At 40.1% G+C, this 144,179-nt stretch overlaps 1 protein-coding gene, 1 non-coding gene and 1 pseudogene across 2 annotated transcripts; 1 reads left to right on the forward strand and 2 right to left on the reverse strand.

Annotated features, from left to right (window-relative positions):
• The first annotated feature begins 22,698 nt into the window (after positions 1-22,698).
• Positions 22,699-22,806, forward strand: LOC136130068 (U6 spliceosomal RNA). Its single transcript, XR_010656273.1, has one exon. It is a non-coding gene; the product is annotated as a U6 spliceosomal RNA (small nuclear RNA).
• A 24,928-nt stretch (positions 22,807-47,734) lies between these two features.
• Positions 47,735-83,408, reverse strand: TMEM170B (transmembrane protein 170B). The gene is made up of 3 exons (XM_065886417.1): positions 83,312-83,408; positions 58,496-58,666; positions 47,735-47,865 (listed from the first exon to the last, which is right to left on the reverse strand). The coding sequence occupies exons 1-3, from the start codon at positions 83,406-83,408 to the stop codon at positions 47,735-47,737; spliced, it is 399 nt and encodes a 132-aa protein (XP_065742489.1).
• A 22,906-nt stretch (positions 83,409-106,314) lies between these two features.
• Positions 106,315-116,415, reverse strand: LOC136129705 (52 kDa repressor of the inhibitor of the protein kinase-like; annotated as a pseudogene).
• Between the last annotated feature and the right edge of the window lie 27,764 nt (positions 116,416-144,179).

Below are 144,179 nucleotides of genomic sequence, written 5' to 3' on the forward strand. Positions count from 1 at the left end.
GCCACAGATGCTTTTTCTTTTTGGCCAGAGCTAGCTCAGACATGCTGGCTTCCCCATGCCCATGAGGTGGCCTTCCCCAAAACTAGGAGGCAGAGTGGGGCTGTTGATTATACAGAATCTTACAGAATAATCCTTGGCAAGGCAGGCATTCAGGGAACAACCTGTTATAAGCTGAATTGTGTCCCCCTAAAATTCATACAGTGAAGTCCTAGCCCCCAGCATCTCAGAATGTGACTACATTTGGACATAGGGCCTTTAAAAAGGTGTGTAAGGTAAAATGAGGTCATACAGTGAGCCTTACTTGAGTATGACTGGTATCCTCATAAGAAGAGGAGATTAGGACACAGAAACATGCAAGATGATGTGAGGACACAGGGAGAAGACAGCCTTCTACAAAACAAGGAGGGAGGCCTCAGGAGAAACCAATACTGCCGACACCCTAATCTTGGACTTCTGGCCTCCAGAACCCTGAAGAAAATAAATTTCTGTTGTTTAAGCCACGCAGTCTGTGGTACTTTGTTACGGAGCACTAGCAGACTAATGCACCATCTCAAGACCAAAGTTTTAAGACACCCCTGTGTGTGCTCATGCTGGTGGGACCACATCTATCTGGCTTACCCTGTCTTCCCAGGGCCAAGCCCAGTGCTCGTCCTACAGGATACTCAGTCATTGTTTGTGGAATAAATGAATGACTCAGGATAAACTTCTCTGGAATTGAAACTTTCCAGGTGGTCTCACTTGGCAAGCGAGTTATATCTGAGTGGCTGCCAGGAATCTTGCTCTGTCCCAAGAGGCTATAAATGCATAGCAGTAGTAACCTGTCAAGGATAACAACCTTCTGGGGAGAGGAGAGGGCTCACCCTTTGTAGTTTGCTCTCTTCAGTCCTCCACACAACTGCCTTAGGCAGGTCAGTGCTTAATTAAGCTTAATTAAGCTTAATTAAGTGTTTCTTTTGATAGTATGGGCTGGTACCACAGCATCCGTGTTTAGTAATACTAATGCTATCTAAGAATTTTTCCCTTATGTACACATTGCTCCAGGACTGATCCCATTTGATTCCTCCCCCCATCTATCAATGGTATCCCCAGTCTCCCATGGCTCAGACTCAAACCCTTGGAGTCAGAGTTGATTCTTCCTAATGCTTGAAGCTCTAAATCCCATCAGGAACAAAATCTTTTCCATTTTGCCTTTCACTTGCCTCTCCTATCTCTCCCTCTCCAGTCTCATCACCATCATAGCCCGGCCCATGCCTTGTGGCAGGGGAATCCTTACTGATCCCCCTTGCACGCCATTGCATGATGTGTTCTGCGGCCAGACTCACCTTTGTCAAGCCTCAGAAACTCTTTCATGGGGCCCTGGATAGACAGTAAAGAAGGTTAATCCTAGTCATTTTATGCCTGGCAGCAGTAGCTAAGAAGTTTGAAGAAGTGGGGAGTGGGAGGCTAGTGAAATTGCTGGAAATACCTGCTACACTAATCTACAACCATTGCTGTGGGGTCTCCTGGAATCAGAAACCCCATTTCCAAATGCTACTATATAAAATGCACATAACCAGATTCACCTTAGGTTGTTGGATACAAGAACTCAGCTTTTACAACCTACCAGAGTTCATATGCAGACTGTTAATTATACACTCTTTCCTGTTTGTTTATTTTTGCAAGAATTGTTATATGATGGGGCGGAGTTAGGGGTTGGGAGGTGGCATGTGGAGGCCAGAGGGACACGGGGAGAGAAGACTGCTCCCAGGAACACAGAGGAATCGCCAAGAACTATAATTCTAACCTTCGCCCTACATGGTTCAGTGGCTTGTGAGCTGGAAGAAGGAAAGTGACATCTGTGATGGAGTCCATATGAGATGCTTGACCTCCCCAGCTTCATGCTTCAGCAGGCTCAGTGTGGGGCTGAGGCCAGCAAACAGAGCAGGAAGTACAGAGCAGGGGAATGTTGACAGAAGAAACATTCATATGTTCTCTGGATGCTAATTACCGAAAGCCTATCCTCCTACAGGCTGTTTCGTGGTAAATTTTCTGCTTATGTAAATTTTTATAACAAATCAATCCATTTGGTTTGGTTAGCCATGGAAGGATGACTTCCTGAACACTGACACAATTAAAACACCTGCCTCTGTCCTGAATTTTTCCTGAGACCACGTTCCTGCATGTGTCACTGAAGTTTCTGTAGCTGAGAATCCCATAATGGCCCATGGCTGACCCCAGCTCTGGGCCTAGGATCTCCATGCTTGACATGCAAAGATGGTTTGGAATTAATAAAGGACTTGTGAAAAACAGGAATTGTTTTTCTTGTTAATTGTTACAAGTTTAGGCGGAGGCCAATCATCCCTGACGTGTCCACCAAAATCCCTGAATCCTGGATTTACTGCCTCACTCTGCCTCCCCTGCCCTCCCCCAGCGAAGCTTTGACCACCCTGTCCCTGTGGATACCCTAAGAGCTGAAGCTTTGAGGGAAATGCACAGAAAGGCATCTCCAAGAGGATCTGGCTTGGATCATCCAAAAAGAAGGATTCAGAGCTCTTCTTATTGAGTCAATTCTGTTTCCTCGTCTGGCAAATGGAAAAATATTCTGGCTGATGTAGGACCTCTTCCAGCACACAGATCTATGATTTTTAAATATTGCTCTCTTAAGCATTATTAAACAAATGCTAACACATATTAACATTTATTCATATCGTTAATTGATTACCTATTTTAATTGACTCTCGTAAACACACAAAACGTATGTGTTGCTGAGTGATGTGCTGGCAAACTGGGTCTTCAGCTGGCGGCAGCTCCATTTCCATCAAACTCTTACTGAGCTATGTGCCAGGAACCCAGCTCAACCCATGGCCCATGAAAGATATTCAATAAAAGTAAATTAAATATGAATGTATTCTATAACAGGGTCTTGAATTACAACCATTAGGACACTTTACAGTTTCTGTTTTCATCAAAGTTAAGCAGATACAACAGGCTGTTGGCCAATTAAGTGGGCAAAGAAAGTAATGAGTGATACACCAGAAAGCAAGATAAACACTGTTGTCTCTAATGATGCCTGGACTCATTCTGCTGATGCCCTAGGTTAGACCAAGTTTACCAACAGCAGAGAGTTTCTGGAAAATCTATAAATATACTTTCTTCAGGGAATGTAACTCTAGTTATTAAAAACCACATGCAGAAACAGCATTTCTACTAACAAGTTCCTGAACACTGACCTAAAATGGAAGATGTGCAGATAGCCCATAATACTTGTACAGTCAGTTTTTTCATCTTTAAAACAGGCACCAATGCTTGCTTTTCTGACCAGTTGTGCAGATTAAATGAGATAATATGTGCAGAATGCCTAGAACATGCTACAAGTTCAGTAAGTATGTTTGATGATGATTACATTCTTTTAAGCCTCCACAACCCTTTTTTATGCTTTCTTAGTTTTTCATATTGACTTTGTCCCAGTAAAAACACATCCCTAAGGTCTATCAAAAGTATGGATCTGCCTCCCCCTCTCTGAGGCATTGTTACGTGGTATGATTCCAAGCAGCTCGAGGTATAGGCAATAAGTAAAATTCCACCTTAGCTGGTGGAACAGGCTGAAAGGTCACAATTTCAGTATTTTTGTCTTTTAGGCTGTGGTAGACAGACGAAAAGCCCCTAAAGATGTCCACATCTTAATCCTCAGAATTATGACTGTGTGATCTCACCCATGGCAAAAGGGACTTTGCAGATGTGATTAAGTTAAGGATGTAATCACCAAGGTTCTTATGAGAGAGAGACAAGAGGTCAGAATCAGAGGAGATGTAATGATGGAAGCAGAGGTTAGAATGATGCAGCTGTGAGCCAAGGAATGCTGGCAGCCCCTAGAAGCTGGAAGAAGCAAGGAATGGATTCTCCCCTAGGACGTCCAGGAGGGACCAGCCCTGCTGACACTTGGACTTCAGCCCAGTGAGACACATTTGGACTTCTGATCTCCAGAACTATAAGATAACAAATTGTTGCTCTAAGTCTCTACATTTGTGTTAATTCGTTACAGCAGCAAGAGGAAACAAATACATAGGCGAACTAAGAAACATGGGTCATGAGTCCCAGAAGGGGAACAATCCTTTCTCTCCAAACCCCACATGTAAGAAGAAAAGATACAGTCTCCTTGACATATGACTGTGTCACTTTCTCAGATGAGATTTCTTCAGAGCAGGAAAGTACTGGTCACCAACAGGCCCTGAACCCTCCAAGAACGTAAAAGAAATATAACTTAAGTCAGGGAATATAAAATGAAGAAGGCAAGCAGTTAGAGGTGTAGTGTGTAAAAAAGTTATAAGCCATCAGGATTGTTGAACTCAGGTGGTATGAGTATATATGTTTGTTTGTTTTTTAATTTTAGAATGGTTCAGAGCAATGACATTGTAAGTGGATCAAGGAAACTAAGTGAAGGATTTTCCAAGTAAATATTTGAGGAGAATTGGAAAATGATGACCTCAACTGAATTATGGCCTAGTCTTCCACGAAGGAATAAAAGCTCCATCTTAGAACAGATTAAGAGTGTTGTAAAGCAATTGGAAACTATTTGTTAAGAAACAATCCCCTCCTCGCAGGGGTCCTGGAGCTCTTTCATGACCTCATGGGGAGTGTAGCCTGAGTCTCCTAGTCTTTGCTGGCCCCATCCACTGACTGTGAGCCACAATTGTAAACTCCAGAAGGACACAGGTCATTGGCGAGTGTCCTACGTATTCTGTGGGGTTGGCAGAGAGACCTGAAGAAAACAGAAAGGAAGGCAGAGGTTGCTGGCCATCTGGCTGACACCCTGGACTACCATTTGGTTTGCATTGTCCTACTTTGCAGAAGGCCCCTGCTGCTTTCTCTTTCAGCAAAATGCTTTTCACACAGAGCTGCTACTTTAAATGGAAGGCTTTTCAGTGGGTTCCATCTAATACGTTTTCATTGTGCTAGCTCAGAAAGCATTTGGAAAAGGAATCATTAAGAAAGATTTTCATTACATATATATTGTCAAACATAGAAGCACAGGAGTATCTTGGGTAGGATACAAGTGAAATTGGTTAACAGTATGTACTTTTGCGGGTGGAATTAGAAAAGCAGTAGGGGGACTTCCATTTATTTGTTCATGTTGTTAAATGGTGATATTAAGGGTGTTTTTCCTTTTTTTGTTTCATTTCAGCATTTTTCCCCAAATACATTTCTTTTAATAGAAAATAAAATTTTTCTTTTGGCCGAAAAGTAGTAACACAACAGAGCAGAAAACAGGTAAAGTTCTGAAGGTACCCACTGAGTTTCCTGAATTCAGTCCTTTCCTCTTAAAACAAAACTATCCTGGACTAGTGCAGTGAATGGCTGACCTGTCTCGTGGACGTATAGGACGTATAGACAATAGCCTCTATTTCAGGAATTCTAGCACAGAGCTTCTCAACCTGAAATGTGCACGTGAATCACCCCAGGATCTCGTTAAAGTGCAGGTCTGATTCGGTAATTCCAAGGTGGGGCTGAGATTCTGCATTTCTAACCAGCTCCCAGGGGATGCGGATACCGCTGGTCCATGAACCAACTGTGTGTTGCAAGGGCCCAGACCATTGTCAGACCAAGTATCAAGTCATGTGTTCTGATTTAGGGATCAGAACGCAGAGCAAACCAGCAAGCGAGAAGCTTCCCAAAGCTCGGACCAAGGAATGCCCAAGATCAGACAGTGGATTCCAAAGCCAGGCAGATAACTGGTGGCTGGAGGCACTTGCTTGAGGCCCACTGATCTCAACACTGGATGCCTAGGAAGCGCTACCATAGCACAAACTGTCTAGGTTTAAACGTCAGCTCTCCATTTCTTTACTGACTTTTACCATAAATGGAAAGACTTTCCCTGGGAGCTCCCCAGGGATCTTATGCTGCAGTGTGGCCACTGTTGTTATCGCCAATATTACAGTAAGGACTGTGATGGTAATAGGCTGGAATGTTTGTTCCAAACGCCAGGATGTCGAGTTCTTTGTGATTACCCTTCAACGAGAACCTCTGGTATTTTGAAACTGACACACTTATGAAAAAAATTAAATACTAGATGATGAGCCGGGATCTGAGGGAATTTCCCAGCCTGAAATGCACATGCCAAAACTAACCAAAACACTTGGTGGTGTTTTCCTTTCTTACTGCTGGCACACAAGCAATACAAGCATTGAAGTTTATGTGGGAGATACGATATAACCGCTAACGAACAAAAGATCAAAACAGGCTTTATTCTAGGACTCTCTGTTCTGTGGCCGAGGAGTTCATGAAGGATTTCTACTGGCAGGTCCTTGGAGTGCAAATTGGACTCCTTTAAGCCCCCAGTAGGCTTTTTCCTATAACCAAGACATTAATAAGGACATGGCTGCCTGACATTGTCTGTGTCTCTGCAGTTCCAGCCGTAAAAAGGCATTGCCCATAGTGGGGGTTTCCCTTCTTGCTGCGATGACAGGGGGCCAATCTCTGCCTCCGCATGTCTCTGGCTTCTTTACCAGCCTCTTAGGGCCATTCGGATTCAGAATCGTAGAATCCGATTTTTAACAAATTTCGAAAATCATCAAGCATAATCTCTTCAATTTAAGGATGAGAAACCCAAGGCCAAAAGGAGTGAAGTGCCCAAGCTCATCTAGCCAGTTTGGGGCAGAGCCAGATCCAGAACTCTGTCTTCTGACCCCAAATCCATGAGTCCACTGCCCTCCCACTGCCCTCAGATCATGGCTGACACTGAGGGGTCTCCCACCCCGCACATCCCAAAACCTCCTTCAAAGTCAAATCCACCCACAGTGCATGGACACCATCTCCAGAGTCACGAACTAAGAATCTGAATATCTAAACAGTATCTAATTATCAGATTAATAGTCAAAAAAAAAAAAAAACCCTCACAGGGTCCAAAAACTGAGTTTACTTCTAACGTTGAGTACATTCATGGATGATTCAGTAGTTCCTAGGTCCTCTTCTGATTCCCAAGGTTACTAGAAAGGTCATTGGGAGGAGGCATTATTCTAACAATCATTGCATAGTTAGGTTTGATGTCCACATACCTGAGTTTGATTCTTGCTTACTGCCAGCAGGCTTTGAACAAATTCTTTAACTACTCTAGCCATCAATTTTCACATCTTTAAAAATGAGGTGAAGACTTTTATCTCATAACTTTGTGGAGGAATAAAATGAGATAGACATTACGTCGAGTGCATAACAGAGTGCCTGAAACATAGGAAGCATTCAGAGATGCAACCTGCTACTCCTCCCTCATCATCGTCGTTGTGTATCTGGTTTTCCTTAACGAGACTTCGAGTTCCCCACAGATTTGGTCTATTGAAGTGAAAGGCTGACACATAGGAGACACTCCATAAATGCTTTCAGTTCATTTCAAAAGCAGAAGAAAACATGATGCTCTCCCTTGAGGAGCTTTTACTGTCTGCAGAAAAAACAGGAAGATGAGCTAACATGTCGAGCATGTAACGTGCTAAGTACTTTGCATGAGTTCTTTCATTTAATCCTGTGGTATCTCTATAAGACACATGCTATCACGAAGCTCATTTTACACTTGCAGATACGTAGGCCCCAAGAGGTTATTTTACCCAAGATCACAAATCTACTGAGTGACGGAGCTGACCTTCAGAACTCTTCGCACCTGGAGCCAGGTGCATAGACTTGCCACCTTTCATGCCCTCAGACTCTGATGCCACATCATTTCTTCCAGGGTCCACTCCAGCAAGGAACTGTGTTTCACAGTTTTCTTACAGAATTTTTTCTAACCATGTGTAGTTGTTTGCCCAGGCCACCATAACAAAGTACCACACACTTGGTGGCTTGAACAGCAGAAATTTACTCCCTCTTAGTCCTGGAGGCTGAAGTCCAAGATCAAAGTGTTGGCAGGTTTGATTTCTCCTGAGGCCTCTCTCCTTGGCTTGTAGATGGCTGTCTTCTTGCTGTGTCCTCACATGGTCCTCCTTCAGTCTGAATTTTCTGTGTCCTAATCTCCTCTTTTTATAAGGACACTGGTCATATGGGATTAGGGCCCACCCTAGATACCTCATTTTAATTTATTTACCTCTTTAAAGACCCTCACTCCAAATACGTCCTGTGATGCTGGGGGTTAGGACTTCAACAAATGAATTTTGGGTGGACACAATTCAGCCTATAACACCATCATTAGCATTACACATGTGTGTCTCCTCTTAGCTCCTGAAATCCATGGTGTAGAAATGATGGACAAAGGTGAGGGGTGGGGGAAGCAGGGGGTCTAATCTCTGCTTAGAAAGAGCACAGATTTCTCTTGGAATACCTTTCTGTAACCCCTTCTGCCTCCTTGAATGATTTTACTACTTCATCATTCCCCGCACCGTGCATACGCACTTCATACTATTTGTCTCTGCTCAGCACCACCACGTACCCACTCCATAGGTTGTGCTCTGCCCAAAGATGCTTGGGTCGTGTGTGAATGATGGTTGAATCCAGCCCTGAGTCCACTTTCCAAGGCAGGGGACACAGGACTACATCTTCCTAAGAGTGGGATCTTTTTCTTGACACAAAAAAGCACATTTTTCATCTTTAACATTCATCATTTGTGGCTCAATCCTAGAATTTCTTCCCTGTCTGTGGGTATGGAGAGAGACAGATAAAGACAGAAAGGGAGCAAGTGGGGTAAGAGGGAGAAGGAGAGATGGGAGGGGGAGTATTTGATCTCTTTAAAAGGATCTTTGAGAGCAGATTCCTCTTCCTTTACATCTTTGGATGTTTAATAACTCCTAAAACAATTACTCAAAGAGAGAGAGAAATTTGCATAAATTTATTTTTAGGACAGTAAACCTGGGCCAGGAATGGCAGTGGAGGTTTCAACTTGAGAGTCTAGAATTCAGATTCCTATCTGTGCTTCCCCATACCTCTAAGATTCTGCCTTTTCTCCTGCTGACCCCTAATGTGTCAAGTCAAATTTTTAAGTAAACTCTAAACTCTGTATGTTGTTAAATTCTTCCCATTCATTGTCACTTTCTTCTGTTATTTAGAATCTCAATAAAGGAAAGAACTATAAGAGTCTCTCAGAAGCAAGCGTACAAAGGAGCTTTAGTCCTCTGCCCCTGGCCAAAAGGAAGGGCTGCCTTCCTCTAGAGTCTCACTTAGCATCCTTGTCTCCAAATCCCACCACCATCACTAGTATCTTTCTTCTTCCTTTGGTCCTACAGCACAAATAAGATGTATTTCTTGCTCACATCCTGATGCTGAAGATCAAGTGCTTTCCTGGGCATTTTTGTTCTATGTGGAGACTGGAATCTGGAGAGGAGCTATTGGGAGGAACTGATGTCATGGATGAGGGGACATTGCTGATGCTCTTCATTCCTTTGTGTAGACCCAGCTTTTTATCTGGTATCATTTTCCTTCTGCTTGCAAGATTTCCTTTCATATTTCTAATGGAGCAGGTCTTCCAGTGACAAGTTATTTCAACTCTCAGATGTCTGAAAGAGGCTCTATTTTACCTTTGTTTTTGAAAGTTAATTTTGCTGGGTATAGAATTTAGGTTGATAGTTGTTTGTTTGTTTTTTCTTTCAGGACTTTAAAATGTTGCTCCACTGTCTTTTAACTTGCATTGTTTCCAAAGAGAAGTCTTCTAAAATTCTTATCTTTGTTCCTTTGTATATAGTGTGTATTTTTTCCTCTGGTTATTTTTAAGATTTTTCTCCTTATAATGACTTTTTTTTAAATTTAAATCTAAATCTAAAATTTTTTTTTTCATGGACTTTATCCCCACCACCACTTTTACCCCAGGTTGAATCTGATTATGATATGCCTTGGAGTCATTTTCTTTATATTTTGTCTGCTTGATTTTTGTTGAGTTTCTTGGATCTGTGAGTTTATAGTTTTCTACAATTTTAGGAAAATTTCAGCTATTACTTCTTCAAATATTTTTTTCTGTCCCCACCTTTTACAACTCCATTTACATGCAAATAGGGCCACTGGGGGTTGTCCCACAGTTCACTGATACTCTGTTGAAGTCTGTTAGTCTTTTTTCCTCTGTGTGTTTCATTTTGAACAGTTTCTATTGCTAAAGTCCTCAAATTCACCAATATTTTCCTCCACAGTGTCTAATCTGCTGTCGGTGCCATCCAGTGTAATTTTATCTCAGACATTGTATTTTCATATCAAAGTAGTTGACGCAGGTCTTTTTATTTTAAACTAGATTCCATGTTTTCCCTCAATATGTTTATGATTTCTTCTATCTTCTTGAATTTATAGATTGTATTTGAAAGGACATGATAGGGTTCCTTAGTCATTTGTGTTTCTTAAAAAATCACTGCCTTCCTTCTGCATTCCAAGTGCATTCTGGTTCCAGTGGGAAGTGTGCCATCCTGGGAAGGAAGTGCCCTTCCTCCTTCCCCACCCCCACCTTACTCAGTAATAGACATGCTTACCTTGTGTTTGCTTGGAGTCTTCCCTACACTCTGTCACAATCATGGGTCCTGTGGAATTCTGTGCTCATGGGGCACCATGAACGCTACACGTGAACGGGCAGCGAGGACCAGCGGACACCCGTATATCTCCTTACTACTCAGATCACATGCATGCTCTGCTGACCCAATGGACTTAGTACAAAACATGAGTTCAAAGATAACATTATTAAGGATTTCCGAACGGCAACAGCAGACTGTTAAACCAAGCGTGGGTCCCTTCTGTCAGCTGCATGGGTCACCGGCTAGCCCTCATCCCCAGGCAGCAGAGAGAGGGGAATGCAGGCACACTGAGTACCGTGAGGTGGGAATCACAATTCTGCATCACAACCATGCTTTACCCAATGGGATGACCAGGGGCAAGGCTCTGAAGTCTTTGGCCATCAGAGTCCTTATGAAATGAGTGTCTTGTATATGATATTTACAAAGGTCTTATTTCTACAATAGTATCATCCTACCAGAGTGAGAGGGCTCCTTAAAGTTCTTTACTGTGTTTGAGCAGGTCTTAATGAAGACCTAGAAAGAATTTAAAGGACACGCCTGCCCCTTTTCTTTGGGGTTCCCCTGCTCCCATGGGTGCCACTTAGAAAAGTGAAAAAAAACCCACAGCTTTAGAACATACTTGGCAAGAGCAGAATTCTTTCTAGACGTTAAGATAAAATCCACGCTTATTTTTCCCTTAAATGCTAAAGGTTTTGCAGGCTTTCCATAGAGTGGGTTTTAAGCCTGAGTGTAGCCATGGACACACACGCCTTTGGCTTCATCTCAGTGCCCACGTCCGCATGGTGTGGTCACTAAGGCTGCTGTGCCCCTGGACCTGCGGCCTGTCATGTTCCCTGGTTTCCAGCTGTGTTCACTGGGCCTGCCTTCACCTCTGTTCTGCACGTTGCTGGTTTTTCCATATCAGGTCTGTGGAAGAACATAAACATTTCTCCTTTTCTGAACGAGACTTGCAGTGAGTGTGTGTATGTGCGTGTGTGTCCAACTTCCTAGAAACCAGGGCTGTTTTCTCTTGCCAGGCGCCACAACGGGCCTTCCTGTGCAGGAGGTCATTTCAGTAAGGACTCGGAGCTTAGTACACGGAGAAAAGAAGGTCATTCTCAGACAGGATGTTGGGAAGACGCCCTGAATGAGCCTTGCTGGGCGAGAGACGCCAACGGGACCAAGAATGTGGGCCAGTCCCCCAGGAAGTTATTCATGGGCCTGCACTGTATGATAAACAGGCAACCAGAGCCTTTTCTAAACAACAGAAACCACAATGCTCCAAATTCCAGAAAAGCCTCAAACAATGACTGGACATTCCTTGTCCCCCATTTGCTTATTTGTGTACCAAGTACTTTCAAATAGACTAGAAACTGGAGTCCTGACTTGGGTTTTGGAGCAGGAATGAAGTGTGCGAGAAATGTGCTGGCAATGGCCGTGCCTCCCCAGTGTCATTCCTCCTTTCAGGAGAGCGTGAGTCTCACTCACTGTGCCAGCCCTGTTGTCCGGAAGCCCTTCTGCTTCCAACAGCCACCTTGGGCTGAAGGCCAGCATGAAGCAGCTTTAAGCCTGATCAGCAGGACAGGGTCAAAAGGCAGGGAGATGCTTCTGTGGTTCATGTTACCACAAGATGTGAATTGGTCAGGTTTGAAAGTCCTTCCGGAATAAATTTTGGAGAACTAGAAATTTCCTGTGTATCTATCTACCTGACTTGAAAGTTATCAAAGCTCCTTGAAGGTACATATTTTTCAATTAAATTGTAATGTGCATATGATTATATATGTGTATATATAATTATAAAATAATATTCTGAATATTATTTCATAATTATTTTATATTCTGAATATTATTTTATAAATAAATGAAAATATTTGCAGAAAATAAAATGTTTCCACAGATAGTGATATGTTTTATTGGCAAGACCAATTCTTCACAAGAAGGAATAGAAGCACTCGTTTGTCATTTTTCTCACTCATTCAGTAAAGTTGCACTTGAAAATTTTATTACAATCTTCCCTTCCCCACTCCACCTGCACACCAGATGTCCCTTTACCTGCTCTATTTTTTCTACAGTATTTATAACTTCTAATATACCACGCAATTTATTGTTTATTGTTTACCATCTGCTTCCACACTCCCTTCCCACCCTTATAACGTAAGCTTTCAAGACAACCATTTTTGTTGTTGTTTCCTTATGTGTCCCAAGTACACAGAACAGTGATTGGCATACATGAGACACTCAAAATTAACTTTTGAATGAATGAATGAGTGAATGACTACATCTGCCTTACCTCCAAAAATCAAAAGCATCGGATATTTTCACAGCATCAACAAGCACTTCTGGTCAGTGTGAATCTAAATGGAAGGCTGGGTAGGTATTGGGGTGGCGGGTACACTCTGGAGGATGGATGACTCAAACTCACAGGCACGTAATTAAGATGTGACAAAAGAGGTGTCCGGGTGGGTATAGAACAAACAGGATCGATTTTAAAAGGACCAATGCAAGAACCTGAAACCACCTGGAACAAAACACAGAAATGAGCCCCCAGAAAGCCTGTGGGAGCCCCACTCTCAGATATCTTTGAAACCAGTTATCTGAAGGGGTCAGTTTCCAGAGTGCGTGCTTGCAGGACACAGGCTGCACAGAAAGAGTCTTTATAAGCTTCCCATGTTCTCTTTTTCTGAGATTCTGTGAATTTCTCAGTCCATCCCAGTGGCAGGAATTCACACCACATCAAACCCCCTGACAATGCTGGCAACACGACTGGTGTGAAAGGGACTCCAGACTTGGATCAAGGAGAGAGAGAAGAGGGTGAGGTTGAGGTCAGAAACCAAGCCGAACAGCCTGGGGAAAGAGCTGGGGGAGGGCTGGCTTTTGCTCTGCTCCCTTGCTCCGGATTCTACCAGATGCACATTCATTCTGCCGGGCTTTCAGCAGGTCTTTCCCTGGCAGCACTCAGAGTATCTCTGAAATCAACACAATGCATTTTACAGCTCCTTCCAAGGAGATCCCAAGGAGATCTCGGGGAGCCACAGGGCTCAAGAGCTGGAGCCAGGTCATGAGGTTGAGTCCCTGAGGAGTAAAACAGGGTGTCTTTTGGGTTGAGACCTTAATTCCATCCATTTTACTAAATCCCTATCCCACTCGTCCACCTGCCCAGCCCATAACTGATGCAAACTGTGTTATCTAGTCTCTCTTCTCTGCATTCCTTAGGTTGTCTATTTTAATAAGGCCAGTGAGATCCTTAAACCACCTTTGGGTTCTCTGAATAAGATGAACCTCTGTGGGGTTGTGGATGTGCATTCGTTTTCGTGTCACAAAGACGCATGTGAGGGCCTCTTTTGGCGTGGCTGAGCGGAGCAGAGCATGCTATATATTTCATGTCTTTGAGACAGTAATCTTGTTAAGAATGAGGACCATTCTCAATTAAATCATAAATCACCATCCCACCAATAGCAACAAAACTCAATACAAATCTCTATAGGCAGAGATAGCTTGGAATTAAACTTGGAATTGAATTTGGGGAGGAGGGTCATTTCTGGCTTTCAAGGCAAACTCAGAATGAGGCAGTCCCACTTCCTGTTGGGGGCACTTTCCACCTCGAAAGTGAACAGTAAGCAGGTAGATGACAGTTGTTTAAAATTTAAACCGTTTTGATCTTAAACCGTTTTGATCCTGTCATTCAGCCCTGGCAACTGATGATGAGACACTGAGTTTGGGTCAGTAGCTGAGGGGGACTTTTGTTTGAAAAAGTTAGCAGCAGCCCAAAGCCCCTCCTACAGACCTAATGGCTTAATTCTTACTTTAATCAGAAGGCCCAGGTTTCTTGAAAGGCCTCTTCCTTTCCTTCATTTTTTGACCCAACTGGCTGCACTCATAGCTGATGGTTCTAAGCGCAGTTCGGTGGCTGCCTCTGTCCTGACAGGGCAAGTGGCCAACTGGATCTTAAACCAGCCAGTAAACAAGAGGTACTGGAATTGACGGAGGGTTGGTGGAAGTGCCTGCCAGGGGCAGGAAGCCGACCACGGGTGCAGAGTCATTAACTCCGAGGTTAACTACCCATTGAAATGCAGTCTAAACCGAGCCCTGCCCTTTCTTCAGCAGGTTTTCATTAGCTGCTTGATCTGCAAAGGAATAGAGATACTGCATGAGATAAGGGCTGGGGACAGCCTGCCTTGGTTCACTGGGTTCTAGCAAGCTTGCCAAAAAGCTGAAGGGGGTGGGGGAGAGCATCTGCTTTTTAAAAAGAGTCTTAAATGTAAAATTAACGTACCATATCTTGTTTTAGAAACACACACGCCGCAGCAGCTCTGCTGCCATATTTCTATTTGAACTGTTAGCGTGGCTCATGTCAAAGGCCTACCCCACCCTCCCACTGGCCCGGCTACACTGCTTTCAACCGGGGCAGCTTACCAATAAGCCCATTGCCCAAGGCCAGGGTACCTTGCTCAGAGCAAAAACTCCAAAGCGGTGGCTTCACTCCACTGCATCCGATGGCATTACTCAACGTGGCTTTTCAAGTTTCACTTTCACACCGATTTTACCCACGGTTTGTTTTCCTGGGAGGCTCAGGATTTCTTTGCAGATGATTCCCCAGGAGGCCTCCACTGTTTCCCCAGTTCTGATTGCTTTATATTCTATTTTCAGCCTCTGCACACAGATAACTCTTTTGTTCTGTTCGGAGCTGTCATGCTGACACGGCATCCTTCCTCCTTTGTAATGTCTGTCTTTCTGTATATTTATCTCTGCAGGCATGTAGCTCGGAAGAAAGAAGAGTCAGCTACGCGTTGATTCCCTGCAGCCTACTTGGCTGTTTATGTCTCTACAAAGCACTCGCCCCAAAAAGAACGTGTACAGCGCTAAACATCCCAGAAAACAAACCATCGCAACATCAGGTAACCGAGTCAGGCACACAGGGAACTCACAACAAATCTATTTTTTCCTTTGTATGAGAATAAATGGTGCCCAGGAGTGCCCACACTCGAGTGGGAAAAGGCGGGTATTAGGAGAAACAAGACAAGTGGTGTTGTGATCAGGATTTCTTCCTTTCCCAGAGCTCCTGCACCCACCCTCAGGGCAGCCAGGCCAAGAAAAGGAGAGGATTCTCCAGTGGAAGCCTCCAAACGAGACTCCTGAAGGTTCTGCCCCAGAGTTCCTGGAGGTGGTGGTGTGTGTGGATCTGGAAGTCCTATCTGGCTTCCGATGAGTCCCTTGTAGTTATGCTACCCATTCCAAGTTCCTAAAATAAAGGTGATTAACAGATGATTCCAAAAGGAAACTTCTGGAAGCTGACGAAAATGGGCTGCTTTAGGCTCTGAGGAAGAATGGGGTTTTGTGCTGTTGTATTCTTCCACAGGGCCTTTTACATAGACATGATGAAATTTTAAAAGGCAAGGCACAGTCTAGGTAGTGTAGTTGTGAAAGATGCTGGGGCCCTCCTGCGTTGAACCACTAACCACAACAGAAATCAAATGAAGAACCAAAGCACTGATTGTCAGCCAGGTATCCTCTCCCCCCCCACACCTCCTTTCCCTCTCTTTCCCACTTTCCCAGCCAACTTAAATCATCCCGGGGTTACTGCTGTCTCCAGGGGTTAAGGTTTCTCTCTCAGGGCTACTGTTTTGGGCTGGCCTCAGCCTATCAGTAGAGATGCTATCAGCTAGGAATGCCTGGGAGTGCTCACCTGGGCCCCTGCTACTGCTAGGAGCCCCCCAGCAGACATTTCCCCACGGAAGCAGCAGTTGAGACTGGACCAGCCCTTGTGGTTCTTGTTATGATTGCAGGGCACACCTCACTGACGGCCACAGGGAACTTTGAAAAGCCAAGGTACATAACTCACAAGTCCTGGGGGCCAACAGCGAGGTCGTGGGGACAGAGAGAGAGAACACACAGACCTGGGGTTCTGCCTTTATCGGGGTCGAGGGTGAGGCGCCTAGGGTTTCATGGGTTCACTCTTTATTGGTGAATTTAAAACATGAGTGGGGATTAAAGCACAGGAAGAGGGGAAGCACGTGACTCAGATGGCCAGCAGTGTAGGTCACCCAGGGCTTTCTACCAGGGGAGCTTCATGGGTGGGGCGGCCTGGCTCTGATCTAGCTGTGTAGCTGGAGAAGTGTTTATTCCAGATGGATGTCTTTGAAGTGGATGCCTCCGTAATCAAAAGGTTAATGTCATGCACTTATGAAACAATAAAAATGCTGATTGTCTGGAGCTCACACCACAGCTACCCTGTGAGAAAGCATCACTTCAACCCCGAAGGCCAGTCCCTACCACCTGAGCACCGTCCTGAAGCTGAGCCTTGGGTAGGCAGTCTGCTCACCTCCAGACAGTGTCCTACACATTCAGTTCTACCCACATACGTGACTGGTCGTTCGTCTAGCCACTGTCTTCATCCAGGAGGGCGAATTCTTGATTCTTCTGTTGCTTTTCTCTGTCACTTCGTGCTCTGCAATCTTAATTAGCTGATAATGTGCTCTGGCCCAGCTCTCCAAAGTAGGATCCAGGGGTGACCCTTATCTATATATCTCTTAGACAACTCCCAGCTTGGATGGGGGCAGCCCAAGAGTTTGGGAAATTCACAGCCTGGCCCCTAACAACTCGAGTGTTACTGTGGGTGAGCGGTCCTGGGCTGGAACCTCCTCAGGACTTTGAATTTCAGCCAGGATCCTTGAGCCTCAGCCTGAGTGAGGCCTTCAGGATGGAGCTTGACGAGAATGGTCTCAGAAGGGAACCAATATCATTTTCTCTCCTGGCATGAGAGCTTCTCCCCAACCCTGACTCCGCAGGCTCCCTCGCAGAAAGGCTCAGTCCCAGGTGGCAGAGACACCCCAAGAATCAGCCCTTGGTGTCATTTCTAAACTGTAGTCCAGACTCAGGATCCCATCAGCCTCTCTGGCACTGGCAAAGACATTAGCTGCCTGGCCGTTGCTAGTGGAACTCACACAGGAATCCCCAGAGCAGCTAAACACTGCACGTGTGTTCAGATAAGTGCAGCAATGACATGGCCAAGGTCTCCCACAGCTATAGTCCTGATGCAGTTGAATGTGGCAGCATTTATCTAATGCCTGTTACAGGCAAGATGGTTTGGCCATCACTAAAGGGAGTAAAAAACCAACTGTTCCAGTAATGAAGATTGATACCATACACAAATAACTATAATGAAGAGCAGAGTGTTTATGAATAAGAATGTGTGATTACAGACCCAAATAAAGTGCTGTGGGAGCACAAAGAAGGAAGCAGTGACTTCCACTGGGAGGGGGAAGTAAGAAGAGGGAGAGGATCGAGGCTTCCTTCATCTGGGCCTTGCAGGCAGCATCTTGAAAGGATTCTTACTGAGTGAGACCAATAAAAAGTCCTTCAGGGTAGCTGTTTCCCCTGGTTGAGGCAAATGGTAGAAGCTCATGACACCAGCGTTGCATATGTTATTTTATGGTGATTTGACAGTTTTTGAGGAAAGAGTGATATTCACAATACTTCAGGAAAATATCTAAAAGTGGAAGTCTGTGGATTGATTGAATGAGGGTGAGACTGGAGGTCTCGGCAAGAAAAAGAAGGGCTATAAGAACAAGGGAGTTTTTTTAAAGATTTTTTAATTTTTATTTTATTTATCTTGGGCTGCATCAGGTCTTAGTTGCAGGTCTTAGTTGCGACATGCGGGATCTTCGTTGTGGTGCGCAGACTTCTCTGTAGTTGTGGTGCGGGTTCCAGGCGCTCACGGGCTCTGTAGTTTGAGGCACGTGGGGTCTCTCGTTGAGGCGTGCAAGCTCAGTAGTTGTGGCGCACGGGCTTAGTTGCCCCACGGCATGTGGGATCCTAGTTCCCTGACCAGGGATCAGATCTGCATTCCCTGCATTGTAAGGCAGATTCTTTACCACTGGACCACCAGGGAAGTACACAAGAGCAAGGGATTTTTGAATGGGAATGACAGAAGGAGAAGAGGACACAGATGGTGGAGCCAATGTGAGGGGGGAGCAAACTAGGGGAGTCAGGTGTGACATTATGGAAACTTAGGGAAACAATACTGGCGTGACTTTTGCTGACACAGCAGCACCAGAAGAACAGGAAGAGATAATCCGTTCAGTTTGAAACCTGTCCAGTATGAAGTGTCTGTCACCAGGGGATGCCTAGAGAGGTGAGGATATGATTGCAAGAAGGAATGAGAGGGGCGAGGCGGCAGAAGTCACCAGACTTTCCCCCAAAACTCACCCTGCCCTTCAGGCTACCTCTCCTCACATCTCCTCCTAAACACAACTTCCTTAGGGAGAGCCTTTCCTCACCCTCCCTTCTCGCATTCTGATTTAGGTGTCTCTGCTGGGTGCTCCCATAACATCCTGTACCTCCCATCTCACAGCACTTAGCACGTTTTACTGTGATCGCTGTTTTAATTTTATGGTACAGAACTTGGCCCACAGAAGATGCTTAGTAAATATCTACTGAATAGATGAGAGGAAAGAAGGGAGGGAGAGAGGAGGAAAGAAGGGAGGGAGGGAGGGAGGAAAATCCGAAGTTCAGAAAAGAGGTAACTCCTAAAAGTGCCAACTTACATGTTATTCACAGATGAAGTCAGAATAAAGGGGAAGAAAGACAAGAGAGTGTTTGTGGAGGAAATGGACTCTAAGCCAGGACAGAACCTGCATGTTTGGAAAGGAGGAGGATGGGGAGAGGGGACGAAAGGAGGAGAGACACACACAGTAAAGGAAGCACAGTGAGTTCAAGGGTTAGAGAAGAATCACGATGGAGAAGGACCACTGCAAGGGGCAACCGGGAGGCTTCAGGCCTCGGCCGGGGGTGTTACAATGCAGCATGGAGGATGCGCGTCGTGACCACAGGGAAAGAGGGTTTCGGACTCGGCCTCCAGGAAGCCTGTGGTGGGAGTCGGGGAGAGAGTGAGGATGGGCCCACGCACACCTGGGCTGAGAGCGAAGGTTCAAAGAGGAAGCACCGGAGGGGTAGGAGGATGTGACGGCAGCTCAGAGGAGAATGGGCCACAGACTAGTCTCCACTCAAGGAGACCAGGGGCTATTCACAACCTATGTGGAGAGAGCCACAGGGCCAGAAAGAGAAGACGCATGGTAGAAGAAAGCCAGTGGGTTTGTAGGAGGACTCCAGGTCAAGGTCAGAGACAAAGGGCGTTGGCCTTGGAGAGGAAGAGGGGGCAGGAAGGAGGGAGGGACAGGCAGGGAGAGCAGGCAGGTGAGAGAAGCGGAGGGCCCCCCCCGGATGAGCCAAGGTTATTTGCTGAGTGAGGGAGTCTGGTAGGAGGGGCAGCAGAGGTGGGACTGGGTCTTGGCAGGAGTGAAAACGGTGAGGAAATCCCTCTCTGGCTAAATAGGAAAGAATGTTGATGCGCGGGAGGCCTGGAGCCCACAGAGCCCTTAAGATAGCAGCACGCAGGCTCTGGAGGTGCGCTCCTCTCCAGCAGCCCTCAGGGGTCCAGGGGAGAGGGAGCTCGACGAGATTTTCCGGGCAAAGGAAAAGGCTTTGCATCCATTCCAAGAATGGTGCCAAGCAGTGAAGTCAGACTAGTAGAGTAGCTGGGACGACCCAGTCGCTGCCTGCAGGGATGGCCGGCCCGCTCTGCCACCTCAGCCTGGTGAACTGTCTAGTTTTCACCCCTGCAGCCTGCTCCCTCTATCCAGCAGTGAGTATCCTGGGAGTCATGACCCCGGTCGTATCTGGGGCCAGCCTAACCGCAAGAAGGAGCAGGGAACTCCCTGCAGGAAGGTACAACTGGGTGTGCACTGGAAATACCTACTACTTTGCAATTGCTGCCTATTTCACTGTTGGAGATGAGCCTCTGAAATCACAGTGAGGAGACAAACACAGCAAAGAGAGGGGCCATTCATTGTGGTCACCTGTGGACTGGCTTAGACTCATGCTGACTCCTAAAAATTAGCCGATATCAGCTGTCCCAGGAAATGAGAGTGGCGCAAGGTCACTGGGACAGGCTATTTCGGAAGATAAGAAAGAGGGCAGAAGTGGACAGGTGCTGCAGTGAACTAGACAGCAAGACCCCTCGGGATTTAGGGTGAAGGGAGGGAAATGGAGATGCGGAGCCTACAGAAAGAGGAGGTAGACTGGAACCAAAGCAAAACAAAACCCTGTATGCTCCGTAATTTTACTTGGAGTTGACTCTTTGGGGGGCAGTGGAGTATTTTGAGAAAAAAAAAACCTATTATCAGAGAATTTTGCAGAACACAGAGTGGGATTAGCTCAGTTTCTTCCGTCAAAATAATCCACGCAGGTACAACGGAATAAAGTCAGGGAGTACTGGAGTGAAAACAGAAAATACAAAAATCAAAGGAGGTCTGGATTGGGCATCCAGACCCGCTGGCTTATCCTGCACTCATGTCCCCTTGGGCAGACAGTCAGCAGGTTTCTGCAAGCTCCTCCCTTTCTCCTGAGAACTCAGTTTTATTGAGCACATTACATGTGCTCTCTCATTTAATTATCCCAACTACCCTGCGAAGCAGGTACTATTGTTCCTCCCATTACACAGATGGGGAAACTGAGGCCCAGAGAAATTTAGTAACTTGTCCAAGGTCACGCACAGAGTAAGTAGCAGAGTCCAGACTCAGATTCAGGCCAATATGACTGAAGTCTGTGCTCTTAACTGGAAGCTTCATCACCTCTCTTTTCCTGGAGACAGTAAGGAAAATAAGAAGGAAGAAAGGGGCAAGGAAGGAGGAGGAGGGAGGGAGGCTGTATGGGAACATTTTGAGAACTGAGAAATGGTTCTGCAGACACATTCCGATAGGCAAGGGATGCAGTTATACCAGATGCAAGAGCAAAGCTCCAGTACCAGCCAGTCCAGAAAGATGAGCTTCTGGGCACACAGGCCCCCAAAGTGTATACCACAGACTTGGATATTTTTACCCCTGGCTTATCCCCCCACCTTCCTGCCTCTCTTCCAAGTATTAGTAGCATAACATTCTATGATAATTTTTCCTTTTAAAGGAGATACTACTCTTACTAAAAGGTCAACCACCTAAAAATACTTTGCTCTGATTTTCCATGAGCTTTTCTGCATGACTTCTTTGCTTCAAGTCTTACCTGGGAGAAACAACTGGAACATTTTTCACCCACAGAGAGCCGTTTTCCAGGCACTGGTGCCACGGTTTCTCTTCTCCTTGTTCCTTCCCTGCTTTATCCCCTTTGGTCTTATCAGTAACTTTCAGAAGAACCAAAAGAAAGATTTGATTTTCAAAGAGAGAAACATTGCTTTGACATTTAAAGGCAAAGGCCCTACATTCCTTTTTAGTAAATCCCTTTACAAAAGTAAAGGCAGGGTGCAGTTGTGCGTGAGTTATTGAAATGAGAGTTTTGCTTGGGGCAGGTCCTCCAGGTGCCACGGAGCACCTACCAGTGGACAGCTCAGCAGCTGTGCGCCAGATAGAGAGCTTTGAGAGGTGCAGGTTTCCCCTGCAATCCACAAGTAGAGCGTTCTTATGAAACCTTTCGTAAGCTGAAATGGCATAAAGCAAAGAAGAAATGACCTTAAGACACATCTTGCAAATAGATGCACAAGATAAATCGAGATAAAGCATCTGTTATTTTTGCTTTTTGCCTTTATTCTTAAAATTAAAAATCGCCTTCAAATTTCTTTCAGTTTGCGAAAACAGGTACAGGCATATCTCAGAGCTATTCTAGGTTCAGTTCCGAACATCACAATAAAGCAAGTCACATGGTATTTTTGGTTTCCCAGTGCATGTAAAAGTAATGTTTACACTATACATAGTCTAGTCTATTAAGTGTGCAATAGCATTATGTCTAAAAGACGATGTGCGTACCTTAATTTAATAATACTTTCTTGGGACTTCCTGGTGGCGCAGTGGTTGAGAGTCTGCCTGCCAATGCAGGGGGCACGGGTGCTGCAACTACTGAAGCCCACATGCCTAGAGCCCGTGCTCCACAACAAGAGAAGCCACCGCAATGAGAAACCCGTGCACCGCAACATCTTTGTTGTTGCACGGTCGCCTTTGTTGTTGCCCCCGCTCGCCTCAAGGAGAGAAAGCCCACGCGCAGCAACGGAGACGCAACGCAACCAAGAAAAAAAAAAAAAAGGACTTCCCTGGTGGCGCAGTGGTTGAGAGTCTGCCTGCCAATGCAGGGGACACGGGTTCGTGCCCCGATCCGGGAAGATCCCACATGCCGCGGAGCGGCTGGGCCCGTGAGCCATGGCCGCTGAGCCTGCGCGTCCGGAGCCTGTGCTCCGCACGGGAGAGGCCACAACAGTGAGACGCCCGCGTACTGCAAAAGAAAAAAAAAAAAGTGTATTGCAGTGCTTGCTTCAGCAGCACATATACTAAAATTGGGACGATAGAGAGAAAATTCGCACGGCTTCTGCACAAAGGATAACACACAAATTCATGAAGCAGTCCATTTTTATGAAAAAAAAAATTAACCCTTTGAGCAGCAAAACATTTTTTAAAATACTTTCTTGCTAAAAAATACTAAACATCATCTTATCTTCCAGTGAGTCGTAGCAGTAACATCAAAGATCACTGATCACAGTTCACCATGACAAATATAATAGTGAAAAAGTTTGAAATAGTGTGAGAATTAGCAAAATGTGCTACAAAGACATGAAGTAAGCAGATGCTGTTGGGAAAATGCTGCCACTAGACTTCCTCCTCCAGTGTAGTCATCCCTACACCATGGTGCTGGTTCCCGACTGAACAGAGTCAGCCCTACATTTTTTACCAGTGTCATGAGTAATTTTTTATTAACACATTCTTTAACCAAACCCAGGGCACTGACAGGGGGCTGGGGGTGGGGACCTGGCTGGGGTGCTCTGGCCAGGCAACCTGAGGCCTGAGGGGAGGTTGGGGTCCCTAAATACCATGTTCACCTCCATCCCTGGTGTGCCTGCAGCAAACCCTTGCCCACAAGGTGTCAAATTCTCCTCATGTCCTATTAAACTTTCAACCTGTTACTACTTCCCAGTCAAGGAGGGTTTTTGGTTTTGGTGGGGTTTGTTTTTTTTTTCTGCCATTAAACATTTTTCAGTTTAAATATGAAAAGTAGTCTGCCTCTTTTTGGTTCAAGGTTTTTGATGTTTTGAGGGTATCTTTCAGGCCAAAAACAGTCCTCGTGGGAAATTCTTGTAAGACTCAGAAACTTAGGAAGCCAGGAGTGAACAGTAGAAAGTGGAGGTGCCCAGGGGAGGGTGAAAGTAAAAGACGAGTGCTATTAGTTTTTAGCCGTTTTCCCTCAGGGTCATCTCCTCCCATAAGGAGCTTCCTTTTAGCACAATACTCTCCTGAGTTTTTAGAACTGGGTAGAGATCATCCGATCTATCCCGGACACACCAATGCTGGTTACAAGCAAGAAGAAGAAAGGCCACAGAGGCTGAGATAGAGGTGAAAGTACTTGCTGAAAATCCCGACGCTTTCCAGGAACAGGATCAGGACGGGAATCTCCAGGTCTTAACTCTCAGCTCCCGGCAGAGCTCAGCGGAGCAGAGCACAGCGCCCTGACTTAAAAGAAGCTGCTAACTTGTCCAAGGACATTTTTAAAGAGTTCTTTAGCTTTTATTGGAGTATAGTTGATTTACAATGTTGGGTTAGTTTCAGGTGTACAGCAGAGTGAATCAGTTATACATATACATATATCCACTCTTTTTTAGATTCTTTTCCCATACAGGCCATTACAGATTATTGAGAAGAGTTCCCTGTGCTATATAGTAGGTCCTTATTAGTTATCTATTTTATATATAGTAGTGTGTATATGTCAATCCCAGTCTCCCAGTTTATCCCTCCAATCTCCTTTCCACCCGGTAACCATAGTTTGTTTTCTATATCTGTGACCCTATTTCTGTTTTGTAAGTTCATTTGTATCATTTTATTAGATTCCACATTAAGCGATATCATATGGTATTTGTCTTTCTCTGTCTGACACTTCACTTAGTATGATAATCTCTAGGTTCATCTATGTTGCTGCAAATGGCGTTATTTCATTCTTTTTTTTGGCTGAGCAGTATTCCATTGTATACATATACTGCATCTACTTTATCTGTTCCTCTGTCAATGGACATTTAGGTTGTTTCCATGTCTTGGCTATTGTAAATAGTGCTGCAGTGAACATTGGGGTGCATATATCTTTTGGAATTATGGTTTTCTCCAGATACATGCACAGGAGTGGGATTGCTGGATCATATGGTAGTTCTATTTTTAGTTTTTTAAGGAACCTCCATACTGTTCTCCATAATGATTATAGCAATTTACATTCCCACCAACAGTGTAGGAGGGTTCCCTTTTCTCCAGCATTTATTGTTTGTAGACTTTCTGATGATGGCCATTCTGACTGGTATGAGGTAATACCTCATTGTAGTTTTGACTTGCGTTTCTCTAATAATTAGCGATGTTGAGCATCTTTTCATGTGCTTTTTGGCTGTCTGGATGCCAAGGACTTTTTTTTTAAGTCGAAATATAGTTGATTTACAATATTGTGTTAGTTTCAGATGTACAGCATAGTGATTCAGTTATTTTTTTTCAGATAATATTTCATTATAGGTTATTACAAGATACTGAATACAGTTCCCTGTGCTATACAGTAAATCCTTATTGCTTATCTATTTTATGTACAGTAGTTTTCTCTGTTAATCCCAGGACTTTTTCATTAGTTCACCTCATTTGAATCCTGAGGTTCTGAAGATTTGCTTATACAGGAATTCTTGTGTAGAAATAACCTAGTGGTTGTATTTGGCAATTTGCAAATAAGCCATTTAACTGGCATTTTATAGCTGCTGGGAAGGGAGTTCCTGCTACTTCTCTCTCTGCGATAATCAGGGAACACAGTGAGCCGGGGAAACCAAACGTCAGCTCACAACGGGAAACGCAGGGAACTCACTCTCAGGGCTCCTGCACTTCACTGGCATGCCTGTTGTGGAGGCAACCACCCAATAGACAGTGCAGTTTGCAAATACACCCTAAACCAGAATCACCTGACTCAGCTTATTTCATGAAAATATCAGCTGGAGCCATCTCAGTCTAAAGGTTAAATTCAAAATGTGGATATATTATATATGTGTATTATAAATATACACATATATATACAATCGTCCCTCTGTGTCCTCAGGCTGTGCATCCTGGGATTCAAGCAACAGTGGATGGGAAATATTCAGGAAAAAAATTCCAGAAAGTTCCAAAGCGCAAAACTTGAATTTGCTGCACTTTGACAACTATATACATACCACTTACATGGTATTTACAACTATTTACACAGCATTTACATTTTATTAGGTATTGCAAGTAATCTGGAGAGGATTTAAAGTACATGGGAGGGAGCATCATCCACCAGAGGGCAGACAAAAGAAGCAAGAAAAACTACAATCCTGTAGCCTATGGAACGAAAACCACATTCACAGAAAGATAGACAAAATGAAAAGGCAGAGGGCTATGTACCAGATGAAGGAACAAGATAAAACCCCAGAAAAACAACTAAATGAAGTGGAGATAGGCAACCTTCCAAAAAACGAATTCAGAATAATGATAGTGAAGATGATCCAAAACCTCGGAAAAAGAATGGAGGCAAAGATTGAGAAGATGCAAGAAATGTTTAACAAAGACCTAGAAGAATTAAAGAACAAACAAACACAGCTGAACAATACAATAACTGAAATGAAAAATACACTAGAAGGAATCAATAGCAGAATAACTGAGGCAGAAAAACGGATAAGTGACCTGGAAGACAGAATGGTGGAATTCACTGCCGTGGAACAGAATAAAGAAAAAAGATGAAAAGAAATGAAGACAGCCTAAGAGATCTCTGGGACAACATTAAATGTGACAACATTCACATTATAGGAGTCCCAGAAGGACAAGAGAGAGAGAAAGGACCAGAGAAAATATTTGAAGAGATTATAGTCGAAAACTTCCCTAACATGGGAAAGAAAATAGCCACCCAAATCCAGGAAGCACAGAGAGTCCCATACAGGATAAACCCAAGGAGGAATACACCGAGACACATAGTAATCAAATTGGCAAAAATTAAAGACAAAGAAAAATTATTGAAAACAGCAAGGGAAAAATGACAAATAATATACAAGGGAACTCCCATAAGGTTAACAGCTGATTTCTCAGCAGAAATTCTACAAGCCAGAAGGGAGTGGCATGATATACTTAAAGTGATGAAAGGGAGGAAACTACAACCAAGATTACTCTACCTGGCAAGGATCTCATTCAGATTCGATGGAGAAATCAAAATCTTTACAGACAACCAAAAGCTAAGAGAATTCAGCACCACCAAACCAGCTCTACAACAAATGCTAAAGGAACTTCTCTAAGTGGGAAACACAAGAGAAGAAAAGGACCTACAAAAACAAACCCAAAACAATGAAGAAAATGGTCATAGGAACATACATATCAATAATTACCTTAAACGTGAATGGATTAAATGCTCGAACCAAAAGACACAGACTGGCTGAATGGATACAAAAACAAGACCCATATATACACTGTCTACAAGAGACCTACTTCAGACCTAGGGACACATACAGACTGAAAGTGAGGGATTGGAAAAAGACATTCTATGCAAATGGACATCAGAAGAAAGCTGGAATAGCAATACTCATATCAGATAAAATAGACTTTAAAATAAAGTATGTTACAAGAGACAAGGAAGGACACTACATAATGATCAAGGGATCAATCCAAGAAGAAGATATAACAATTATAAATATATATGCACCCAACATAGGAGCACCTCAATATATAAGGCAAATGCTAACAGCTGTAAAAGAGGAAATTGACAGTAACACAATAATAGTGGGGGACTTTAACACCTCACTTACACAAATGCACAGAAAATTAATAACGAAACACAAGCTTTAAATGACACAATAGACCAGATAGATTTAATTGATATTTATAGGACATTCCATCCAAAAAAGACAGATTACACTTTCTTCTCAAGTGCACACGGAACATTCTCCAGGATAGATCATATCTTGGGTCACAAATCAAGCCTTAGTAAATTTAAGAAAATTGAAATCATATCAAGCATCTTTTCCGACTACAACGCTATTAGATTAGAAATAAACTACATGAAAAAAACGTGAAAAGCACAGACACGTGGAGGCTAAACAATACGTTACTAAATAACCAAGAAATCACTGAAGAAATCAAAGAGGAAATCAAAAAATACCTAGAGACAAATGACAACGAAAACATGATGATCCAAAATCTATGGGATGCAGCAAAAGCAGTTTTAAGAGGGAAGTTTATATCAATACAATCCTACCTCAAGAAACAAGAAAAATCTCAAACAATCTAACCTTACACCTAAATAGAGAAAGAAGAACAAACAAAACCCAAAGTAAGTAGAAGGAAAGAAATCATAAAGATCAGAGCAGAAATAAATGAAATAGAAACAAAGAAAACAATAGCAAAGATCAGTAAAACTAAAAGCTGGTTCTTTGAGAAGATAAACAAAATTGATAAACCTTTAGCCAGACTCATCAAGAAAAAGAGGGAGGGACTCCCCTGGTGGCGCAGTGGTTAAAAATCCACCTACCAATGCAGGGAACATCGGTTCGAGCCCTGGTCCGCATGCTGCAGAGCAGCTAAGCCCATATACCACAACTACTGAGCCTGTGCTCTAGAATTCGCAAGCCACAACTACTGAGCCCGTGTGCCACAACTACTGAAGCCCGCAAGCCTAGAGCCCATGCTCCACAACAAGAGAAGCCAATGCAATGAGAAGCTCGCGCACCGCAATGAAGAGTAGCCCCCACTTGCCGCAACTAGAGAAAACCCGCATGCAGCAACGAAGACCCAACACTGCCAAAACTAATTAAATAAATAAATTTATTAAAAGAAAAACAGAAAGAAATCTTCCAACAAATTCCAGGACCAGATGGCTTCACAGGTGAATTCTATCAAACCTTTACAGAAGAGCTAACACCCATCCTTCTCAAACTCTTCCAAAAAATTGCAGTGGAAGGAACACTCCCAAACTCATTCTATGAGGCCACCATCACACTGATACCAAAACCTGACAAAGATACTACAAAAAAAGAAAATTACAGGCCATTATCACTGATGAATATACATACAATAATCCTCAACAAAATACTAGCAAACAGAATCCAACACCACATTAAAAGGATCATACACCATGATCAAGTGGGATTTATACAAGGATGGAAGGATTCTTCAATATATGCAAATCAATCAATGTGATACACCATATTAACAAATTGAAAAATAAAAATCATATGATCATCTCAATAGATGTAGAAAAAGCTTTTGATGAAATTCAACACCCATTTATGATAGAAACTCTCCAGAAAATGGGCATAGAGGGAAGCTACCTCAACATAATAAAGGCCATATATGAAAAACCCACAGTAAACATCATTCTCAATGGTGGAGAACTGAAAGCATTTCCTCTAAGATTAGGAACAAAACAAGGATGTCCACTCTCGCCACTATTATTCACCATAGTTTTGGAAGTCCTAGCCATGGCAATCAGAGAAGAAAAAGAAATAAAATGAATCCAAATTGGAAAAGAAGTAAAGTTGTCACTGTTTGCAGATGACATGATACGATGCATAGATAATCCTAAAGATGCCACCAGATAACTACTAGAGCTCGTCAATGAATTTGGTAAAGTTGCAAGATACAAAATTAATGCACAGAAATCTCTTGAATTCCTATACACTAACAATGAAAAATCAGAAAGAGAAATTAAGGAAACAATCCCATTCACCATTGCAACAAAAAGAATAAAATACCTAGGAATAAACCTACCTAAGGAGGTAAAAGACCTGTACTCAGAAAACTATAAGACATTGATGAAAGAAATCAAAGATGATACCAACAGATGGAGAGATATACCATGTTCTTGGATTGGAAGAATCAATATTATGAAAATGACTATCCTACCCAAAGCAATCTACAGATTCATTGCAATCCCTGTCAAATTACCAATGGCATATTTTACAGAACTGGAACAAAAAATCTTAAAATTTGTATGGAGACTCAAAAGACCCTGAATAGCCAAAGTAATCTTGAGGGAAAAAAACGGAGCTGGAGGAATCAGACTCCTTGACTTCAGGCTATACTACAAAGCTACAGTAATAAGGGCAATATGGTACTGGTACAAAAACAGAAATATAGATCAATGGAATAGGATAGAAAGCCCAGAGATAAACCCATGCACCTATGGTCAACTAATCTATGACAAAGGAAGCAAGGATATACAATGGAGAAAAGACAGTCTCTTCAACAAGTGGTGCTGGGAAAACTGGACAGCTACATGTACAAGAATGAAATTAGAACACTCCGTAACACCATACACAAAAAGAAACTCAAAATGGATTAAAGAACTAAATGTAAGATTGGACACTATAAAACTGTTAGAGGAAAACATAGGAAGAACCCTCTTTGACATAAATCACAGCAAGATATTTTTTGACCCACCTCCCAGAGTAATGGAAATAAAAACAAAAATAAACTAATGGGACCTAATGAAACTTAAAAAGCTTTTGCACAGCAAAGGAAACTATAAACAAGATGAAAAGACAACCCTCAGAATGGGAGAAAATATTTGCAAACGAATCAACAGACAAAGGATTAATCTCCAAAATATATAAACAGCTCATGCAGCTCAACATTAAAAAAACAAACAACCCAATCCAAAAATGGGTAGAAGACCTAAATAGACATTTCTCCAAAGAAGACATACAGAGGGCCAAGAGGCACATGAAAAACTGCTCAGCATCACTAATTATTAGAGAAATGCAAATCAAAACTACAATGAGGGCTTCAATGGTGGTGCAGTGGTTAAGAATCTGCCTGCCAATGCAGGGGACATGGGTTCGAGCCCTGGTCCCGGAAGATCCCACATGCCGCTGAGCAACAAAGCCCGTGTGCTACAACTACTGAACCTGCTCTCTAGAGCCTGCGAGCCACAACTACTGAGCCCGTGTGCCACAGCTATTGAGGCCCGTGCACCACAACGAAGAATAGCCCCTGCTTGCTGCAACTAGAAGAAAGCCCGCGTGCAGCAACAAAGACCAATGCAGCCATAAAAAAAAAAACTACAATGAGATATCACCTCACACCGATTAGAATGGGCATCATCAGAAAATCTACAAACAACAAATGCTGGAGAGGGTGTGGAGAAAAGGGAACCCTCTTGCACTGTTGGTGAGAATGTAAACTGATACAGCCACTATGGAGAACAGTATGGAGGTTCCTTAAAAAACTAAAAATAGAATTACCATATGACCCAGCAATCCCACTACTGGGCATATACCCAGAGAAAACCATAATTCAAAAAGACACATGCACCCCAGTGTTCACTGCAGCATTATTTACAATGGCCAGGACGTGGAAGCAACCTAAATGCCCATCAACAGACGAATGGGTAAAGAAGATGTCACATATATACAATGGAATATTACTCAGCCATAAAAAGAAATGAAATTGAGTTATTTGTAGGGAGGTGGATGGACCTAGAGTCTGTCATACAGAGTGAAGTAAGTCAGAAAGAGAAAAACAAATATTGTATACTAACGCATTTTTGTGGAATCTAGAAAAATGGTACAGATGAACCGGTTTGCAAGGCAGAAATTGAGATACAGATGTAGAGAACAAACGTATGGACAGCAAGTGCGGAAAGAGGGGGGGATGGGGAGGGGACGTGGTGGGATGATCTGGGAGACTGGGATTATCCTAAATACACTAATATATGTAAAATAGATAACTAATAAGAGCCTGCTGTATAAATATATTTAAAAATTAATTAATTTAAATTAAAAAAATGAAGTATATGGGAGGATGTGCATAGGTTATATGCAAACACTATGCCATTTTACATAAGGAACTTGAGCATTCTCAGATTTGGGTATCCGTGGGAGTCCTGGAGTCAGACCCCAAAGATCCGAAGGACAACTGTATATAATATATGGCCATACTATATATGGGTATTATAAATATATATATATATATATCTTAACTTTTTATTTGAAATAATTTCAGAGTTACAGAGAAGTTGCTAAAATAGTACAAAGATCTCTCATACTCTCTTTACCCGGGTAAACCAGATTTTAACATTGATCCACATGTGCTTTATCATTCATTCTCTCTTTATGTAATTATTATTATAATTTATAAACATTAATATAATTTATATAACATTAATATTAATATAACGAGTCGGTTACATACATGATTCCTCTTTACCCCTGAACGTACCAGTGTTTGCCTGAGAACAAAGATACCCTCTTATGTAACCACAGTATAGTTATCACATTCAAGAAGTTTAACAGTGATGTGATATTGTTGTCTAATCTACAGTTCATAAAATATGGCTATAGTGTATCCCAAAAGTCTTAGTGCAGCTTTAAGCTATTTAATGTTTTAATAAAACAAAAAATGTTCTACTTACTGCAGATATCATTCATGAGAACCTTCCTACCGATTTATACTAAAAATAAATCATTTTTAGTATAAATTTGCTCCATAAATTATTTATTGATCTAGCTATTTTTAGTTTATCACCTAGTACTGAAAGCTTCTAAATACCTGTTTATAAATCCAGGAAGATATTCTGACAATCCTGCTGGTATCACGTTGATTTGAAAGATGTGTTATTTTATTATAAATGCAATTAAACAATAGGAAGTTAAAAAGGTAAAATATAGGCTTTAAAGTTTTAGCAGGATTTGGGCTTCTGGGGTACACAAGAATGAAAATGTGGATTAGGAATGTTCTTTATGAAAATTACCCCAGTGCCCATAAGACTAGGAAATGCACAGTTAACAGCCACACCAGAACCCAACAGCAAGAGTCACTAACCAGGGTACAGAACCGTCTTGTTCCTATGTTATTCCTTCTTAAAGGGAAGGGGAAAGTGATGTTTTCCACTGGGAGGGTGTGTGTGTGTGTGTGTGTGTGTGTGTGTGTGTGTGTGTGTGTGTGTGTGTGTGTGTGTCTGTAGTCATTTCATAATAATGTAACACAGAATTGTAGCAATATCACCTACTTACCCTCAGGCACACTGGATCTTACCTCCCTTTCTTCAGAGATGTCTTACCAAGTCAGGGCTTCCCTCCAACAATCAATCACTCTCTCTCTCTCTCCTCCTCTTTCTCCCCCTCTCCCTCTGTCACCTTTCCCTCCCTCTCCATTGGCTTTTTTCCTTACGACCTGGAGCCTACTCAAGTCTTTCCCCAGGGGGCCAAGTCCAGGTACACCTCACCTGGAGCAGGCTGCAACGGTGGGTGTCATGCCTGGGGGGAGGTGGAACTGGAACGTGCAGGGTCAGAGACAAGGGGCCGAATGGACACATGAGGAAGGAGCTACCACGTGAGGAGAAAGTGAGGCCTTCAGTCCAGAAGGAGAGAGCCTGGGTTGATGGGAGGAAGTTAAAATTAACTTTATAAAATCCCCCATGGAGAGATGGTGTATGGAGAGAAACAATACATCAAAGGACATAAATACATTTCTGGCTAGTAATAGCTATTTGCTAAATGTCTTATTGTCTAAAATAAACTCTCACAGCATAAGAGTTTACTTTTACTTATTTTCAGTGCCTTGAGCCCAGGTAGTGTCCTGATAAGAGACATTACAGAGAATTCCCATCTGGCATTCCTTCCCCCAATTAACTAGCTTTAAAAAGAAGAAAGCGAGAAGCTACAAAGGGAATTTTAGTTTTCCAGCTCTAGGCAAAAACTGCCGGGTTGGGGTCAATTGGTTTCACCTTCCTCTGACCGTCTTCTTTGCTTGGGAGGTAACTGGGCAGATTGGGTTTCAAAAAGTCATACTCCCAGAGCCAGTCCAGGTGGCTGCCTCTGTCTGTCGATGACAGCAGACACTAATGCTAATGAGGAGAATGGAGAGATAAGGGCCTCACCAGCGACCAAATAACGCAACAACTCAAGAAGGAAAAATAGGGTAACAGCATGGTTCTCTCAGTTGTGGGCAATTGGGGCGGTGTGGACTCCGGGATCCTGCGAGGCACAAGCAGCTGACCACGCAGCACGCCGGCCACGTTGCTGGAAAACTACAGACCAGAAAGATCTCTACGTGCACGGCTTTGTCGAGCATGTCTGCAGCTGTGTTTTATTCCAACAGCACCGTCACTTTACAAGTACTGCACTGCTGAAGCCTCACAACAGGCTGAGGTAGCTTTTGAAATCATGTCACATGTGAGGAGACTAAGGTTCCGAGAGATCATGTAACTTTCTCAAGCTCACAGGTGGCAGTAATAGGTGGGAACAGATGGAGGATTCTGACTCAAAAGCCCTCGTTAAAGCTGACACGTTGATGTAAAAGCAGCAACACTACCCCACACGCGCCTTCCGTGAATTTCAGACGGAGGTATACTTTTCCTTCTCAGAAAGTTTCTGGTTTTCCTCTGCCTGTAGGATACAATTCAAATTTATGTGCCTGGTATCTGGTGTGTGTTTACGTTTCAGTCTTACCTTCCACTGTCTCCCACTGCAGCTTCACCTGTCTGTAACTCACTTCACATATCCTGATCCCCCCACCTGGGTTTCCGTTGTTCTCCCACCTGATCTGTCCATGTCCACCCTTCTCCTCTTCATTATGGGCCACCACTTCTGCCTTTAAAAACATCCTTCAAGGCCTGTCCTATTGCCAAATCATCTGTGAAGCTGCCCCTGAACTTCCCAGTCCCCAGGGGTCTCTTCCTTTGCTGAAATGCTGTGACATTTAGCCAGCACCTCTCATTGGACACTTGCCAGATGCAACCTTGAATTTTATATGAGGGTCCCATTTAATATGACTAACTTGAGCCTGGGCCATGCGTAGCAAAATGCCATCCAGGGAGCTTGGGCCTGGGAAGTCCCCAGAGGATGTGTAAGTTAGGAAGCGCCTGACACAGACCTGCCAAACATGACACCACAGGGCTGGGAAGGTACCGCTATGTGGAGTCCAAGCAAAGGATGAGGAGCCAGAGGTCAGCAGATATTGGAGGCCAGAGAGGAGCAACACTGGGAATAAAAAACTCAGGTTAAAACTTAGATATTAAAACCCTGCATCATCGGGGCTTCCCTGGTGGCGCAGTGGTTGGGAGTCCACCTGCCGATGCAGGGGACGTGGGTTCGTGCCCCGGTCCGGGAGGATCCCACGTGCCGCAGAGCGGCTGGGCCCGTGAGCCATGGCCGCTGAGGCTGCGCGTCCGGAGCCTGTGCTCCGCAACAGGAGAGGCCACAGCAGTGAGAGGCCCGCGTACTGCAAAAAAGAAACCAAAAAACCCCGCATCAGATTTAGTGTGATTGAGCCGGAGATCTACCTGGTGATGCCAGGTAGAACTCTTTAAATATGCTTGGAAATGCTTTCTAGGAGCCCACAGATCAGCAAGTGAGAGATTTCTCTTATCACGATAGACATTCTTCAGAGAATTCATGGCAATGAAACAAAGCCAAATAGGGTTCCTAACTCAAAGCTTTTGAAAGTCTTTAACATGCTTGTGTGAATTGTGAATCTCTAAGGCAGGGATGTAGAAGACAAGTTTTATCAAACTCACTTGTCCAGCTAATTCTTTTTCTCAAGATCCTCTCCCAGTGAAGGCTCTTCAGCACACACTTAATACGTGCTATTTACATTTAGTCTGACCCATGTTTCATTGTGGCTTAAAAAACAGATAAGCCTGGGAAGTTTTAAAGAGATTGGGCCTTATTTTACCAAATTTATCATTGTATAAAAAGCCAGATTTATTGGTAGCTTTGGACAAGAAGATGAGCCCAGACTGGATTATAACAGCTAAGGTAACCATCGAATTTTTTGAGGTATACGTCATAAAATTGGAACCTCACCAGATGATTTGATACATTTCTCAGGTTGATATTTTCCATTATTAAAGGTATTAGCTTGATTGTCCTCATTTTAGCTTATGGAAAAAGCCCTGCTTTAGTGACAGAACCTATTTGAAGGGCTCATCTTGTTAACTTTGGGGACCGTTCTTTTGCAAAAAATCATGTCTACTTGGTCCCTCTTAATTCTCCATCTACTGTGCGTGTAAAGAAGCCCTCTGACTCTTGACCGCCTCTGCCCCCTTCTGGACATGGTGAGCGAATACAAGGTTTATATCCATTTGAGAAAGAAATGCTTGAAAATATAAAGAGATCTTTGCAATGTGGTACAAATTTCAATGTCAGGCAAAAATCCCTTTAGGGTTACTTGTCAGTTTATTATCTGTGCCTCTTGTCCTTCCATTGTAGATGGGTTGTCATAACGTTGAGCTGGCCTTTGTTTATGGGCACTGTTGCAATCTAAATTTCTGTTCAGGCCTTTAATAGTTTCCCAGTACAGTTTCAGATACCACAGATTCCTGATGTCACGGGTGGATGTGTTTCTTCTTGATCCTGATTCTGAGGTTAATCAGCACGCTGTTCATGTTTCCCATCGTAGCCAACAAACCTGCTGCTGACACACCGCAGGCCTCAGTCTACAGGTGTAAAACGCTGCCTCCCATTTCTGTGATACCAAAATCACACTTTTTTCTTTTGGTCTGTTTTGGATTCAAAATGTCCAGGAAGACTTAAGTGTTTTGCTTTGACTCGGCAACTTTTCCTGTCCAGATAATTGGTGGTGTGGATAAACCAGTTAAGGTGACACAAGGGCCTCTGAAAATCATGCTGTTTTATTTATGAAGGAAAATCTCTGCTCAGTTAAGTGAAATCTTGGGAAACAATTAAATTTGGTGGCACCTCTACTGATAATGAGCATTCTGTCAACACTGTCCTGTAACTCTTATGTCTGAAGATGTCCATCACAAGTAAGATATTTCTGATAGAATAAAACAGGTTAATGCCCCAGTAAGATCTTGTGTGAACACATGTGGGCCTTTCCGCATCCTTAAGAGTTAAAAACTCTTAAGCCAAAGAATTGTGGCAGGAGAATGAGCCGATCATGGGTTACCCAGGGAGTGATCAGTTTCCACGGGGATCTCTTCAGGCCTCTAGGCTGCTGCGGCCACTTCAGGTCTGCTCTTATTATTGGCATTTGTCCAAACAGCTGCCCAGTTCTCATGAAAGACCTGTGTTTAACCAGGTAAATTACTTTGATTAAAAAAACAAAAACATTTTTTTCTTTTCCTCCAAGTAAGAACAAATTGTGAGGGTAAAATGAGATTATAGATGTGAAAATGGTTTGAGAGTGAAAGTTGAATGCCAACATTATTACAAGGACTACCTTATCAATAATATAGGCCTTACATAGTTTATCCAGATACTTGTTAAAAAAATACAACAGAAGTTATACTTTAGATTTGAAATGTTCATCCCTTCTAATTCACCTTGCAAAAGGTCTCCAAGTTAGACAATCTTCAAATAAATCTAAAGATGGATTAAAGCTTAAAACTATCGTAGATATGGCACATGTCAAGTTCAAGGTGTCAAACTGGTCCAGGTCTAAAAAAGTTCCAAGAACAACAGACCTATACTGATGTTGTCCCATTGAAAGTTTCAACCTGCATTTAAGAGAAGACAAAAGAAGCTAATCTATTTCCATGTTTATCGCAGAAGAAATTGTCATAGAGAGATTAAGTCTAACATGAGCTCTCCTGTGCACAAGGGGTCAGAACCAGGGAGAAGACCCAGGTCTGATACCCTCCCACTCAGTTAACATGCACAGGGCCTTCAAAAGTCTGAAGTCTCTCAAAATTGTTGTTCCCTCAGCCCTACAATGCCTCCCACCCATCTCTGTACCTTCTATTATTTTCCACATCAAAGACAACACAAGTGTCTTCTTGTAGCACATCCTGTAGTCACCCACCAATACCAGTTCCCACAAAAAAATAAGCAAAAGGGACAGGAGAGATGTCATTTTATGAAAATCTGTTGGGTCCCTTCTCTGGTCTCTTTAAGTGCCGTTCTGATTGCTTTAAGACCTGGAGTGCATGTTTGTCTCCGAGGCTATTACAGACCCTGCTGTGTACTAAGACTTGAGCTTTTAAGGTCAGACATTCTGGAGCTGAAGAGACCAACACTTCTCTGTGTTTGAACCATTGGCTGTCCCTGCAGAACAATAAACAAAGCCAAGAAGCCCACTTGCAACAGGATCTGAGGTGGTGGATGACTATGTGCACGGCTGACAGGCGAGTCACGACCATCTTTCGGGGGATTTATGTTGGCTGCTTTGGCTTCCTCATCCTGTACATATTTGGTTTAGAGAATGCAAGGAATTTGTTAGCTGAGCAAGTTTATCCACTCTGTTCTCTAACCAGGCTCTTTTTCACTGAGGTCTGTTTCTGAAAAATTCCCTCAGCCAACTTTGCTGCCAAAGCAGCCCACGGTTCAGTGGAACAGTTTAAACCTGAAACAAATCCTCTCTAAAATCCCAGTGTGCACTGTATGGAAACAAGACTTTGAAAATAGAGGTACCTGAACTTATTGTCAAAACTCATATGGCAAAGTCCAGAACAACATCATCTTTCTATGGGCACATGACACACGAGAGGAGGAAGCCCATGGGACAGAGTGTTTGCTGAGCCCCAGGAGGTATTATCCTCATTTACTGATGAGAAAACTGAAGATCACAGAAGTAAAATAGCTCGGCCCAAGTTAATATCCTAAGTGACAGAGCAGGACTTCAAAACCAAGTCTCATGGTGTAAGACTGATTGTGATACGTTGGTATATTCCTTTTATCCCAACAAGTTGACCAACTATGCAATTAAAAATCATTAAAGTATAGACTATTAAAGACCATTATGCATTGAGCTGGAACACAAATTTATGAAGAGTACATAAATCAAGGTCCAGATTAATGATTTGCCAAAATCACAAAATTAATGTGGTTTTCTAATTTGTAAATAACCCCTGAACACTGCTTCTTAACCTTCTTTGGAAAATTAGTGATAACATGGAAACTCTTGGTTTTTCTTGTATTTAATTTCCTCACGTGTATTTTTATCCGAACAAAATAAAATGGATGTATTTTATGGAAATGAGTCCAGAAGTACAGACTGATTTAATTCGGGTTGGTTCATAGATAAGAATGGCCAAGACAAAAGCAAGGGGAAAATAGAACTACAGCACCATCTAGTGATGAAACTCTTTTCTTTGCCAGAAAACCACCTAATGCAATTCCATTTTGCAATTCAATCCCCAGAACTCTGAGCCTGAAGAATACTCATAAAATTGGCCAAAAGAAAAATGTCTGATAACAATGAATAATGGAAAATTAAAAGCAGATAAACAGGAATAGTGAAATGGGACAGACTCTTCTGTTAAGATTCTATTGGAAGCTGGAGGTGACCCCCAATTCTCCTCCTCAGAGATCTGCCATAGATCCTGTTTACTTTTTTCTTTGTACCCTAAAACTTTAGGTACCATTTTATGAATTAACAAGGGTTCAACTTCAAAACATAGATGACATAAGTATCCATTTGATAAGTCTGAGATATTCTTCCTCCACAACTCATTCTCCATCAGAAAGCAAGCTCAATGTAAGAACTGAGCATCTTTCTTCTAGATTACCTTTCCCTCTGGTCTTGTTCTAAACAGGTGGCAATAAATCTGAAATTCGATGCATGCTTTCAACGCTCAGTGAATATCAAAATACCCAAATATAGCTTTTCCTATTACAAATACTATAAAAATATTACTTCAAGAGCCAAAAAGAATAAAATCAAAAGAGAAAATTTCTTTTTAATCTCAAGATCTATATTTTGTTCAAGAACTCTTTAAGACTCATGGTCAGGAAGGAAATATATTTAATAACTTTATAATTCTTACGGTTGAATGAAGAAGTTACCTAGAAAAAAAATACATTTCAATGTAGTAATTACATGAAATATGTCAGTATGTGTGAAAAAAATGTTTACTTCCACTTTCCTTGCACAATTTTTAAAGTTAAGCAAGCTTTTATTCCATCGGGGTTTGTAACAATTTCAGTGACTGGCTCTGTTGGCCCCAATCTCTCCTCAGGCAGGAGAATTAGTGGAAGCTAGCTGGGTACCTAGTACCTTCCCTTAGGAATCCCTAACAAAAATTCAAAATATGCATAGCTTTGGCAATACAAATTCTGAGTTGATAATTTTGAAAATCCCCATAATGCTGTCTGGTCTTTGTCAAAAATGAGATCTTATCTCATTATAAGAGCTCCCAGAATACTCTATAGAAACCAACATAGCACGGTGGGGAAAAAACATAGGTTAGAGTAAGAAAACCCCAGTTGAGCATTATTAGCTGTGTGACCTTGAGAAATTCATCACCTTCTCTGAACCTCAAATGCTTCATTAGTAAAGTGAAGGATCACGTTCATAATTCTTAGTAATCTCTTTAACCTAAAGGTTACCATAAGTGTTAAAGAATGCTTATGAGGTGTCTAACAGATACTAAGCACTCAATAAAGGGTAGTCATTTATTAATAAATGTGACAGTAGGCTCTTTAAAACAGTAATTCTTAGAAGTAGATGCTTATGTGGCCTAGCACTGGTCCTTGGTAAAACTATGAACTAGGCCAAGTTTGTCTTTTAAACTCCCTGCTCACCTTTTCAATGCTACCTTCCAAATCCAGTGTAAAACTGGCCCAGAAAACCTGACAAAAGGGTAAGAGGAAACACTTGAGTCTACAGGGAATGAGTTAAAAAGATATGTCGTAAAGAATCAAACACCCCATAAAGCTTTTGAAGACAGGTTTATTTATATATAAGCGCATGAAACTGAATACAGAAACTTTATTAAAATACTGTATATTACAAATTTTTAATCCAATAAATTCTGTGTAATGACATTTAAGTGCTGGATTCACTTTTAACAGTTGTTTTGTGTGTATCAGTAAAGAGTTCACCCTGTATATTACGAAGAGGAGAGACACACGTGGACCTCAGAAATGGTCCTGAGATTAGACAGTGGGTGATGTTAATTGTGCATCTTTTCTTTAAAGCAGTGAATTGGAATCTAGATCTTGTCTTTGCAGACCAACTTTCTATAATCAAAAATAACTTGCATATATTTATTGCTGCCCTTTGAAGAAAATGAGTGGTGAAAAATAATTTAAAATAAAGAGCAACATTTCTATGCTTACTACAATTAAAATAATTAAAATTCACTGCAAAGTTTGTGTTATCCAGGAAATTATGCTATATACACAATGAGATTTGTACATGAATTGGAAATAAAAAATTGCTTATATAAAATTAAAAATCAATAGTATACAATATTTACAGCTTGTTAGGTATTATAAATAAACATACTTTTTAAATAACCCTTCAAAATTAAACTGTATTATGTAAACATGCAGTACACATACTCATACAGTGTGGTTTATAGTCTTAACAGAAGGGGGAAAATTGTGTTCACGTAATGTAGGATACTTCATCACATACGCCTTTGTTTTTATGCGTTACCCCTCCAAGGTTTCTTCTTCCTGTCTTTAAGCTTCACAGTACGTTAAGTATTTCTATAGTAAAAAAAAACAAAAGAAATCCCTGTTGGTAAACGTATTCCTAAAAGTTACATGAAGTGTCTGCCCTTGTACTACAATATAAAGCTCACACTGTTCACGCTAGACTCTCTAATTTACAACAAAACCAAATTTTAAAATTCCACATTTAATTGTCTTGACATTTTCTCTCATTTCAAACTCACTTGGAAAAAGAAAAAAAGACAAATACCACATCATTCATGAAAATGTAATGAAAGCAGTTGTCATCTGTCATAGTCAATGGTGAAATAACTGATTTTTACTAAACCGCAAGGACCTAATTCAATTACACTGTTCCTCACCTCTGAATCCCCAGCAATAGGTGTACCAATCCTGAATCTTACTAAATTCACTTTGCGAAAGTATCTTAACTTCCAAGGCACTAAGGCATCATGTAGCTTTTAAAAACTGCACTGTGGTTTACTAAATGATTCATCAGTGGTCTGAGAGTTAACACAATTTGAAAGTGAGTTTTTAATACCTATCAGGTAAACTATGTTTTTGCTGTGTGAATAAAAACATTTTCATTGATTAAGATAAAGTTGATCCCCTCATTCTAGAATGACTAGAATTGAGAGTTAATACTTTACAGTAGGATCCTATGAATTTTACCTAGTTATATGACTGAAATGAAAAATACTGTGGAATTTTATATTGGTAGAGCTCGTGTGTGTGCGTGTGTTTGAGAGACGTACAGAACTTTTAAAATTCCTCCATCGTAAATGTATCCGATATCACAAATACCAAGAAAGTGTCAACAATTAGACTATCAACTCATCCAGCATTAAAGTAAATCATTTTTGATTACTTTTCAAACAAGTGCCTCTATTTTGCCTTCTATGGAGAAAACTTTAAAATGTTCCTTCCCAAAGATACTCAGTGATGATGTATAAATACTTTAATTTAAAAACAAAGGGAACTTTTCACCACCAATAGTACTGTCAAGTTATCATTCATTTATACAGGGCTATAAAAAAATGATGCTTTTAAGAAATTATCAATATGTAATATGTTTAGGAGAGAAAGTGTTATAGTTATGGTGATTATGCATTATAGTTCCTCTTCCTATATATTTATGTAACACTGCTTTCCAGTTTCAGTTACATACGTAAATACAGTTCCCAAATGGGGACAGTCATGTCACCACTGAGGGGAGGTATATACGGGCACAGGATATAATTTAAAAAAACATGTAGGAGGTCCATGCTCTCTTGACTTGCTTATAGTATTTAATTTTCAGCAAGATTATAGCTGCATAACCATAAGGTGCTAAGAACATTCTCTTCTAAACCAGCACTTTTGAGTCTATCAACAAACTGTACATGTTTAAACTTTACCATATGACATCTGTATGGAAGGGGGAGGAATATTTTTAAGAAACTGCTAAATTAGTTCTCAAAATCAGGAAAGGGTTATTACATAAGTTCAACATATGTGCAATGAATGTAAAGAATGTGAAAATGAGTCCCCTAAGCTCAGGGGAGGTGGCTACAGTTCACAGCTTAGTGCTCTCAGAAATTTGGGTGTTTCCACTAATCTAATAGTGTATTAACTGGTATATCTCCACGTTTACTGAAAATACTTTATATATTAAGCATTACTTCCTCTAAACAAATTCATAGATACATTTTTAGATAACAACTTCAGCAACCTCCTCAAAAACATTGCATTGCCTACACTGAACAGACATCCTTAAGTTAGTAGGCAAACCTACCACCACGCGCACAAAAATGTAGTACGATTTCAAAATGCTTTGTGGTAAGTTTAGTCTCACACATAAAAAAACACTGCATTTTGCAAACATGCACTAAATGTACTCATACAGTGTAGTTTATAGTCTTAACAGAGGGGGAAACTGTGTTCACGTAACGCAGGGTGCTTCATCAAGTGTGTCTGTGTTTTTGTGTGTACCCCTCCGACATTTCTTCCTGTCTTTAAACTTCCCTCTGCTATAAATGCTACCACATGTTAGAAGAAGTTAATCAGTTTTTAATCAAATGATGTCCTTTTTATGCTGTAGAGTCTTCCTCCACAATGTTATAAAAAGGACAGGAAGATAAGGGAAATTACTAGTCAATTTTAACCACTGAGATTCTCACCCGATTATTAAAAGAAACAACCGTTTACCCAGTTACCCAAGTGTTGCCAAACTTCTCTGCAATCTAGGTCACTAGAATTTCTTCAGTAACTTTCCACATTCTTCCATCTTAAAAACAAATGGCAACTCTTTGAAGAGTTCTGATTAAGACTTTCTGAGAGAAACATCTGTAATAGTGAGAGTGAAGTAGCTTGCGAACATTTCAGAAAGTCCTCTTAACATCTTGTTACTTCTTGAATTATAAAATGGACATAAATTAAAAATAAAAGTATTTCCTTTTAAGTTAAAAACAAACAAACAACAAGTAGGGCTTAAGCACTTTTGGTCCACGGAAGGAGGGACGTGGCAGACACTGCAAGCCAGTTCTGTTCTCACCCCGCACGGTGAAGCCACAGGCTGGGGCGGCGGGAGGTACACAGAGGGAGGGGACACCCCTCCACCCCGAAAGCAAGGAGAGTAAGTTGCATGTAGTGGAGATTCAATGAATATTGGCTGGGTAAATCCAAAAGAAGCAAGCAGGATAAGGTAAGGGCTAAATCCCGGCTACTTCTCCCTTTCCCTGTTTTAACTAGTAATAAACACAGCCTGATATCGAATCCAGCTTGCCCTGCTGCCCTTTCCATTGCCACCAATTCCCAAAAGTGCTCTTAGAAAACTATCTGCTGATTTGAAAACTAAAGAGGTGGAGAGGAGAAGCAACATTATCAGAGAAATTTTTTAGTTTCCATCTTAAAATATATGTAGGGAAAATGTAGAAATGGAAGAAAACAGTTGAATCTTACAAAACAATATATCCAATTGGTATTGCAAAGTGTATTTAAAGAAAATTATAATGACTATTGATCATTTACTGTTAAATACTGAGTCGTCTCTTAGTATCCATAGTGGATTGATTCCAGCACCCGCATGGATACCAAAATTTGAGGATGCTTATAGAAAATGGCCATTATAGAAAATGGTGTAGTATTTGCATATAACCTATGCATATTCTCCCATATACTTTAAATCATCTATTGATTACTTATAATACCTTATACAATGTAAATGCTATGTAAGTGGTGTAAATAGAGTGTAAATGCTATATGAATAGTTGCCTGTGTGGGGCAAATTTATGTTTTGCTTTTTGGAACTTTCTGGAAATTTTTTCTGAATATTTCAATCCAAGGTTGGTTGAATCCCTGAATGCGGAACCGCAGATACGGAGAGCTGACTGTACTGTTTCGCCATCATAAACAAAAAGTCAACAAGTGGGAGGGCCTGGATTCAGATCTATGTCACGGTATTCCATTTGGTTAATAAACCGAGAAAAATCAGAATTGGGGGAAAAAACAGGGCTTAAGCTCTCAGCTAGAAGCAAGATATTCTCCCAACTGTTTTAGGATTTAAATCATCTTGGTAGCTCTTGGGGACTCAAGGGTGGGAACCCCATCTTGGTCATCCTTGTACTTACTACAGAAGCACTTTGTACACAGTAGATCCACCAAAAATGTTTACAAAACTGAATTCGTTGGCGTGTAAGTGCCAGCTTGGGCACACTGACATGGCAGCCCCACTCCCCTCATCTTAATTAGAGGTTCTCTAAAGACGTTTTCCAAGAACATTTTAAAAACTATTCCTGTTCCTTACATCACAAATATATGATACACAGGGCAGCTCATTTCTTTATTTCTCACTTAAAGTACAAACAAAACCCTCACATCTTGGGGGGGCAGTAGAAATGTATGCTGCAAATACTAAGGAAGTACATTGGGTTACAAACTATAACACTGTTCAGTAAACACTAAGATCTAAAGTAAGAATGAGTAACCTGCGAACACTGAATATGGCCACCACTTAGGACTCTCCTTATGTTAACTCCCTGTGTTAACTAATTAACAATCAGTTTGGGCATATAGGAGTCTCTTCTCTGAGGAACCGATTTCACTGCCAGCAATATTTTATTAAGCATTTTTACAAATAACGAAGTGTAAACTGCAGAGGATTTCCCCCTTCCCTCCTGCATTTTTCACAAAGAAAATTTACTGCTAAGTCACATGTAAATTTTAAGAAGATTGAACCCAAATACATCAATAAGGGCTTTTGTCACATCACAAACAAGGATCTCTAGCACTATTAAACCAAGAAAACTTTCCCCAAATTAAAAAATCTCAAAGTTCCTTAAACCTATTTAAAAGGTCATTCAACTGAGCAAATGTATCAAATTCTCCATGATAATGTCCAAGTGTTCATTGAACAGAAGCTTTCCAATTAGACTGTATTCATATATAGCAGCTTTATATATATATATGTGTGTATATAATGATATATGTGTATGTAGATATATATCATTAAATGTTACTTGTCTCTATAAGAAAACCAATAACATTTAAAAAATCTCATCACAGAAACAGCTATTAAGACATTTCACCAATTCACGCTATCAACTGCATTTCAAAACATCGAAATAGTAACAGTTGCACAAAATCCCAATGGAAGCAACTAAAAACAACAAAGAAACCAAAAATTCCCCCAAAAGTTAAAAGCACACACACACACACACACACACACACACACACACACACTCCTCATAACGTAAAGCAACTTGATAACGAGATAACTGCAGGACACTCTACAAACTGATCCACCTTCTCATACTTCATTCTAGAGCAGAAACAGGAGTTTCATTCTCTTTGGTCCATGCAGCCATACACTTAATGTGTCCAAGTTATTTTCTGGCTAATTTCAGATTCTGAACCATGTGTTCCATGTTACCTTACCATGGTAACTTTCTGAAACATAAAATAACCATGTGTTAAAATAAATATTCATTTCTGTAGATCTCAAACCATTTCAACATGTTACTGGTAATTCCTCCCAAAGAATATGAACACTTTAAATTATTGACCAAAGAATTTAAAGAATAACCAAAGTAAAGGAAGAACACAATTCAAGTCTAACAGAAAAGGAAAAATCAAATTGACTTGGAAGATTTAGGCCTAAATTTAATTTAAGAAAATGTCAGGAATATAAAGAACACATGAAAACAATTTCAGGCTTGAACATAATAAAAAGAATCAATTTTAAGGTTTACTTTAAAGATCTCTAAGAATGCATACTTGCTTCTTGGGTTTTTAAAAACAAATTTCCAAGCCACAGTGCTATTATTAAACTCCCGCACCGCCCCAAACTGGCTTCCATACTGGTAAAATACCCCCAGTTCCTCATCGGTGAGTTGTTGATACTACTCAGCTTTTGGGTGGAGAAACGGTGCTGTGGGTAACAAAGGTCTATATTTGAATGGAACCTAATAGAAACGTACGTTTTTCCAAATTAGGTTATAAAACAGTGAGGCTAGAGTATCAGATTATTGTTTGGATTGTCCTTAACTTATATTTTCTGCAGTTGGCTCTTCCTTTGAGTTACCATATATATAATTGTACCTGGTATTAAAAAAATCTCAGTAGGAGACAAATTCCACCAGGTTCTGTGTTGCCCTTACTTCTTGTACTCTTAAATACAATTACATATTGCCAAAACCTCTTAAAACCTCTAAGAATTTTTTCATTCTAATAAATGTCATCACAGATTCTAGTAAACTTAAATAACAGCATAAAACAAGAGCTGAACAATTGAAATGAATAACTCAATATGCATTCAATATTGTATTGATATGCTGAGATTTGTTGCCAAATTTTATAATTATTTACTATATTCCCCAATTTTTACTCAGAGAAATTATGATGCTACCACATACCCAAAGTAAGATAGCTTATTACTCTTCCTATATGTTTCTTATCTACAAATGAGGCTTCTTGTTTTCATAGCCTAATTTAGGCCACTCTTTAAATACAGTTAATACTCCAGAATGAAAGACTGCTTATGTTTTGTCAAAAATCAAGGTATATGCAACAAGTGATATAATCCCACTGAGATACTAGTTGTAAAGATGTTTTCTCCATGAGCTACATGGCAAAAACTTTCTTTAGAAGGGTCAAGAATGCAACGTGCATTTCAGATTTCTTACAAAATTTATAAGAAAATTTTCAAATTATACTTTTGTGACACACAAGCTACAATCAATGTGTATGACCCATAAAGTTTTTAAATTCATATCAATAGAATGTTTATGTATGAGGGAAACTATTAAAAGAGTGTTACTTAAGTGAGTGAAAAGGATGCACCCTACAGATCTACTTTGAGTCCTTAAAAGAGTTCAGCAGTTTTCCATTAAGTATTATTTTTCACGTAAGTAACAATAATGCCTAATTTATATGAAAGCCCTAAATCCCAGAAACGTTCAACGTTAAAAATCAAATAATTTGTCTCACATTAAATGATTCGGTATTCAGCACTCATACGGGATTTAGCATTACAAAACAAAAATCTCACTACACCACCTGAATTCATGTCAGATATGTTCACAGCACTCATCTACATCTACACTTGCAAATTTCACATGATCAATGTTAAAAAAAAGAAAAGAGTTTGGCACATATGTCAATTCTTCAAAACGTCCCTGTAACTTAACACAACACTGTTAAGAACGATGATTCAACGCCAGTGTTAACCTGATTGGCAGCTAAACAAGGTGCTTTTTCTTGTAGCTTCACGTAGTGTCATGCGCCTTGCCTGGGACGGAGGCACGTAAGGTGCGGTGCGATAGTGCAATCACTTGAACACCAGAGGGCAATCTTCCCACACAGCTCAAGGCCTTATGTTTTGACCTGCTCCTTCCACATTCTTGTACAATTTCCTTCCCTTGTTAACAATGCCATTTTCAGAGAATCTGTACATCTGCTTCCTTATGTGAAGTAAGACATGCCCACAGAAACCTCAGAGTGTGGCGAGAATCCTTGAAAAGGAGATGATTAATGTCAGTACGGTCTGTCCAACGCCCCACACCAGTGCTTCCAAGGGGGCCATGTTCTTCCCTGCCACTCTGTAAATGCCAGCGACTGCTGCACCTAGACGAGAAAGAGGGAGAGACAAATAACACCTTCATTCATTCTGAGACACGCTACATGGCTGTAACTTAAAATCTCTTTTCATCTGAGCCAAACAGTAAATCATCAATCATTCTCATTTTATAATTTTCTATGAAAGAGTTCCCATGTGATTGGTAAAAGTTACTCTACCATACCGCATTTACCCACAAAATTGAATAACAGGCTTTTCTATTCAACTGCAAAATATGTATTTATGGTATATGCTGCTTACTTGACATAAAATATGTTCATAAAACACGAGTAATTCATTATTGTAATCTCTCAGCTGGGTGTTAAATCGGCCAGACCTCATCGGCACTTTTATAAACATATGACACCATATATTGGTAGTTATAAATAATAATACAGAAAACCATACAATTTAATATAATTTCTAAATTATTCAAGAAGAAAGTTAATATTAAAGGAATTTTAATTTATTTCAGTAAAATGAATTAATTCTTAAATGTCCCATAAAATATCAGAATTGTGACTAACGTGCTTCACAATCTACCATATAAAATGGTTTCAGTGTCTTAATAAAGCGTACGACTGGAAAGTCATTCGGAGACGAGTATCTTGACATCTAATGAAAGTGGAGTATGAACCTGACATCCATCTGTTCTAGGAGAAATTTTTAGATAACGTGCATTTCTGAGAATGAGAGAATCTCAGGAGCTTCAGAGCCCCGAGGCTCGGTTCAACACTTCATCTTATTGCTATAGTATGTATAATGATGTGGTAGCTATGAGGCTGATTTTAAAAGTACATTCAGAAATCATAAAAGGAGGAAACATTTAAACTATGGTTATGCCATCTCACAGGTTGAGATGGCCTTACAACTCTTCTCTAGAAAAAACTGTCTATGTATCCTAGAATGATCAAACAAAAAGAACAGAAATAAATTATTTGAAGACACTGAATTATAATTATTTGAGATAGAAATTCTACTCATAAAAATTAGCTAAGAATTAACTCCAGAGTTCACTTAAAGTCAAAATATTCTATTCTTCCATAGAAGATATAAATAGGAAAAGCAAATTATTAATTTAAGCCAAGGGCTTTCATATACATATTTTAAAGAAGGAATTAAAATATATAGTATATTTACAGCATACTGTGTATCTTGACAGGAACTTTATCATCTTAAATATGATACCACTCCTGAGTATTATTACTTAATTTAAAGATGAAAAAAACAGAGGTTCAGAGAGTTTCAATTACTAGCCCAAGGAAATATAGTAAGTACAGAGCTGGAATTTCAATCCAGGTTAGTCTGGCTATAAATTTCCAAATCATTCTATCATTTCACATTTACACCCAGTGAAAAAGAGAATAAGGAATTCATAAAATAATAAAGTAACTGATAATCATCTCAATACTAAATAAAACTCCTAGTAGCACCAACATTTACTTAATCAAGTAATAAACTTCACTAGTATAATTAATCATATCCTCAAATTTTAGAATTGGATAACGTTCTGAAATTTTTTTAAAGATCTTAGCCTTCTTTGTTATCAGAAATTATGTTAAAATAAACCTGAGAAATACTGTCTTTACTTTGGGTTCACCCTAGATTTCCATGACTATCTTCAATTTTAAAAACCACAATTTGGCCTCCATTTCTCCAGCACTAAATTTTCAAAAATGATCCAAAAGGTGAAAAACGTAGCAATTACTAGCTCAGGCTGCCTGGGAAGTGCCAATTTGTTAATTCAAACATCTCATGCTTATATAAAGTTAAGAGCATGGATTTTGGAGCTAGACTTGTGGGTTAAAATCCAAGCTCCACTAATTAGTAGCTGTGTTACACTGAGCAATCACTTAACCTCCCTGTGCCTTATTTCTTCAACTGTAAAATGGGTGGGTTTGAAGATAATACTTGGAAAGTGCTTAAAATAGTGTCTGGTCCCAGTATGTACTCCAAATTTTGGTTAGTAGTTGTTGCAGTAGTAAATGATAAAGGAATTTCCAATCAGTGATTCATCATTCAATAAATGGTGTGGAACAACTGATAGCCACTTGGAAGAAATAAATTTAGGTCCCTACTTCACACCACTCCCCAGAGTAAATTCAGATGGGTTAAAAAACTAGATGTTAAAAGCAAATAAATAAAATGAATTTCACTTTGGAAGGCTTGCTGTTTGAGGAATAACTTACAAAACCACCAATAACCCACTTTTCTTTACACTCTTTCAAGAAACAGAGGATAAGATCTTCAACCCTATAATGTAAGGGGAGAAAAACCACTGTAAAACTCCAGAGTTTCCAAAATCAAGAGAGATATTTATAGTGTTATACAGAAAATAAAACAAACTACTGTTTTCCGCCCAGCAGATAATCAGGAACCAATTTGTAAGTTACAGCTTCCCTTCAGAAACAGATTTACACTAGCTCCCATTGCACTATATCATTTCACAACCCAGAAGCGCTAGTCAGAAAAGACTGTTCCAGTGGAACTCTTAATCGAAAAGATCTGAAAGAAAACAATTTTGTGTGCCTATTAAATGATTCTGGAAACACTGCTATTAAATATTGAGCAGATATGAAGGAGTATTTATAAAATACATGTAGACTGTTAAAAAAACACACACACACAACAAATTCCCAAGTACCACCATCCAACTGAAGAAAAGAACATTACTATTTCATTTGAGGTTCCAGTGCACTCTCCCCAGTCACATCCCATTCCCTCCCAAATTTGGTTTTTATCATTCCTTTGCTTTTCTTCAGCTTTACTGCCTGCCTATATCCTAAGATATCTGTTATTTAGTTTTTTAAATAAATGAATTTTATATAAGTATTTTGGAATTTTTGGTTCAAGGTTATATTCAGAAAATTATCCATCTTGTTGTATACAGCAGTAATTCATACATTTCCAATGTTGTACAGAATTCCAAGTATGAATATACCACAACTTATTTATCCATTCTACTGGGGATGACATTGTTTCTAGTCCTTAACAATGACAAACCCTGCTTCTGTGAACATCCTTGTAACATGACCTCTGGCACACATACACAATCACGAGTTTCTCCACAACGTGGGTAAAAGCAGAATGGCTCAGTCCTATGTTATGGGCATTTTCAACTTTACCAGGTAATGCCAACTTGTTTTCCAAAGTAATTGTACCAATTTATATCCCAGTTACTCCATATTAAAAAAATTTTTTTGTCAATCTGGCAGGTAAGAGATGTTATCTCTGCAATTAATTTGGGTTTCCCTGATTTTTAATGTCATTGAGCTTTTCCTCACATATTCTTCACATTTGGCCATTAGGGTTTCTACTTCTGTGAAATGTTTGTCAAATCTTTTGTCCATTTTTCTAGTAGACTGTCATTTTCTTATTTGATTCATAGGGTTTTTTAAAATATAGTTTGGATATTAATCTTTTTACATTTATATAAGCTAACAAATATCTTCCCCCAATTTGTGCTTTAGTTTTCACTCCTGTTAAGATGTATTTTGCTAAACAACAGCCAGTTGAAGGAGTACAAATATTGTGATCGTTATTTTCTTGGTGAAGTGTATGCAAGCATGAAGAAGGCAGAAGTGTACAGGGTGCCTGCAATAAATGAAACATGTTTGGAACTGCCACTGTGAACAACAGCAGAAGGTATCAGTTAGAAATATGTAAAGATCCCCAAAGTATTAAGGAGCTAGAGAAGACTGGCATAGCAAAGATGAAGTGGAGAAAGCAATTCTGCTGAGCTGAGCTGAAGGTAAATAACAGGTGTAAACCTGCAAGGACAAGGGTGACTAGGAGAAGAGTCACCAGTGACAGAGATGTCCATATACAGCAACATAAAGTGTCTGCAGAGAGGTGGACCACTGAAAAGTGATTTGATCTGCCCTCCACATTCCCGAGAGAACGCAAATATGAAGGTTAAGGCAGATTTGGTTCTAATGGTGTTGATTCTCAGTTTGTGTAATCAGATCAGGGGTCAGCAAACTATGATCCACAGGTCCAGTCTGACTCACCACCTGTTTTTGTACAGCATGTGAGCTAAGAATGGTTTTTACATTTTTAAATGGTTTAAAAAAAAATCAAAAGAATAATAATATTTCATGATACGTAAAAATTATATGAAATTCAAACTTTAGTATCCATAAATAATGTTTTATTGGCATACAGCCGTAGTCATTTCTGATACTGAACTATCTTTGCACTTCTAGGATAACATTCTTAAAGTAAATGAACCTATACTTTTCCATCCTTCTATAGTCTTCAACTTGTTTAGCAACAAGATTACTTTGATGCAGCAAATATGCCGTGCACAGTTTTTAATCTTTCCATTTCCTGCAATAATTTGGAAAAAATAGGAACTGTTCCCTGAAAATTTGGTAGAACTCATCTGTAAACCTCATTTGAGTCTGGACTTCTTTTGGGAGGAGAAGTCTTCAACATTTCAATTGTTTAAACATACTTATTGTATTATTCATATTTTCTCTTTCTTCTTATGCCAATTTTAGCAACTTATATTTAGGAATATATAACTTTACAAAACTGTCGTTTTTATAATCCTTTATTCTACCTTTATTATTGAGTCTGTAGTTATTTCTTCTATGTTGTTCCATATTTTACTTTTCTGCCTTAACTATTTTAGAGGTACGGCAGCAATCTATTCACCTTAGTATCTTTCCAGAAAACCAGTTTTTTGCTTTGTTATTAATCTCTCATAAACTCAACTTTAAAAACTTAAATGCATTTCTCTATAAATAAAAAATATATATATATAATAAAACTAAACAATGTAATTAAAAAAGATACCATGCACAACAACCATAACATAATAAGAGTTTAGGAATTAACTTAATCAAAATATACAACTCTCCTATTGAGAAAAACACTTTTAAACTCTAAAAAAAAACGTAGAAAATGATCTGAACAAATGGAGATATATTACATGTTCCTGGGTGGTATTTAATTTAATATGTCAATTCTTCCCAAATTAACCGCTACAATCAATTAAATCCCCATAAAAATCACGGTTATACTTTTTGAGGAACTCAGTAGACATATTCTAAAATTTCTATGAAAGAATAAAAGTCCATGAATAGTTATGTTAACTTTGAGAAAGAAAAGAAATGAGAGGGACCAGCCCCACCAGATATTAAGAAATACTACAAAATAATAGAGACAAAAAAATGAGGCCTTGCTGCAAGAACAGATAAAAAGACTAACAAACCAGAACAGAATTTGAAGGCAGGTCCACGTACCTTGAGAACACAGTACACAAAAAAGGATGAATCAATGGATAGATTTTTTTAGTGATGTGGTAAAAATGGACTTACTACATGGGAGGAAAAAAAAGATACACAAGGAATCCTATCTGATTCCAAACACAAAGATAGACTCTAGACCAGAAGGCAAATTATGACCTGAATGTCAGACATCTGTTTTTGTAAATAAAGTTTTATTGGAAAAAGCCACGCCTATTCATTTACCAATGTCTATGGCTGCTTTTATGCCCTAATGGCAGAGCAGAATAGTAGTGACACAGACCCTCTGGCCTGCAACGTTTAAAATAGTTACTGTCTGGCCTTTTAAGAAAATGTTTGCTCAGTCCTGCTCTAGATAAATTAAAGGCTTTAATACAAAGGTAAAACTATAAAATTAACAAAAGAAAATATATCAGAGTATCTTTTGACCTTGGTGTGGAGAACTTCTTAAATAAAATTCTAAATTATAAACCATAGGCAAAATGACTCTTTAAGCTGATTATATAGAATAAAGATTTCTGCTCAATAAACAACATCATGGATGAAGGTACTGATAAAAGACAGAGATGTTATTTGCAAAGTTCAAAACCAATAAGACACCAATACATCTAAGAAACATCTATCATTTAATAAAAAACAAGAACCCCAAAAGAAAAGCACAGAATTTAAAGAAGCAATTTGTAGAAGAAGAAATCTAAATATATGATAAGAATAGAAAGAGATGTTCAAATTCATTAGTAATCAGAGAAATGCAAATTAAACCAACAAAGAGGTGTCACTTTAACCCTCAGACTCGCTAAAATTAGACAGCAATACAATGCCAAGCAATGGCATTATAAAGAAACCCATTTCCTCCCACTTCTGGTATTAACTATCAGTACTAACTAAAATGAAAAATATCACTCTATTCTGGAAATAAAAATCTAAGAGGGGGCTTCCCTGGTGGCGCAGTGGTTGGGAGTCCAGCTGCCGATGCGGGGGGCACGGCTTCGTGCCCCGGTCCGGGAGGATCCCACGTGCTGCGGAGCGGCTGGGCCCGTGGGCCATGGCCGCTGGGCCTGCGCGTCCGGAGCCTGTGCTCCACAACGGGAGAGGCCGCAGCGTTGAGAGGCCCGCGTACCGCAAACAAAAAAACAAAAAAAAAAAAACCTAAGAGGTAGTAAAATATAATAGATATGTATCTATATTCAGTCAGCCATCATTTGCTTAATACAGATATTTAGCCATCATTTGCTGAACTGAATATACAGCTGTGATTGTGCTAGCACTCACAAAATACATTAAGAAAATAAATGCAGTTAAATATTCACATTGGCTAGTTTTCTTAATTCAAGTGTTTGCAGGTCAAAAAATTAGCCAGAAGAAATTTATATGTTTTATTGTTAACCTGGATACAAATTTTTACTTGAAATTGTGTCAGACATATTTGTAAGGATTTTTAAATATAACACTGCGGTTTCCAAAATCATTAGCTTATTTTATTCCTGACTGAATTGAAAGCAGGTAATATATAGATACACATCATTAGGGAAGTAGAATCATGTTCTCTTTAAAATTTCACAATAATTTACAGCAATAAACACATATACAACACACATACTACTTTTGACTTCGGAACAAGCTGTTCCTTCTTCCTTCCTCCTCTGTTTACGGTTCCACAATTGGAGCAGTGGCCCACATCAAGAATGTCAGCAGTCCCTTTCATGTCTCTTTGTATGCCACCACAGTGAATAACAACTAATTTGGATTTTTCCCTTTGCCACAGTCCTGACACCAACTCCTTTTCCAACCCACCGCCACTAGTCTAGTTCAGATCTAGCCTCAATTCAGATCACAGTTAATGCCTCAGCCCTTCTTCTTTCCCCTTTTTCCTCCCTTCTTCCCTCCCCCCACTTTCTTCCTTCCTTTCCTCTGTGCTTCCTCCCTCACTACATCCATCTATCCAACCAGTATTTTCTGAGTATCTGTTCTATTCCAGGTACGGTTTTATTGTTGGAGATTCAGCAGTGATGAAGACAGACAAGGTCCCTGCCCTTTCAGAGTTTCTTCTTGGTTCTTTCTTCACATATATTCTACATTCAGCCATAAAATAGATTTTCCTATTGAATTGCTTTGCCCCTTTCCAACCCCATTCTAAAATATCTAGTTGTTTTCCATGACCCACAGAATAAAGTCCAGACTCTGGCTGGCCGTCCAAGACCCTTGAGGATCTGGCTCTTTCCAGTTGAATTTCCTGCTACTCCACTCTGCACATTCGGTGCTTCAGTGAAATCTGATTTCTTGTTTTAAACTCTACCTATGGCAAAATGAATGAAGTACCACACGAAAAATTTACAGGTTGAATGCAGCACAAAGAAAACCTAACGCCAGGTAACACACAAAAACCAAATAGTAAATGAAGACAGGATGAGAAAATAGACTACTCCCTATTTCCCACAACTATCTTATGACTGTCTTATTTGTGCCACAGGACAAACCCAGAGACATGGGAACAGGGCTCTCCCCTCAAGGCAAGGCATGCTGATCACTCTGGGAAAAGGTGACTGTGGGACACAGAAGGAGGGAGGCCTTGGAGCCATGGAAGAAAAGGACTTCCTCTCATCTCTGGGGCTAAGAATGAACTTAGAAAGGAAGAAGCCCTCGGTGGCGAGTCTTGAAGCAGATCCAGCAGCGACAGCCAGCTACCCTAGCCTCCCAGAAGCCGGCCAGAGTGAACGGCAACAGAAGCTCCGCTGTTCACCTGCAGTGACGAGACCACACGGCAAAGAGGAGCGCCAGTGTCCGGCAGAACCACACGAAGGAAGCAGCTGAGGGCCCTCCAGGCTCAACAGGGTGCATCTAAGTTCTAGCTCCTCTAGCGCAGCAGAAGCCCAGGCTGGAGCTGGGGCCTAAGTACAGCGCTAAGAGGAGAAGGTCAGAGGGAGTGAACCTGAGGGCTGTAGGACACGCACATAAGGCAGCACAGTAGAAAACTTGCAGACAGCTGGAGGACACCGTAAAGTGGCTAATTTCTAGTAGGCCAGGGGAGACTTATATCATAATAATTTGTGTTTAAGAAGGAAGTGCACTATTATGGTCAACCTGCATGCGACAGAGGAGGCAAGAATATAAAATGGAGAAATTCAAGAAGTGCTGCTGGGAAAACTGGACTGCTACATGTAAAAGAATGAAATTAGAACCTTCTCTAGCACCATATACAAAAATAAACTCAAAATGGATTAAAGACCTAGATGTAAGACTGGATACTATAAAACTCCTACAGGAAAACATAGGCAGAACACTCTTTGACATAAATCGCAGCAAGAGTTTTTTGGATCTATCTCCTAAAGTAATGGAAGCAAAAGCAAAAACAAACAAATGGGAACTAATTAAACTTAAAAGCTTTTGCAGAGCAAAGGAAACCATAAACAAAGTGAACCAACAACCTATGGAATGGGAGAAAATATCTTCAAACGATGCGACCGACAAGGATTGATTTCCGAAAATACAAACAGCTCATACAGCTCAACATTAAACAAACAAACAACCCAATCAGAAAATGGGCAGAAGACCTAAATAGGTATTTTTTCAAAGAAGACATACAGATGGCCAATTAGGCATATGAAAAGATGCTCAACATTGCTAATTATTAGAGAAATGCAAATCAAAAATATAATGAGGTATCACCTCACACCAGTCAGAACGGCCATCATCAAAAAGTCTACAAATAATAAATGCTGGAGAGGGTGTGGAGGAAAGGAAGCTCTCCTACACTGTTGGTGGGAATATACATTGGTACAGCCATTATGGAGAACAGTATGGAGGTTCTTTAAAACACTAAAAATAGAGTTACCATATGACTCAGCAATTCTATTCCTGAGCATATATCCGGAGGAAACTCTAATTTAAAATGATACATGTACCCCAATGTTCATTATAGCACTATTTACAAGAGACAATACATGGAAGCAACCTAAGTGTCCATGGACAGATGAATGGATAAAGATGTGGTATATATACACAATGGAATATTACTCAGAATAAAAAAGAATGAAACAATGCCATTTGCAGCAACATGGATGAACCTAGCGATGATCATACTAAGTGAAGTAAGTCAGACAGAAAAAGACAAATATCATATGATATCACTTATATGTGGAATCTAAAAAAAATGATACAAATAGACTTATTTACAAAACAGAAACGCACTCACAGATGTAGAAAGTAAAGTTATGCTTACCAAAGGGGAAAGGGGGGGAAGGGATAAATTTGGTATTAACAGATACACACTACTATATATAAAATAGTTAAACAACAAAGACCTACTGTATGGTACAGGGAGCTATATTCAGTATCTTGTAATAACCTATAATGGAAAAGAATTTGAAAAAGAATACATATATATGTATAACTGAATCACTTTGCTGTATACCTGAAACATTGTAAATCAACTATACATCAATAAAAAAATTAAAAACTTTAAAACCCAAGAATTTAAAAGGAAAAAAACATGTAATTGCTACTTCTAAACTTCCAACTGTTCTTAAAATATAAATAAACCAATTTGTCCTGAAATTTATTAAAATGATTAAAAATTAAGACTATGTGAAATAACAATAACTAAAGCTTAAAAAATATTTTAAGTATGTCAAAATTAGAATTTATTCCAAGTTTAATTTCCTGGTTTTAAAGAAGGCAAATTATCTGTAATATATTTAGAATATCCTTTTAAAAAAAGAAGGAAGTGCACTTTTATTTTGTAGTCACAGGCAGATGACATTAAGGACCTAAGAGCTATATCTTCACTTTTTTTTTGTTTTTTGGGTTTTTTTTGCAGTACGCGGGCCTCTCATTGTTGTGGCCTCTCCCGTTGCGGAGCACAGGCTCTGGACGCGCAGGCCCAGCGGCCATGGCTCACGGGGCCAGCCGCTCCGCGGCATGTGGGATCTTCCCGGACTGGGGCACAAACCCGTGTCCCCTGCATCGGCAGGCGGACTCTCAACCACTACGCCACCAGGGAAGCCCTATCTTCACTTTTTTTAAATGACAATTATCACTGGCATATTTGTGTGCCTACCTCTCTCCCTTACCACATAGTGAGCTCCTTTAAAGCAGAAACTACATCCACTATAAGATAAATTTTCCCACGAACTGCTTTACCTCTTGACAATTTCTACAAGCTTTTCCATTTCCCCAAAACCTTCCATAATGAGTTTTCATACAGCAGAAGTACCAAAACTATCTGCTCAGTAATTAAGCGAACTGATCTTTACCTTCTAGATGAAGTGTGGTTAGTGCTGAAAAATATTCTACATGAAAGATTACACTGTTGCATTTACAATAAGAATAAAGTTACCAAAACTGTAAGTGCATATAAAATTATGTGCTTAAAACTAAATCAACTTACTAGTAATCATTGCTCCAGTCACGGAAGCCAGAAATCCGATGCTGACTGCAATGACAGAGATTACTCTCCCCTGCCGATGCCTCTGTAGCATCACGAACATCAACACTCCTGCAGCACCATGGACAAACAGAGAGGAGAAGAGAGCCCAGAGGAAGATCCAGTACCACATCTCTGAAAGGAAAAGCAAAATGTTAATAATTCTGTTGAAAAACATCTTAGAAAATCCAGTTTAACAAATAGCACCTATGGTCTGGAAAAAGGTTAAATGAGATTAACAGATTAAAAACATGCCTCGTACAGGACTTGATACATAGTAGTACTAAATAAATTTTAACAGTTATCATCATCACTAATGCTTGATGGGGAAGTCATTCCCTCCATGACTTCAGAAGGTCAAAGCCTCTAATTTCCTCTAAATGTGCCCATCATATAGCTATAATCTATTAATTTCTCTAATAAACCCTCATGTCTGCAAATCTCTTGCAATAAATTATATAAGTTAATTAACTGCTGTTAGATATATAATTTTCTATCTTCTATACTAAGTGCCCAGACATTTTTAAAAACTACCACTTAATTCAAATAATAAGTACAATAAGTACAAAAACTATCTGTTCAATAAATAAATGAACTGATCTTTACCTTCAGAATTCAGAAATAAGTCAGTGATTTTTATCTTTTATGATTTTAAGAATTTCAGGCCATTTCCCTCTTGGCTCTCACGTTTACATACTAAAGAATCAGTCAGAATTTTTTTAATGCTTTGTCTCTTAGGTCGTATGCTAGTCCTTAGCAGGAACTCCTCAAGCTCTATCACTCTTTCTTCAATGTAGTCTCAGTTACTGTTCATTGAAGCCTGGTTTACAGACAATTGATGAGCATGCCTTTCATTCTCTCTCTTTCTGGCTGAATGGTGGTTGCCAAGGACTTGGGGGAGAGGGAAATGGGGGACTTCTTATTTTAAAATGGCTACAAACACAAGGGATCTTTGTGGCAATGGAACTGCTCTGTATTTTGACTGTGGTGGTGGATACATATACAAGTGATAAAACTGTACAGAACTAAACACACACACACACACAAATGAGTACAGATATACAAGCAACACTTGTGGAATCTGAAAAAGGTTGGTGGGTTCTATCAATGTCAATATCCTGGTTTTGATATTATACAGCAGTTTTCCAAGATGTTCCCATTGGGTAAATGGGGTAAAGGGCACGTGGGTTTTCTCTATACTATTTCTTACAACTGCATGTGAATCTACAATTATCTCAAAATTAAAAGTTTAATTTTTAAGAAGAGAGGATATATAGAAAACAGATTTTTAAAAAAATCAGTTTCAGCCTGCTAAATTCTTAAGAATTGACACTTAGAATGGACTTATAATTTGAAATCATTTCAAGGAAGAGACATCTGATATATTTTTCTGTGTTAAAGTACCATGCATGCTTCTCTATGGCATAAGAGAGAGATGCTGGTGATTAAGGAAAAACAGACAAAGCTTGCCTTTTAGAGGTCTTTCTCTTCCAGCTTTCAGAGAAGTAATGCTTTCACACTGTCACTCCCAAACAAATAGCTTCAATTTATAAAAAATAAAGACAAAAATGCTTAACTTGCCCTGAAGAATATTTATATTTTAAAAGATATAATTTTCCAGAGTGACCCTAACAAAGCAAGACTATGATACAGCAATGATACAGCAATAACAGGGTGGGGAGGGATGCTCATCAAGGCGGTTCTGAGATGAGACAGGCGCTGGAACAGGCACCTACTCTTAATAAGAGCAGCCATTTGCCTTGATCCCCAGTCCTGCTTCTCACCAGGGCTACCCCCAAAAGCACTTTTATTTGTTGTCCTTATAATACAGGCTATATGTAACACTATGTTTTGTTTTGTTTGTTTTTTTTGCAGTGTGCGGGCCTCTCACTGTTGTGGCCTCTGCTCCGGACGCGCAGGCTCAGCGGCCATAGCTCACGGGCCCAGCCACTCTGTGGTATGTGGGATCTTCCCGGACCAGGGAGTGAACCCGCGTCCCCTGTATCGGCAGGCGGACTCTCAACCACTGCGCCACCAGGGAAGCCCTATATGTAACACTATGAACAGGTATTATCTGACATTATAAGTAATGTTGTTTGCCTACTGACTATATAGTCAGTATACCTAATAATTAGGAAAATTAAGTCTAATGCCTTATAAATCCCCAAGCTATCAAAGAATTATACAACTGAAACAGAATCTCAAATGGTCCTCTAATGTCCAATCCAGGATTATCCCTCAAGCAGGCTGAGCACAATCTGCCCAAACTCAAATTTATTTTTATGTTTCTTTGTTTTTCTTAATCACACTATTTATCATGGAAAAAACCCCGAATGCTGCTGAGAATATCTACAATTAATTTAGATTTCATGTTGTTACTACTTTTTTTTTTTTTTTTGCGGTACGCGGGCCTCTCACTGCTGTGGCCTCTCCCGTTGCGGAGCACAGGCTCCGGACGCGCAGGCTCAACGGCCATGGCTCATGGCCCAGCTGTTCCACGGCATGTGGGATCTTCCCGGACCGGGGCACGAACCCGTGTCCCCCTGCATCAGCAGGCGGACTCTCAACCACTGTGCCACCAGGGAAGCCCATTACTACTATTTTAAATTACCTGATAGATCAGTACAACCATGTCAGTGAACAGGGCCTCTGAAGACCTGGCTCTACTCCAGATAAACAAGTCTGTCTAAGGTCCGACTCACTATTGGCAAACGCAGCACACCTGGAGAACCGCAGGAGCCTAAGAGTAGAGCGAAGACAGATGCCCCAGGGCCCTAGAGAAAGAACAGTTGCTAAGAACGGGAGAGGAGTATGACAACCTTTTCTTAACTTGTGCAGGCTTGTACAGCTAACGTGAACACCCAGAGGCCCAGTTTTCTCTTTCCACCCATATCCCACCTAATCCAAGCTTCTTGCAACTGAGCAACAATAAAAGGATGAAGCCAGAGGGAGAGTTTGCTGGTGCTAAACAAAATACAAAATGAGAAATTAAAAATACACTTACAAAACAGAAACCTTGAAGCATGCGTCCATTCCAATTACAGTAATTCACTGAAAGGAGATATTCCGTCTTCATTAAAGCCCTTTCATTATTTTTCCCTATTCAATGCTGTCCATAATCTTCATCTTAAACTGAGTTGTTGCAGTGTGTTTGTTTACTTTTAGTGGGATAAGAGGCAGAGGAGTAGTGATTTGTTCCAGTCTCCAAACAATTCTAGAAATAGCCCTGATCCCAATCTGTATCTTTCTCAGCCCTAGTTGCCAAGTCACTAAAAATTATCTTCTGTGCTTTTGTTTGTTTGTTTGTTTTTTCGCAGTACGCGGGCCTCTCACTGCTGTGGCCTCTCCCGTTGCGGAGCACAGGCTCCGGACATGCAGGCTCAGTGGCCATGGCTCACGGTGCTAGCCGCTCCGCAGCATGTGAGATCTTCCCCGACTGGGGCATGAACCCGTGTCCCCTGCATCGGCAGGCAGACTCTCAACCACTGTGCCACCAGGGAAGCCCGCCACCTGAATTTTTAAAATAAACAGGACTGAACCAAATGATAAACACACTGGAGCTGGAATGAGGGTGAGGAATGGGGAGTGGGGCACTCAAAGCTAACGGTTCTCAGCCTTGGCTAGATGTTGGAGTTACTTGGGAGAGCCTAAAAGAAATATCACCCTCAGAAATTCTGACTTAATTGGGCTTCAGAATTTTTTAAAGTTTTGATTCTTATGCACAGCCAAGAATGAAAAACTGCGCTAAGACAAAATGATCTAATCATGGAATTATGTACAACTGAGAATATGCAATTGCAAAACCTCCAGTTTGGCTAAAGCCGAGAAACATGGAGAGAACTGGCTGCAGATTATAGAGGTGTGCTGGAGCAGCTTTTGTGGGGAAGGGAGGGTGCTTACAGACCCTAAAGATGTGGACTTTATTCTGAAGATTGAAGGTTATGAGGAGCCAATGAAAGACTTTAAATAAGGAAGTGATACAATCACATTCACCTTTTAAAAAATTAATTATCCTGGCAAGTATGGGAAAGGGGGACTAGAAAGAGATGAGAGACTATCAGAATATTTCAAGAGTCCCGAGAGAAACTCAGGCCTGGACTTAGGCACTGGCCTCAGGATTGAAAATAATTTGAAATATTTAGGATTTGCTGATGGCCTGGAAGATGGAGGTGAGGAAGATGTGATGTCTGGCCTCCCAGATTTCTGCTATGGACAGCTGAATAGACGACAATGCTGTCAGGTTTGGAAACATGGGAAAATATGTTTCATGCATCAGCAATACTATTCAAATGTTGGTGAGAAGCAAGGAGTAAAGAAGCTAAAGGCAAGACTATGTCAAGTGGGGCTTCCCTGTGGCGCAGTGGTTGAGGGTCCGCCTGCCGATGCAGGGGACACAGGTTCGTGCCCCGGTCTGGGAAGATCCCACGTGCCGCAGAGCGGCTGGGCCCGTGAGCCAGGGCAGCTGAGCCTGCGCGTCCGGAGGCTGTGCTCCGCAACGGGAGAGGCCAGAACAGTGAGAGGCCCGCGTACCGCAAAGAAAAGAAAAGAAAAAAAGAATATGTCAAGTAGAAAAATGTGAAGATTACCTATACATGTATATTATGGGCCATGTTTTAAAAAGCAGTAAATCTCAAGTTTGTTGTGTCGGCAATCTTCCTAAATTCATGATCTGCCAAATTTTAAATCTATGATTACTAAAACAATTCTGTTATTAGATATAAATTTGAATTAAATTTAGGATATAGAAAGCTATAAAGAATGTCATTCTCATCCTAACAGTGAGAAAAAGATAAACTACAAAATCATAGCTCTTCTTTAGCCCATCAGTCAGGTGACACTACAAGATAACAAAGTAACCTGAATTTCAAAGAGGGACAAGACCCTCCAAGGAGACAGCTGACATACTCACTATGTTTCCTGTGGCAAAGCACAGGAACAGGAAGTGGGTACCATACAAGTGGGTAAAAAGAAATCTGCTAAAATTGTAACCGACAGTTAAAAGTCCCAGCGTGCAATTAATCGGTCAGCTTGGAGTAAGTGACACAAGGAAAGTGCACAGTCACCTGCAAGCCCTTTTCCACAGGTCTCTACCGAGCACTCCCTAGAAAGACGGAGACTGGAGAGAGCCACCCCAGTGGTGTACGTCGGCCTATAGGAGGTGATCAGTGGCTGCTAAGGGAAACAGACAACCTGGCGTGCTTCCTGGATACCTTTTTCCTATTCAAAACAAGCCTTAGCCATTGCTGGAAGGCAGGAAATCCTGTCACCCTCGGGGGACAAGCAAAGACCCACTGCAGCTCCAGCTTGGGGAAGAGTAGAAGGAAAAATCCTTTACCCCTGGGGGAGGGGCAGAAAACCATCCAGGACCCAGGATCCTATTCTAAGCAGAGTCGGTTACTGCTGAGGGAAGGATAGAAGACTTCTGCCCAAGACCAGTCACAGATACTGGGGAGAGTGTGGCTACCACGGTTCAGAAAGGCAGGACCGTGGACAGCCCCACCCAGATACCCCACCACACAGAGCTTGCCTGAGACTAACACTGGACAGGACAAGAGAGAAAGTTCCCCTGCCCCAAGTAATGAGCAACACAAGGCTGTGGCTGGGGGAAGGCAAAGGTGTGGAGAGACACTTCTTCCATGGTGCAGGCTTGCAGAGATGGCTAAAAGCTGACAATACGGCACTAACACTGATACCAACCCTGCAGCACCCAGCCCCCACCCTGCGTACAAGGCAACAGCAGCACCTTCTGGGGAATTTGAAGCCTAGGGTGTGCTGAAGGTAACCGTAACGAGAAAGCTCAAACTCAGCTCACTCCTGACTAAATTAAATCAACCTTCACCCTACTGGTCTAGCAGAAGAAGCCCATTTCCAGGCATAAATATTGATATTACATACCTCAGTCACTACTGTTATACATATAAAGTCCTTAATTCAATAAAAAAAATATTGAATTAAGACACCCTCAGAAACAGGAAAACCAATTCATTGTCAAGAAATAAAGTGATCAGACTTAGAGATCATCCAGATTTTAAAACAACCAGACAGGGACTTTAACTATAATTAACATGTTAAATACTCTCATGGAAAAGGTAGACAACTCACAAGAACAGATGGGGAATTTCAGCAGAGAGATGGAGAGTCCAAGAAAAAGTCAAATGAAACTGCTTAAAAGAAAAAAACAAGAAAATGCAAAAACAAAAAACCCATAATATCAGAGATGAAGACTTCCTTTAATGGGCTCACCAGCAGACTTGACATAGTTAAGCAAAAAATCAGTGAACTTATCATAGCAGCACTATTTACAAGAGCCAAGACATGGAAGCCACCTAAGGGTCCATCCACAGATGAGTGGATAAAGAAGGTGTGGTACATAGATACAATGGAATATTACTCAGCCATAAAAAAGAATGAAATAATACCATTTGCAGCAACATGGTGGACCCAGAGAGCATCATACGAAGCGAGATTAAGTCAGACAGAGAAAAACAAATAGCAAATGACAGCGGTCCCCAACCTTTTTTGGCACCAGGGACTGGTTTTGTGGCAGACAATTTTTCCACGGACCGGGGCGGGGGTGGATGGGTCAGGCAGTAATGCGAGGGATGGGGAGCCACAGGGAGTGGAGGGGGAGCGGCAGATGACGCTTCACTCACTCACCTGCCACTCACCTCCTGCTGTGCGGCCTATTCCTAACAGGCCGCAGACCGGTACCAGTCCACGGCCTGGGGGTTGGGGACCCCTGGCATATAATATTGCTTATATGTGGAATTTAAAAAATGATACAAGCGGGCTCATTTACAAAACAGAAATAGACTCACATAGAAAACAAACTTATGGTTACCAAAGGGGAAAGGGGGGGGAGGTATAAATTAGGGGTTTGGGATTAAAATATACACACTACTATACATAAAATTGATAACCAACAAGGACCTACTGTATAGCACAGGGAACTATACTCAATATCTTGTAATGACTTATAATGGAAAAGAATCTAAAAAAGAATCTACTTATCTATCTATCTATCTATCTATCTATGTATCTATCTATCTATATAACTGAATCACTTTGCTATGCACCTGAAATTAACACAACATTGTAAATCAACTACATTTCAATAAAAAATTAAAAAAAAATAATCGGTGGGCTTCCCTGGTGGCGCAGTGGTTGAGAGTCCGCCTGCTTATGCAGGGGACACGGGTTCGTGCCCGGGTCCAGGAAGATCCCACATGCCGTGGAGCAGCTAGGCCTGTGCGCCATGGCCAATGAGACTGTGCGTCCGGAGCCTGTGCTCCGCAGCGGGAGAGGTCACAACAGTGAGAGGCCCGTGTTCCACAAAAATAAAAAGATAATAATCAGTGAATGTAAAAGTAGACAAACAGAAATTATTCAAATTGAAATATAAGAGAAAAAGAGTGGGGGAAAAACAAAGAAGTGGTAGGAGGGAAAAGAGGAACCATCCAAAAGCTATGGAACAATTTCAAATGGTTTAACATACATGTAATTGGAGTCCCAGATGGAGAAGAAAGAGATAATGGAGAAGAAAATGAAACAGTGGCCGAAAATTTCTAAAACTAATAAAAGATATCAAACCACAAATCTAAGACTCCCAGAGAATCCTAAGCAAGAAAAAGACCTCCCAAAAGAACTAAAAAATAAAAAAACAAAAATAAAGCACACACACATACCTAGATTCACCACAGTGAAATGACTAAAAAAACAAAGATAAAGGGGAAGTATTGAAGAAGAAATAAGGAAAAAAGAGAGAACAAAAGACATTACACACACAGAGGGACAAAGATAAAAAGTACAGCAAACTTCTCATCAGAAGCAACCAAACCAGATGACAAATTACAGTAACACTTTAAAAAACTAAAATGCAAAGTCAGAACCTATATTCAGGAGAAACATTTTTCAAAACTGGAGGTGAAATGAAGATTTTTTTCCAGGAAAAAAAAAAAAAACTGGAAAAATTAACTGCCAGTAGACCTGTGCTACATGGCATATTAAAGGAAGCTCTTCAAACAGGAGTGTAAGACTAGATGGAAACTTAATGCTCCACAAAGAAGTGAGCAACAAAGAAAATTAAAATGAAGGTAAACATAAAAGATATGTTTTCTGGGCTTCCCTGGTGGCACAGCAGTTAAGAATCTGCCTGCCAGTGCAGGGGACATGGGTTCAAGCCCTGGCCCGGGAAGATCCCACATGCTGTGAAGCAACTAAGCCCATATGCCACAACTACTGAGCCTGAGCTCTAGAGCCCGTGAGCCACAACTACTGAGCCCATGTACCACAATTACTGAAGCCCATGCGCCTAGAGCCTGTGCTCTGCAACAAGAGAAGCCACCACAACTAGAGAAAGCCTGCGCACAGCAGCAAAGACCTAACGCAGCCAAAAATAAATAAATAAATTTTTAAAATATGTTTTCTTATTTTTAATCATTCTAATATTTTAACCAGATTTAAAAATAAGTTGTTGCGTTTTTTCACTTGAAGCCTCATTTAACATAGAAGTTAAAGCTATTGTAGATATTTTATAGCTGCCTGCTTCCACTTCTTAAAAGAGAGCAAAAACATTAGCTTTTAAATTTAATTGTGACACCTTCAAGAGCTGCTTGAATATACTGCCTCTCTCAAAGCTTACGGCAATACTTATTACCCACTTAAACCAAATTACCCTTTCACCAGCTAATTATATGATTTTAAACTGTAAATTACAGTACTCATCATTGAATAGAAAAAAAATTCTTAGAAAAATAAATTTTTAATTTAAAACAATTATTCAATCATTTGCTGTAAAAAAAAAATCAGGTTAAGGCTATTTAAAATAGTTCAAAATTTGCTTTACATTTAAGCCACAGCACTACCTTCCTAAAAGATGCCATTCAATTTGTTCTTTCCCATAATCGATTAGTTAGTCAGTTATAAAAGTATACGGATTGGGCTTCCCTGGTGGCGCAGTGGTTGCAAGTCCACCTGCCGATGCAGGGGAAACGGGTTCGTGCCCCGGTCCAGGAGGATCCCACGTGCCGCGGAGCGGCTGGGCCCGTGAGCCATGGCCGCTGAGCCTGCGCATCCGGAGCCTGTGCTCCGCAACGGGAGAGGCCACAACAGTGAGAGGCCCGCGTAACGCAAAAAAAAAAAAAAAAGGATAAGGATTGAATGGCAAAATCCGAATCTATTATGAAGTTATAACACAGCAATGTACAATAGTTTCAACTTTTATTACTTATATGCCCTTAAGCATCTTAAATTATACATGTCCTACCAATAAAATGTCAGTAACAACATATTTGTTTGAATCAGTCACTGACCTAAAAAATAATCTTTTCAGTGACTGATAAAACGTTACAATCTCATGATACAGTATTTCCAAAGGATCTTTACACTGAACACTCAAAAATGAACTTTTCACATCAATCAACATAACTTATAATGAAACTCCCAATGTAACAAATTCTTAAAATTAAATCTAAATAAGAGACCAAATGAATGACAGATCAGAAAATAAAAGCACGACTAGGAAAACAAGCAATGCACAAGCACGGTCAGAACAGTCACACCTTTGATATGATGACAGTAATCCTCAGGAAGCAGTTATGCCACACTGGGGTTAAAAACAAAAACACAGATAATTTCAGAACTGGAAGGGATCACCAGATATTGAATCCAGAGTTTCCTAAACCAAGTCTTAAGAAGGCCTAATTCTAAGAACTATTAAATGGTATTCAGAGAACAAAGATTTTCTAGGTATTAAACCTCACTCTAAAAATTAGCATATTAAAGGTCTGAAGCCCCACTTAAAAAAGAAAGCTGCTTAATTTTAAAGACTAAAAAAACAAATTTATATGCAAACGGGTAAATGTTTTTCTTAACTCACAGTAAAATCTCTCAACTTTTTTCTTAACTCATTAAAATTTTTAGATCATCTTTCCTTTAACATCAATGTGAAAATTGTTGTCATTGGATTGTCTTATAGATGAGGAAACCAAGGTCTGGTTAAATATGTGGCTTTTCCCAGGGCATGGAAGCAACCTAAGTGTCCATCGACAGATGAATGTATAAAGAAGATGTGGCACATATATAAAATGGAATATTACTCAGCCATAAAAAGAAATAAAATTGAGTTATTTGTAGTGAGGTGGATGGACCTATGGAATCTAAGAAAAAAATGGTCATGAAGAACGTAGGGGCAGGACAGGAATAAAGACGCAGACGTAGAGAATGGACTTGAGGACATGGGGAGTGGGAAGGGGAAGCTGGGACGAAGTAAGAGAGTGGCATGGACCTATAAACACAACCAAATGTAAAACAGATAGATAGTGGGAAGCAGCCGCATAGCACAGGAAGATCAGCTAGGTGCTGTGTGACCACCTAGAGGGGTGGGATAGGGAGGGTGGGAGGGAGACACAAGAGGGAGGAGATATGGGGATATATGTATATGTATAGCTGAATTACTTTGTTATAAAGCAGAAACTAACACACCAATGTAAAGCAATTATACTCCAATAAAGATATTTAAAAAAATATGTGGCTTTTCTAAAGTACGAGAGCCAATTAATAGCATTCAAGGATAAAACTGTTTACTGACTCATGAATTCAAGGATCCTATTGCTTCTTTAGACTCTTTATTTGCATACAAAAATCTAGCAGAACCCAATTTATCCTAGTGGGGGAAGTTCCAATAACTGCACATTATGTAAGTATTTACATAAACATTGTTAATGTTTAGTTCTCCCATATACTTCAGATTAAATATAACTAAACGGTTTAGAATTTTTAAAGTCCTACCATTTAATAAGAATTTTTCTCTATAGCTAATAGCTCATATAAATAAACATTTTTAAAAGATAAATTCTAATATTATCCTCTAATGTTAAAAGACAGTCACCTAAAAAAACTGGGTTATAGCATCCTCTTGGAAATGAGTCATTTATCTTGAATTTTTTTTTTTTTTTTTTTTTTTTTGCGGTACGCGGGCCTCTCACTGTTGTGGCCTCTCCCGTTGCGGAACACAGGCTCCAGACGCGCAGGTCCAGTGGCCATGGCTCACGGGCCCAGCCGCTCCGTGGCACGTGGGATCTTCCCGGACCAGGGCACGAACCCGTGTCCCCTGCATCGGCAGGCGGACTCGCAACCACTGCGCCACCAGGGAAGCCCTATCTTGAAATTTTAATAAGTCTTTAGTTATACTAGACACTCCACATTAACTTGCATTATATATCACAACACAGTTACAAATTGATCACAAAAAAGCTTCATTTTTTAAAAATCCAGTGTTCCCAATCCTTGAGTTCTCAGTAATAAAATCGCCTTAAGAGCTAGTTTAAAATGTACCTTCCTAGGCCCTGGTCTCAAGGATTCTAATTCCATAGCTGTGGACTGGGTCTATGGACTGTACCCTCAACCAGCCCCAGGTAATTCTGATATGTAGCAAGATTTAGTAACCATATTGGATTAAATTAATTCATGGTAGGGACTGGAGAGAGGGAGAATTTTATAATGAAAACATATTAGCGGGACTTCCCTGGTGGTACAGTGGTTAAGAATCCTCCTGCCTATGCAGGGGACACGGGTTCAATCCCTGGTCTAGGAAGATCCCACATGCCACAGAGCAACTAAGCCCATATGCCACAACTACTGAGCCCACATGCCACAACTAATGAAGCCCGTGTGCCTAGAGCCCGTGCACCGCAACGAAGAGTAGCCCCCGCTCGCCGCAACTAGAGAAACCCTGTGTGCAGCAATGAAGACCCAATGCAGCCCCAAAATTAATTAATTAATTAATTAATAATTAATTAATAAAACATATTGGCTACACATAGTTATCCAAAAGCAATATAATACTTTAAAATTTAATCAAGTCCTGGTGGTATTCCTGAACCATCCTCAAAACAGATCACCTCTCCTCTCTCTCCATCATCCGTTTTAAACAGGTTCTTTCTCTACTCTCTACCTCTTTTGTCGTCTTCAAAGTCCTATTACCTGGTTCCCCCTGAACTCAGCAAGCCGCCGAACTACAACTTAACCTGAAGGTTAGTTCGCCTCTCTACACCATGAGCCCCTTATGGAGAATGACTGACATTTTCATTTTTGTTTATCAGTGTTTGCCACAGAGACTGGCAAATGCTCATGATCAAGAAATATCCAACAAGCCTGATCCTTGAAAATGCTAGACGCTGCTTCTTAGTATAATTCTTCTATATACATTTAATAAAATACATTGTATGGCCACTTCAATTATAGTAAGTAAAATGCATGCAAAATGCTTTGTACGGTACCTGATATATAGTAGGTGTTCAATAAATATAGCCATTATTAGAATTATTCATCTGATTCTAAGGTAAGTCCAATGCACTGAATTCTCTGGGCTCTCCTCTTACATCTGACCGTTCTTAATTCCAGTTTCCTTCCCTGGTTCCAATTCCTCCTCCCCATCTCTGCCTCATCCTTCCTCTTCTGTTTAGAATTCCTTTCTACAGGAAAAATATCCCTAGTTATTCTAACTTTTCCTCCTGAATTATCTTACTTTTCTGGTCCTTTATTCCAATCACTAAACAAAGCAAAGATAAATATATTTATATTCTGATAGTTAACCATTTAAGAATCAAAATCATAGCTTACACAGTCCCAAGACTTATCTGGAAATTGCTTTAGGTTTAAGAAGTATCATCTGGACCTTGGACATGGTACCGCCAGAGGATACTGATATATGATTCAAAGATAAAGAGATGGGTATTAGGAATGTAAAAACCTGAAGATGGCAATTCTAATTTTTGAAAAATTACAGTGGCTTCATTCTCGATAACACAGGTAAGTCTTCCAAGTGGCAAAATCCTATAAAGTACAAATCATATCAGTACTTATTAATTGGCTCAGTACCACAAAAGGTAAGGGATTTTTCACATGTATTTCAGAAAAAGTAAATTTGGGGGTCTGGCACAAATATTGAAGCGTAGCACATTGTCTTTAGGGCTACATTTACAAAACATAAATTTCTATAATTGGACATCTGAAATAATTTTATCTGCATAAACTCACCTCCTATAATAGAGCATGTAGGAGGAGGAACTTAACCTAATGGGACACTAGAATACGTGCAGGGACTGAGAGAAGCATACCAGTTTGGGAGCACCACCAAACGAAGCTGCTGGCTCTACTAGTATGAGGTGTGAACAATTACAAGTATGTATACTAGGTACCCAAGTTTTCCCCCTTTCTCTCTTTTTTTTTTCTGATAATCACTATTAACACTAAAGTGGCTTAGCAACTATAAAATCTAAATGGGAAATATAACAGTGTGTATGTATATAGTAAAAATAAATAAGCACATATATATTTTGTAAACACACACACACACACACACACACACACACACACACACACACTTGACCTTCATTCCAGTTTGAATTCCCAGCTTCCCGATGTTTATACCAATAGAGAGGTGCATCTGCGCCCACATTTGCTGCTGACACAGAGAGGGGATGAGCCTGAAGCCAGACTTTGCCTTTTTTCCAAGGAACCAATTATTCCTTTCCCAACCCGAGCCCAGCTCTGTGTTTATCCGGGGGTTTAGGGATCCTGCCTCCTTCTAAGTAGAAAATTCGTCTCTAAACTCTTAGCAACCAAATTTGGGTGGGAACACAAAGTTGGGAGCCAAAATAGTTGAAGAAAATAAAAGTAAAGCAAAAGGATACATTTCATTGTAGATCATTATTTTGAAGTTAGGTTACCCATAAAACTGAAAGAGTATATACATTCTGGCTCTAATTTTAGGTTGTGGTGGGCAAGAGGGATTTAGGACATATTCAGAGAAAGAAAAACTATATGGGAAGGAAGGAAGCCACCTATCTCTCTACCTGAGTGAGCTGAATAAGCATATAACCTATACACAGTTAACAATTTAGGAATCCTGAGAATCACATACTGTGGGAAGTGACATACAGAAGAGAACTCTGGCAATAGTTATCAAGTGACAAAGATGGGGTCTCCAGATGTTAATCTCTATATGAAATCCCCATAGTACTACTGTCTTCCAGGAAGGAGAAACAATAGATTGAAATTGGTAGGATTTCTAAAACTAGATATATAGTAAATATGGATCACTAACTTTTACATAGGCTATGGCAACTTAAAATTTTAGAAAGATTATTACTATTATCATCACTATTCAATAATATCTTACATTGTACAGTATCTTTTATTTCTGGACAAAAATTAGTTCCATTCACCCATTCTTGGGCTCATTTGGGGCAAATACTTACAAAGCTATTCTTAAGTGCCTTAAGATTTATCATCTATCAGACCTGCCTGAGTTAAAATCAGATGCGGAATAAAAGCAAAAGGCACAGAAACTGAGAGTCAGTGAACAACAGTTCTAGTCCTGGCTCTGTCATTAAATGACTGTTTGATCCCAGTCATGTATATCTCAATATTTCTAAAAGGAAGTAATCAAACTACATAACTTATAGCTCTAAAATGTTGGCTAATTCTAATTTCTAGTTGTCATCACTTTTAAAAAATATATTTCTATCAAAGTAATACATACACAAGACTACTTTCAAGAGATTGGTCTCTGAGATAAAAAGGTCAAAATTCTGCTTCACCTATGGGATAAGATACAGACAGAGGAATAAATCATACCTGTTGACTGAAAAAAAAAGATGAGAGTACATTACCCTTTTATTTACTTTTTAATTAACCAGAATTCCTATTAACGAGATTTCTGCAAATCTTTCACAGTCATTTCTTAAATCTAAATCAGTCTGGTTCTACACTATGCTCCTTTCTATTACCTGTTTCATTTTCAAGTTTATGATGATGAAAAAAATGCCTTCTGACTTAATATGTGTTATCATAATCTGAAAAAAGGTAATAATTTTTCACTTATTAGCTACCAGATCTAAGCAAGTTACTCTTTGCTTCAATGTCTGAACCTGTAAAATAAGGATAAACACTAATCTCTCTCAAGATGGTTGAAAAGATTAAATAAAATACATGAAAGAATGGTAACTAGCACAAAAAAAGCATTTTTGTGTTTTAAAAGTGTGACAATTATCTTTATAAATTGCTTAAACACTTTATGTCCTAGTTAAAAGCATATTCACTCTAGAGACTTCTTCTTCCCTCTTGGTTTCCCGGTGCGCGAGGAGAGGGGATTAAGAGCACTGCTTAAAGGAGCTCCAGAGACGGGCGCGAATCGTGGCTAACAGCGCGGACCCCAGAGATAGGAATGAGGTGCTAAGGCTGCTGCTGCCGCCACCAAGAAGCCTGTGTGCGAACACAGGTCACTCTCCACACCGCCCTTCCGGGGAGCCTGTGCAGCCCGCCACGGCCAGGGTCCCGGGATCCAGAGACAACTTCCCCTGGGGAGCGCACGGTGCGCCTCAGGCTGGTGCAACGTCACGCTGGCCTCTACCGCTGCAGGTTCGCCCCGCATCCGTACCCCTCCCTCCCCCTGGCCTGAGTGAGCCAGAGCGCCCCACTCAGCGGCTCCTTTAACCCCGTCCTGTCTGAGCAAAGAACAGATGCCCTCCGGCGACCTACACGCAGAGGCGGGGCCAAATCCAAAGCAGAACCCCTGGAGCTGTGCGAACAAAGAGAAAGGGAAATCTCTCCCAGCAGCCTCAAGAGCAGCGAATTAAATCTCCACAATCAACTTGATGTACCCTGCATCTGCGGCATACATGAATAGACAACGAATCATCCCAAATTGAGGTGGTGGACTTTGAGAGCAAGATTTATTATTTTTTACCCTTTTCCTCTTTTTGTGAGTGTGTATGTGTATGCTTCTGTGTGAGATTTTGTCTGTATAGCTTTGCTTTTACCATTTGTACTAGGGTTCTATCCGTCCGTTTTTTTTTTTTCTTAATAATTATTTTTTTATTTTAATAACTTTATTTTATCTTACTTTATTTTATTTTATCCCCTTTCTCCATCCTTCCTTCCTTCCTTCCTCCCTCCCTCACTCCCTCCCTTCCTTCCTTCCTTCCTTCTACTTTTTCTCCCTTTTATGCTGAGCCATGCGGATGAAAGGCTCTTGGTGCTACAGCCAGCAGTCAGTGCTGTGCCTCTGAGCTGGGAGAGCCAACTTCAGGACACTGGTCCACAAGAGATCTCCTAGCTCCACATAATATCAAACGGTGAAAATCTCCCACAGATCTCCATGTCAACACCAGCACCCAGCTTCACTCAACGACAAGCAAGCTACAGTGCTGGACATCCTATGCCAAACAACTAGCAAGACAGGAACACACCACCACCTATTAGCAGAGAGGCTGCCTAAAATCATAGTAAGTCCACAGACACCCCAAAACACACCACCAGACGTGGACCTGCCCACCAGAAAGACAAGATCCAGCCTCATCCACCAGAACACAGGCACTAGTCCCCTCCACCAGGAAGCCTACACAACCCACTGAACCAACTTTAGCCACTGGGGACAGACACCAAAAACAACGGGAACTACAAACCTGCAGCCTGCAAAAAGGAGACCCCAAACACAGTAAGATAAGCACAATGAGAAGACAGAAAAACACACAGCAGATGAAGGAGCAGGATAAAAATGCACCAGACCTAACAAATGAATTGGAAATAGGCAGTCTACCTGAAAAAGAATTTAGAGAAATGCTAGTAAAGATGATCCAAAATCTTGGAAATAGAATAGAGAAAATGCAAGAAACATTTAACAAGGACCTAGAAGAACTAAAGATGAAACAAGCAACAATGAACAACACAATAAATGAAATTAAAAATACTCTAGAAGGGATCACTAGCAGAATAACTGAGGCAGAAGAACGGATAAGTGACCTGGAAGATAAAATAGTGGAAATAACTATTGCAGAGCAGAATAAAGAAAAAAGAATGAAAAGAACTGAGGACAGTCTCAGAGACCTCTGGGACAACATTAAACGCACCAACATTCAAATTATAGGGGTTCCAGAAGAAGAAGAGAAAAAGAAAGGGACTGGGAAAATATTTGAACAGGTTATAGTTGAAAACTTCCTTAATATGGGAAAGGAAATAGTTAATCAAGTCCAGGAAGCACAGAGAGTCCCATACAGGATAAATCCAAGGAGAAACACGCCAAGACACGTATTAATCAAACTGTCAAAAATTAAATACAAAGAAAACATATTAAAAGCAGCAAAGGAAAAACAACAAATAACACACAAGGGAATCCCCATAAGGTTAACAGCTGATCTTTCAGCAGAAACTCTGCAAGCCAGAAGGGACTGGCAGGACATATTTAAAGTGAGGAAGGAGAAAAACCTACAACCAAGATTACTCTACCCAGCAAGGATCTCATTCAGATTTGATGGAGAAATTAAAACCTTTACAGACAAGCAAAAGCTGAGAGAGTTCAGCACCACCAAACCAGCTTTACAACAAATGCTATAGGATCTTCTCTAGGCAAGAAACACAAGAGAAGGAAAAGACCTACAATAACAAACCCAAAACAATTAAGAAAATGGGAATAGGAACGTACATATCGATAATTACCTTAAATGTAAATGGATTAAATGCTCCCACCAAAAGACACAGACTGGCTGAATGGACACAAAGACAAGACCCATATATATGCTGTCTACAAGAGACCCACTTCAGACCTAGGGACACATACAGACTGAAAGTAAGGGGATGGAAAAAGATATTCCATGCAAATGGAAACCAAAAGAAAGCTGGAGTAGCAATTCTCATATCAGACAAAATAGACTTTATAATAAAGACTATTAGAAGAGACAAAGAAGGCCACTACATAATGATCAAGGGATCGATCCAAGAAGAAGATATAACAATTGTTAAGTATTTATGCACCAAACATAGGAGCACCTCAATACATAAGGCAAATACTAACAGCCATAAAAGGGGAAATCGACAGTAACACATTCATAGTAGGGGACTTGACACCCCACTTTCACCAATGGACAGATCATCCAAAATGAAAATAAATAAGGAAACACAAGCTTTAAATGATGCATTAAACAAGATGGACTTCATTGATATTTATAGGACATTCCATCCAAAAACAACAGAATACACATTTTTCTCAAGTGCTCAGCGAACATTCTCCAGGATAGATCATATCTTGGGTCACAAATCAAGCCTTGGTAAATTTAAGAAAATTGAAATTGTATCAAGTATTTTTTCTGACCACAACGCTATGAGACTAGATATCAATTACAGGAAAAGATCTGTAAAAAATACAAACACATGGAGGCTAAACAATACACTACTTAATAACGAAGTGACCACTGAAGAAATCAAAGAGGAAATCAAAAAATACCTAGAAACAAATGACAATGGAGACACGATGACACAAAACCGATGGGATGCAGCAAAAGCAGTTCTAAGAGGGAAGTTTATAGCAATACAATCCTACCTTAAGAAACAGGAAACATCTCGAATAAACAACCTAACCTTGCACCTAAAGCAATTAGAGAAAGAAGAACAAAAAAACTCCAAAGTTAGCAGAAGGAAAGAAATCATAAAGATCACATCAGAAATAAATGAAAAAGAAATGAAGGAAACGATAGCAAAGATCAATAAAACTAAAATCTGGTTCTTTGAGAAGATAAACAAAATTGATAAGCCATTAGCCAGACTCATCAAGAAAAAAAGGGAGAAGACTCAAATCAATAGAATTAGAAATGAAAAAGGAGAAGTAACAACTGACACTGCAGAAATACAAAAGATCATGAGAGATTACTACAAGCAACTCTATGCCAATAAAATGGACAACCTGGAAGAAATGGACAAATTCTTAGAAATGCACAACCTGCCAAGACTGAATCAGGAAGAAATAGAAAATATGAACAGACCAATCACAAGCACTGAAACTGAAACTGTGATTAAAAATCTTCCAACAAACAAAAGCCCAGGACCAGATGGCTTCACAGCCGAATTCTATCAAACATTTAGGGAAGAGCTAACACCTATCCTTCTCAAACGCTTCCAAAATATAGCAGAGGGAGGAACACTCCCAAATTCATTCTACAAGGCCACCATCACCCTGACTCCAAAACCAGACAAGGATGTCACAAAGAAAGAAAACTACAGGCCAATATCACTGATGAACATAGATGCAAAAATCCTCAACAAAATACTAGCAAACAGAATCCAACAGCACATTAAAAGGATCATACACCATGATCAAGTGGGGTTTATTCCAGAAATGCAAGGATTCTTCAATATACGCAAATCAGTCAACATGACACACCCCATTAACAAACTGAAGGAGAAAAACCATATGGTCATCTCAATAGATGCAGAGAAAGTTTTCAACAAAATTCAACACCCATTTATGATAAAAACCCTGCAGAAAGTAGGCATAGAGGGAACTTTCCTCAACATAATAAAGGCCATGTATGACAAACCCACAGCCAACATCATCCCCAATGCTGAAAAACTGAAAGCATTTCCACTAAGATCAGGAACAAGACAAGGTTGCCCACTCTCACCACTCTTATTCAACATAGTTTTGGAAGTTTTAGCCACAGCAATCAGAGAAGAAAAGGAAATAAAAGGAATCCAAATCGGAAAAGAAGTAAAGCTGTCACTGTTTGCAGATGACATGATACTATACGTAGAGAATCCTAAAGATGCTACCAGAAAACTACTAGAGCTAATCAATGAATTTGGTAAAGTAGCAGGATACAAAATTAATGCACAGAAATCTCTTGCATTCCTATACACTAATGATGAAAAATCTGAAAGTGAAATCAAGAAAACACTCCCATTTACCACTGCAACAAAAAGAATAAAATATCTAGGAATAAACCTACCTAAGGAGACAAAAGACCTGTATGCAGAAAATTATAAGACAGTGATGAAAGAAATTAAAGATGATACAAATAAATGGAGACATATACCATGTTCTTGGATTGGAAGAATCAACATTGTGAAAATGACTCTACTACCGAAAGCAATCTATAGATTCAATGCAATCCCTATCAAACTACCATTGGCGTTTTTCACAGAACTAGAACAAAAATTTTCACAATTTGTATGGAAACACAAAAGACCCCGAATAGCCAAAGCAAACTTGAGAACGAAAAACGGAGCTGGAGGAATCAGGCTCCCTGACTTCAGACTATACTACAAAGCTACAGTAATCAAGACAGTATGGTACTGGCACAAAAAACAGAAATATAGATCAATGGAACAGGATAGAAAGCCCAGAGATAAACCCACACACATATGGTCACCTTATGTTTGATAAAGGAGGCAGAAATATACCATGGAGAAAGGACAGTCTCTTCAGTAAGTGGTGCTGGGAAAACTGGACAGGTATATGTAAAAGTATGAGATTAGATCACTCCCTAACACCATCCACAAAAATAAGCTCAAAATGGATTAAAGACCTAAATGTAGGGCCAGAAACTATCAAACTCTTAGAGGAAAACATAGGCAGAACACTCTATGACATAAGTCACAGCAAGATCCTTTTTGACCTACTTCCTAGAGAAATGGAAATAAAAACAAAAATAAATAAATGGGACCTAATGAAACTTCAAAGCTTTTGCACAGCAAAGGAAACCATAAACAAGGCCAAAAGACAACCCTCAGAATGGGAGAAAATATTTGCAAATGAAGCAACTGACAAAGGATTAATCTCTAAAATTTACAAGCAGCTCATGCAGCTCAATAACGAAACAACAAACAACCCAATCCAAAAATGGGGAGAAGATCTAAATAGACATTTCTCCAAAGAAGATATACAGACTGCCAACAAACACATGAAAGAATGCTCAACATCATCAATCATTACAGAAATGCAAATCAAAACTACAATGAGATATCACCTCACACCAGTCAGAATGGCCATCATCAAAAAATCTAGAAACAATAAATGCTGGAGAGGGTGTGGAGAAAAGGGAACACTCTTGCACTGCTGGTGGGAATGTGAATTGGTACAGCCACTATGGAGAACAGTATGGAGGTTCCTTAAAAAACTACAAATAGAACTACCATACGACCCAGCAATCCCACTATTGGGCCTATACCCTGAGAAAACCATAATTTAAAAAGAGTCATGTACCAAAATGTTTATTGCAGCTCTATTTACAATAGCCAGGAGATGGAAACAACCTAAGTGTCCATCATCGGATGAATGGACAAAGAAGATGTGGCACATATATCCAATGGAATATTCCTCAGCCATAAAAAGAAACGAAATTGAGCTATTTGTAATGAGGTGGATGGACCTAGAGTCTGTCATACAGAGTGAAGTAAGTCAGAATGAGAAAGACAAATACCGTATGCTAACACATATATATGGAATTTAAGAAAAAACAAAGACATGAAGAACCTAGGGGTAAGACAGGAATAAAGACACAGACCTACTAGAGAATGGACTTGAGGATATGAGGAGGGGGAAAGGTAAGCTGTGACAAAGTGAGAGAGTGGCATGGACATATATACACTACCAAATGTAAAATAGATAGCTAGTGGGAAGCAGCCACATAGCACAGGGAGATCAGCTCGGTGCTTTGTGACCACTTAGAGGGGTGGGATAGGGAGGGTAGGAGGGAGGGAGACGCAAGAGGGAAGAGATATGGGAACATATGTATATGTATAATTGATTCACTTTGTTATAAAGCAGAAACTAACACACCATTGTAAAGCAATTATACTCCAATAAAGATGTAAAAAAAAAAAGCATATTCACTCAAACAGATGTAGCTGAAAATAAGGCAACTAGAATGTTTTAATCATGCAACTGTTAAGTATTGTTTTAAAAGCTCAATTCAATAAACATGCATTGAGCATATACTATGTGCCAGATACAATACGCTAGGCTTCCAGAATTCCATGATTACAACAATGACCCCACCCTCAAAAAGCTCACAGTCTAGAAGAGACAAATAAAAGTTATAATGTAATTGCAAAATATAACAACAAAAGCATGTATAAGGAGCAGAAGGAACAAGATGAAGCACTTAATTCATTCTGTTTATAGAGAACAGAGAAGAAGTAGCTAAAGCAGCTTGGAAAGGGGGAAAGAGTAATTCTGTAGGCAGAGATGGGTTTCAAGCCTAGCTCAGCCATTTCAAGCTATTTGATGTGGGCCAACTTTACCTCTCTGAGCTTGTTTGTAAATCTGCTTTGGAGAGTTACTCTGAAGATTAGAAATAATATATGTAAATTACCTGATACATAGCAGGCATTTAATAAATAGGAGTTATCTTGTTTTAGAAGTTGTGTGTTTGTTTTTAATAGACTAAGTTCTAAATGGCACTGTAGATGCAAGAGGGAGGGGATATGAGGATATATGTATACATAAAGCTGATCCACTGTGTTATACAGCAGAAACTAACACAACATTGTAAAGCAATTATACTCCAATAAAGATGTTTAAAAAAATAAACAATTTTAACTTACATCTTAATTATGAAGCCGAAAAAAAATAAATGGCACTGTAGGAGGCATCACTTAACTAATGATCAAGCTGCATCTGGGATCGCGAAGGTCACCAGCATGGAGAAGGTCATGATGAACCACATCAGAATGTTACCACTTACGGAGTCTACTTTTTAGCAGTGATGGGGTTCCTAACTTGGTACATTCACCTGCTGGTGAAGCCTATTTCTAATCTATTTTCTCCATTTTTACAGAATTTTGCGTACTCAGACTCTACTTAAATTTCCTAGAAGAGGTTCCCATACTCCTCAGTCCCCCCTCAGTCCTGGTTTTGGATGGTCAGCATATCCCATATCCTTTATAAAATGGCAAGTCCAATGAGCAACAGCTGATTATTAAGACTATGTTAGGAGATAATTAGAACTAACCCTGGGTTGAAACTACTATTGTTAGCCTAACGGTTGACCTATGGGAACTGGAAGCCACTGTAATGATTGAGAATGTTAAAGTAAATATTTTAAAATATTGTTAAATCTGTCCGAGACGTAAGTTACATTTACATTTACTCTATGGTTCCCAAAGCTAATTTTCTCTAAATACCCACCGATGAGCTAAGCCAGTCATTAACATATACAAATACATATTCTTAAATCCTTATTTTTCATTTTACTCCAATAAACATAATTCATACAACATTTGAAATACTAACAGTGGATAAACACAAGGAACGCCATAAGTAAAATAAAGCGGTCTATCTCAAAATTCAATTGAATTGTGAAATGGTTCTTATGTCAGTGTAGGTTTTCAGAACTAAAAACATGTTCCTGACCTGCAACCAGCATGTAAGGTCAGTGTGCTCCAAGTTAAATAACTACAGATTAAAAGTGAGGGCACTAAAATCCAATCCAGAATCCACGTTAATTTTATTTATTTATTTATTTACTTTGCGGTACGTGGGCCACTCACTGTTGTAGACTCTCCCGTTGTGGAGCACAGGCTCCGGACGCGCAGGCTCAGCGCCATGGCTCACGGGCCCAGCCGCTCCGCAGCATGTGGGATCTTCCCGCGCCAGGGCACGAACCTGTGTCCCCTGCATCGGCAGGCGGACTCTCAACCACTGCGCCACCAGGGAAGCCCCCCCCCCCCCACAGCAGGTTAATTTTATATAGCAGTTTCCACATTCAAGGCACACAGCGTCTTTAAACTCAACCTTGTGGTAAATAATCCCAATTTTTCTCTATGAATATCTGAATTCCATGTAATGCTAGATTTTATAATATCTTGTATCCTATCAAGACAGGTTATATTTGTAAAATACTCTCCATAGTCTTAACCAGTTTAACATAATGCATTCTGAAATACTAATGCTCTATCAAAATTAGCTGTCTAAACATTTCCAAAAATTAAATCCTGAGTATGTTTTTAAGATTTTTCCCTGAGAAGCACGCACTGAGGAGTCATCAAACTGCAACTGAAATTACTTTCTTGTAAACACTAATCTTTAGCGAGTATTTTTTAAAGTCAGGGTATAATACAAGCATTTCTGCATTAACCAAGCCAGAAGTTTCTCCACAAACCAGACCTATAAATTTGATTTTTAAAGTTTATGAGTATTATTGCTCACTTTTACAACTAGAAATTGATGTTAATTACTATAATATATTAAGTCCAATTCCCTCCTGATAGCCTTGACGTATGAAGGGAAATACACAAAATTATCAAATGTCACAGAAGCAGCAGCTTGAGGCCAGAGGGAGTCAGACAGACAAAAGGAAATAGGAGAGGGAGGAGATATACGGTTAAAGCAAAAAGTGCTTAGAATTCACTAGACCTTGACCCAGCCCGTGACCTAATATAATCTACTTAATGAGTCATTTATATCGCAAAAAAACAAAAACAAAAATTAACAGTTGAAGCAAACTGGTCATTGTGAGCAGGGAATTTAAGTTCTGCATTCGATTTGAGATTTGCAAGAAAGAAAAAGAGCTAAACTAGAAAAAGACCTAAAGAGCAAGAAGCGCGCGCGCGCGCGTGTGCGTGTGCGTGTGTGTGTGTATGGAGGTGGGGAGATAAATAAAGGCTAACTGTACTCAAGTCTCAGCGCTAAAGCTATTCCACGCGTACTACAGAGGCAGGGCGGTCGCCGGCCCTCCCCTTGCAGGAAGGGAGGGGAGGCGGGGGTCGTGGATTCTCCCCCAGCGCTTCTGGAGCCGGGGTCTCGGGGGACTGGCGTCGGCGCCCCCAGAACAGGAGCGGAGCGGATCCAATTAACACCTTCCTCGCCAGGACTTGGGACAGGTAGCTCCCGAGCGGGGCGCGCTCGGGGGTGGGGCGGCGAGGAGCGCTTCCCCTCCGAGGGAGGGAGAAGGGAGGCAAGGGGCGGCACCGCATCCCGGTCCCCACCCCGGGCGCATCAATTACCCGTAAGGTTCCTCAGCACCGTCCCGTGGGCCCAGAGGCTCAGGACCTGCTGCACCGACAGGTTGATCATGGAGTGGTCGCCCCCCTCCGCCTTCATCTTCCCTGGGGGGCGCCCGCCGCCCTCTCCTCCGGCGCCGGGCGGCGGCGGCGGCTGCGAGGCTCCGGGGGCAGCGGCGGGTGCGCGGCTCCTCCAGGCCGCCGCCGCCGGGGGAGGCTTCGGGTCGCCGGGCTGGTCGCTGTTGCTGCCGCCGACGGGCCTCCGGGGGGGGCCGCTCAGCGCGTCTCCCAGGCAGCCCCCTCCCCGCCGGGGAGACATCGAGGACGGCGGACTGGGGAGGGGAGGGGGCCGGGCGCTCTCCCCGCTCGGCCCCCGAGCGATAACTCGGGTCGGAGGAGGCCGCTGCCGCTCCCTCTCAGGGGCAGCTCGGAGCCGCGGGGGCCGGGCACGCGAGGAGGCCGAGGTCACGCCGGGAGGTCCGGGGTGATGGGCAGCCGGCAGGTGCAGCCCCCGACGGGGCTCAGCTCATCACCGCGAGAGGACGAGCAGACCCGGGACTCGGAGGAGGCGGAGGCGGCGGCGGCGGCGGCAGTGGCCGCGGCAGCACCTGCCGCCAGCCTGCCAACCCTCCTGCCGCCGACACTCGAGGAACCGCCCCCTCCACCCGCGGCCGCCCCGGGCCGATCGTGCGCGCGCGCACGGGTCCCCACCTCCCCCGCCCTCCCCGGAGCTGCTGCGCATGCTCATTCTCCCTCTTCCCGCGACCCGTCGCCCTTCGACAGCCGGCCGGCCCCAAAGCCCTCCTCCTCCTGCTTCGCGCGCGCGCGAGCTCGCGAGGCTGACGGGGCTGAGCCTCTGCCCGCAGTGGGGCGGAGGGAAGCGCGGCCTACGTCACTAGCGCCACCGCCGGGCCTCGCTGCTGACTGGGCGCTCCAGGGGAACCAGCTCCACGCCCTCCCTGCCCCCGTCCCCCGGCCCCGGGCGCGCGCCCTGGGAGAATCCGGGCGGTGCTGGAGCTCCAGGCTGAGCTGCAGCCCCGACCCTACGTGACGGGGAGCGAGGTGTCAAACTCCGTCAGGTGGATGCTGTGACAGTTCACATCTTTGGCTTCGAATGAAATACATTGGATATAAAGGTTTGAGTACAACTTTTTCTAACAAGTGTAAATATCTCAACATTGTAGATTTGTCAGTTTGTGGGTTTGGGGTTTTGGGGGTTTTTTTGGGGGGGTGAGTCACATGACCTGGGTAGGTTACTACTTGCAGAGTATATCCGAAAGCCATTAAAACAGAAACAGACCCACTTTACGATTCATCCAGTCCTACCCACAGCAAGAACCTGGGCCTCCCGTGGTTCCGGCATCTGAAATCACCTGGAGTCCCGGGGCTAGGCAGGTGGCCTACACCTCAAGGCCACCCTTGGGGCTAGCTCTTTTTTCGTTGCAGTACTCTCTTTACCTAAATTGTAAAAGTCTCCGTTATCTCCCCCCGACCCCCGCCCAGCTCAGGACTTAAACTAGACCTCTCTTCCCGTGGTTTGCTGCCTTTCTCCATATCCACCGTTAGCCCGAGGAACTGTCTAAAATTCAGCCACAACAAAGTGAACTCCTCCTTGAAGTCTGAAACCTTTTATCTTGAAAAATAAGAATTAAGTTTTGGCAGTGACCACATATGCACCAGTCAGCCGCCTCTCCCCATCCTTTTTCAATCTCTTTACTGTCTGAAAAGAAAATCTGCAAAGGACGCCGAAGTTCATGCTGTAGCTAAATCATCAAGTACTTTGGGCAAAACGCAGGAGGGTTGGAGCACCTGTAAAGGGTGTTCTTGGGGACCACCTTAAAATATACATATGTATATTTATATACGTATGTATGTGTCAATGGAAAAAATGTACAGCGAGAGAGGTGTGAGTTAAGTTTTATTTGGGGCAGAACGAGGACTGTAGCCGGGGATACAGGCTTTCAGGCAGCTCTGAGCAGCTGCTCTGAGGAGGTGCGGAGGTCAGTATATATGTGACTTTGGTGAAGGGGATGTATGTGCCCTTAAGCACACATTTTGGCAGAAAGTTGCTGCTGGTCACAAGAAGGTTGGTGCTGGTCACGAGGAGCAGGTGTCTCCGTTAATGATTTTAGTGCTTTTGTAAATGTGAGAAGATGCAAGAAATTGGGCTCATAAATTCTCCTGAAAATACCTAACTGAAGACCTGTTGTGCCAGTTTTTCCTGGAGCATGGAGGGCCTCATTCCTGATCTCCACCCTGAATTCCTTTCAGGGTGTGGGGAAGTTTAGCGGCTGCAGTGGCTACTGAATTCATTCTTATAGAACCAGAAGGCAAGAAACAATTTTTAGTTGGCATATGTATTGTCTGTTTGATGTCGCAACACAGGAGGAAAGGGAAGAGTCTGCATCACTAATAAGAACTGAGCCAAAACTCATAGTGTGGAGTTATCGTCTTCTGAGGATATAGAATTAATGAGATCTTAATTTAAGATTATAAAATAATCAGACTTAAAAGAGGCTTTACCACTTTGCCAATTCACTTTATTTTACAGATAGGGGAAACTGATTCTGCAGAATTAAGTGCCTTAGAGAGGTGACACCACTTCACAGCCCAGTTTCTGAATTCCTAGTCTGTTCATTCTTTCCAGTAGCCACATCTTCCTTACCTCACTATCAACTCCATACCTTTAAGGTTCTGGATGGGGAGATGCAGGTTACCTAATGATTACCAATAAGAGATTTGACATGATATGATTAGAGGTATTAGAGAATATGACTACATTCAATGAAGGGTTCATATCAAACTCTCTAAGCAGCAGCTCATTAAACTCTCACATCAGGAACTTTTAGTTAGTTTACACAGAATCAGTGGGGTTCTTATTATTACACACTACTGTTTACAACATGGTAGCATGCATTTAAAATATTCAGAACCTGGGACAGTGCCTAGCACATGGTGTTCATCAAATATTTGTTGAATGAATAAATGAATAAACTTAGAAAAGTCAGCATTTTTCTTGTTTCACATAATTTTTTTAATGGAACCTAAGTGTTGATTTCTGGAAATGAGAAAGTAAGACACAGCGAGGAAGGCCCAAATCGACAATGCACTTTGATAACCAGACAACGTTTCCCTTGCTATTCAGCTCAATTCAGTAAGCATTTATTTGGCATCTGTTATCTGTAATAATGTTCTGTGCTAGGCATTATCTACAGGATTTGAAGATTCATAAGGTCTAAGCTCTCTAGGCTAATACCTTGCATTCAACTTGTGTTTGCCTTGATAAAGCTAATGATAAACATAATGATATGTTGGAAGCGTATATTCTTAAGTGAATTGAACATTTCCCAATGGCCAAGGTTATGAAACCCAAAACTGAATTAATGCAGGTGGAAGTTGTGCAATTTCTTTCAGTATTGAGTTAATACACCGGTCAAGGAATGGTTTAGTCACATTCCTGCCAGAAATCAGGGAACACCCCAAATAAATTCTAGAGGTCTCTTTTAGCCCCGTGCCCTTGCATGTGAAATAAATAACAATTCACAAAGAGTTCCTAGTTTATTTCTTACACACAAGTAAGGGAACACCCATAAGTCTTAGGAATCCTATTAATTGTCCAGAGAGGGCCCAGAAGAAAGCTTTTAAAGTCAATTAGAATATAAAATGATATTGATCCTTTGAGAAAAACATTAACTATGAGGACATCTTTCTCCTTTATTATCTTCCTTTCTCGCTGTACGGTACTATATCACAGAATCATATTACATAGGCAACCTAATTTCATCTCACGACACATTTCAGCAGCTCCAAACGCTGAGTGATGGGGCAGGTTTAAAAGATTCATTATCTGGAAAATACGGTTTGAACACTGGCTGCATCACTTACTAGCTTTAAAATGGGAATAATAATGGTACCTCTTCAGATTTTTGGCATCATTTAACTAGTAGTAATAATCAACACAGCTCCTTCCTCCTGCCAGACCTTGTGCCAAGTACAACATATTAGCTCATTTAATTTTCACAAGGATGGGTTGAAATTTCATAACACTAATTTAATAGTGTTAAATTTTATAACACTATCAGACAAATTTTTTTTCAAAATGTATACACAAAACCTCACTTCTGCCCAAATCTTGTATCTTGTTCTTATACGCGCGCACCCACACACGCACCCACACACACACACACACACACACACACACACACACAGCGAAAGCACTGTTGGTTTTTTTGAAGAAGAATATAAAATTCTATTGGAAGAAATGACAGAAATAAGAGGAAGAAATGGTCGTGCATATTATTTTAAAATAGGTACTGCACTGAAATTTACTTGTTGAAATGTTTCTCAGAACACCTGTTAAGAGTCAAGAGACATTTCGATCACAGTAAATCAGAAAAACAAGGTATGTCCTATTTTGTCTCCGCAGTAAGATATGGCATACCTAGGGTGCCAGGTCACCATTATGGGGCTACTGAGGGGTCCAGCCCTGTCCAGAAAAGAGCAGAGAGATGCTCCATATGGGCAGTGGGAAATGACGTCCACCCACAGTCATGGAGGGTTAGGAGCATGTTTGAGATGGAAGGGCAGGCAGGTAACTGCCCGTGCCTCTAGCTCCATTTTCCACCTCATCCTTGTTGTTTTCCCTCCACCGGTGCATACAAACCACCTACCTTGCAATTTCTGCCAGATGCTGCCCAGCCCACTCCCCACTGCCATGTAGCTCCTTGTTTATTATCCTAAGTCTTTAAAAGAGATAATACACGACATTTGAACTCTAAGAATTCAGTCTCTGAGGCCTGAATATGAGTGTAAAGAAAGACTCTGCTAAAATCACACGCATACAAAATCCTGCATTTGGCAACACAGGAGACTCAGTTTCCCCCCTAAAAACCAGTGTCTGAAATTACCCTGCATCCAGTCTGGTCATATTATGGATGGAAGGCAAACATAAAACACATAAAATAGTGTGTTGATTAAATGCCACTTGTAGATTCATGATGCATAATCCACACTAAACTCAATTCTTAAAGTACTTAATTGTTGAGCTAACCATCATAAAACATTGGATGCCAAGAACAAAATGGTGAAAATGGTATTTCACTGTATTTTATTGGCCATTTTCTGATTTTAAGTGAGGTGACACATTTTATGTGTGTGTGAAGGAACATATTGATTGCCTTTTCTAGGCACTTCTGCCCATTTTTCTTTTGGGTAATTTATCTTTTAAAACCTTACATGTAGGAGCTTTTAAATATTTAACAAATTAACCGTTTGTGATATGTACTGTATACATCTTTTTCAGTTTGTCAGTAGCCTTTTAGCTTTAACAAAACTCTTTGGTCATGTAGAAATTTCTGATACTTATGTTGTCAGCCTTTTCTTTTATGGTATCTAAGTCTTCCGCCATGCTTTAAAATGTCTTCCCTTCTCAGATTTGATTTTTTTAAGTCTCATATCTTTTATAAAAATTTTATGGGTGTCTTTGTTCACACCTTTGGTCCACTTGGAATTTTTTTAATGTAAAATGTTTAGTAGAGATCTAATTTTGTTTTTCCAGATGGCAACTGAATTGTCCCAAAACATTTATTGAAAAATCTATCATTTTCCCACTGACCTAAAACACCAGCTATATCATGTTCAAAATTTCTATGTATACTTGGATTTATTTCTGGACTTTCATTTTTGTCCTATCTATCTATTCATGTGTCAGCACCATACTATTTTTATTTTCTTTAACTGTACAATATGCTTCAGGTTCTTCTAAGATAGGTCTTCCTTTTCTATTCATCTTTCAATTTTTTTCCTGATTAATCTTGAATGTGTATTATTCTGGAAGAACTTTAAAATCAGCTTCCTAATTCTAAAAATATTACTGGTTATATTTTCACTGAAGTCGTGTTACATTTATAAATAAATTTAAGGGATGTTGAGATATTTTAATGTTTTATTTTATTAAGAAATTTGATTTTGAAAAGTTGTTGAATATGTCTCTTTTTAGCATCTATGGATATGACAATGTGATTCTTCCTTTGGTCCTAACTATATGAGGATTATATTAAAATTTTCCTAATACATTTTCTTTGAGTTTCTAGAGTTAATGCCACTTAGTCATGATCTCTCATTCTTTTAATATGCTACTTAATTCCATGTCTTAATCTTTTATTAGAATTATGTCATCAGTATTGTGAGATTGATCTGTACATTTCTCTTTAGAATTGTGTTTAATTTAGTTTGTGGTTTTTATTTTTTATTTTTGCTAATTAATGTTGTGTTGGCTTTATACAAAATATTTAGAAGCTGTCCTTATTTAGATTTTTCTTTTCCTTCGGTGTTTGGTGAAATTCAACTGTAAAACTGCTGTCGATGCTTTAGGGAAGCAGCTCTTTGTCAGTTTTTTTCTAGGTAGTGTTTTTTCCTATGGCAGTTTATCCATTTCGATATTTTTTCTCTTCCTGATTTCTTTCTGTAATTTTTTCATTTGAACCATTTTTATCTATCTGATACAATTTTTAAAAGTAATTTGCAGTGTTAATCAATACCTCTTGCAAATCTTTTAACTTCTCCAACAAGTTGCTTATTTTGCGAACGTACACATTCTCTAATTTTATCTTAATTATATTTGCTAATCATTTTATATTTTTTCCAGTTAATCAGCTCTAAGATGTATTTATCAGTTCTCTGTGTTTCTGTATATTCACTTTTTTTCTTATATCATTATCAGTTAGTTTCTTCTGCTATTCTTTGTATGGTTTTGTCATTTTTAAAAATATTTAACTTTGAATTTGCCCTGAGCACTGCTTAGGTTGTATCGTGTAGCTTTTTTTTTTGCGGTATGCGGGCCTCTCACTGCTGTGGCCTCTCCAGTTGCGGAACACAGGCTCCGGACGCACAGGCTCAGCAGCCATGGCTCACAGGCCTAGTTGCTCTGCGGCACATGGGATCTTCCCGGACCGGGGCACGAACCCGTGTCCCCTGCATCGGCAGGCGGACTCTTAACCACTGCGCCACCAGGGAAGCCCCTATCCTGTAGCTTTTGATACATGATGTTCTATTAACATTTTCTGTTGTTATCTTCTAGAAATTCTGCCATCTTACTTTTGATTTCTACTTTGAAGTTATGTAAAAGAGAGATTCTTTTTTAACTTTCAACTTTCAAAGGGAGGCAGTTGTATATTTTTTTTAGCAGTTCATAGTTTAATTACTGTGTAGCCAAAGAATGTTATTTATACCATTTCCACTTTGAGGGATTTACCGATGTTTTCTTTGTAGCCCAGTATATGGTTAATTTGGGGAAGTGAGTACACAATTAAAGAAGGTTTATTCTCTGTTTTTAGGGAATAGTGTGGTCTATATGAATAAGATCTACCATATTTATTACGTTACTAAAGGTCTTCTATAATCTTACTTATTTTTATCCACTAGATCTGCTTTAGGCTATACCTTAGGTTTCACTAGACCATGCTACATAACAAAGAAACTTAGAATCTCATTGGTTTAAACAACAAATCTTATTTCTTTCTGGTGTTGCATGAGAGCTGCAGCCCTGTTGCGGTTCCCCTGGGATCTACCTGGATAGTAAATATCTGGGGTAACTGGAATGAAATGAGAACATCTGGCCCACTGTAAAAGTATAAGTTTGAACTGAAGTTAATAATTTTCATCACTTTTCTTTCATTATACTAATCATATGCGTTAAAAAAATAAGAAAAACACTGTTCCTTCCCTTAAAGACCCTAGCATTGGTTTAAGAGAATAAAACATGCATTAGAAACAATAGAAGACAGTTAACAACAACCTGTGACTGAGTATACACTAACATTGTATAATTATATATATGTAAATGTATGTTTATTATGTATACATGTATAATGTAATGCATAATATGTGTTATTATACATGTATTAGTATACATTTTAATATGTATTATATGTAACATATAGTAATATGTATAATAATATACATATATGTATTGTATATTGCAGGAATAATATATATTATATATTTTACATATGTTACATAATATATGTGTATAGTCAGTAAATATATTACATATATGTATATATTTATATATGTAATACAATGCGTATACTCAGTTACGGACATATATATTTACTATATATATATATTCCGTAAGTGCTGAGGGTATTATAAAATAAGACAGGATGAATTAGAGCCTTCTTCATAGCCAAGGTCATGTGACCCAGTTCTCAGTTGGGGAAAAGGTAGTATCAAGTAGGGCACTCGGCTCCTTCTCTTAGTTTCTCAATCACTCCTGATGACGAAAGGAATGGAAGACTGTGTCTTAAAATCAAATTAACAGGGGCTTCCCTGGTGGTGCAGTGGTTAAGAGTCTGCCTGCCAATGCAGGGGACACGGGTTTGAGCCCTGGTCCAGGAAGATCCTATATGCTGTGGAGCAGCTAATCCCGTGCACCACAACTACTGAGCCTGCGAGCCACAACTACTGAGCCCGTGAGCCTAGAGCCCGTGCTCCACAATAAGAGAAGCCACCGCAATGAGAAGCCCGCACACCACAACGGAGAGCAGCCCCCACTCACTGCAACTAGAGGAAGCCTGCATAGGGCAACAAAGACCCAACGCAGCCAAAAATAAATTAAATAAATAAATTTTAAAAAAAGAAATCAAATCAAATTAACAGATGTTGATTGAGCGAGGAGTAAGTTGTGCAATTGTTGAACAGATGTCATCTCTCACGATTAGGCCAAGAGTTCTACGTAACCAAAAAGTTGTACAACAAAATGCAACTTCCTCTCTGCAACCAGGGTGCATTTCTTGCTTCTCAGAGTCTGGCCTCCGAGGGAGCCTCCTCTTTTATTTCAACCTCCTTATATTTTTCCTGGATTTCCAAGCTCAAATAAAGTGCAGGGTAGTATTTCACTGTGAAATATGACACAGAATGCAATAGAAGGATGAATAAAAATTTAATTTACTCCAGCATGAAGATGAGGCAGTGAAAAATTTGTGTTTCATGTGAACTAAGAGTCCCATTAAAAAGATCTCATTTTAAGCAAAGTGACTTTTTTTCATGAAAAGACATTTTATCTTAAATATAGCAGTGCGTACATGTCAATCCCAAACTCCCAATCTATCCCTCCCCCAACCTTTCCCCACAGTAACCATAAATTCGTTCTCTAGGTCTATGAGTCTGTTTCTGTTTTAAGCAAAGTGATGTTTTGTTAATGATCTTTTTTTCTTTCTTTCTGTAATTTCTGGGAAAGTTAAAGCAGGGGCAAGTTAAAGATGACCCTTTTTCCCTTTGCTTGTCCTTCTTCCTTTCTGAAAATCTGAACATGATGTGAATAGATTATTAGGCATTTTGAAATCATAGTTTATTCCTTTCTGTTCTTTGTAAGCCTTTGAAAACAAGGCCATTTCCTTCTCATGCATATTGAGGTATAAGAAATAAGGAGGAAAAAATAAAGCCATGTATTTAAATGTACTTAGAAATTGCTGAGTGGACCTCAGTTGGAAATTCACCAGTAAAAATACCATCATTGCTTCAGTGAGTAGCCAGTTAGGGCTTAACTGTTGGACTATCTGGGGAAAAAAAATATATATAATATGTACTTAAAAAAAACTTTTGTCAAAAGCCTTGCCTGGTTTGAAGTCATCAAGCATGTATGCCAACAAGATTGATACTCTATTTGAAATCAGAATGTTTTCTTTCACATTTGGGTATTTAAGACTACTTTGATAAATATTTGCCACACTTTTTAAAATGCCCTCAATGGTACTAATGTTTATAATTTAAGGGTGGACTTGGCATTTGGAAACAGTCAGAAGTTGCTTGGTGTAATGTCAGTTGAGTGGCCAGCCTGGCAAGAAACGTCTTTTGAGTAAAAGTGAGGTGTGTCATGAGTGGTGAAACCTTTGTGTAGTTTGGAACTACCTGGTTTGGAAGAAAATTAAAATGTGTTTGAAGTAATGGCAATGCCATTAGAATAACAATCTACCTTCCAGAGTGTCTTCTCTGAAGAATTATATCATTTTGGAACTATAAATGGGTAGTAAGTCATTAAAACATGCAATCTATTACTTTATAGTCACATCTCATGAAATCTTTCATTTGCCCTGGATTTGGTCTTTGATGAAGATATATATTATCTCTAAATTCTTTAGCCTGTTCCTCTCTCTGGAGATTTTATTTATTTTCTGTGTTTAAATATGCACATATAACTCTTACTTAAAAAGAAACAATTGGCCCTGAACCAAGATGGCGGAGTAAAAGTACATGCTCTCACTCCCTCTTGTGAGAGCACCAGAATCACAACTAGCTGCTGGACAATCATCGACAGGAAGACACTGGAACTCACCAAAAAAGATACCCCACATCCAGAGACAAAGGAGAAGCCACAGTGAGATGGTAGGAGTGGCACAATCACAGTAAAATCAAATCCCGTAACTGCTGGGTGGGTGACTCACAGACTGGAGAACACTTGTACCACAGAAGTCCACCCACTGGAGTGAAGGTCCGAGCCCCACGTCAGGCTTCCTAACCTGGGGGTCTGGCAATGGGAGGAGGAATTCCTAGAGAATCAGACTTTGAAGGCAAGTGGGATTTGATTGCAGGACTTCGACAGGACTGGGGGAAACAGAGACTCCATTCTTGGAGGGCACACACAAAGTAGTGTGCGCATCGGGACCCAGGGGAAGGAGCAGTGACCCCAGGGGAGACTGAACCAGACCTACCTGCTAGTGTTGGAGGATCACCTGCACAGGCGGGGGGTGGCTGTGGCTCACCATGGGGACAAGGACACTGGCAGAAGAAGTTCTGGGAAGTACTTCTTGGCATGAGCCCTCCCAGAGTTTGCCATTAGCCCCCACCAAAGAGCGCAGGTAGGCTCCAGCGTTGGGTTGCCTCAGGCCAAACAACCAACAGAGAGGGAACCCAGCCCCACCCATCAGTAGTGAAGCAGATTAAAGTTTTACTGAGCCCTGCCCACCAGAGAAACAGTCAGCTCTACCCACCACCAGTCCCTCCTATGAGGAAAGTTACACAAGCCTCTTAGATAGCTTCATCCACCAGAGAGCAGACAGCAGAAGCAAGAAGAACTACAGTCCTGCAGCCTGTGGAACAAAAACCACATTCACAGAAAGATAGACAAGATAAAAAGGCAGAGGGCTATGTACCAGATGAAGGAACAAGATAAAACCCGAGAAAAACAACTAAATGAAGTGGAGATAGGCAACCTTCCAGAAAAAGAATTCAGAATAATGATAGTGAAGATGATCCAGGACCTCAGAAAAAGAATGGAGGTAAAGATTGAGAAGATGCAAGAAATGTTTAACAAAGACCTAGAAGAATTAAAGAACAAACAAACAGAGATGAACAATACAATAACTGAAATGAAAAATACACTAGAAGGAATCAATAGCAGAATAACTGAGGCAGAGGAACAGATAAGTGACCTGGAAGACAGAATGGTGGAATTCACTGCCGTGGAACAGAATAAAGAAAAAAGAATGAAAAGAAATGAAGACAGCCTAAGAGACCGCTGGGACAACATTAAACACAACAACATTCACATTATAGGGGTCCCAGAAGGACAAGAGAGAGAGAAAGGACCAGAGAAAATATTTGAAGAGATTATAGTCGAAAACTTCCCTAACATGGGAAAGGAAATACTCACAAAATCTAGAAAGCACAGAGAGTCCCATACAGGATAAACACAAGGAGAAACACACCAAGACACATAGTAATCAAATTGGCAAAAATTAAAGACAAAGAAAAATTATTGAAAGCAGCAAGGGAAAAATGACAAATAATATACAAGGGAACTCCCATAAGCTGATTTCTCAGCAGAAGCTCTACAAGCCAGAAGGGAGTGGCATGAAATACTTAAAGTGATGAAAGGGAGGAACCTACAACCAAAATTACTCTACCTGGCAAGGATCTCATTCAGATTTGATGGAGAAATCAAAAGCTTTACAGACCAGCAAAAGCTAAGAGAATTCAGCACCACCAAACCAGCTCTACAACAAATGCTAAAGGAACTTCTCTAAGTGGGAAACACAAGAGAAGAAAAGGACCTACAAAAACAAACCCAAAACAATTAAGAAAATGGTCATAGGAGCATACATATCGATAATTACCTTAAACGTGAATGGATTAAATGCTCCAACCAAAAGACACAGACTGGCTGAATGGATACAAAAACAAGACCCATATATATGCTGTCTACAAGAGACCCACTTCAGACCTAGGGGCACATACAGACTGAAAGTGAGGGATTGGAAAAAGACATTTCTGTGCAAATGGACATCAAAAGAAAGCTGGAATAGCAATACTCATATCAGATAAAATAGACTTTAAAATAAAGAATGTTACAAGATACAAGGAAAGACACTACATAATGATCAAGGGATCAATCCAAGAAGAAGATATAACAATTATAAATATATATGCACCCAACATAGGAGCACCTCAATATATAAGGCAAATGCTAACAGCTGTAAAAGAGGAAATTGACAGCAACACAATAATAGTGGGGGACTTTAACACCTCACTTACACGAATGGACAGATCATCCAGACAGAAAATTAATAAGGAAACACAAGCTTTAAATGATACAATAGGCCAGATAGATTTAATTGATATTTATAGGACATTCCATCCAAAAGCAGCAGATTACACTTTCTTCTCAAGTACACACGGAACATTCTCCAGGATAGATCATATCTTGGGTCATAAATCAAGCCTCAGTAAATTTAAGTAAATTGAAATCATATCAAGCATCTTCTCTGACCACAATGCTATGAGATTAGAAATGAATTACAGGGGAAAAAACGTAAAAAACACAAACACATGGAGGCTAAACAATACATTACTAAATAACCAAGAGATCACTGAAGAAATCAAAGAGGAAATCAAAAAATACCTAGAGACAAATGACAATGAAAACACAACGATCCAAAACCTATAGGATGCAGCAAAAGCAGTTCTAAGAGGGAATTTTATAGCTATACAAGCCTACCTCAAGAAACAAGAAAAATCTCAAATAAATAATCTAACCTTACACCTAAAGGAACTAGAGAAAGAAGAACAAACAAAACCCAAAGTTAGCAGAAGGAAAGAAATCATAAAGATCAGAGCAGAAATAAATGAAATAGAAACAAAGAAAACAGTAGCAAAGATTAATAAAACTAAAAGCTGGTTCTTTGAGAAGATAAACAAAATTGATAAACCATTAGCCAGACTCATCAAGAAAAAGAGGGAGAGGACTCAAATCAATAAAATTAGAAATGAAAAAGGAGAAGTTACAGCAGACACTGCAGAAATACAAAGCATCCTAAGAGACTACTACAAGCAACTCTATGCCAATAAAATGGGCAACCTGGAAGAAATGGACAAATTCTTAGAAAGGTATAACCTTCCAAGACTGAACCAGGAAGAAATGGAAAATATGAACAGACCAATCACAAGTAATGAAATTGAAACTGTAATTAAAAATCTTCCAACAAACAAAAGTCCAGGACTAGATGGCTTCACAGGTGAATTCTATCAAACATTTAGAGAAGAGCTAACACCCATCCTTCTCAAACTCTTCCAAAAAATTGCAGAGGAAGAAACACTCCCAAACTCATTCTATGAGGCCACCATCACCCTGATACCAAAACCAGACAAAGATACTACAAAAAAAGAAAATATCACTCATGAATATAGATGCAAAAATCCTCAACAAAATACTAGCAAACAGGGCTTCCCTGGTGGCTCAGTGGTTGAGAGTCCGCCTGCCAATGCAGGGGACGTGGGTTCGTGCCCCAGTCTGGCAGGATCCCACATGCTGCGGAGCAGCTGGGCCCGTGAGCCATGGCCGCTGAGCCTGTGCATCTGGAGCCTGTGCTCCACAGCGGGAGAGGCCACAATGGTGACAGGCCTGCATACTGCAAAAAAACAAAACAAACTAGCAAACAGAATCCAACACCACACTAAAAGGATCATACACCATGATCAAGTGGGATTTATCCCAGGGATGCAAGGATTCTTCAATATATGCAAATCAATCAATGTGATACACTGTATTAACAAATTGAAGAATAAAAACCATATGATCATCTCAACAGATGCAGAAAAAGCTTTTGACAAAATTCAACACCCATTTATGATAAAAACTCTTGAGAAAGTGGGCACAGAGGGAACCTTCCTCAACATAATAAAGGCCATATACAACAAACCCACAGCAAACATCATTCTCAATGGAGAAAAACTGAAATCACCTCCTCTAAGATCAGGAACAAGACAAGGATGTCCACTCTCACCACTATTATTCAACATGGTTTTGGAAGTCCTAGCCACGGCAATCAGAGAAGAAAAAGAAATAAAAGGAATATAAATTGGAAAAGAAGAAGTAAAACTGTCACTGTTTGAGATGACATGATACTATACATAGAGAATCCTAAAGATGCTACCAGAAAACTACTAGAGCTAATCAATGAATTTGGTAAAGTTGCAGGATACAAAATTAACACACAGAAATCTCTTGCATTCCTATACACTAATGATGAAAATCTGAAAGAGAAATTAAGGAAACACTCCCATTTACCATTGCAACAAAAAGAATAAAATACCTAGGAATAAACCTACCTAGGGAGACAAAAGACCTGTATGCAGAAAACTATAAGACACTGATGAAAGAAATTAAAGATGATACCAACATATGGAGAGATATACCATGTTCTTGGATTGGAAGAATCAATATTGTGAAAATGACTATACTTCCTAAAGCAATCTACAGATTCAATGCAATCCCTATCAAATTACCAATGGCATTTTTTACAGAACTAGAACAAAAAAATCTTAAAATTTGTATGGAGACACAAAAGAACCCAAAGAGCCAAAGCAGTCTTGAGGGACAAAAACGGAGCTGGAGGAATCAGACTCCTTGACTTCAGACTATACAACAAAACTACAGTAATCAAGACAATATGGTACTGGCACAAAAACAGAAACATAGATCAATGGAACAAGATAGAAAGCCCAGAGATAAACCCATGCACCTATGGTCAACTAATCTATGACAAAAGAGACAAGGATATACAATGGAGAAAAGACAGTCTCTTCAATAAGTGGTGCTTGGAAAACTGGACAGCTACATGTAAAAGAATAAAATTAGAACACTCCCTGACACCATACACAAAAATAAACTCAAAATGGATTCGAGACCTAAATGTAAGACCGGAAACTATAAAACCCTTAGAGGAAAACATAGGAAGAACACTCTTTGATATAAATCACAACAAGATCTTTTTTGATCCACCCCCTAGAGTAATGGAAATAAAAACAAAAATAAACAAATGGGACCTAATGAAACTTAAAAGCGTTTGCACAGCAAAGGAAACCATAAACAAGACAAAAAGACAACCCTGAGAATGGGAGAAAATATTTGCAAACAAATCAATGGACAAAGGATTAATCTCCAAAATATATATAAATAGCTCATGCAGATCAATATTAAAGAAAGAAACAACCCATCCAAAAATGGTCAGAAGACCTAAATAGACATTTCTCCAAAGAAGCCATTCAGATGGCCAAGAAGCACATGAAAAGCTGCTCAGCCTCACTAATTATTAGAAAAATGCAAATCAAAACTACAATGAGGTATCACCTCACACCAGTTAGAATGGGCATCATCAGAAAATCTACAAACAACAAATGCTGGAGAGGGTGTGGAGAAAAGGGAACCCTCCTGCACTGTTGGTGAGAATGTAAATTGATACAGCCACTATGGAGAACAGTATGGAGGTTCCTTAAAAAAGAAAAATAGAATTACCATATGATCCAGCACTCCCACTACTGGGCATATACCCAGAGAAAACCATAATTCAAAAAGACACATGCACTCCAATGTTCATTGCAGCACTATTTACAATAGCCAGGTCATGGAAGCAACCTAAATGCCCATCGACAGATGAATGGATAAAGAAGATGTGGCACATATACACAATGGAATATTACTCAGCCATAAAAAGGAACGAAGTTGGGTCATTTGTTGAGATGCAGATGAATCTAGAGACTGTCATACAGAGTGAAGTACGTCAGAAAGAGAAAAACAAATATTGTATATTAATGCATATATGTGGAACCTAGAAAAATGGTACAGATGAACCGGTTTGCAGGACAGAAATTGAGGCACAGATGTAGAGAACAAATGTCTGGACACCAATGGGGGAAAGCCATGGTGGGATGGGGATGGTGGTGTGATGAATTGGGCGATTGGGATTGACATGTATACACTGATGTGTATAAAATGGATGACTAATAAGAACCTGCTGTATAAAAAAAAAAGGTGCCTTCTTGATAAAATGTTTAAAATAAAAATGTAAAAAGAAGCAATAACAACATTTACCTCCCATATGTGTGGTTTTTCTAGGACCACTTTTTCCTTTCTTCCACACCAAATTGTTCAAAGAAAAAAATAATATATGACAATATATAACTGGGCTCTTCCAGTGGGGCAGACACTGTGCTAAACATTTTTCCTATTATATTGCTAACCCTTCCTATAATGAGAGTGTTAGTATCCTCACTTTAAGGATGAGATTACCAAGAATATTAGTTTACTGGAGCTGCCATAACAAAGTACCACAAAATGGGTGGCTTAAAACAACAGAAATGCTTTTTCTCACAGTTCTGGGGTCTCGACGTCCAAAATCAGCCCTGTTAGCAGGGCTGTACTCTCTCAAGTTTCTAGGAGAGAATCTGTTCTGTGCCTTTCTCCTAACTTCTGGTGTTGCCAGGCATCCTGAGTTTTCCTTGGCTTGCAGTTGCATATTAATTCCAGTCTCTGCCTCCATCCTCACGTGGTCATCTTTCCTGTGTGTGTCTCTTTCTGTGTCCTTTCCTCTTCTTATAAGGACATCAGTCATATTGGACTAAGGGCCCACCCTACTGTGGTATAACCTCATCTTTACTAGTTACATCTGCAACAACCCTATTTCAAAATAAGGTCACATTCTGAGGTTCTGGGAAGGACATGAATTTGGGGGGATGCTATTCAATCCAGTGCATGGAGACTTAGGTCAACTTCTGTGTGTTAAGTTGCCCAGTCTGGATGGAGCCAGGATTCAGGTAGAGTTGCCATCAGACCCTGTCCTCCTAACTGCTTCATTATTCTGCACATGTCCACTCGCTCATCACCTCATAGCTCCTTCCCTCCCTTGTCTGTGTGATCTGGTTTCCAGTCCCAGATCACTATTAACTCTTCTCCTAAAGTCCTCATCTTCTCGCTCCTTCACCTTCTTCCAGCACTGGTGACAGCATCCTCCTCCTTAACCACTCTGCTGCCTTAGTTATCTGGCAACACTATCTGAGTCTCACCTACATCCCAGGCCACATGTTCCCTCTTGCATTGGCTCATTTTATTTGTCCTATGCCCTAAATGTGGGTGGTTTCCAACTTTCATTTCTCTGTTCTCTCCTCCACATTCCTTCTTTGATGAATCCTCCCTCATTCTCTTGGCTTCAGCTGTCGCTTCTATATCATTGACTAGTAAATCTATGTCAGTCTACTTCTTCATGCTGTCCTCTTCCCTAAGTTCCAGCCTCATACCTCCCAATTCCTTTAGACAAGAAGTTCTACCATCATCTCTGACTCAGATTGCTCAAGATCAGGTAGTTTTCTTTTTTGGAAAGCTCTTATTGGTCCTTCCTATTTGCGATGACACTGCCCTCATTACCTCATGGAAGGATCACTACAGCAACGCCCTGCCTACCTTGCCAGATGCCAGTCTCCACCCTTCCCAAGCACCTTTCATAACCTTGCCCAACTAATCCTCCCAAACCAATTTCCATCCTATTATCCCTCTGCTCAGCAATTCTCTATGTTCTTCATGTTTAAAATCCTTTGACTTCTCTTTTTCACCATGCTCACCCAGTATTATTTCCTATGGCTTCCAACGCTAGTAAGGTTAATTGCTCCTCTGCAAACCTGAATGTATTCTCATCTCCATACTTAGGCTTATGTTGTCTACTTAGCCATTTATCCTTTCAAATCCTGTGTCTTCCTTCAGGTCCCGAATCAAATCAACTCTCTAGGAAGTTCTCTCTGACCATTTCAGCTTCAGTTCATTTCAGTGGATCCCCAAGAAGGGAATGACAGAAAAGTTGTCATAAATGCAAGATATACTCTCTCTCTGTATCCTCTGTTCTTAGCTTCTTTGTTTACTTTTTTTTTCCATTTCTCTCTCCCCCATCTCAGAACTTCTAAAAATCAGCATACGCATCACTCTACACTGTCTTGTTTTATTACTCTTGCTCTGTATCTCTTCCCAACTACTTTACCAGGTAAAGAAGGGCAAAGGCCACATGTCTTTTTTTTTTTTTTTTTGGCTATAACACCCATATCACCTAGCAAATGTTGAATATTTATTGAATAATTTTTGTTTGATTCACTTAATTTAATAAAGTTTCACAATAGTTTGAGAGTGTGAAGAAACCAAGTTTCTAAAACATAATGTGTCCTACAGACTGGTTTTCTAAGCTAAAAGTATTTCACCCAAGGTAGAGTCTGCAATATGACTAGTAAAGATAATTTTCTAAATCATGTGATGAAACATTAATATCAGGACATTTTAGGGTTGTGTTAATTCTCTGCTATCTTTGGTTTTCTAGACATAGCCTTAGAGCTACACTAACCAATACAAATTATATTGGTAATACTGGAACTTTTTTATTAGTAATGTGAGTGAATTTTCCCTCAGTCACTAAAAATATGTCATGTAAATTTATGCTTCACCCAAGGCAAATTTCTGAAAACAGAACTCATTGACATTCAGAAGCCAAAAAATTTCAAGTGCTTTATTCTCACAGTATTAAAATTATTGACTACCTCGGAAATAATAGTAAGACAAATAAAACTTGATTTCCTTTCTAAGAACAACGCAAAGGAATTAGAATTAAAAACATCTGCAGGAGTCACTGAATATCAAATCCTATGAATTTTCTGACAATGTGCTCTCTCAAATCAGGAAACTATACATAAAAGTTTGATATTGATGTTTCAAAAGAGCAAAGATGATCTAGGTAACTCTACAGTCAGCACCTTAGTGAGTGAGCAGGGAACACTACAAGTTTACAGCTAACATGGACCCTCAGATGGAGGGAGTAGATCAGAGAAAGGCCATCATCCATAGGCAAAGCCAAAGGATATACTGATCATGAATATGTTAGTTGTTTAAGGGATAAAACTTCCCATAGTCCATACTCATTTCTGTATTATTTGGGCCCCTTTAACAAAAACTTGATTCAACAAAAAAAAAGTTAGAAGTTGGTATTACAATGATTGAGGGGTTTCACAGAACCCAAAGGCAGGAACGCAACTGGAGTTCTGGAAGGAAGTGAAACCAGCAATTAACAGCTGGCAGAATCCAGGAAATGCTCTTGGTCCATATCTGCTTCTCCATTTTGCATTTCCTCTTGTCTTCTTTCTCTTTGAAGACTCCGTTTCTCTGGCCTTCAGTCCACAGTGTGTGGTACAATTGCAGGCAAACTTTACTCTGGACTTAATTTCGGAATTCCTGTGTGAGAGAGTAATTGGCCCATTTAGTTCAGGTTGCCAGAACTTTAACAATCACTTGTGGCCTTAGAACAGATTATCTACTGTAAATTTGGCTGCCTGGAGATTGCTTCTGTGGTTTTTCTTGTAACAGCATACTTAAAAATAATTTTGAAATGCTCAGTTTTCTGACCTGCCCTAAATTTCATCAGGGGCAAGAGAACAACTAAACATATGAAATAAATTTAAAGTAACAGTTTAAATTTAAAATAAAATTTGTTCCATGACTGCTTCCCTGAGTCATGCTTGTTCAATAGTACAGTTACATTTTAGATAGGGGATTGTGAAATGGACAATTGCCATGGAAGAAGAGTCATTTATGAGTTTGGCAGATACTCCAGAAATAGATGTCTGTTGGAAGTGCAGTTTGGATGTAGCTTACAGTTAAAATTTATGTCTTCAGGAAATGCAATTACAAGTGTCATAAAAAGATGTTAAAATGAAAGCTAATATCATCATATTACATGCAAACAAAAATAAAATCTCAGAGTCTTGGAGAAAGAAAATTACATGCAAAATAATATTAGATTAAAAATGCAATATACAATTTTATGACACTATATACAGAAGATTAGAAAGACCAACCCAAAAGGTCAACTTGGGTGATTTCTGGTTTTCTTGTGTAATCATGGGTAATTTTGTTTACTTTATACTTTAACATATGAGTTGTCATAAGTGAAAAACTATTGCTTTTAAAACTTAAAAAGGTTATTTTTATAAAAAGAAAAATAACACTTTTGCAGTAGGAATATTATTATAATAGTGGGGAAAGTGCTTTGATAGGCTAATGTATAAATAGGAAAGAACAACACATCAGATTAGTGTATTGAACAAGAGTAATGCTGAAGAACATCCAGGTTCCTTTTGAATAAACATTTCCCAGTTGAATATCTAATTATTCCAGTACCTTTCATTAGAAAGATTTTCCTTGTCCCCCAATGTATTGCTTTGGTACCTTTGTTGGAAATTAATTGATTTTACGAGTGTGAGTCTATTTCTGGACTCTCTATCCTGTTCCATTGATGTTTCTCAGTCCTTATGCCAGTATCACACTGTCTTGATTAATGTAGCCTTAGTAAATTTTGAATTCAGATAGTGTAAATCCTCCAACTTTGTTCTTCTTTTTCAGATTTACTTGTGTCTTCTAATCCATTAACATGGTACATATGTCCATTTATTGGGGTTTTCCTTAATTTCTCTCAGCAATGTTTTGTAATTTTTAGTGAGGAGGTCTTGCATGTTTAATTTACTTCTAAATTTTTATGTTTTAGTTGCTATTGTAAATGAAAATTTTTAATTTTATTACCATTAAATCAGTAAGTTATAAAAGAACAATTGATTTTAGAATATTGACAATGTATCCTGCAACATCTTAAAATTTGCTTATTAGTTCTAGTAGTTGCTTATAGGTTCTCTAGAATTTTCATACAAACACATTAAGCTCTTTACTTCATTTTATTGCCCTAGTCCACTGGCTGGGGCCTCCATTGCAACGTTAAGTGGAGACATCTTTGCCCTGTGTCCAGTCTGAGAGGAAAAACTCTTATTCTCTCACCACTGAGCATTATATTAACTGGAAGGTTTTCATAAATATCCTTTTATTTTTCTGGCCATACCGCACAGCATGTGGGATCTTAGTTCTCCACCAGGGATCAAACCCATGCCCCCTGCGGTGGAAGCGTGGAGTCTTAACCACTGGACCGCCAGGGAAGTCCCCCATAAATATCCTTTATCAGGTGAAGGAAATTCCCTTCTATTTCTGGTTTACTTAGATTTTTTTGTTAATATAATATCATGAGAGTTTTTTAAATTTGTCAAGTACTTTTTACACATCTATTGAGAAGATCCTATGATTTTGTTCCTTTTATCTGTCAATACAATGAGTAATATTGATTGACTTTTAAATGTGAAACCAACCTTGCATTCCTGGGATAAACTCTACTTTGTCATGGTGTATCATTCTTTTAATATATTGCTGGATTCCATTTGTGAATATTTCGTTAAGGAGTTTTGCATCTATGGTTATAAAGGATTTTTTTGTAATTTTCTTTAAAAAAATAAAATTTACGTTTTGTTTAAATTAAAACACATTGTACAACATTTTTCTCACCAGAATAACAGCAATAATTTCTGTATTATTTTTATATAAGCAAAAAAAAATTCCTATTTTTCCCAGGTAATTTTTATAAATCAAAACAAGGCAGGGCTTCCCTGGTGGTGCAGTGGTTGAGAGTCCGCCTGCCGATGCAGGGGACGTGGGTTTGTGCCCCGGTCCGGGAAGATCCCACATGGCGCAGAGCGGCTGGGCCCATGAGCCATGGCTGCTGAGCCTGCATGTCCAGAGCCTATGCTCCGCAGCGGGAGAGGCCACAACAGTAAGAGGCCTGCGTACCGCAAAAACAAAACAACAACAACAAAAAACAAACAAACAAAAAAACAAGGCAGTAGGTATGGTCATGGAGAGAAAAAACAGTCAAATAGATGGTCAGTAGCCTTGGCTTCTGATTCTATCTTGACCATGAAACAAAAGTGTTCAATGTACACCTGCTAGATAGACTATACTCAGCTAAGGTATAAATTCGACAATGATTGTAAATAACATCCAGAAGAAGAACCACAGTGGATTGCTTTCTATTCGAACTTCAATTTTCTACTTAATGGAGACAAAATCTACATTGCAATCTCTGTTTGGTGATCTCAAAGTTTATTCTACTTGTTGGTAATTTCCTCAACTGCCCATTACAGATTTTTAACCACATACTAAAACACCTACCAGTCAATGGTCAGTCCTGAGCTTTATTGCAGTATTTTTTGAAATATATTCCTTCTCCCCACACCTCTCCAACATTTATTTCCTCAAAGAACTGGAAACTAATACCTAATAATTTGATTCATGGCAGTAATAATGTTCTATTTCAAGTGACTCAACTAAAATTTTCCCGGAGTACCACCAAGAGAAATCACAGAGAAATGAAATGTTCTTTCAGTGCTGTCTTCTGAAATGAGAGGTTTTCAGAGAGTAAAAGTTCAAACAGTCATTTAACCAGCAGTTTATCAATGTTCAATGCATTCAATGGAAGGCTCAGAAGCAAATAGTCAGTGATTGAATGGCCTACATACACCTTAGAGCTTTTCCTCCAAATATCAACTGTAAGGATAAAACCAATTTTTAAAACTTCTCTTAGGTATTTTCAGTGTTTTGTACGCAGGCCTCTCACCGTTGTGGCCTCTCCCGTTGCAGAGCACAGGCTCCAGATGCGCAGGCTCAGCGGCCATGGCTCATGGGCCCAGCCGCTCCACAGCATGGGGGATCCTTCCGGACTGGGGTACGAACCCGTGTCCTCTGCATCGGCAGGCGGACTCTCAACCACTGCGCCACCAGGGAAACCCCCAGTGCTCTTTTTAAAGTACTTGTAGGAAACTCTGGCTTAAATTCATAGTTTGATATATGTGTCTACCATTAAATTAAGATCATATTTTATATCAAGATTTATGTTAAAGTAAAGTTATTTGACCTCTGGTCTGTTGAAATATTTCTTAATTATGCTTAAGATGCTTTCATCTAATTTCATTGCTCTCATTCTCAAACTTCATCAAGGAAGAATACGCAGGACCTTCAGCCATGCATAGACATTAAGAAAAAATTGAAGTGAGACAGGTAGGGGGCTTTGTACATGGTTAATGGAAGTTCTGTGTCCTTTTCTCTGTGTTTTGTTTGATTCTCCAACAATGAAGGTTGGCAGAGAGTGTGTTGGGAATGGATAAGTCACTTTGGTACATGTTGGCATGGTGTTGAATGTGAGCTGTTCCAGGACTGGTGCTATAAGACATAAGCATTTAAGAACTGTGAGGTACCCATACATTTGTTTTCTACATCTGTCTCTATTTCTGCTTTGCAACTAAGATCATTTGTACCATTTTTCTAGATTCCATATATATGCATTATTATACGATATTTGCTTTTCTCCTTCTGACTTACTTCACTCTGTATGACACTCTCTAGGTCCATCCACATCTCTACAAATGACGCAATTTCATTCCTTTTTATGGCTGAGTAATATTCCGTTATATATATGTACCACAGCTTCTTTATACGTTCCTCTGTTGATGGACAGTTAGGTTGCTTCCATGTCCTGGCTATCGTAAATAGTGCTGCTATGAACATTGGGGTGCATGTGTTTTTTTGATTTATGGTTTTCTCTGGGTATAAGCCCAGTAGTGGGATTGCTGTATGTATGGATACCAGTGGGGAAAAGGGTGGGGTGGGAGGAATTAGGAGATTGGGATTGACAAATATACATTATTGATACTATGTATAAAATGGACAACTGATGGGAACATGCTGTATAACACCGGGGAGCTCACCTAGTGCACTGTGGTAACCTAAATGGAAGGGAAGTCCAGAAGGGAGGAGAGGGGATATCTGTATGTGTACGGCTGATTCATTCTGTTGTTCAGTGGAGGCTAACACAACATGGTAAAGCAACCATACTCCAATAAAAATTAATTTTTAAAAAAACCTAAGAAAATTTAGAAAAAAAAGAACTTGTGAGGTGCTATTGTAAGAAAATATCTTTAACGTCCTGCATAATGTCTTTCATTGTTGGGATACTAATTATTTGTTTATACTAATTCTTAATGGTTAGTTGAGATTATCTTGCTGAGTCCAGAGGAAGTTCCAGGAAATTCCATTTAAATATCAAGTTTGGTGCTCAATCATGGCTTTCTCAAATCAAAATTTACGATAAACATAAATATTTTCCATCTCTTCATAGAGTGCAACTCTGCTGCAAAGAAATATTGGACATGCGGCCCTGGAAATTTTTTCCAAAGGCTATTTTAAAAAATAGGATATTTTTATGAACAACAATAATAATTAAAACAAAATCTGTTGCTGCACTACAGAGAACAAAAGCTCAACCAGCTATAAAGTTATTCTATCTAACATTCGTTAGATTCGCATCATTATTTATACCATCTAAACACAAAACGAGTATTTACAGGAGTTCTACAAAATTTTCAAAAGCATCATACCCACCTATTCATTGAGACTGGCAAACTTCCTTCAGTTCATGTGCCTTTTATCCTTCACTGTTCTGAAAGAGGACAGGTATTACATTGTTAAGTTCTAAAGTAGTTGTGATCAACAGAAAAAAGAACAAACATCTTTAATTTCCCCCAAAGCAACAGATACTCCCACAACAGACGCTGCTTTTGACAACTACGTATTTAAGGCAGAGGAAGAATAGACTGTGTAGATATTTTGGGGTTGTTTCTCTAAAAGTCTAGTTACCATGAGTTGAGTTTGGGAGAAAGTCCACTAGACATAATCTAAGCCAGACCACATCAGTGCTCCATGTTTGTCCCCCACTCTTCCATTATCATAGTGTGAAAGTTCATAGCTAGAATTTCTGCATCAACTTCAGAAGGTAGAAAGCTCATATTCCTCGGTCTGGATTGAGATTCATTGATGAACCTCACCAGTACTGGTGATTGTTCCTCCCCTACTATGTCCATCTTATTATCAGTGATAATGGAAGAGGTGAGCCTCTCACTTCCCTGTTTCTCTCCAATGGCACTCTTGCAGTGTCCAGCACCTATTTCTGCTGTGTTTTCAAAAGGATGGATGTGTAACTGCTACTGTCTCGAAGCACTTTCTCAGAACTGCCTCACCAGAATATCCTCTGCACTCCAGCAGGAGAAAAGATATCTTTAGAGATTTTGTCAGCTTCATGTTAATCCAGACTTGTGCTTTATAAAAATCAAACTTCAGATGAAGATTTTAGCTGCTCCTTGTTTTCTTTCTCTGCGAAGTTTAAGGATAAAAATGCCTTCAAATCTTGTTCTTTACCTTCTTCCTGTGCGTTGGAGTGATGAGGATTGCTATGGTTTCTTTATTTCTGAGTTTGTTCCTGTTCAGAAGTTTTACCATTTCTTTTTCTGTTTGTGTTCTTATTTCATGATCATTCAGTTATTTTACTAATTTTCAATGTCTCCACGTGGATTATTCAGATGACTGGTGAAATCAACTACTGCTGGCATAGCATAATCTCAAAGAACTCCTTTTAAAGTACTCGTTCTACAAACCATAGGTTTCTTAAAGCATTTGGCAGTAATGTTTGCTTAGCAGATCAGGTGTTTTATCTTCTAAGTCACATATCTTACATTTCTTCACCCACTTCTGGCTTCTGTCCAGATCTTTCAGGAACCTAAAGAAAGTCAGATTGGACTGCATTATCTTCCATGTTCAGTTGGGGGCTGTGCAAAAGTTTGATATTGTCGCCCACCAGCCAGCCAGCCTGCTCTTCCCTCCCCTCCCCCCAATTCAGGGAAGCTTGTCTGCCTGTTGGTAGTGGAGGAAGGAAACTAAATTAGGTGGGCAGTTTGACATGACTGGTGTTTTAATTTTCTTTTTTAAAAATGTCTGTGTCAGATTTAGTATCAGGGTCATGCTAGCCTCATAAAACACATTGCAAAGTGTTTCCTCCTCTTCTGTTTTGGAAAGCATTTGTGTAAGATTGATCTCTTACCTAAATGTTTAGCAGAGTTCACCAGTGAAACCATCTGACCCCGATGTTGTATTTGAGAAAAGATTTTGATAACAAATTCAATTTACTTAATAGGGCCAGTAAAATTTCCTATTTCTTCTGTGTCTGTTTCGGTAAGTTGTTTTATTCAGAAATTTCATCTAGTTGTTGAATTTATTAACATAAAGTTTACAATATCTGTAGCATCTGTAGTATATTTACAATATCTGTAGCATCCATAGTATATTCACACATTTATTCCTGATATTGGTAATTTTTCTTATTTTTTTCTTTATCAACCTATGTAGGGCTTATCAACTTTGTTATTCTCTCAAAAAGAAAAAAAATTTATGTGTTAATTTTCTCTTTCATTTATCTATTTTCTATTTCATTGATTTCTCCTCTTTACTATTTCCTTCATTCTACTTACTCTGGATTTACAGATCTTCCTCAACTTACAATGGGGTTATGTCCCAATAAACCCATTGTGAGTTGAAAATATCCTAAGTCGAAAATGCATTTAATATACCTAATCTACCGAACATCATAGGCTAGCCTAGCCTACCTTAAACATGCTCAAAACACTTAACAGTAACCTGCAGTTGAGCAAAATCATGCAACACAAAGCCTATTTTATAATAAAGTGTTGAATATCTCATGTAATTTATTGAATACTGTACTGAAAATGAAAAACAGAATGGTTGTAAGTGTATCAGTTGTTTACCCTGTGATTGTGGCACTGACTGGAAGCTGCAGCTTGCTACCGCTGTCCAGCATCCCAAGAGAGTATCATACTACATATCACTAGCCTGGGAAAACACCAAAATTGTAAATTCAAATCCTACTGAATGCACATTGCTTTTGCACCATTGTAAAGTTCAAAATTCGTAAGTTGACCCATTGTAAGTTGGGGACCGTCTGTACTTTGCTCTACTTTCTCTAGGTCTTACTGTAGACTCTTAGGTCATTGATTTTATACCTTTATCCTTTCCTTATCTAGGCATTTAAAAGCTATAAATTTTCCTTTAGCTGTAGCTCACAAATTTTGATATGCTATATTTTCATTATAATTCAGTTTGAAATATTTTCTAATGTACCTTGTCATTTTTCCTTTACCCATAAATTATTGACAAGTATGTGGTTTAATTTCCAAATATTTAGGTTTTATCCCTCCTACATATCTTATTGTTGTTGATTTCTAACTAATTGCCTGTGATCAGAAAACATAGTCTATATTATTTCAATCCTTTAAAATATATTAGAACGTGTTTTATGGTCCAGCAAATGGTTTATCTTGGTTAATATGCCATGTGCACTTGAAAAGAATGTTTATCCTGCAATTGTTAGGTGTAGTGTTCTATAAATGTCAATTAGGTGAAGGAAGTTATAGTGTTACTGAGATCTTTTGTCTATTTGTTCTGTCAATTGCTGAGAGAAGACTCCACTGTAATTGTGGATTTGTCTCTTCCTTTAATTATGTTACTTTTTCATCTAATGTATTCGAACCTCTTTTATTAGGCACATACATGTATGATTCTTATGTCTTAATAAATTTATCCTTTTTATTCTAGTGTGTCTCTCTTTATCTCTAGTAATACTCTTTGCCTTGGCATCTGTTATATCTCATGCTAATCTACCTATTCCAACCTTCTTATGTTTTCTGTTTGCATGATTTATCTTTGGATATCATTTACTTTCAACCTCTTTGTATTTTTATATTTTAAGTTCATCTCTTATGGAGAGATTATGTTGGGTCTTATTTTTTTTATCTATTCTGAGAACTTCTGACTACTATTTGGAGTGTTTAGTCCATTTACATTTAATCCAATTATTGATATGGTTGAGTTTGGACCAACCATTTTACTAGTTGTTTTCCTTTGGTCCCATCATTTTTGTATTTGTTTTTTGATTCTCTGTTCCTACTTTCTTAATTTCTTTTGATTTAATTGAATCTTTTTGAGAATCCCCTTTCAAGGGATTGTGGCGTTTCAGTTATATCATTTTGCATTATTTCAACTGGTTGCTCTAGGAACCACAATATATACAGTATCCTTAATTTTTCACATTTTTCTTACTTTTAATATTGGACCATTTCATACAAAATATAATGGTCTTTCAAAAAATATAGATTTTTAAGCTCCTTTCTTTATTTTTTAGTTTTCTATATTTCATCTACAAATATTATAAATCAAACAATAAAATGTTATAATTTTTGCTTAAACAGTCATACATATTTCTAAAAAACTACGGAAAAAATCTTTTATATTTAGCCACACATCTATCATTTTTGGTACTTCACTTTCCTCTGAACATTTGAATGTCCCTTTGGCATCAATTTTTCTCAACTGATGAACTTCTGTGGGTTTTTTGTACTGCAAGTCTGCTGATAAAAAGTTCTCTTAGTTTCCATCTATCTTTATTTTGCTTTCATTCTTGAAGGCTATTTTCACTACACTGAATTGACTTTTTTCTTCTTTCAGCATTTTAGAGATGTCATTCCATTACCTTCTTGTATCCAGTGTTTCTGACAACAAATCATTGTTAAATCATATCATTCCACTGCATGTAATAAATTAATCTGTAGCTAGTCTGCAGTTGCTTTCAAGAGTTTCTTTTAAACTATGGCTTTTAGAAGTTTGACTCTGATGTGCCTAGATATGCTTTTCTTTGTATTTTTCCTGATTGGGGTTTACTGGACTTGTTAGATGTGTAAATGCATGCCTTTCACCAAATTTGGGGAAATTATCACTATCATTTCCTTATATATTTTTTCTCTCTTATTCTAAGACAGCAAGTACACAAATGTTAGACCTTTCTACAGTGCCTGCATAGCTCACTGACACTCTATTTTCTCCAACCTTTTCTTTCAGTTTTTCAACTTAGACACTTTCTATTGATCTATTTTCAAATTTACTTACTCTTTTCTCATTTCGGTCTGTGTCAAGCCACTTTGTAAATTTTAAATTGTAAATACTATATTTTCCATTTCTAGAATTTTCAATTGGTTCTTTTTTGTGGTTTCAGTTTCTATGCTAAGATTTTCTATTTGTTAATCATAAATGTGTTTTCCTCTAAATCCTTGAGATGGTTATAATAGTTGCTTTAAAATCCTTATCTGCTAATTCTAACATCTGGGTCATCTCAAGGTCAGTTTCCACTTATTGCCTTTCTTTTAGATTTAATTGGCCTATTTGAAGTTTACCCCATGTGTATGTAGTTCAGGGATCAACCAGAGATTTTGGCCAAGTTTATATACAGAATCCCCCTCTCCCCACCATGTCTATCGCTTTCACCTTTCCAGGATTCCAACCCCCCTCAGGTTCCAGCTGTGTGGTGTCCCCAGACTCTGACCTATGGCTTTCCAAGCCAGTAAGACTATGGATTTCTATTAGAATTTTAGCCACTCAGCAAGCTGAAACTAGGGCTTAGCCTCAAACAAAAATCTGTATCAAAACAGGAAAATTACCCTGTGCCATTTACTTCTTTCAAATATAGATTTACTTCGTTTCTCTTAGTTCCACTGACTGCCTTCAAATTATTACATTTTGTATTTTATTTAGAGTTTATAGTTGTTCTCTGAGAGTGAGTTGACTGATAGAAGCTACTTTTCCACTACTGGAAATCTATTTGCATTACTTTTTAATCCACTGAGAAATCAGAGATTACTAATTAGTTTTCCCATTACCTCATGTAGCAGTTGCCTGGTATTGGTTGTAAGTAGATTTTCTTCGACTCTACCACTGTAAAATGTTTAATTTATTCTTTTTTTTTAAAGAGATTCTCTTTTTTTAAAATTTATTTATTTTATTTTTGCCTGCATTGGGTCTTCGTTGCTGCACACGGGCTTTCTCCAGTTGTGGTGAGCGGGGGCTACTCTTCGTTGCAGTGCACGGGCTTCTCATTGCGGTGGCTTCTCTTGTGGAGCACGGGCTCTAGGCACACAGGCTTCAGTAGTTGCAGCACGTGGGCTCATTAGTTGTGGCACATGGGCCCTAGAGCACATGGACTTCAGTAGTTGTGGTGCACAGGCTCAGTAGTTGTGGCTTGTGGGCTCTAGAGCTCAGGCTCGGTAGTTGTGGCTCATGGGCTTAGTTGCTCCGTGGCATGTGGTATCTTCCTGGACCAGGGATCAAACCCGTGTCCCCTGCATTGGCAGGCAGATTCTTAACCACTGTGCCACCAGGGAAATCCCTTGATTTATTCTTTGATTGATTGGTTGTGTTTATCCCCACATATTTATCAAGGATCTGCTATGTCCTAGGTACTGGATACATAAAAGTGAATAAGGTACAGTCTCTGCCCTCACAGAGCTCAGAGTCTAGTGCTATACTTTTATTACAGTAGTGACTAGAACACATATAGAACATTTCAATCATCCAAAAAGTTCTAATGGACTGTCTTGGTGTAGTGGAAGAGAATGATATGAAAATGCATCACTAAAATATAGCGTGAGAAAGTATAAGAATAGAGTTGTATATAAGGTATGGCAGTTGAGCAGAGGTGATACTACTTACTTGTTATTACAAAGATCCAAAGGGGAAATGATTCTTAAGCTGAATTTTTATTGATTAGAAGGATTTGATCGGTTATCCTAGGAAATATAAATAGCGTATCAATAAGCTCTGAAGACTTGAAACAGATAAGGGAACTACAAGAAAACTCCTGACTCTATGTATCTATTTTAGGGTTAGTTTTACTATATAAAACTGTTCTGTAGTACTTTCTCACAGGAATTAAAAACATTTACTTAGTTAATTATATTCAAAAGAGTGTATATTTTGTTTTTTTAATAAGAAAAAGAAGAGCAACTACAGACATGACTCTGAAGCAACTGCATAATTAAATTTCAATTCACGTAGCCTATCCCTTTGCCAAGATAGTTAGTGATATTGAGGAAATAGCGGTCTGTCAACAGATTTGACTACCACTGCTTTTAGACAACTGAAAATAGTAAATCTCAGGTGTTAGAATATCAACCAGGAGCTACATAAAAGTTCTTCTCCATTAGGTTTTGGATAGGTAACATATATTTGCTTTTAAATATCTTGTTAAAACTGAAAGTTTTACTGTATAAAAAAAGTGGTAGTAATTTGTACCACCCACCAATTGAAAATGCTGCATGAATGATTAAAAGAGTTTCATGTCTTTGTAAAGAGTTCTAAGAACATAATGATTTATCAGTGTTCCAACTGCTGTCTTTTTTTTTCCTTTCGTGTCTTGACAATTTTTATCATACATTCCTTACTGGTGATTTAGTAGAAGTAGTAGGAAGATCTTAACTTGAACATTACACAGCTCCCTTATTTAAACTGCGGGCTATTTGTTCCAATTGCCATTTTACTTATTTAACAAACTTTTATTGATACCTCATTATATGCCAGATATGGTTTGAAACTGGGGGCCCCAAACTGAAGAAGCATAGTCTCTTTCTTTAATGAGTTCGTAGTCTAGTGAACATATAGAGAAATATTTGCAGTAAATTTTGTAGTAGAGGGATGTTCAAGTTGCATGTGGCGGCTAGCCTAGGCAGTCTTCATAAAGAGGTTAAATTTCAGTGTGATATTAGGAGTATGTCCATTTTTAAACCTCATTAAATTGAACACTTATAATTTATGCATTTCAATGTACTTAAATTTTACCTGAAAAAACTGTAGAGAGATATTGAGCCCTAGTTAATAGGATTGCTTTTTACAGGGGTATGGGTTGGCAATTCTGAGAAGTCCTTCTGTGTATTGTAAGCTTAATTTTTATATATATGAATGATATAGATATAGAAATATGTTCTTAATGTTAAGCATATTGATTGTGATAAATATACTACTGTTTATAAGGGAAAGTCCTCACAAAAATGATCTTTAAAGTATTTCGGGTAAAAGATACAATGACTCCAGCCAGTTCTCGAATAATTCATAAGATATATAAATACAGACATAGGTAGATAAATATATATAAAGAGAGAGAAAGGCAGAGAGACAGAGAGAGAGTGATAAAGCAATGAGGCACATGTAGATAACTGATGAATCTGGATAAAGCTTATTTAGTAGCCTCTCATACTATTTTTGCATCATTTATCTAAATTTTAAATTATAACAAAATTAAAAATTATGGTAAGTTTCACTTATCCTTAAGATATAGAAAACTAGGGACTTCCCTGGCGGTCCAGTGGTTAAGACTCTGCGCGGCCAATGCAGGGGGCGCAGGTTCCATCCTTGGTCTGAGAACTAAGATCCCACATGCCATGCAGCACGGCCAAAAGATTTAAAAAAAAAAAAATATATAGAAAGCTATATTTTAGAAAGAAAACATCACTTCCACAATAATAACAAGAAAGTGCAAGATAAACTATAAAATTATAACTCTTTTTGAACCCGTCAGAGAACTAAGTTTGCAGGATAGCCAAGAAGTCTGAAATTTAAAGAAGACAGGCCCTTCTAAGGATATGAGCACTGTCACACCTGGGTCAAAGCATGAGAGGAAGAGAAGTTGATGCCATATAAGGAAAATAAAAGAGAAAGAATAGGACAGACAATATTTGAAGTGCTAACAAAAACAACGTAAGGAGAAAGACTTCAAGATGCACATCCAGAAAGTACAGGAAACCCCAAGCAGCATAAATGTGAGGAAAAGACATCCACCTAGACAAATAACAGTTAAACTGCTGGAACCCAAAGATAAAGAAAAAGCTTGAAGGCAGTCCAAATAAAATTACAGCAGATTTCTCATTAGAATATATACAACCCAGAAGATAATGGAGTGACATCTTTAAAATACTGAAAGAAAAAAGAAAAACCTACCAACTCAGAATTCCACATAGATTCAGAGAACTGCCACTTCAGGGAAGTTTTCGGAAGTGCAGTTGTCAGGTGCACACTGGATATCCCCTCCAAAGCCGAAGACGAATCGCTGCATCTTGAAGCCCCGCCTCAGAGAAGGAAGCACGGTACCTCGTAGGCCTCTTTGAGTTCTAGAGGCAATTCCTTCCACAGCTAAGAACACATTGGGTGGCATGGTGGCTACCAGCTTTGAGTGGTGCCTGAAGCAGGAAAGGGCTCTGCAGTAGATGCAGACCAGGATGCAGGCCTGTTATCTGTGAAAGGTTAGTTGGGAGGCAGAAGAATATGTTAGGAAGGGTCTCAAATTGCAGTGTTGCCCTGCAAAAGTCTCAGCCAGCCCAACGGGAGGTCCAGAGCAAAGACTGCCTGGTGGAGGGTTTCCACATTGATCAGAAATGGCCTAGGCCCTGGTACCTCTACTGGGCTCATACACTGGCTCAAGACTGCCTCGTAAAAGCACAGCCTCAGCTCAACTGCTGTGGTGGATCCCAGAGGCCCTTCAGTCAAGGCTATCAGCTAATTGTACCTCTCACAGCTCGTCTGCTAGTTCTTTCTTGAAGGGAGACCCGAGTAGCACCTCTGCGTGATGGCCATACCTGCCCTTTGGAAATAATTCTCTCTCTGCTTTCTACCAAGATGCTGGTGTATGTGTCTGTGTCTGTGTGTGTCTGCACGCTCGTGCAACTGGCAAAGATTTATTTAACACGTTAAAGAAGGAACTAGCATGATGACAATGATAGTTTAAAGAAGGAGAGGAAGAACTATTATATCTAGTCGGTGAATGAAAAGAATGCTGAAGTAAAATTACAAATTAGATGGAAACTGATCAATGTCCTATAAAACAAAAAAACCACAATCTGTAGGATTTACTTTTTCTACTGGACAGGAATAAACTGCAATATATAAATCTTCTATAAGTGAACGTTAACTTTACAGAGCCTTTACAGAACTTTACTAATCAATAGTAAATAATCAAACAAAGTTACCTTCCCCAAAAACAGTGGTTCTTAATGGGGCCAGAGTTGCACTCCCCCACCAAGATACTTGACAATGTCTGGAGACATTTTTAGTTATTACAACTGAGGGGAGGGAGGGAGGGGATGCTACTGACATCAAGTGGGTAGAGGCCAGGGATGCTGCTAAACAGCCTACAATACACAGGACAGCTCTTACAACAAACGATTACCTGGCCCAAAATGTCAGTAGTGCCCAGACTGAAAACCATGTACAGATAACACTTCACATGGCTTATTAGACAATGTTCCAGTATGACATAGAAAGGACATACGAAGCACAGTTTTAATGTCTCTTGACCTCATTCCCTTAACTGTAAAATTGGAATAATGATAGTAGCAACCTCATGTAGTTTGGGGGAGAATTAAGTAAAACAATTGTCGATTGTATTTTTACACAAATGGCCACCAAATATATATCCCATCCCAGGTGAGGCTTACGTTCCCTCTCCTTGAGCCTGAGTGACCCTCTGTAACTGCCTCTTTCAGTGGGGCACAGCCAAGGTGATACTGCATGACTTCTGAGGCTGGGTCATAAAAAGCAATGCAGCTTCCTCCTGGCCGTCTTCGTTGGGATCCAACCTGAAAGAAGTCTGGGTATTCTGGGGAATCAGAGGAGGGTCTACAGAGAGGGATCTGTAAAGTTAACGTTCACTTATAGAAGATCTATACATTGCAATTTATTCCTGTCCTGTAGAAAAAAATAAATCCTACCGATTGTGCTTTTGTTTTATAGGACATTGATCGGTTTCCATCTAATTTGTAATCTTATTTCAGCATTCTTTTCATCCACTGACTAGATATAATAGTTCTTCCTCTCCTTCTTTTAACTATCGTTGTCACCGTGCCAGTTCCTTCTTTAACGCACTAAGTAAATCTGTGCGAGTTGTACAGACACACACAGACACACACACCAGCATCTTGGTAGAAAGCAGAGAGAGAATTCTTTCCAAAGGGCAGGTACGGTCATCATGGAGAGGCAGGGAGAGGTGCTGGATGTTCCAGCCCCAGCTCTTCCAGTCTCACCAGCTCAGCCACCAGACGTGAAAAAACGAGTCTTGGAGATGCCCCAGTCACCATCTGACTGCAATCTCGTGAGGAACCTCCAGCCAGAGCCATCCAACGGAGCTGCTGTGGAATTCCTGGCTTACTGAAACCGTGGGAGATAACAAACGATCATTATTTTAAGCTGCCGTGTTAGGGGACGGTGTGTCCCACTGCAGCGCACAGCCAAAGCACCAATGCTCATCCGGCCCTTAGTGCAATGCTTGGCACATAGTTCGGGCATAATTGGTCACTTTTTTCCTGTAGTGTTAGTATTTTGTAGTTTTCATTTTTTCATGAGTATTTAATTAGTAATTAGCATTTAATTTGTAGCTTTACTCTGCCTCTATGCACTAGAGGGCACTCTTATCCGTTGGCAGATGGTCTCAGACATGCAGCTGCAGTTCTCCAACCAAGGCACCAGGGGGAGCCAGCCCCTAACTTTTCACTATCCCTTTCGGAAGGTGAGCTTGACGGAATGGAAAAAGGCTTCAGAACCAACGAATTAGCATACATAAGGAAGACGTTTTCGAAAACCGTCGTAAACACAGTCTAAAAAACAAGAAAGCTTATTTCTGATGAATAACGCTGCCCCCAGACTGGATGTGCAGACAAAGGAGAAGAAAATCCCCACCCACACTTCTTGTTTTCCATTTTAAATGTGGTAGAGCAGGTTGCCTTTTCCTTAATCCCTGAAGAGGAGAAGGGATCTGCAATCCTATGATTTCTAAACAACGTTGTACCGAATCTTTACTACATCTAGAAACGTGGCAAAAGCAGTCTCTCTGCCGCAGTTAGCTTCTGATAGCGAGAGGGTAATTCTGATTACTGTTTCACAGTGTCCCAAACAATATTTGTACCACTACTTTAACTTACAGATTTTAAAGTTCCCATTTTTTTCTAGGTCTTTATTTTATATACACAGGATTTGATAGTCTAGTAACTGTGAAAATGGACCATTATTATGATTGCAGGAAATTGGGGAACCCAAACCCTTAAAATGAATTGCCTGAACCAAATGCATTGTAAGTCTCCCCCTCTTCCAACAAATTCAAAGCAGACTTTATCTATAATCATTCACAGTAACCTGAGAAAGTTGGCAGCCTGCACCGATGATGACGGTCTGCCTGTCTCTAAGTACCTCCTGAAGTCTGGCCCTCCCCTGAGGTGGCTCAAGTATAGCTGGGGTTTGAATGGAGCAGGGGTTTTGAGAATAAAGAAAGGTTTATGGTGAGCTTATCTGATTAGAGCCTTACGCTGTGAGGTCAGGACTCTGCAGGCTGGTAGAGTATAAATCAAAGGGGACTAGAGTGGGAGAGAACTGAACTCTGAAGAGCTGATTCTTCGAGGGTGTCCTGTAACTGGCTCAACCCCAGCTCTAGCTGACCTACCATCTTGATGATCAACCACAAGAGATTTGATCAACTCAGATCCTGTTGTTTTGTTTTAATCCCCACCATAGGGATTAAAACAAAGCCAAAACAAACACAAATGTATGGCCAAGGTAATAGAATGATGTTTCCGCCTAACACGTGTCTGTAAATGATGGGATTGCTTTTCGGGTATAACTTATGGCAATGTCTCATCACTTGGTGTTCAGAGGATTTATATGTAACATACTTATCTATAACACACTAACAAACGCTGCCCTCTTTGGCTTAACCACAAATTGTGGACTATGAGACCTCAGAGTATCTCCAGTCTCTCAGCTAGTGATGGAAATTTCTAGAGCGTTTCATACATGCACTCCTAAGAAGCCCTAAAGCTCCCCAAAACCACCTTGTAGACCCGAAGTGGCAGATGTGACATACCCAATGTACTCTTTAGAGGCTGCGTGGCTGGGTCCCCAGGTCACTGATTCTGCCCGTGAGGAAATGGTGGTGGATGACATTAGGGTGCATCATTTAAAATCCTACGAGAATTCGCAGGACAAGGGAATAACTTTGAGTTGGGAAGCTTTAAAGGACTTCATGGAGGACAGCCCCCCAGTGAGGAGCAGGGTTGGGCATACAGTGACGGAGTGAAGGGTACTCTGGGCAGGGCTGGGTGAGCTGAGGCATGAAGGCAGAAGTGAGTAGGTATATTTGGGAACAGTTCAGTCTAACTGGAGCATTGTATGAAGGAAAACAGCAGCAGAAGGGCCTAGAAAGGATAGATTTAAGTCCTAAATCAAAGTCAGAAATTTTTATCTAGTGGGCTAGGCCAGCTCTATCCAATAGAAACTTGTGCAATGATGAAAATGTTCCAAATAGGAGCTGTGCAGTATGGCGGCCCCGAGATACATGTGGCTATCAAGTACTTGAAATAGGCTAGCACAACTAATGAACTGAATTTTTAATTTAGTTTAAATTAATTTATTTTTTTATTTTTTTACCTTAGGGTTCATTCTTTTTTAAAATGTTAATGGAGTATAGTTGATTTTCAATGTTGTGTTAGTTTCTGCCGTACAGCAAAGTGAATCAGTTTTACATATACATATATCCACTCTTTTATAGATTCTTAATAGTCATATATGGCTAATGGCTACCGTATCTAGTAGTGCATTTCCAGACAGTGGAGAAAGGACATGATCAGAAGGGTGCTTCGCTTTAAATGACCTGAAAGCCAACTATAAAGTGGATTGTAAGGGAGGTACTCTGAAGATAGAGTCTTACGATGCGACAGAATCAATACGTGGGCCAGTGGGATTTTTTAAAAAAGTAAAATAAAAAAGGTATTTTCCAAGAACAAACAAAACAAAACACATAACTGATCCTGTTTAAATGAGGAGGCAGGAACGGTCCCTGTGAGGGGCCACACCACTTTCTTGCCGTCTGTAGGACACCTACAGAAGTCCTTGAGGAATCTCCCTGGGATTTCCAGGAGCTGTTCAGAACTCAGTTTGTTAACCACTAAGCCAGGTCAAAGGTAGTGGGGAATTCTACCAGGGTAATAGGGATAAAGAAGAGGAATAAATGTGAGCAATATTATGGAGGTGGAATCAATAGATCTTAGTGTCTACTTGGGTATAAGGAGTAAGGCTAAAGTATCTGCACATCTATTTTTTCATTCATCTAAGTCCAAACATTGGTGTTATCTGGAATTCCTCCCCATTACTCCATCATCGCAAATATGATAGGTACACAAAAATAAATGTATTGAATGGAATAGAATTAACACACACAGTGCTGCATAGATGTTGAGTGGGGAGAATCAGGATGCATATCCAGGGCCATTGACTCCAAGGCTTTCCCTACAGCTTGTGGTCCACTTTCCATCCCCTGAATAATGCAGTCACAGAAGCCAAGGCAAGAGGCTTTGCAAGTAAGGGTGCTCCATCAACAGTTTTAAGTGCAGCAGCAAGTTTGAGGAGAAAATGACAAACTGATGTTAAAATTGGCAGGTAATTCCGGTTAGAGTTAAGGAAGGTGGGCTCAGAATTTCAAAGATTAGGATAGTAGTGGATGAAGGTGAGAGAGTAAAGGCGATGAATACAAACTACTCTTTAGCTTCCTGGTAAATGGAAGGAAAAACGTGAGATATACTGCGGATAGTTAGCGAGTTGACTGCTGGCTCTACTTTCTACTTTTTTGAAATCTTAGAGTACCTAGAACACCTAATGTCATCTCAAAGGAAGTCCTTGGCCATTAGTCACCTTACTTAGAGCCACGTGGTCTCATCATGAGGTTGATAGGACCAGACATAGACAGCTGACAGGAGCCAGCCATTGCTAAGCTAACCAATATCCAATGGGGTGGTTTGCTAGAAGAGCTCTATCCAACAGAGGCAGTGCATGCGTACTGACTGATAACTGGCCAACCACTCGTCCTCTTGTGTCAAGGAGGTAGAACTCAAAGACATCAGAGAGACTCAGGGAGCAGTAGAGGTAGAGATAGAATGATCATTTTGTCACCCGAAGTCACTCTGAGTAAAGAACAACGGCTATCTTCCCTGAAGAAATGAGCTGTCTAGAACCTTGGAATTTCATAGTATTTTTAAGTGTTTCATTCTCTGCAAAGCCTTGCTGAGATTCTGTCTTCCTTACTTGCCCTTGTATCCTTATGGAAAAATAAAACAACTCAACAAATGATTTAAAAAACCCAAGCACAATTCTGTTTCTTGCAATCTGAAAGAACATAAACAACACGTAAGTCTGGAAGGCAGAGTAAGGTGGAAGTGTTGGTGTCCTTGCAAAAAATAATTGCAGAAAATTCTCACGGTCCTTAATGAAGAGTCTCCAATGGCCATAGGCCCGATGGTCCTGTCTTTAGAAAAAGTGCAGAAAATTCATGTTGACCCACCTACTGTCTGGAATGGTGCCGCCTACCCTACTGAGTAGCTTTAACTTAAACGGAGGAAGACTACAGACAGCCTAAAAGTGCAGCCTCAGTTCCCCGCAGTCTATAAAGATAGCAGGCTGAGTCTCTCCATGTTAGAAAAGGGAAGATAAGCTAATGAAAAGGCAGTATTTGAGAGAGAAAAGAAATCAGAGAACTCTGGAATTGAAAGGTAACCTGGAGACTGTTATGAGCTGAATTGTGTCCCCCCAAAATTCATATGTTCCAACTGCCAGTACCTCAGAACATAACTGCATTTGGAGACGGGACCTTTAAAGAAGTGATTATGAAGTCGTATGGGTTGGCCCTAATCCACTCTGACTGGTGTCCTTATAAGAAGAGAAGATTAGGACACAGACATGACGTGAGGACACGGGGAGAAGACAGCCACCTGCAAGCCAAGGAGAGAGATTTCAGAAGAAACAAAACCTGCCAACGCCTAGATCTTGGACTTCCAGGCTCTAGAACTGTGAGAGCATACAATCTGTTGTTTAAGCCAGGGGTGCCCAACTCCTGGGCCATGGACCGGTACCTGTGCACGGGAACCGGGCCGCACAGCAGGAGGTGAGCAGCGGGCGAGCGAGTGAAGCTTCATCTGCCGCTCCCCCTCCACTCCCTGTGGCTCCCCATCCCTCGCATTACTGCCTGACCCAACCCCCGCCCCCCTGGTCTGTGGAAAAACTGTCTTCCACGAAACTGGTCCCTGGTGCCAAAAAGGTTGGTGACCACTGGTTTAAGCCACTCCATCTGTGGTACTTTGTTATGGCAGCCCTATCCAACCATCTGGTCTAACTCTTTCTCTTGACTTCTGAAGAAACTGAGGTCCAGCATCACACAGCTCGTATCAGTGGTAGGTCCAGGCTCCAGGGGTCCTCATTCTCAGCCCAGAGGACTTACACCAGCCACACCCCTGAATTTGACTTGTGCGCATTTCCAGAAAGGAGGGAGAAGGATGATGGAAAGAGCAATGACCAGAGTTGGCGTCTAGTCCATTATATGAAAGGAATGGATGGGAAAATCATTCACTGGTTTAATAGCATCTCATAAAATCCTATGACTCTTGGGCTACCTTACTGATGACTTTTTGTTGTTTTCTATTCTTATTCCCATTCTTAGCTTTGTTCCTAACTGGGAAAAATGATTGGTTGTAGACATTCCAAAGTGACTTCAGCATGATTTTTAAATACATGAAACCATGTTGGATTAATGGGCCTACATGTAACCAAGGAGATCTTATTCTTTTCTTCCATGTTTACATCTCTGATTTGTTGATTGTATTACAGAACCTCCTTTGATGAGAAAAATCTGGGACAGCTGGGGGATTCGTGGTGGGAGAGTTTAAGTAATTTGTAATTCAGTTTTATTTTAGTTTTAGTATCTGTTGTTGTCTTTTTTAAGCACGTGGACTTTTCATTTTTTTTTAAGGCAAGGGCCTCAGAATGCACTAATTTTCTCTCTCAACCCCGTGTTGGTTTCAGATGACAAGCTTTTAAAAGCACAGCTCTTGTTAGTTTTAGGGAAGCTTAAGACTCATTGTCTTGTCGCCTTCCTGTCCCCTGCCACACTCTTGTTGTTGCCACATCCCAAGGTGTTCTAAATCTCTGATTTCCCTCTTTGAGTGGTTGTCTCCCACTTATTTTATTTACAGATGAGGCAAAGCTTTGGAATCTGAATAAAGCCTGGCGGACTGAGCTTAGTCTGTTGATATCGCTGGATAATCCTGATGTTAAAAAAGGGGGAAATGCCTACAGGCTCTTTCTCAGAAAACCCATCGTTTTCTCCACACTTGTATAGGTGAATTACAAGCTTCCCCACCTGTTTCCACTGATTGGTGTGATTGACGCGGTGCCGGGCATTGTACTGTGAGCCTGGTGGCTGGTGGCCTGGGCTGCCCGTCCCAAACACCAACATATGAAGCTGAAACTACTGATCAAGTCTGCATAGACTGTCTGTGATTATTCTGCTCATGGATACTCCAGATCAGAAGCCAGGGGGCCATGGAAACTGTGCTTCACGTTCATTTTCAGCAAATGGAGAGGAAGTAAAAACAGGCCTGATTCATAAGGACTAGTAAGGGATACAAAAGGTAGTGCTTACTTAAAAATAGGATTCAAAACAAACATTCTAATCAAGGATTTGACTTTGGCACCGTAAAGTCGTTGAACTGCCAAAAAAGATGTGTTAGGAAACAAAATTCTAGTTTTAACTGGTGTTTTGTTTTGTTTTGCTTGTTTATTTTTGACAGAACTTTAGAGCGCCTTTTAAGTTCTGATCCCTGAAATTTTTTCTTAGTTATGTGGTTACCAGCAAATCATATGTGAACTAATTAATATTAAGCCTTTCAAATTAGCTTTTTAACAATGATAAACAAATGCATTTTATTCTAATTAAAAATAGAAACTCTTCATACTGAATTTCTTTTATAGTAACTAGGTCCAGATGCAAAACCAGTTGCTTCCACTTAATTCCTTATTAATCTACTGCTTTCCCCCCAATAAAGTGAAGTTATAAATTAAAGAACGAAACTGTCTTCCTTGGATTTTATTAACCACAGGATTTTTGGGGAAGACAAGCAAAGTTCTTATTGCTTCTATTTGCAATCACTTAAACCTCCTTGGAGAAGTTTCTTCAGTGCATGGCTCAACTATTTGGAACTCTGGAGAACTTTCAAGGAAAGAGAGCACAAGTGATAAATAGTTTGGAAATGAAGATCAAAAAGAAAGCATTGGGAGAACTGGGAATGTTTAGTCTAGAGAAAAGGAGAAGGAGTAGAGTCGTACTTTTCCTAACTGTCATAAACAGGACGAGGGTCGTTCTTCTTTTTCACCAAAGAGTTAGGAAGAACAAGTGAATATAGGCAGGAGCAAAGCATTTAACTAACATAATTTATTTTAATTTTTTTAAAAATAATAATGGAATGCTTAGGGACTCAGGAAATTATCCTAGAATCATTTCAGAATACTATTCCACAGATCAATCTGGAGATTAAGAACACAACAATACCTACCAAGAGGAGTGGAGAATTAATGTTATTCACATAACAGAGTCAGAAATACTTTCCACTGATAATTGAAATAATAGTGTTTACTTCCAACAGGAATTTAACATTCATCACACATTGATTAAAGGCCTATTCAGCCTCGGGCACTGAAAAATTCATCATAGCTAACACTTGCAGAAGGCTTGGTCTCTGAGCACTGTCCAAAGTGCTTTGCACACAGGAATTAATTTAATTTTCACAACAGCCGTATGAAGTTAGTGCTATTCTTTTCCTATTTTTGCAAGTGAGGAAACAGAGGCAAAAATAAAAATTAATTATTTGCCTGAAGTTACATCTTGAGGTTATAAAATAAAAGAGCCAAGATTTGAACTTGTACCCTTATAGGTTCTCTGAGAACAAATACCAGGGTGAGAGTAGACACAGATGAGGCTTACTGGGACAAACATCTATGACAGATAAAGAAGGAAGAGGCAGGAGGAGTGGGCAGGGACAGGCTTCAGACCGAGATGCAGGTGTGATATTTGTGAAAGGCAAGAAGGAAGGAAGGACTGGGTAGCGAGAGCCTCAGACTCCTGTGCAGATCTGGGAAAGCCTGACAGACTGATGGATGGGGAGTCCCTGAGTCAAAGTGGGAGATTCCCTCAGGCAGCATGAATGGTGGAGTTTCATAGCCTCATGTTGCTCAGTCACGGCTGGGAGGAGTCTAAGAGAAGTGTGGTCTGCCACCAGTGCTGCAGGGGATCCAAAGCAGCCACTGGGGGCTCTGCCCCCCTCTCTTGAAGGGAGGTCTGAGTGGGAGGCTATGGAACCCAAGCTGTCTGGCACCAGAGTCCATGCTTTTACTCATTCTGTTATGCTGCCCTCCTCATACCTTGAGGGTGTGCAGTGGAGGATGTAACCCTGTAGCAATGAAAGGCCTCAGTAGGAAAAGGGGACACTTTGTTACAAAGATCTGGGGCCTCCACTCACACAGAGCTCAGTGCCAGCAGTGCCCCGAGGTCGTGCAGAGCGATGGCTCTGGTAGTAAAGAGCTGAACAGCAATCTTCCAATCCAAACACACTGTAGTTTTACCCTGAATCAGGCACCTTCATGTCATAAAAATCTCGTAAAACTTTTCAGCCAATATTTAAATATTTATTCAATACTTACTAAATACGAGGCATTGTGTTAAGTACAATCGGAAATATTAAGATCGAAAAGCCTGAACCCTTCCATCCAGGGTTTACCCAATAGGGTAAACTAAAAATAACTAAAAATAACCATATATACGTGAGAACACGTAAAAAGTGGCACAGATATGGTGCTGTGGGAGTTTAGGGAAGAGAGAGATTACTTCCTGCTGGAAAGATTGGGAAAGGTTTCATGAAGGAAAAAGCAATGGTGTTGCTTCCTCAAATGAAAATATGAAATTAAAAATTTGAAGCTGTCTTTAAAATTTGTATCTGTCTAGCCCACCACCCTCACCCCAAGCACTGGTCTTTAGGAACTGGTGGGAACATATATCGTAGGTTAGAAAATGGGGTTCAGATCATAAGATTGAGAACAGGAATATTCTGGCTGTGGTGGAAGGTTGGAGAGAGATCAGAGATGGAAATGGAAACTTAGTGTGACTGTTTATCCCTTTATTTTTTTGGTAGCAGTGTCTAATCTTTGAATCCATCCCAAGCTCCTAATTACACTTAAAGAAAGTGCCAAGTTTCATATTCACTGTATCCAAGCTGCACCATAAACGTACAATTTTCTGTGTACCCTTTAGTCCCCAAACAACACATTTCCTTTTGTATATTGTCCTGATGGCTCAATGGGATTTTTCCAGATTCAGGTCTCACTCTTATTTATATGGTGGAATCATGATTTAAAAGTACACTATTAATTTGTCAGAAGTTTTTCAATAATTTTTCTAAAACTGTACTCCTTCTGCCTTGCATTTTATTCACTTTTTTGTTTGTTTCCTCAGCTAAGTTCATATTTAATCGCTCTCTAAACTTAGAGCCATTTCATTTGAGAAAATAAAGTCCTTTTATTTTCTGACATTTCCCAAGGTGGCAGGGGGTCTGGGGTCTGGGGAATGTGTTTCCACCTTTAAGCTGGAGGAAGCTTTGAAAACACTTTAGCAAGTTTTGGATTCCTGTCTGATTAAAAGCTGCTACAAATAATAAGTGGAAGAAACAAAAATAGAAGGTAGATAGGTATGAATACCAGTGTTAAAGATGCTTCTTTATATCCCTGCTCTGTGATTTTAGGAATTATAGAAAACAAATTGCAACACTTTTACTCAGACTTTATATTTTTATTACAGAAGGCAAAAGATTTGTCTTAGAATACACATTTGAGACCGGAACATTTCTTAGGTGTAGTAGTGTCTGCTTTCACTTGGATAGTATAATTAGCTCCGCCACTGAGGGCTGGCTTCACTCCTGTAAGTACCCTCCTTCCTGCATCAGCAGGCTTGCAGCCCTTCTAGATCATTCCCTCTGGAATACTAATCACTTGTCTGTCTCTCATCTTAAAACAAAACAAAGCAAAACATACAAACAAAAACGTCCTTTAACCCCACATCCTCTTCCAGCGCCTGCCTTTTTTCTCTTCTCCCTTTTGTAGCAAAATTCTCAACAGAGTCATCTATGGTTTCTGTATCCACTTCCTCACCCCTGCGGATTTTCCTAAGATATTCTTGTCCACATCCCAGAAAACTTCCATGTTGCCAAATCCAAGACTCTTTTCAAGGTCCTTCTCTGACCCAGTCCCTCAGTATCTTTTACCACAGCTGACCACTTCCTTTACTGGAAGCTCTCATGTCTCTTAGTCTGTATTTACCTGGTTTTCCTCATACCTATCTGGCAGTTCTTTGTATCTTCACTGATGAAGCCTCCTTTACAGCTTAGTCTCTAATATGTTGGAGGGCTCCCAGGGCAGAGTTCCAGGCCCTTTTCTCTACCTACATTGTCTTTCTAGGGAAATAATCCTTCCTATCCTAAGGCTTGAGATGTCATTGATATGCCATGACTCCCAGGTTCTCATTCATTCCTGAACTCTCCTCTGAGCTCCAGACTTGGATATCCAATTTTGTATTCATTACTTCCGTTTGGCTCACTAAGAGGTATGGCAAATATAGTTAATTTTCTCCTACCCTCCATCCTGTTCCTTCCCAGTCCTCCCAGTCTTCGATAATGGCCTCACTACCCACTCGGGAGTTCAAGCCTTGATTTTTTCTTTTTTTTTCCTAATCCATCAGTGAGTCTGGTAGCTTCATCTTCAAAATAGATCTCAAATCCATCCACCTCGCCTTATCTTCATTGCTATCATGCTAATCCAAACCATGATCATCACTTTGATGACTGCAGTTGCCTCTGAATGTCTCCCTACTTCTGCTTCTCCGCCACGAACAATCACTTCCACACAGCAACCAGAGAGATTTTTTAAAAATATAAATCAGAGCATGTCATTTCCATGCTTTAAACCAACCAGGTATTTCCCTTCCAAAAGCACTTAGAATAAAATGCACCTCTGTTCCCCAATTTGCAAGACTCCAGTTAACTTGGCCCCTACCTAACTCCTTGTCACCTTAAACCATTTTTCTACCTCACTTCCTCTCTCCCAGCCATGTTGGCTGTCTTCTTGCTCCTCCAATATGCCGAGATGCTCTCCCTCTATCCCTTTGCTTATCTGGCACCTTCTTATTTGTCTCAATTTATACGTTACTGTTAGCCCCTTAGATCAAACCTCCCTGATGACTGTTCAAAGGAAGTGCTCTCTCAGCAGCACACCCAATTCATTCCCATTAAAGCCCTTACTACAGGTTGTAATTATAGGCTTGTTTTCTCATTTGCTGTCATTCATCTCCCACAAGAATGTGAGCTCCATAAGAGTAAGGACTTGCTCTGTCTTATTCATACCTGCATCAGTGCTGTCTAGAACAATGACTGTCCACAGTAGATGTTCAATAAGTATTTGTTGAGTGAATAAATCAGTTTTTAGATTATTCAAGCCATTTGGTTTTCCTTGATTGTTTGCCAGTCTACTCCTTGGTGAAGTATCTGAGCATTAGAGTAAGGAACATGCTTCATTTGCAACTTCTGTTCAAAGAGAATATGGAACTTTAATAGATCAGAGGGAGATCCTAAGCTTTTAAGTCTTAGCTTTTCAGCAGTATATCCCTTAACGATGGCAAAAAAATCAAAGATTAAGTTATGAGAGCTATCAGAGTTTCACTAGCAAAATTAAATTTTTTCTATTTTCTGTCTGTTTTGTGAATTTTATTTTATCTGAATTTAGAATGTGAGCAAAGCTGTGGAAGGGTTAGGGTTGCTTGTACATGATTTTCAATCATTGGAATTCTAAAAATGCTACAAAATTAACATTTTTATTTCAAATACATTGATCCCAAGACTATGTGATACTAACTCTTCTTCTTCTCAAGGATTACAAAATAAAGATGCTGATATGGAATTCATTGCAGCAATAACTCGGGATATGAACTTGTATCTATGAAACACTGATGTAATGCTATGAGCTCATAATATATATGGATGCTAAACCATCTGTGTTTTGTGACACACTGTATCATCAAAAAAATTTTGTGTATAATTCTAAAGTAAAAAATAAAACAAAATTTCAACTAACAGGTGTGTTACTTCAAACATGCAACTCAGCAATTCTAAATCCCGACTTGAAACAATGCCTGAAAAGCTGAAGGTCAGGTGAAGATATTACATTTAACACTCTTGAAAATGTCAGAGAAGTACCTCTAAAACGTAGGGAAAAATTGGTAAATTAAATATAAGATGTTGCAGATCAGGATAAAAGAGTCAATATAAAATACTTTTTTACTGGAAGAAAAGAAGAAAAAGAGGGAAGAAGGAAGGGCGAGGAAAGGAAGGCAGAGTTTGCTGAAGAGGGGCCATTCCTGAGTTAGTTTAACCACTTAGCTTGGTCTCTTGGGCTGTACAATCAAGAAAATGACGGTCAGTATTTACCTGTGTGTGCTTGGGATTTCCATGTTCTGCGTGTGCCTCCGCTGTGGAAAGCGTGAAACCATGATGAGGACTATCAAGGCAGTCAGAGTTCAGTGAGAGGCTAAAGGTCGGTGTGGACTGGAGAAGCAGGAATTACTCTATGGACTGAGCTGGACTTCTGCTAAATCTTGTTGGATGCAGTGGATTTTGATAGAGACAGATGTGAGCAGTGAGGAGAAAGTGTGAAGAGAGACACATGCACAAAAACAAAATTAAAAAGGTAGAAAAAATAAGTTAGAATTCCCTATCCCTAGGAGGAAGTTTTAAAGGGTACCCTGATTGAAATGGAAACATTTAGAATAGTCATAGGCAATGATGGCGTGAAGCGGCTGTGGGTTTTAAACTCCAGGCTGCAGGGTGAGAAGGCAGTGAGAAGCTGGAGAAAACCTCAAGCAAGGGCGACACGAAGGAAGTGATGTTTTAGGAAGGGAAAGGATTGATGGCATAAGGCAAGGTGGATTGCAAGGAGGTAAGCTCGAGGTCTTATCATGATGCCATTTCTGCAATAAGGTTGTAAAACGTAATAAATTAAAGATCTGCACTCTGATGATGATATTTTATTTTATTTTATTTTTATTTTATTGAAGTATAGTTGATTTACAATGTTGTGTTAATTTCTCCTGTACAGCAAAGTGATTCAGTTATACATATATACATTCTTTTTCCTATTGTTTTCCGTTATGGTTTATCACAGGATATTGAATATAGTTCCCTGTGCTAAACAGTAGGACCTTGTTGTTTATCCATCCTATTCAACTAGTTTGCATGTGCTAATCTCAAACTCCCAATCCTTCCCTCCCCACACCCCCTCCCCCTTGGCAACCTACAAGTCTGTTCTCTATAATCTGTGAGTCTGTTTCTATTTTGTAGATATGTTCATTTGTGTCATATTTTAGATTCCACAGATAAGTATGGTATTTGTCTTTCTCTTTCTGACTTATTTCACTTAGTATGATCATCTCTAGACCCATCCATGTTGCTGCAAATTGTATTATTTCATTCTTTTTCATGGCTGAGTAATATTCCACTGTATGTATATGTGTGTGTGTGTGTGTGTATACATATATATACAGCACATTATCTTTATCCATTCATCTGTCAATGGGCATTTAGGTTGTTTCCATGTCTTGGCTATTGTAAATACTGCTGCTATGAACATAGGGGTGTATATATCTTTTGGAATTATAGTTTTGTCTGGATAAATGCCCAGGAGTGGGATTGCAGGATCATATGGCAATTTTAATAGAGATATAGGAGTAATTCCAAGAGGCAGTTTGAAGGTAACGGAAATAGACATTTATCAAGGGTTACGTGCTCTATACTTTACTTAATTCTCACAACCACCCTTCCAAATAAGTATCATTATTCCAATTTAGAGATAATTGAGTTCCAGAAATTTATTAAATAGCTTACTCGAGGTCAGACAGTGAAACCAGGTTTGAGAACCAGCAGATTGGATGGGTGGTAGACTAGGATGAATCAAAGCATTTTCGTTTGTTTGTTTTATAAAAGCTGTATTTCTACTTTATTTTATTTTTTTCTCCTAAGTCTGGGAGCCTAACATTCATTTGTATTTGATTGTGTATCAAAGACAAGGGCTGAGTAGGTAATGCCCAAAGCTGAGAGTGATGGCCAGATTGGTTTTAGTTTTGCTTCTTCATCCTTAAAACTAGCATTTGGTTTTAGGTGAGTGAAAGATGAGTTCCTAATAATAATAAACAACGGTCTAATAAAGACTTATAATGAGGGATTACCAGCTGGTTAAGGCAAGCAGCCTTCAGTAGGTTTGCCCTCAGTGAGTTCCTTTGGGTAGCTGTGACCGAGGGGTCACAAAGCAGAGGTCGCTGGCAAAGGGAGGCTAGCCTGCATGTCTTCCACCCAATATCCTGGTGCTCAGTGGGACCAGGTCACCCACTTGGGCAGCTCTGAAACAGCATAAAATAAGCTTGCAACACCAGGGCTAGAGAATAAGATGGGCTGAGAGCTGAGGACACAGCACAAGTTTTAGATTCAGATTTTCAAACTTGGAAAACTCTCTTTTTTCTTTTTTATGAAGAAAAACAGAAGTTCACGGTCTCGTTTCATTACCCACCGGTGCTTTCGAGCCATGAACTTTCCCCCACTTCGGAAACTTCTCTGGAAAATTCATTTCATGCTTGTCTACTCCAGTAAAACCCTTGACTGAACTTGTTGCAAAACAGGAGACTTGGCCGAGGGAATGTGAGAAATCACCCGACACGGCAAAGCCAGTTGGCATCCTTGAGAGCTGTGTGGGCTTCCAACTTTGGGTTTACCTGTCTTCTTGGACTGTGACCTTCTCCCAGCAGAGGGGGAGTTCTGATTGTTCCTGTGCCCAGTGACTGAGAGGGGGCGGTCACAGCACACGCATCACGTTCCTTGACACACTGAAGAGTGCCTCTTAGGATGAGGGGGGCTGTGGATGTCCTGACTTCAGGGCTCCGCACTCACCAGCATGTGAGAGGAAGTCTTAGGAGGCTTCTTGGTAACTATCAAATGTCTCTGAAAGCCTCAGCTAGGATTTTTGCTCTTACAAGGTAGTGCCTGCATCATTACCTTATTGCTGCTAAATCTGCTCTTATCACTAATGTGATAAAACACCCCTGTCTCCTCTCGAGCAAATTTTTTCCCAAGGATCCTTATGCGGATCCTTCGCCAGTCACTCTGCCCTTCTCCAGCACAGTTGTTTCTGAACGTAACTTCTTTTCTTAAGTTCTCACCCAATTCTTACCCCCTTTACTCTCAGAGGGTGATCCAAGTTCTTAAGAAAAGGGAGTATTTTCAATAAGAATTCATTGGGGGTCTTCCCTGGTGGCACAGTGGTTGAGAGTCCGCCAGCCGATGCAGGGGACGCGGGTGCATGCCCCGGTCCGGGAAGATCCCACATGCCGCGGAGCGGCTAGGCCCGTGAGCCATGGCCGCTGAGCCTGCGCATCCAGAGCCTGTGCTCCGCAATGGGAGAGGCCACAACAGTGAGAGGCCTGCGTACTGGTTAAAAAAAAAAAAAAAAAAGAATTCATTGGGTACCTGCTATGAGGCAGGAATTATGCTAAGTTTTTGGAACATAAAGACAAATAAGTTGTGATCTCTACCCTGGAGGGGCTTATAGCTGGGTAGAGGGAGATAAATAGACAGGAAAACAAGTAAGGGCATTCAAACCATGTAGGTGAATTAATGCGTAGATGTATAGGGCAAAGGGAGAGTAGGAGAAGAGTCATTAATTCCACTTAGAAAGCAGGACAAGCGTCACAAAGACCATCTGGGATGAACTTCCTAAATTCCCTTTCCTCTGCTTCCCAAGTCATCTATAGCTACAGATATTCTTACCATCTTTCTTCCTATCTTAGAAGAGGTGTCTAGTCTTTTCTAAGGCTGTTCCTTCAGATGGCTCTTAAAAATAAAGTTCATCTTCCAATATAAAAGTGAGGTAAAAGAACTGCAAAAATATGTAAAACAACAACATAGAAAAATTAAGAAAGAGAAAATATCTCCCATAATCCAGCCAGTTCCTTAACATTGCTGCCGTCATCCATTTTGTGTATTTTAATCTCCTTTCTCGTCCTATGCACATTTTTAAAATAAATTTTATTTTATTTTTATTTTTGGCTGCATTGGGTCTTCGTTGCTGTGCTCAGGCTTTCTCTAGTTATGGTAAGAGGGGGCTACTCTTCGTTGCTGTGCGCAGGCTTCTCATTGCGGTGGCTTCTCTTTGTTGTGGAGCACAGGCCCGAGGTGCACAGGCTTCAGTAGTTGTGGCACTCGGGGTCCGTAGTTGTGGCTTGTGGGCTCTAGAGCGCAGGCTCAGTAGCTGTGGCACACTGACTTAGTTGCTCTGTGGCATGTGGGATCCTTCTGGACAAGGGCACAAACCCGTGTCCCCTGCATTGGCAGGCGGATTCTTAACCACTGCACCACCAGGGAAGTATCTGCACATTTAAATAGGTATAATCATCCCCCTGTAGCCATCTCCATTCCTCTACCCCCTCCTCTGGGACCCAGCTCCTTCCAATTCTACACCTTGACTGTCTTTCCCATTGGAAAGTCCCATTCACTTCCCTACTCACTTAAATCTCACCCATCCTGCAACACTGGAAGCCAAATCACTTCTTTAGCTGAGCTAGAGCTAGACTGTTCTTGCAGATTCTTTAATGACCCGTTAAGGAGATCAAGTCAATTTTCTTGTTGATCCCTTCCTTCTTTCTGCAACTTTTCTCCCTTGACTCCCTTAGTTGTCCATTTTTGAAGTTATTTTGGTTTTTTTCCCCTTCTTCTCTGTTAACTCTTTCCTCCTGCATCTCTATATTAGTTCCTCTCCCTCTGCCTACCTTTTAAAGACTGGCGGTTCCAGGGTCTCACCACTGTCAGTTTCTCATCCCTCACTCCAGACTCTCCTGGGGCCCCTGCTATGATGTAACATAGTCACTGAGTACTTCCAGACCTGTGTCCCCACCCTAGACTTCTTGCCTGAACCTCAGCCCCACTGGTACCTTACTACTGGGCATCCTTACCCTGGCATCTCCAACTCAACAGTTACCAACTGGATTCCTCTTCTTATTTCTTAGCTTGGTCAAAAGTCTTACCTCCTACTTCATCCACTGTGTCAGGAAAATGGACACCATCTTCATTTCTTCCTTCTTACTTAGACACATAAACTCTTCCTACAAGTGTGTCTCAAATCCATCGCTCATTCTCACTGCCACTTTTTAAAATCAGACCCTGACTATTTCTTATCTGGTCTATTGGATAGCCTCACTAATGAAGACTCTGTTTTCCATTCCTTTTTACTACACTTTTGCTTCCATGCTGTTTCACAAATTACGTTTCTAGAATACAGATTCTTTTTTTTAAAAATCATTCCTTAAAAAAGAATTAATTGGGCTTCCCTGGTGGCGCAGTGGTTGAGAGTCCGCCTGCCGATGCAGGGGACACGGGTTCGTGCCCCGGTCCGGGAAGATCCCACATGCCGCGGAGCGGCTGGGCCCGTGAGCCATGGCCACTGAGCCTGCGCGTCCGGAGCCTGTGCTCCGCAACGGGAGAGGCCGCAACAGTGAGAGGCCCGCGTACCGCAAAAGGAAAAAAAAAAAAAGAATTAATTAGTTAATTTAAAAAAGCATTCCTTAAAATAAAAATTGTTGATGATTGTCCACTGCCTGCACCAAAATTCAAATTTCTTACATAACACTCAAGAGAGTGTGTCCTTGGCCCCCAGTCTACTTTTCCCACCCTCCCTTCTTTCCTACTCAATCCCCATACATCCTCTGATGTAGCCCCATGTGGTTACTACATGCTGCCCTGCTTCCCCAAACATGCCGTGAATTCTTACACCGCCCAGGACCTACTGTGGTTTACCCTCTACCTAGAAAAGCCTCATGCATTTGTTGAAATCATATTCATGCTTCTAAGCCCAGCTTAAATGTCACCTTCTCTGTGAAGTCTTCCCAGACCTTGTTTTCCCCTGCCCCCTGGAAAATCAGTGGCTCTCCCCTCTGTGTTCTCATATCAGAGTGGTTCCCAAACCACTAGAATCAACTTTTAAAAGATCCCGTTGCCTGAGCCTTACCTCATAATGTTACACCAGAATATTTCAGGGTAAGCTCTGTGCATTCGTAATTTTTGAAATCAGATCTGAGGTGCTCAGAATTTGGCGAGTTCAGATATTTACTCATGACTCAATGCACAGATTACGAAGAGTCATCAAAGAGAACAAGACTTACTTTATTCTGGGATAGCCTGGTTCTGGAACAAGGAATTACCTTCCTGGTTAGTTAGATTGTCTCCAGGGTCTCTGTCCTTGTCCCAGAAACTGAGGTTCTTTGAAAAACCAAAGAAGACAATGGACGAAGTGATCTGCTGTGGTATTCACATCCTGAGAAAATTACCAAGGTACTTTGGAATAGAGTTCAGACATCCCATCCTGCTGTTCTTTGGTTGTAACATTTTAAATCTCCTCTCTCCCAGGCAAGTGTATGTGTCAGAATCTCTCCAGTTCTACCAACGTACCTACAGACAAGACTAAATGAATCGAAATGAAGTGTTCTCTGCACCACTAAACTGGGGTCTGAAGGTAAGTCTGCTGAATACATTAAAAAAAAAAAAAAGATAGTATAACATTTGTAAGTGAAATATTCTCAATACTCACAGTGAAGTTTTTTATGGTTCAGATGGGAAGTAGTGTAACAACTTACAGTTTGTCTTGGAAAATCAAAAAGGTTCTCATTTGAGAACCACTGCAATAAGTTAGCTATTACTGGGATGGACAGGAAATCAGCAAGTTAATAGAAATGTTTTCTTGGAAGCTTAAATTTATTAAATAACATTTAACTATGATTTGTAGGAGTTTTTAAATTCTAAAATTCTTTCCTGTGTCACCGAGCCCAGCCATCGTCCTGACCCTCAGGGATGTTAAATGATGAAGTATTTGTATGTTTCCTGAGTTGGGTAGTGCCTGAGCTCTCCACTCTTCCCACACACACCTGCCCTTTGCAAGGATGTGCACACACCACACATGTGTGTACAGGGACGGATGTCCACGCCCACAACAGCTGGCCTGTCTACAGCCTGGGTCTAGAAGAAACCTGACTTTTAAGTTGCTGTTTCTTTTCTTTTAAATCATGATCTTACTGTTGAATCCAAAGCTCAAACAAACATGATATCAGGGGAAGTCACAGCAGGGTAGTTTACGGAGATTAGATTTCTCTAAGTTACCAAAACAGTGACAGCAGGAGGTCCTTAAAATCAACAGTTTATAACCTGAATCATGCTCATGTTTCTGCTCCTTTGCTTAGAAAAACAGTATCGCAGGGTTGACCTAAAACTGGCTAGCAGTGCGTGGCACAGTTGGAGAGAAGCGTGCAAACACTAAGTAGCATCCGAGGAAGGCTCCTCCTGCCTTTTGCATCTGTGCCAGGCTGAAGTTCTGAGACTCTGGAGAAGAATCCTTTTCTTCACTCACAGAAAGGCATTTATATAAGAACAGTGTATTAAATAATATTTTTATTTAAAGGTTTATGTTAAGTTCCAGTGTTCTGAACCCTAAAAACGAGCATAGTGAATAGAGCTGCCACCAATCCCCTACTGGCAAAGCTGTCTCTTTACTATTCGAAGTTCAGTTGGATACAGTGCTCCTCAAGATACAGTCCCCAGACCTGCAGCAGCACTCCAGAACTTGTTAGAGACACAGATCTCAGGCCCCACCCCAGACCTGCTGAATCAGAAACTCTGGTGTGTAGGACCCAGAAATGGGTGCTTTAACTGGCCTTCTAGGTGATTCTGATGCAGGCTCAAGTTGAGGACTACTGGATTCATCCACTTCACTCTGTGAAAAAAACGACTGGTGTTGAATATAAGCCAACCATATGCCATTGCTTACTGATAACATAGAAAAACCAAGAGAGTCTCCAGAGCACTTGAGCCTTATTCCCAACATTTTTCTCATGTCGAAGAAAAGGGAGTAATGCAGGGATGAAGAAAAAGCATGTTTTTCAACCAAGTCCCATTGATGTAAAAAGTGAAAAAATTAATTTAGTGTCACATAAAGGTACAAAAAATAAGCCCACTTAGATTATCTTTTTGTTCCTTCCAATAAGAAATAGAACATGTTCAATTTGCCTTTTTTTCCAATTAACTATGAGGAACAAAAGACAAAGCCAGGAAAAATAACTGTTCTTTATTGTGGTTAATTAAAGGAGAGATGCCAGATTCTACAGAAGAGCTTATTTTCTTGAAGGGCAAAGGCTTTCCCTATATTTCCTTACGCACTTAGCGCACTCCTTAGTCTGAAATAGGTATCTAATAAATATTCATTAAAATTGACAGAAAAGGCAAATAGGGGAAAAGGAAAAGAAGCAAAAAAGAGAAAAATAGACAAACACCACAGGGAGAAATATAAACCTGAGAGAGAAAAAGATAGAAACATCTACAAGAGAAGGAAGACACCAGGCAGAAAATAGGAGAAAATGACAGAGGTAAAAAGAAAAGAGGTGATACCCTGAGAAACAGAGAACTAACCTGATTTATCAATTATACAAAGAAGGCTCATGAACTTCAAATGCAATGATCTAGCTACTCAGGCGTGCAACCGTTTCCCTTTTAAAAATTATTTCTGAAACTCTTTGTCCCAAAATGCTGGCCAAGTTTCAAGGACCAAGAAGCAGACTCTTAGGGACACAGGGTTCTACCTAAAGAAGGAACACCTTTTGTCAAGAAGAGATACTTGGATCTGAGATGAGTTGCTTGTGAGGCAGCGAGCACCCCGTCACAAGGTATTCAAGCCAAGGAGGACAGGTGACAGATGCTACGAGGAGTGTGACAGATGCTATATCAAAAGAAGAAAGGGAAGGGGGAGGTTGGTTCTTTCAAAATCTTCAACTTTACTGAGAATGTTTCTCAGAGTTTCAACTCATAGCTGCTGTTTCACAGATAGGTAAGCATGGGAAACATGGCTCAATGGACCAAAGCCTGTGAATTCTCACCTTGAACCAAAATTCACCTTAACCTCTGAACCAGTCACTACCCTATCTCATGCTTGGTTTCATCTCTGCAATTAGAATATGACCTAATAGCAGACAGTGCAGATAACTAAGAAAAGTGGTCCTGAGAACTTAAAAAATGCAAATGCTCAGTGATCACCCTTTAAAATTTGTGAATAGTGCTTTATAGCAATAACTGAATAGTTCAAGAACAGTTGTAAGCAGAGTTGGCCTAAGGGAAAAACGTGATCTGACTTAAATGTTGGCAGGAGACATTCTACTCACTCCCAAGGAGGGACCTACTTGTTCGAGAAAAGACATCAGAAATCATGAACTACCACAGCACACAAAAACAGAGCTGGTGGCCACATCTTAAAAGTCAGAAATGATGATCCAACTCTGGAAAATGGTAGTTTTTCCAGTTAGTTCTTCCATTCAGGAAAGCACCAGCCCCTCCGTACAGCTTAACTGGATACTGGCCTTTCAACCTTTCATCTCAGGCAATAAATAAGAGAGAGCAATGAGGAAAGACAACCCACACTTCCATTGTCATTAGACATTATACATTCACGCCATTATATAGTTGTTCAAACCCAAGGGATGTACACCACCAAAGGTGAACCCTAATGCAAACCTTGGTCTTCGGGCGATAATGATGTGTCAGTGTAGCTTTATCAGCAGTAACAAATGTAGCTCTCTGGTGAAGGAGGCTGATGGTGGGGGAGTCTGAGCACATGTGGTTTACAGGGGATACCTCCATGTCTTCCTCTCAGTTTTGCTGTGAACCTTAAACCGCTCTAAAATAATAGAGATAGTGAGAAACTACACGAGACATATATTTGTTTCATATACATGTGTAAAGATGCAAGTATGTCCACATGGGGACATATGCTCTCTTTCAGTCTCTATGAAGAAACTCCTTCTCTGCTGTCTGGAAAGTCTTCTTTTGAAGACTGGATGTATGTGCATCTCGTTGGTCCCCTTAGTGCCTCACTGCATGTCTTCAAAGCAAAGCGTCTCGGGACAATTTGAAGAAATCTTTCCTTGTACAGCATTCTCCTACCAAGTATGATCATTCTTGAATCAACTGAGCTGAGTGGACAAATAATATCTTAGCTTCCATGTGAGCATTGTTTTATCAATAAAATAGTGGATTTTATAGCATTTTCTACTAATCAAATTGTTACACCATTAAAAAAAATCAAATCAAGGGAAGAGGCAAGAATTTGATTATAAGGCTGTGAAGACATGATTACACAATTATGGCCTTGGGTCAAGGCTGGGAGGCAGTTCTTTCTGTGCTGGCAATGAAGGCTGATTTATGATGAGTGCTCAGAGTCGTGGTATTCTGGAGCAAAGGGAAGGAGGATACAGGTACAGCCCATTAACTGTGCCCCTGATCCTGGCATTTGGAGTTCCTTCCCCACTTGAAGAAAATACGGAGTTGATTTTTTTCAGGACCTACCGTTAGGTATCCAACATAGCATGTCTCTTGTATTTCTGAACAGACTCTGGCAGAATGCAATAGAGAGAAGAGGCCATCTAATTAAGTACCTTGTGCATAGAAAAATAAAGTGGAAATTAATGTGTTTATGCAGTGCAGGTTGTTATGAAAACACATATCACTTTTTTGAGATCACATTCTTCTCTTGCCTCATAAAAGTTGAGAGAACTAGCATTTATTGAGTACCTACCAGGAGCTAATTATTTTATAGACATTATTTCCTTAAATGTTGACAACTAAGCCAAGTAGATATTATATTGCTCCCATTTCCGGGTGAGGAAACTAAAGTCAAGAGGATAAAACACTTGGTCAATGTTATCAGACAGTTGATGGGAGAGCTAGGATTCAAAGTTGTGTTCAGTTACAAAACCAGGGTATTTTCTATCACATGTTGTTGCACCATTTTCTAGAATTATCATTTTGGAGTTCTAAGGGGACTTCTTTCATTGCTGGTTGTCAAAAAAATAGCAATTATAGACATACACACACACACATCTATTCATACATGTGAAAAAATGAGATACAGTGTAGTGTGGTGGTAAAGTGCATGAATTCTGGAGCAAAACTACTGGGGTTTAAATATCTGACTAGCTGTGTACCTCTGGGCCAGGTGCTTTGCCACTCTGACTCATTTCCTATTTGTACAACAGGGATACTGATAGTGTAATAGTTAAGAATGGTGTTTGGAACATTTTAAGCACTTTGCAAGTATTAGCCAATACTGTTGTATCAACAAGGGTAGAACTCTTGAGTAATATCTTTCATTCAGTGCATCTTGCTGGAACAATGAAATTTAGTGCTAAGGAGCTGAAGATTAAAACTGAGATAGATTTATAGACCAATTAGCTTCATTTCTGCTCCGTGCCCACCGATTTCCTAACACCCCTCAGCCATATCAGTGAGGATCATGGGCCAAAAGGGCTTCCTGAAATAGAGTGATTTTACACTCTCTACAAAACACCATTTCTTGAGGATCAGACAGTAAGTTAGTCATGAAATGGAATTTGAGCCTTTTACCATTGTAATTAAAAATGCTGATTTCATAGGCCAATGTTTATAGCAGCATTATTCACAACAGCCAAAAGATAGAAGCAATCCAGGTGTTCATTGGCAGATCAATGGATAAAGATGTGGTATATGCATAAATTACAAGGGAGGAAATTCTAACACATACTATAACATAGATGAACCTTGAGGACATTATGCTAAGTTAAATAAGCCAGTCACAAAAGGACAAATACTATATGATTCCACTTATGTAAGACACCTAGAATAGTCACCTTCAGAGACAGAAAATAGAATGGTGGTTTCCAGGAGCTGGGGGAGAGAGGAAATGGGGAGTTATTATTTAATGGGTACAGAGTTTCAGTTTTGCAAATGAAGAGATTTCTGGAGATTGCTTGCACAACAATATGAGTGTACTTAAAACTACTGAACTGTATACTTAAGAATGATTAAGAAGATAAACTTTATGTTCCATGTATTTTACCACATTTAAAATTTTTTTTAAAATACTGATTTCAATCAAACCAACTGTAGCTACCACAGTGGCCACCAGTTAGGGGAAGGGTGTTCCATTGTTACTGATCTATAAGATCTGATGAAATTGTTAATGCTTTTTCCTGTCAGCAGCCAATCTCAGTGACAGGCTGCAGCTACTGTCTGTGCTCTCCAGTCCAAACAAGAGTCCAGGTCACCCACTCTTGGCCTCTGATTCTTTCCTAGGGGAGCTACAAATATGAATGCACGCGTGTATCCCTAGGTGGTCACCCTATTGAACCCCTTTACATAAGGAAGAATAAGGGGCAGCGCTAAAATCTTCCATATAGGTCAGCTGTGTTATATCACACGGCTGTCAGATGTAACGTTTGTGTTTCTGATGCCATCGGTGGAGCTCTAGGCAACATCCCATGGTCTCTGTGTTTGAACTCTGTGTCTTTGCACGCTATATGAACATCAAGTCTGCATTTGGAACTTGGGCTATTCCCCCCAAGCAGGGAATGCTTGAGTCCCTTTGTTAATTAGGATCCGCTTAGATTTCTCTGATCAGTGGTTTCAATGTGAGTATTTTAGATTAGATTCGCTGCCTATCGATTCTTTTAAAATGTGTTTGAGTTTCACAAGTATGTGTGAATCTTGGATCTTTTATTATTCCCAGTTGGAAAGGAGGAGGGGGGAGGACAAACATTTCATGTTTCAGCACAAGTTAGAGCCACTTTCAAGTCCAGCATATTAATTAACTAACAGATGATTATCCTTCATAATAGTAGTCTAGTATAAATAAGATTCTACTTATTTTACTCATAATTATAATAAATTCTTTATGCTTCCTTCTCTGACTGCTTCCACACTTCCACATGTGTGTGTAAGGCTGTGTGAGACAAAGTGTGTGTGTGTGGTATATCTATTATGTGGCATCCTGAAATTTGAAACAAGGGCAACTCATACTATTGAAAGAGCAGAGACTTTTGTTTCTGAGACCTACGACACTCCTACAAGCTTATGTCAAAAAGTCAGCTGTCAAATAGCTTATAGAAAATAAGCTTTACAGAAAATTAAAAGCAACGTGACAGTGTTTTACCCTGAATGTCTCTTGATTCAAACTCTCTTGAAAAGTAGAGGCCAAGTGCCACCTGTTACTGGAAGGAGGCCATGTGACCTCCGAGCAGACTGCTGCCAGGGAGGTTTGGCCACCTCTGTGATTTCCATCAGCTACCACCTTCTTTGGTCCATGAAGAGACTGGGGCAGAAGCTGGTTAAGGAGCGGAAGTTGCTTTCAAAAGACTGAGATGAAAGAACTGCTGGGATCAAATGGTTATAACAATGACTGATTCTCTTCCGCACAGTCCTAAGAACTGACCCGTCCTTGACCTTCCAGAATATCAACCTGTCAGGACCGTGGAGAGAAGCCACAGCAAATGGTGCGACCACTGGGTGTGATCTGTTGGTCTTGGTGGTAAAAACAAAGTGACTCTTCCTCTCTTTCAGCCCCCAGACTCTCAGGTACAGTAGGACACCGTCAGGACTGAGCCTGTGCCCTGAGAGAACTTGGATGACCTGACTCAGAAACCAAAAGTGGCCTTGGCAGGAACTATCTTAGCAGGGATCACAGACTTTTAAAAGAAGGGGGAGCAAGAGCTTTAAACCAAGTTTCCCTTTGCGTTCCGCCAAGGACAGGTGTTTGCTTTGCTCAAAGAGAGATTTCACAGAGTGATTTCATGCATAGCAAAGAGCAGTAGTAGGATTTTTCGGCTGTCATAGCTGGGACTGACTGACACCATCAGGGCATTATCACCCCAGTGGCTTTCTACGAATATGATATTAAACACGTACGTGTGTGTGTGTGTGTGTGTGTGTGCGTGTGTGTGTACACAATGCCTGAATCAGGTAAAACCACCACCCACCATTTCCCCAGCATTCTTGGGTATATTTGCAATATTAGGGCAACTCTCTTATCCTCTGGTTATTAACTATTAACACAAGTACTTTATTCACAACATCTCCTTTGATTTTCATTACAATGCTATGAGATAGGCATTATGTCTCCACTATATAGATG

This window comes from Phocoena phocoena, chromosome 10 (assembly GCF_963924675.1).
Source record: "Phocoena phocoena chromosome 10, mPhoPho1.1, whole genome shotgun sequence".
NCBI classification, from domain to species: domain Eukaryota; kingdom Metazoa; phylum Chordata; class Mammalia; order Artiodactyla; family Phocoenidae; genus Phocoena; species Phocoena phocoena.

Excerpts from the sequence above, each read along its gene's own strand:
- TMEM170B (XM_065886417.1), bottom strand. The coding sequence starts at position 83,408 with ATGAAGGCGGAGGGGGGCGACCACTCCATGATCAACCTGTCGGTGCAG. Across the intron at positions 58,667-83,311 it reads GGTGCTGAGGAACCTTACGG|AGATGTGGTACTGGATCTTC; the intron begins GTAATTGATGCG and ends TTTTCCTTTCAG. Across the intron at positions 47,866-58,495 it reads GACTGGAGCAATGATTACTA|GTGCAGCAGTCGCTGGCATT; the intron begins GTAAGTTGATTT and ends TTTCTCGTCTAG.